General features: G+C 58.8%; 3 protein-coding genes across 16 annotated transcripts; 2 read left to right on the top strand and 1 right to left on the bottom strand.

Annotated features, from left to right (window-relative positions):
• Window positions 1–3,614: 3,614 nt before the first annotated feature.
• On the bottom strand, window positions 3,615–33,173 carry Acox3 (acyl-CoA oxidase 3, pristanoyl). Of its 3 annotated transcripts, none has more exons than XM_004847345.4 (18): window positions 32,354–33,173; window positions 30,518–30,662; window positions 29,983–30,216; window positions 28,759–28,833; window positions 28,399–28,488; window positions 27,075–27,218; window positions 23,507–23,595; window positions 21,159–21,255; window positions 20,800–20,982; window positions 19,736–19,858; window positions 18,551–18,671; window positions 16,560–16,682; window positions 16,238–16,351; window positions 12,250–12,365; window positions 8,479–8,653; window positions 7,441–7,508; window positions 6,361–6,447; window positions 3,615–4,942 (listed from the first exon to the last, which is right to left on the bottom strand). In XM_004847345.4, the coding sequence occupies exons 2-18, from the start codon at window positions 30,659–30,661 to the stop codon at window positions 4,823–4,825; spliced, it is 2,103 nt and encodes a 700-aa protein (XP_004847402.2). In that variant the 5' UTR covers window position 30,662; window positions 32,354–33,173; the 3' UTR covers window positions 3,615–4,822. The 3 variants fall into 3 exon arrangements, with proteins under 3 accessions (XP_004847402.2, XP_004847403.2, XP_087043379.1); XM_004847346.4 differs by having other exon boundaries at window positions 32,758–33,167; XM_087187253.1 differs by lacking the exons at window positions 3,615–4,942; window positions 6,361–6,447 and having other exon boundaries at window positions 7,450–7,594; window positions 32,758–33,167.
• An 8,517-nt stretch (window positions 33,174–41,690) lies between these two features.
• On the top strand, window positions 41,691–59,383 carry Trmt44 (tRNA methyltransferase 44 homolog). Of its 8 annotated transcripts, XM_021260353.2 has the most exons (13): window positions 41,691–42,482; window positions 43,654–43,768; window positions 46,126–46,345; window positions 47,630–47,698; window positions 48,547–48,654; window positions 49,147–49,218; window positions 51,329–51,435; window positions 51,944–52,127; window positions 52,830–52,878; window positions 53,151–53,232; window positions 54,423–54,521; window positions 55,089–55,205; window positions 58,779–59,383. In XM_021260353.2, the coding sequence occupies exons 1-13, from the start codon at window positions 41,741–41,743 to the stop codon at window positions 59,044–59,046; spliced, it is 2,232 nt and encodes a 743-aa protein (XP_021116012.1). In that variant the 5' UTR covers window positions 41,691–41,740; the 3' UTR covers window positions 59,047–59,383. The 8 variants fall into 8 exon arrangements, 7 of the variants coding, with proteins under 7 accessions (XP_021116012.1, XP_004847408.1, XP_021116009.1 ...); XM_004847351.3 differs by lacking the exon at window positions 54,423–54,521 and having other exon boundaries at window positions 41,692–42,482; XM_021260350.2 differs by having other exon boundaries at window positions 41,692–42,482; window positions 52,830–53,232.
• Window positions 59,384–76,280: 16,897 nt separating this feature from the next.
• Cpz (carboxypeptidase Z) lies at window positions 76,281–94,803 on the top strand. 5 transcript variants are annotated; one of them, XM_087187250.1, is made up of 12 exons: window positions 76,289–76,896; window positions 80,932–80,964; window positions 82,563–82,937; window positions 84,468–84,680; window positions 85,881–86,077; window positions 87,177–87,338; window positions 87,798–87,956; window positions 88,791–89,060; window positions 90,170–90,305; window positions 91,477–91,616; window positions 93,749–93,848; window positions 94,344–94,803. In XM_087187250.1, the coding sequence occupies exons 1-12, from the start codon at window positions 76,845–76,847 to the stop codon at window positions 94,709–94,711; spliced, it is 2,205 nt and encodes a 734-aa protein (XP_087043376.1). In that variant the 5' UTR covers window positions 76,289–76,844; the 3' UTR covers window positions 94,712–94,803. The 5 variants fall into 5 exon arrangements, with proteins under 5 accessions (XP_087043378.1, XP_087043376.1, XP_087043377.1 ...); XM_087187252.1 differs by lacking the exon at window positions 91,477–91,616 and having other exon boundaries at window positions 76,281–76,896; XM_087187251.1 differs by lacking the exon at window positions 80,932–80,964.
• Window positions 94,804–121,896: the final 27,093 nt, after the last annotated feature.

The raw sequence follows: 121,896 nt of genomic DNA, 5'->3' as shown, positions 1-121,896 counted from the left end.
GCTGGGTAGGTAGTGTGATGGCCACCATGGCTCTGATGCCACCAGACACCTGCATCTCCGAGCTGCTGGGCAAGGTGGTGGGGAAGAGTCATCAAGGCACAGAGGGGCTTGGGCAAGCAGGTGCAGGTGGCAGCAGCTCGTCTGTGGTTTGGAAAGTGGTGGCAGTGGCACCAAACCGGATGGCGGGTGTGTAAGGAAGCTCACAGGGAGACAAAGACGGCTCAGCCCGACCCCTGTGGCGCTACCCTGGGACCTCCCTGGGTCCTGGAAGGGGTTACTGCAGAGATGGCACAGTGGAGGTCAAAGGAAGAAGCTGGCCCTGGACGCATGTGGGCAACAGTACAGCCACACTGGGCAGTGGGGGAGGGGGGTGTCCTCTCTGAATCGGCATCTCCCCGGTGCCACAGGACAGTCCCGCCCCACTGCCTTCCTGCCCAGAGTTGGGCCGCACATGTACAGTGTCCTGAGAGCCACGCCAGAACTGCCCCAGGGTGCAGAAGGGGGAATTCCAGGGCCAGTGGTCCAGCTCAGTGGTCAGGGGAGGCCTGTGCCCGGGGGTGTTAGGGATTTCACACGTATTGTCTGGGAGTCCTCAGGACCCTGGGATGCTGGCAGCTGATAACTTCCATAAGGCGGGAAGCATAGAGGAAGCCCAGAAGGGTGCGAAGTGCCGCAGACAGCGGCCAGGCTGGGATTCGAGCCCGGGCCCAGGGCTGGCCCCTGCCCGCTCCATACACGCACGGCCACATGCCATAGGGCACAGTGGAAAAGACACTGGACCAGGGCTGTTTGGGGTGATGGCGCAGGGAAAACGTTCCCACAAGTTTACTTTGTTTTGTTTTCTAAGCCTAGCTCTGGAGCAAAGATAAAACATTGAGGAGATGTCCAGGATTTCATAAGCCACGTTAACATCCTGTAGAACAAACACCCAGGAGGATTTCGTGAGCCCTGATCTCGGGCTTCATTTTCCTGCCCCAAGCACTCAGCCCTTGTAAGATTATCCACATTTTCTCTTGCAAAATAGTTTCTGCCACGCTGCCTCTTTCGAATGGGGGTCGTGAACCAAAGGGAAGGCCGAGGGCTTCATGCGGACAGGGAAGGAGCAGGGTCTCAGCCATGGGTATAGGGGCACTCAGCTCCATCCCGCTGAGCTCCGCAGCATTCCCCTGAATCTGTGGCTGACCCAGGCAGGCGGAGGGGAAACTGGCTGGGGTCAGTCTGTGCCACCCCGTGGGAAAGGTGGGAGTGTCCCGAGCCGGGGGCCAGGCCAGGGCCAGCAGCGGCTGCCTGCCGAGTAGCTCAAGCCGACCAGAGGCTGCCCTGGGGTCACCGAGCAGCAGGAGTCCCCAAGTTGACTAACCCCACTCTGTGCACAGTGGGGAGCCCTCTACCTAGCCGAGCCCTCTACCTAGCCGGGCCCTCTGCAGGGGCCGCAGATGAGTGCAGTAGAACTAGGTTTTCCTCCTTCTTCCTCGGAAGCTCCGTGTTTTGCATCCACAGGTTCAGGTGCCATCCTCATGGATGCCTGGGTGAGAAGCTGCTCGTTCCGCGGGCTTCTCCCTCTTGGGGGCACAGAAATCTACAGCCACCGCACAGCCATGAGCACAGCCCTGCACCCCTGCTGGGGAGGGGTCCCCTCAGCAGATCCTCCACAACCACAGAGGAACAATCCGCAGGCCCAGCAGGTGCCACTGCACAGAAAACTGAGCGACAGACAAAATGTGTGCAAACGACACAACAGAACCATCACCATCTGCCAACGACACAGAAGGAAAACCAGAGTGAACCAACAGAAGACTACAGTGATTAAATAAGGTTTTAATAAAATAACCAACAGAGTAAGTATGCAAAACCAGAGAGCTTTTTATTAAAATAACTTGAATAGTCTTAAATGGAAAGACAACTTATTACAAAGATATAGACTCTGCTGGTCTTCATCTGTAAGTGAGAGAAGATGTCCAAACAGATTCCAAAGAATTTTTCATGATTTGGAAGTGGGAGAATGCCTTGCCTTAACAAAATAATGTCACAGTTTGCACAGCTAAGAAATTTTTGAAAGAGATGGGAGTCGAGGCCTTTATTTGCAGATATTAGAAGTATACAGACTGCAGTAATGAAACCACAGGACAGGATATGAGATGACACGACAGAAAAGAGCAGAAATACAGCCAGGACGCACCTGACTGTGGCATTCAGCACTGGTGGGACTTCAGGCTGGTGCATTACTCGAAGTTCTGACCAGTTGAGATCCCAACCTCACAGCATAAATCCTCTGGCCCACTGATGCCGAAATGTACTTAAGAAAAGCAGGTGAAAATGGAAATGATCTTAGTGTCAGAGAAGAATTTCCAAGCATGACCTCAAAGGCTGGAGCAGATATGATTCTTAGTCTTCACATACAGATTTCTGATTTAAAAGCTTTAAGTTTTGGGCCAGGGATTTAGCTCAGTGGTTCCGCTGCCTGCCTCGCAAGCACAAGATCTCAAGTTCGATCCCCAGTACCGGAAAAAAAAAAGCTTTAAGCTTTGCTATGTTAAATCAAAACGAAAAAATGAACACAATTAGAAGGCAAATGACAAATGCAGAAAAATAATTTACAAAGGATATGTCCAAGGTTTACTACTCCTTTTTGTGCAGTCCAGGCCGGCCTTGAGCTCACTATATAGCTCACTATGTAGCCCAGGCTGGTCTCAAACTTGCAGTGATCCTCCTGCCTTAACCTACCGAGAGCTGGGATTACAGGGATTCACCGCCTTTGGTGAAGGTTTACTATTCCTAATCTGTAAAAACATGTTATGACTTTTAAAGACTAAATGTGGCATTTTTGCAGAGTGCACACTTAAGGCAAGAGGGGCTCAGGCTTGGGAGGGAGCGGAGGAAAGCGTCTACACGTGAGGGTGGCAGCAGGTTGAAGCCGTGGAAAGGCTGCCATGGCCAGAGACCTGCGCCTGCCTTCCTGAGCAGCAGCTGTAATAAGGAGACTCTCCTAGACACCTGCACGGCAGACCCCGATTTACGAACTTTGGTGAATTAACCACGCTAATGCTCACAGCACAGGGAGGCAGAGTCTATACTCATCCTACTTCAGGGACAATGGCACGGCACGGTCTGCCCAGCACCTGTCCTGTCTCTCATGCCTGTGTGTCCCACTGTGGTGGCAGGTAGTACCGGAAGTCCCTCTTGCTCAGAGTATGTGTCGTGCGAGGGGAGTGTGGCTGAGCAGCCTTCAGGATGGGAAGAGATGCCCACAAAGCGTGCAACCCCGCTTCCTTCCGCTGGAGAAGCTGCACGTGGGAACAGAGTGAGCTTGCACGCTACCTGCTGGACAGTGGATGCCACGAGGGGCCGGTGATGGGCAAGGTGGCAGCACAGGTCACTGTCCCCGCTTGGGCCTCAGTGTTGGACGGAGGGAACCCGGCAGGAGCTAAGGGTCACAGTGACCCCAATTCTGTGGCCCCATGGCTCAGAATAAATGAATGAAATGTAACCAGGTGTTACTTCCAAGTGTGCGGCTGTCAGTGCCATTTGTTTTCTTCTATGACCTTTTCTGTGTTGTCAAAATAGTGTGTGAACACGAGCACTACAAGCAGAGAAAGAGTGGCAGAAAGCAGAGATTAAACTTTCAGCGCTTTATTTTTTAAATGACCTTTACTTAGAATGGAATTTCTCTAAGGTCACCTCAGCGTCTCAGCCTGCTCCAGCCCACCTGGAACGGGGATGGGGTGGGGCAGACAGGTGGCCTCTGGGCAGGGCTGGATGTAGGGTGTCTCAGCTTGGAAGTCACAGGTGGCTCCTACGGGCTGCCCTGGGTGCCCTCACCCAGCTCTGCCAGGACAGCGAGCCAGGCCCTCCTCTGGGATGAGGGATGGTAGCCCCGGGCAGGTGGCTGACCCCAGGGCCTGGGCCCTGATTCGAGGCTCGGCTGGAGGAGCAGCCCCTCGGGCATCTGCTGGCCCCTGCAGCTCACCCTGTGGTCTGCACCAACCCATCGCAAGGTGAGAGTCTGGAACTTTCATTCCCGTTCTCTCGGATAGCAGGAAGAGATGGACTTGGGCTGGGGATTTAGCTCAGTGGCACTGTGCCTGCCTTGCAAGCGCAAGGTCCTGAGTTTGATCCCCAGTACCGAAAAAGAAGAAAAGGAAGAGGATGAGCTAGTGAACCACAATCCCTTCAGAGGCACGAGGAGTCCATTTACACATGGTTGGCACCACAGGGCAGGCTGGGCATGTGGATTTGCTGAGGCACGCCCAGGACAAGGGGCCACATGTGCCACCTGCCCTAGGGACAAATGGACTAACACATCGCACACGGAGCGATTTGCACACAGGGACACTAGCAGCTGAACTGCCCAGACGCTCAGATCATTTCTGCTTTGGAATCATTTCTCAGTGGAAACTTCTCATTCCACAAAAAAAAGTAATAGAATCTTTTCCCTTACAAAGTCTTAAACTATGTCATTCAGATGACATACTAGCCAGGTCCTGACAGAGCTGATTATGTGTGACAAAGTCACTAGAGTCAACAGCGAATCAGAGCACCACACTTCATTTCTCAGCGAAGTGGAGCTGTGTAAAAAAATCCCAGATGAATTTAAAAGATCATCTGGCCAGAAAACCCGTGACCATGAGCAGTTTACTTCACACTTGGAATCTGTGCCTGAGAAGATCCCAGTCACCAAAGCCCCGCATTTACCAGGAAGGGGAGCTCACGCGAGCTCCCAGCCCCGACAGCAAACCATTGAGACCCAGCCTGACCCTGCACGTCTGGTGCCACCTGCCCAGCGTGGCCGTGGTGTGGCCAGGCGACTTGGTGTCCCGGGCACCTACAGCTTGGACTTCAGGCCGGCCCCCACGGGCCGGTGCACGCAGAACTCCTGCCACCAGGTCGGCCGCTCCAGCACGCCGCTCCCCTGCAGCACGGCGCTCCACAGGTTCTTGTAGAGCTGCGGAAAACAACACGCAGCGGGGTGAGGGGGAGTCTGGAGCAGCCCTCCCGGCGGATGTGCCTGTGCCACCTGTCAGCAGTTCAGTTAGACAGGAAATTCCCTGCTGTCACTTGTTAGGAAAACGTTCAGATGATTTAAGTTCAATTTATACAAACTCTCTCTCAGTAGGAAGCTGTCAGGGGACCCCGGTCCCTGCTCTGGGTGCCGCCTCTCCGTCAGATCAGACCCCACCCAGGCCTCCCCCGCTCAGTTGCACCAAACTGCTCAGCCCAGAGCACCGGCCACCGGACAGCCTGTGTGGGCTTGGAGGTGCCACTTCTGGTGTCCCCTGAGGGTGGGGACCGGCCTGTCACGTATGTGCAGCCTCCACTTTGGCAGCCTGCAATGGGGGCAGGGCCTCGGAAGAGACACATGGCGGGGGTAGAGCTGAATCCTGTCCATGGCGCACAGCTGCAAGCAAGACCTCAGTGTGTGACCTGGACACACGGACACGTCACGTCCAACAGTCAGAGGGACCCTGTGGGTGCCGGGTGGCACCTGGCAGCCTGTGAGGGTGCTGTGTGGGCATCATCACTGAAGGGGATCATGCAGGGAGACAGTCTGGCTCAGCAATGAGAGCTTCGAGGCTCATGGGACAGAACAGGGGGTGCGTCTGGGGCAGCCTCAGGGACTTCTGCATGGAGGCAGTACGGTGGGAAGCAGGGGAGCAGGTGCAAAGGCCCTGGGGTGAGAACAAGCCCAGGGGATGAAGAGAATGGGGGGTGTGGCTAGAGGCTGGGGGGATGGGAGACCTGTGTGAAATGGAGCTGGAGAACCCACAGGGCTCAGGTGGAGGGTGGGTGCACCCAGGAGAGCTGGCTCTATGTGGGGTGCAGGGTGCTGTTGGAGGGCTCCATTCGGAGCAGCCTGACCCCACCTGCTCCTTAAGAAACCATTCCAGGGCCGGGGATTTAGCTCAGTGCTTCCGTCACTTGCCTTGCAAGCGCAAGGACCAGAGTTTGATCCCTGGTACCAAACAAAACAAAACAAAACAAAAAAAACAAACAACCATTCTGGAACTTGAGGGCGAGAGATCAGGGAGCCGCATGGGGGCCATGGGGTGCACGGGTGGGCGGGGTCAAGGGGACAGGCAGCGGGGGATTCAAGGTCGGGGTGAGGCCCTGAGCAGCAGGGACCTGCTGGCCAGGATGAGGAGGGTGATGGGCTGTGGCACAGGGTGTCCATGGGAGCAGGTGCCAACCCACGCCTGCCCGCAAGGATCCGAGGGAACACTGGGGACAGGGGCCTGCGACCTCGGAGCTGGTCCAGGTGCAGGTGAGGTCCCCAGCATCTCCCTGCCTCCCCAGAAGTGCCCCAAGAGGGACAGCATCCTGACCATGTCACCGCCCTGGGAGCTCCGGTGGGGTGGCCCTTACCTCGCCATCGGCCCTGCCAATCGGGGAGTTCAGAACAAAGTCGGGAGGGGCGATGACGTCCACCAGGGCCACTGCGTCATCTTTCAGCTGTTGGAATACAAAGTCCACAGACTTGGCCATGGCTGCGGTTTCCATGGAGACCACTGAGTAACACAGTGGAAACCGAGCCAGCACAGGGAGCTGGGGACTCAGGCGACATCTCTGCCTGGCCTGGGTCAGTCCCTGGGCGTGCGTGCATCCCCACCATGCTGTCCCCCTCCAGACTTCTGAGCTGATTTTCCAGCAAGGTAGGGGTGCTGGCACGAGGGACATGTACAGCCAGTTAAGTCAGTGCTGCCCGACTGGCGCCTGTGTCCGGGGCACAGGACGGAGAAAGCGTTCGTGGCCCAGCAAGCACCAGCGCAGCATGAGGCCCCTCAGGGGCGGTGGTGCTCACTCCTGTGAGGACGCTGGCGTGGGACAGGGCATCTGTGATGCAGATGGACATCAAGGCCACTGCGATGATGGAGCACGTGACCCGGGCATGCGGCCGTCCTTGGATGACCAAATACAGTGTGGACAGAGGATGCCAGCGCACCGGGTGTGTCAGGGTCTGGTGTGACCCCAGAGCTGTGTCACGTATGGGCCCCAGGGCAGCAGAGCTTAGAAGTGGTCCTGGGAAGGGACTGTGAGGGGTCCGACCCCATGGATGGGCTCAGCCGCTAACAGGTTCGTCAGTCTAATGGCTGGTGACGGGTGGAAGCAGTAGTATGGGCCTAGTTAAAGGGAGCAGTGTGTCTTTGGGGCACCCTTGGGGACTCTGCCTTGTCCTCCCGTTCCTCCTTCTGTCTGGCCACCAAGCAGTGAGCAGCCTTGCTCCGCCACACCTTCCCACCATGTTGGGCCTCATTCCAGGCCCAGAAGCAATGGGGCCAGCTGACCATGGACTGAAACCTCTGAACCCGCGAGCCACAGGCACCTTGTGCTCCTGCAGGTTGATTTTCCCAGGGATTCTGTGACAGCAATGGAAAACTCCCTCCTGGGGGTGAGTTAGTATTGAGTGGCAGCCACGCGGGCGCAGGAGGGGTGGTGGGCACTCACCTGGGCACACAGATCCAGGATGGCGCCCTCCAGTGCTTCACCTGCCTGCTCGCCAGAGAGGTAGCCCCCTGCAAACACAGCTCTGTCATACCAGGTCTGGCCTGCGCCGTCTAAAGCGCCCCTCACGCCGCATCCTCGGTTAGCCTGAAGAAGTCTGGACGGGGTGGAGATGTCAAGGGCCACTGCCACCTGCCCCAGCCCTGCTGGGACCCTGGGGCAGAGCTTCCTGGCTCAGGCTGGTTCTGAGGTCCTTGTCCCACTGGGTTCTCCAGGTATGTATGTGTAAGGGCAGGTCATAGGCCAGGGGCTGGGGGCACAGAACCTGGCCCAGGTCTGACAGGAGAGGACCAAGTCCCGAGGGCTGGGGGAGGTGGGGTCTGCCAGGGCTGGTTCCTGCTGGAGGAGGGATGAAGGGCCGTGTACTGGTAGGAAGTTCAAGGGAGCACTGGGGACCTGGTCCCACTGCAGGGGTCAGCATGTGGCATGTAGGTATGTAGGCCTCCAAGGCCACCAGGGCCCAGGCTGGGAGATATCCTTTCTGTGACTCTGCCCCACGGTGTCCCATGGGTCCCACCAGGCTGGGGCAGTGGCCTGGGTGCTGGGAATGCATTCGTGGTGGAAATGACTTTGGTGATGACTTTTTGTGACGGGAACAGTGCCCGGTTGGCTGAACTTTGACAGTAAGCTGCCCCTGCCTTGCTGGGTCCCCTCTGTCCAGCACCCTTGGGGCTCCCCATGCAGCACTGCCGAGGAGGTGGCCCCAGTATTCCTGAACTCTGGCGCACGCCCTGGCAACCTGGTGCATGTCTGCCTGTGCCTGGCTCCCCGGGTCCCGCCCGCTGCCAGCAGAGGCCTCCGTCCCAGGGGGACTGACTTTGTGGGCACCCTGCATGCAGGGACACTGCGTCTCCCCGGTGCGTCCCCATACTGCCCCATCTGCTGTCCTGTCTACTGCTCCAGCCCTCCTCTCCACTGAGCTGCCAGGACGGGTGCCACATGGGCACACCTGCGGGCCGTGGGGCAGGGTGGCAGCCTTACCTTGGTAGAGCAGAGCCAGGTGCCGGCTCAGGGACCACAGGGCGTAGAGCGTGCTGAGCCGGCCGAGCACGGCCCGCAGTGCGGGAGGCGTATCAGGGCCGTGCGTGCGCGTGTGGAACCGCTGCGCCGCCGTCAGCTCCACGAAGGCCAGGGCCAGGGTCCGCATGTGGTAGACCTGCAGGGCAGAGCATGGCCAGAGGACAGCACCGTGAGGTGGGGCCGCGTGGGGACACAGCACAGCATGGGGACATCTGACAGACGGCAGAAGGTGCTGGCTGAGGCGGAGCCCGGGGCGGCCAGCACTGCACGCACCACACCATGCATCCTGCCTCGGTCCCTGTGGAAGCCACGTGGCACAGCAGCCACGATGCAGGGGCCCAAGTGAGCTCTGGATGGCCACTGGCACCAAGGAAAGGGCAGACATCAGTAGGCCCCAGGGCACAGGTGGTCACTGGGCACAGGGCCTGTTGCTTCCTGCAGCAGGGAGGACCCTGGAGGACAGGGACACACTGACAGTTCCGTGACCCGGGCAGGCAGCGGCTTCTGCTCCTTTTGGGCACGGCCACTGCCTCTTCCACAGCTCCTAGGGGCAGCTTCTCCCGAGACAGCAGCCGGATGGGGCCACAGCGTGACTGCAGCCCCGGCTAAGTGGAAGATGGAGATCTCTGTCCCAGCTCTTCCCACAGTTTGTTTTCCTTTCTGCATCTCCACCGCCTAAGTGCAGGGTCTTGAATTCAAGGCTGACATTCTCCTGGGGCCCCTCGGAGAGCACAAGTGGGGAGAAGATGCTTTCTGCCCCTGCCTTGCGCCAGCCTAGGGCCACACACAGCACAGAGTGGGCCACCCGGAGGTGTCAGAGGGCTCACGTGCTGGCCCCCATCTCCATGGCCCCATTTGTCAGGGGCGGGGCCGGGAGGTGGGGACTGCGTCGCAGACCCAGCTAGGACCTGTGCCTGGATCTCCAGGGCTGCGCTGAGGGCAGGGCGGGCCAGGGCCCAGGTGTCCAAGTGCCTGGCCGGCGATGCAGCTGCAGCAATCAGGCTGGGCGGGGCCTCCAGGGCCAGGCACATCTGTCTCCCTCTGCCTAGCGGATGAAGCAAGGGGGCAGAATACGAAGCCCAGGCAAGCTGGCTCCGGCCTCCACGAGTGCAGGGAACTCTGTGAGTCCCACCCACACCCAGGTGGCTCATGCGCTGTGAGCCCCAGTCCTCCAAGGGTCCCCTGTGGGGTCAGAGGTGAGGGCGAGCCCAGCACGGCCAGGCTCAGAAATGGACCGTGCTTGTTAGCACTGCCCCTCGCCCTTCAGCCACACGACTTCCCAGCATCCAAGTGCTACTGTTTTATCTCGTCTTCCCAGGAAGATGACACTTCTGGTGACCCACTGCCCTGAGACCTGCCCTAAGCCAGGGGTCCGGGCGTGGACACGGTGGCTGGGGGTGGCCGCTGGGGGTGGCAGAGCCAGGCTGCAGAGTTCACTCGGAGAGATGTGCGCCTGGGCCGGGCCCCGTGTCCCTGCACTGGAGCATCTGCAGCGGCAGCGTGGGACACGATGACCTGTCCTCCCGCAGGTGTGCCTCCCCCTGGCTGTCCTGCTCCGTGTCTCACTCCCGGGGTTCGGCATGCACAGGGCTCCCTGTCCTCGGGGGTGGGACAGACTCCGGAACAGACACCTGGGCAGACCGGATGGGCAGAGCAGGAAGTGTGGCGCACTGTGCCAACTGCTCCATGAGATCTTCCCGATCACTGCTGTACCCTCAGGCTGAGGGGCACTGGTCTGGGTGCCCCTGCTGGCCCCAAAGCTGCACCGGTCACGGACAGGACAGTGGGGCTGGGCCACTCCAGAGCCGTCCCCCAAGTCACTTCATGCCAGGATCCCCAGCCCCAGCTGTGACACAGCTAAGGGTCAGCTGTCACTCTGCAGCCATGAGCCTGGCACGAGAACACCCTGAGCCAAGTCGGGGGGCCCATCCTGGCCTTTCCCCTCCATGTTGGTCAATAAGCCCAGCCTCCCCGCCAGGAGCCCCAATACCAGCCTGGTGCCCTGGGGCTCAGCCTGCTCATCCCTGGCCCGTGGTTCCTGCCCTGGGCCAGGCTGGTCCTGATTTTGGCATGTGCTTTCCCAGAAGGATAGTCTATGCCAGGCCACGTGCTTCCCTGGCCGGGGGAAGCCTCACTTTGTGGACAGCATCACTGCTCTTCAGAAATGCTGAACTTCCGTACAGTGAAACCTGACGGCTTTCTCTCCTTTGGTAGCTCCTGACTTTCCTGCTTTAAGGCTCATCCCACACTGAGACTGCATAAACATGCTCTGAGGCTCGCTTCCCCTGCTGCACTGCTGTTCCCACCACCTTCTGGGCCTGATCCTGTCTCCTGTGACCCCAGAGTCCTGCCCAGTGCTCTGCAAGCTCTCGGCTGTCAGCAATGACCCAGCCTCAGTCTGCAGCGCAGTCCTTCCCTCCTCCCGGAGCTCCCGCTGCCGCTGGGCTGTGGCTCTGTCCCCGTGTGGTTGTTGCCCGCTGTCCCCAGGAACCCCATGGCAGCTGTACTCAGAGCCCAGCCAGCCCCCTTGTCCTCTGCAACTGGACTCACTGAAATACTGCTACAGAGTTCTTACTGCAGACCCACGGTGACAACTGCTCAACCACTGGCCACGCGCTGCTGTGTTGTGAGGTCACAGGGACACCAACTGGGGCCGGGGGCTGCCGAGGGATAGCACAGGGTGGGTCTACACGGGCCGTGCAGGCAGCTCTGAGGACCTGGGCAGTGCTGGGGACATGCACCTGTCTGCCCTCCATGCCCTCAGGATCTCGGTAACTCGGGCAGGTTGTCCGCTATCCCCATTTCAGCGTGATGGTGTGACTAGCAGAGGAAGCCAATAACCACACCTGCCAGGCTTCAGCTCCAGTGGTTGCAGAGAATGGCCCATCCCATAGGAGTCAGCTTAGGCCTCCTATTCTAGGCTACCGTGGCTCTGGACCAAAAGTTCACTGACCCTCGCCGATTGCTGAATCTATTTTTTTCAAGGTCATACATTTGATTTTGGTGTACGTGGCCCCGGCAGGAGGCCTTGAAACCACAGCCAGTCTGACCACCTTTGTCTCCTTACCCGGGCAGGGTCCTGGGCCCTCGCAGGACACAGGGGATATGGACCTGGGTCGCCAGGGACAGCTTCACTACGAAGTGTGGTGCGGGACCCGTTTCCTGACACCATGGGTGGGGACCACAGCTGCCCTGCAAGTCCCTGCTTCCTCATCCAGGCTGCCTCTCACCATGGACCCCAGGGCATGATGGGGTCCAGCGCACAGTGTGATGAGGCGGGCACAGCAGGTGGGTTCTTGGGACCCGAGACAGCTCTGTGCAGCATGCAGACCACAAACTTTCTATCAGTCACAGCCACCCCAGCCCACCTGCATCCCTGACAAGGAGGTGACTTTTTGGAGCTGAGCACTGAATGTGGGGTGAACTCGGTGAGCCCTTGACTGTCCAGAGGAGCCTGTGGCCCACATGGGTCACCATCCCACTGTGGACAGGACCTCAGGCTCTCACAGGCCTGCACCCCAGCTCCGGGCTGCAGGCCTTCCATGGTTCCTCCACACCCTGCCGGCCAGGCAGGGACCAGTGCTTGCTTCAGAGGACCAAACTGGGCCCTGATGTCCAACAATGAAGCTGAGCAGGAAGCTGGAAGCCAGCCACTGATGTCAGACTCCCGGGGATGTAACACTGGAGGAATGCAGAGCACAGCAAATAGCAATTGTAAAAACAGACACATACCTGGCTGTTGTTCTTTGCTTCAAAGCTGCTGCGTCCTGATCTTTTCTCCTGCATGACTTTCTGGTGACTCCTTTGGAGCAGGTAGCAAACCAGCCACTTGTACGCTGCCAGTGGGGCTGCATGGGACAGAGGGAGGACAGTTGTCAGCACAGGGCATCTGACACCCATCTGCACTTACCCGGGACAGAAGGCACAGCGGGAGGGTATGGGGAGGCTGAGAAACAGAGGCACATTGCCAGGCAGTGGCCGGGCAGGAGCGGGAACACGGAGGGCATTTCTGCCCATGCCTGGAGGCCACCTAGAGTCCCACGCTGCCCCAGCACCGAGAAGACATGGGTCACAGCACGCAGGGCCAGCCGCTCCCTAACTCTGGAGCTGGGGGTGTGGGCAGGCCACGTGGCCCGGTCCACACCAGCACCCACGCCCTCCTCAGGCATGGGGGCCTGGTGCCCAGACCTGGGTGCCTCCAGGCTGTGGCGGGCAGGGGGCCCCTCAGCCTGGCAGCTGCTCTTGGCTTGGGGCTCCTAGGAAGGCAGAAGCGGAGCAGTGTCACACAGCCCGGGGCCTGGGAGAGGGCTCCCAGCTGTTTCTCAGCTGTGAGGTCAGTAACCCCTCAGGTACGGCTGAGGCCCCCGTTACCAACCAAACAAGACTATTATTGCACAGGCTCAGAGATGTCAAGCAGCTTGGGCTCGGTCACAGCCACCAGGAGGGACAGCCGGGGTGGAGCACTGGTTTCTGTGACCTCCAGGCACAGCAGATCCTGGTAGCAAGCACGGGGGGCATGGGGCTGGGATGAGGGTCCCACTGGGTGCAGGGCACTCCCTGCAGAGCTGGGGCTTCTCGGATCTGACCCCAGAACCTGTGTCTGTGGCCTCGTTAAATACAGGGGCCTTGTAGGTGTGAGGAAGTCAAGGACGTGAATGAGGTCAGCATGGACTGGGGGGTGGACAAATCCAACAAGCACCTTACAAGGGACAGAAAGAGAAGACACGGAGGTGGCCATGTGACAACAGAGGCAGCCCGAGCCATACGGCCACCGGCCAGGCCCACCCGGAGCCCCAGCGTGGAGGCGGCAGGGCAGGTGCGTGGCCCTGACCACACCTGGACTTTGGACTCCTGCTTCCCTGGGGCGAGGGTCCAAGTCTGCAGGTTTTGGCACCCAGCCAGCCCAGACACGGGGCACCGGGCTGCACGCCCGCTCGGGTCTCTGCGACTGCTGCCTCCCCCGTCTTCCAGTCCGGGTGTCATCGGCTCGGGAAGCCCTGACTCCCTCCACAGCTTGTCCCTGAGACCCTCGTGGAGCTCTCCACAGGCTTCACCACAGAGCGAGCCCCACCACCCTGCACCCCTTGGCCCTGACCCCACTACCTGCGCTGTGTGACCTTGCTGCCTGCCCACGTGACCCCCGTGGCCTTGATGCCCATCCATACACACATTTGTCTGAGCAGTAAACACGGCAATTGCTTGGTATTCATGTGAATGAGCCAGCTGAGGGGAGGATCTTGACCTAGTGGGACACACGCCAGTGCAGAAGCCTGTTCATCACATGTATCTCACACACGCTTCTTGCACAAGTCAGAGGAACATACAGAAGTGGCGCCGGCCTCTCCTGCCCGCCTCCTGGCTCTGAGTCTCCACCCCGCACATGGCTGCAGAACCCAGGACAGGCCTGCGCCCCTCAGTCCTGCAGAGCTCACAGAATCTTCCCCTGGGGACCGGAGGCCCATGAGTCAGCCCTGGACCTTTGACTTGGTGACCACAGCCTGAGGAGATGGGGACCGAGGGCCTGGCCAGGCCACCAGTCCTCTGCAGCATCCTGTCACCCTGGGGTACTTTCCACCCAGTGCAGATTTTCCCCCGGAAACCTTTCCACTTTGCTGGATCTCACAAGAGCCGGGAGGTAGCAGGAGAGAGATGATATTCCCCAAGGCCAGTGGGAAAGCACTGCTCCTGCAGTCCAGGTGACAGGGGCAAGGCGGGCGGAGCCTGGGAGCTGTGGGCCTTCGCTCTGCTCTGCGGTAGCCATGAGCTCACTGATGGGCCTCGGCTCATTGATGAATTCCACCTCACTCTGGAGCCTTGTGCAGCAGCATCTGGGCAGCCCAGGATGTGACTTGGGATCACCCGGCAGGATTCTCTGTCCCTACTCGCCATCAGAATGTTAAACAGGTGGACGGGCCAGGAAGGCAGGTATGTCAGGAGTGAAGTGGCTTCTCCCCTGGGTGACACCCGCAGTACACTAAGTCACAGCACAGTTGCACGTCTGAATGGCCATCGGCAGATGCCCAGCAGGTACTGGTGGCAAGTGCTGTGCTAAGTCCCTGCCATGCTCCATAGCACTGACCTCCAGAGCCCTCGTGAGGCCGGTCCTACTAGGTCCCATGCTGCAGACCAGGAGAGCCAGGGTGGAGCCTGGAGTCCTGCAGCTGGTGGAGCGCGGGGCATCACAGGCAGCTGGGGGAGCAGTCACCACACTCTGCTGCAGAGGCTGCTTTTCTATCTCCTGGGGCCTCACCGGGATGTTAGCTTCTGCCACGCTACAGGGACCCTGCGTTGGATTCCAAGGCCAGCCCCGTAGAACAGGTCTCCATGAGCTTCGCAGACAGGTATTTTAAGAATGTCAATTAAGCTGGGGATTTAGCTGAGTGGTTTCACTGCCTGCTGCGCAAATGCAAGGACCCGAGTTTGCTCCCCAGTACCAAAAAAAAAAGAATGCCTATTAAATACTAGTTGGTTAAGTGATGGTGAGACAGCGGAGTTTGCACCGATGCTTAACAGTGGTCTTTCCAGCATGGGATTTGACGAGAAGGAGGACTCCTTGGGAGGAAGCACCCGGCTCCCAGCCTGGAAGCTCCGAGTCGTCACACAGATCCTAAGACTTGTAGCCTGGGGGCTCGCATCCAAACGTTGGGCCTGTGTAATCCCTGGGTCTCCCAGGGCCAGGGCAGCTGAAGCAGGGACATTTACAGAGCACCCTGGGGTGTGGAGCAGGAGGCCCAGCCCACTCAAACCTGGGTGCCCCACACCTGCCCCAGCTGCTTCCCTCACCTTGACCTGTGTCCACAGAGGACCCAGAGGTGCCTCCTCCACCCTCAGTAGCATTCCGCAAACAGGCACCGCCGAGCACAGAACACAGGCCCACCCACCAGCTGCCTCCTGCTAGGGCGGACCCAGCCCCTCCTCCTGAAACACATCCCATCCGGCCTCCCGCAGCTGCCCTGTCCTTCATGGAGATGCAAGACCACTTTCTGAGGGAGCCCTGCATGGCCGGCCGAGGTCTACACAGCAGCCCAGGCCACCACCCTGCAGAACCTGGGCTCGGTCATCTCTGCGTCTCTGCCTGTGGAACTGGAGATTTCACCCAAGAGCGACCTAAGAGCAACCACCCTCCCCAGAGTGCAACCTCGGCCTGAGAGCGGCAGCCTGGGCCTTCAGGCAGCTGCGCCACTCTGTGCTGACCGGGGCTCTCGTGGGCCCAAGCGGGCCCCATGTTCCGGTGGCACCAGAGGAAGGTAAGCGAGAAGACTAGGGTGAACCCACACCACCTGTGCAGGGGCCAGGGAGGAAGCAGGCCGGCGTGGGGGCGAAGGCTGCCGCTGGGAGTGTGGGGTGGGCGGGGGTGGAGATGGAGGCAGCCATGCAGGGTCTAAGCAGGGCAGGCAGGCAGCCAGAGCTGTCCACAGCACAGCCTAGAGGCTCCCGCCACTGGGGCACAGGGCTCAGAGAGCAGACGGCAGGGCCGCTCCACACGTCATCCTGCAGGTTGAGGGACGGGCACCCCTCATGTCATCCTGGGGTTGGAGTAAGCCAGCACCGGCATGGAGAGTGCCCCAAGCATCGGTCAAGGGAGATGCCCCGTGTCCAGCCACCGCCATGGAACCACCGGCCTCCCACCTGCCCGCCCCTGTGGCACAGTGCCTTCCTGGGTAGAGAAGAAGAGAAAGCTAGGAAAACCCTCGGCACCACCCTGGGGCAGGCCACGCACCTGTGGGGTCCAGCCAGTCGGCCACACTGGTACCCTTGAACCTCTGGCCAACCATGCCGGGGTAGGCCTCCAGGAAGTCCACAGTGCGCAGCGGGCTTTGGAAGCGAGCTCCATCTAGGACAGGCACACCGGTGACTCTAGGGAGAGGCAAGGAGCCCACCGGCCAGGGCCCGCCTTGCCCGGCACTGGGGACTGGCTCGGTCACTCTGGGACCGTCCGCCCCTCCCACAGACAGAGGGCACATCTTACAGATCTCCCACACCAACTCAGTCAGCAGTGCTGGAGAGCCCAGCGCCCCCACCCCAGCCTGCACCGGGTCTACCTTGCACCTGGCGCTCCAGGAAACTCAGCAAGTAGCTGCTGGTCTGCCCCAGCAGCACATTGTTGTCGCCCTCATATGTGCAGTTCGGATCATTGTCATTTCTGAGGTCGCCCAATCGGTTCACTGCAACAGAGCCAGGACACTGCATCAGGCAAGACGCTCGCCTGAGAGTCCACCAGTCCCTGCCTGCACCCCACTGGGCCAGAGAGTGAGCTCCTGCAGCCCGCATCTCCCACCCATCTCCCACGAGCTGTGGCCCGAAGCCTCCGCTGAGGTCTGCACCGCCAACCTAGCACACACAGGGCCTCCGGGAAGCTGGGGGACGCTGGGCGGGCAGAGCTGATGCAGTGTGGACTCAGTGGTCCTTCTCCCAGCCCGTGGGCCACGCGGCAGCACCTCCCTACCAGGGGACCCCGAGATAGGGCATTTCCAGGAAGCTGACATCCTTGGGCCGAGGGGGAGCTGAAAGGGCTGGGCGAGGCCTCAGAAGAAAAACCTGTATCTGAGATTCGGAAGCTAGATGAAGCCCTTCGCATGGCCCCTGGTGACTTCAGCATTATTGGTCTCAGCCCAGAGTTTGCGTAATGAATCTCCACTCAGCCCAAGATTCAATTTCCTTCTTCTCCTTAAATCCGGAATGCAGCTCAACTATTTATAGGGTTTCTATGAGTTACAGCAACAAACAAAGACTGCTGACACTGCACGGAGAACGGAGACAGGCACAGGAGTGAACTCTGTGCGGGTGTGGCAGGCACGGAGGCCACATGATGCCACTTCGCTGGAGCAGCACAGGTGAGATCAGAGGCCCCGGGCGCCCAGCCAGGCGCTCGCTGGCTCAGCCACCGCTCAGCATGAGCCAAGATGCTCTCCCAGGTCAACAAGGGCTCTGCAGCCCTGCTGTCTCTGGAGCAAGCATGCGGCCTTCTTAGAGTAACCAGTTTCTACCAAAAAGATCTGCACACAGGAAGCTGTACAGCTAAGCTGCAGACAGAGATAGCGACGGCAAAGACCCTAACGTTAGCGTAACCGGAGCAGGTAAGTCACGGGGCAGGCTGCCGCCAGCTCCTCTGCCCAAGCTCTGTGGGTATTAATCCACTTGACCTCCTCGAGAGCCCGTGTTCTGGGGGACACTTGACCCCATCACATACGAGGGAACAGGGACAGCCAGGCTGAGCGACCACCCGGCTACAGTGCCAGGAGGACAGAGCCAGGCTCTGCCCTCGTGTCTGCTGGCCACCCACCTTCTGAGTCACATGCCAGCGGCCTAAAGAACACATAATGCCATGGAAACTCTTCTAAGTTGAAGAATTTTCTAGGATGAAGCAGGAAAAGGAAAGGATAAAAGGAACTCAGATGTGTTGTGTACATGGACCAACTTGCCATGGGGAATGGAAACATTATGCGCTGCACATGTGTACTGATAAAGTAAAACTTTTTAAAAAATCTCCTATCAGGGGCCGGGGATTTAGCTTGGTGGTTTTGACACCTGCTGCACAAGCGCAAGGATCCAAGTTCGATCCCCCGTACCAACCCCCCCCAAAACAAAAACAAAAACAACAACAAAACAACAAAAAACAAAAAAAAACAACAAAAAATCTCCTATCAGAATAAAACTTAGTGCTAGTGACCTCAATCATTAACCAAAAAGTCACAGTTGAAAGCCCTGCCCTGGCTTTCTGTGGCTAGTCACACATTTCTCCATGCCGCATTGTATCCTGGGTTTTGAGCAATTAACATCAGGCAGGATCTGTCTAGGGGCGGGGGGCAAATAATCGGGTTTGAGGCGCTGTGGGGCCTCTGCCAATGTGGCACAGAAACAGCCACAGGCCACGAGTCTGAGCAGGAACAGGGGTGGCTGTGTTCCAGTGAGACTTCATGTACAGAAACAGGCAGGGACTGGGACGGCCGGCAGGCTGCTTGCTGCACCCTGGCCTAGTGTCAATGTGGAGGCTGAGACAGGAGGAAGCTGCCAAGCCCTTTCCCACTCCTACCTGCCAGATAGCCATGCCCGCCGCATGCCTCCCGACACTCCTGGATTCCTTGCTGCGCCGTCCATGAGACCAGGGGCTTGGCAGCCGCCCCCAGGGCGTGAATCTCTCGGCTCAGCTCTGCCTGTGGGTAGGAACCCAGGGAGGACAGGTGAAGGGAGGCTCCGGATGCTGGCACGGACGGACTATGCCCCTTCAGGTCTAACCTGAGACGCCCCCACCTGCAGGAGGAGGCCCAGTTTTAGTTAAAAGCAGGGAAGGAACTGATCCACCTGTGCACAAGGTGTGAGGCCTCAGTGCAGGTGTGAGAGGTGTCGGTCACTCCGACCATCCACTGGGCCCAGGCCTGCTGGGCCATACTCCCTCCTGCCCTATGTGTGCTTGGTAAACATCCTTTGGCTTCCGCTTGATAGCCAAAATTCAGAGAAAGCAACTCATGCCTGCTAAATAAAGAGGCCCGTTTAGTGTCTCCCAGTCAAGTCACGGGCTACTTTGGGATCCTCCGAAGCCTGGCTGGGTCAAACGCTGAATTTTAGAGTCAACAGAACTTTGTGCCTTTCAAAGGGTTAAACAGGCAGAGGTGCCGGGACTCGGGGCAAGCACGTGTAGCCCTCTTTCCTGGCCTTCAGCCTCGCTCACCCCACAGTGAATCTCGCCGGCTGACTGGCGGCCCTGCCTCCCAGCTGGAGTCTGTGAGCGGTTGAGGGCATCATCTGTAGCCCCGGGCTGCAGCCTGTCTAGTCTGCTTTCAGACCCTTTTGTTTGGATTCACATTTTACTCCCACTGGGGGCAAACCCAGGAGGCTGTGGAAAACCAACTGGTAAACCAGAGACAAAGAAATCCGCCCTGGGCTCCTCTGTCCCGAGAGGCTGATCTCAGGGCATCTGCACCCTCGCTCCACTCTAGTGCAGTCAGCAGGATGCTGACCTTTGTGTTTATGGAAAGATCAGGACCACGAAACCCACCGCGGGCTGGCGATGTGGATTCTGCAAAGCCATCAAATTCTCAGAGGAGGAGCTGAACTCACAGACGAAGGCGGTGTCTGGTCAGCACTCCCTCGAGAGACGGGCACGCGGATTCAGCCCACGTCACACAGGCCAAGTTGCCCACCCCTACCCCACTGATGCCTTTGGAAATCACAGCTGGATCTGGGCTGGGACCTCAGCACCACCTCGAGGATGTCTCACCTGCCAGACCCCGTGGTCCCCACTGAGCAGGCCTTGATACAGTCCCTCCAGGTCCAGCAACAGCGACTTGGAGAAGTGGTCCAGGGCGTAGGCCGCTGCCAGATACGGAAGCAGGCGCCATTGCTGGAAGAGACATGGAAGATGCTGTTCCAGAAGGCCAGCCCCCCCCAGGACACAGGGACCCGGGGTCAGGCTGCCTGCACACCACAAGCCAGCCACTGGGCAGCCGCGAGCCTCGCACCCAGACTGCTAGGTCACAGCCCGGGCCCCCACCCCGGCCCGTGCCGTCCTTCGTCTCCCCTCCCTCCATGCCGTGAAGGTGCAGCAATCACTCCCTACGTCCGGCAGGGAGGCTGAGGCAGCTACAGACCTAGGAGGCCCGCGAAGTGCAGGGAGTGCCCAACACCTATGCACACCCAACCCCTGACACGGGGCAGGGCACAAGCACTGCTGGAGGAGCCCATCACCGTGCCAGCCACGTCCCTGTCCCACCAGCCCATCCAGGCTCTGCCAGCCCTCGGGCAGAGGCTTCAGCTGGGCCCAATGCCCAGGGAGAAGGCCAGAGGACAGGGCGGCTGGCACCTCACCCAAGGCACACAGCCAGTCAGGGCGGCCTGGTTGCAGTCGCCATAACACTGTGCTGCCTGGGGCCTGGGGCCACAGAGGCCCGGGTTAGCTGGGCTGAGAGGCCATGCAGGCTGCGTGGTTGTGAGCAGGATGCTTCCCGCCCTCTTTCCTCCGATTAGCACGGGTTCCCCGCACAGTAAAATAAAGTCCCAGGGACACCTGCAGCTCTGCACCATGCCTTAGCAGTCATCAGCTTCACCGTGCTGCTCAGCGCTGCCCAGGACAGGGCTGATTTACCTACAGGATCCCGACCTGGGTCCCCGTCTGGTGGTCCTCGGTGCCCCGAAAAGGGAGGACACATGTGCAGGGGTACAGCCCCACCCTGTTCCATGGCCCTACTTCTGCCTGACCCACTTCTGGGAGCCAGATCTCATCTCCCCAAAGGGGGAACATGTGCACGCAGAATGGAAAGAAGCAGAGACCCGGAGCACCCCAACCTGCATCTGGTACTCCAGCACGGGGATCTCCTCCTCCTCCGTGGGGCCGAACTGACGCCGTGTGGCTGAGAAGCGGATCGTGATGCACAGGGCCTGCTGCAGGTTCACCACGCACATGCCCGTGATGAAGATGCGGCCCGAGGTCAGGCTGCCCAGGGACACCCCAGTGCGCTGCTTGGCATCCTGGGGGAAAGGAGCCGTGACACTGGTGGCCAGATGGAGGGGCTGCTCAGAGAGCAGCTCGATGCGAAGGCGAGGGTGCTCCCCGGCCTCCCAGGATGGGGGCACCACAAGCTACACGGACACACATGTGCCCGGGGCGGCCGGGGGTGCGCAGACTCCCCGCAGAATCACCCTACCTTAACGGTGGTGACGTAGGTGCCCTGGGGGGTGACGTCCCCAGCCCGGTTCAGGAGGTCCTGGCGGGGAATCCTCACCTTGTGGAACATGGCGAAACTGTGGGACAGAGGGAAGAGCTTCTATCACTGGAGCCTTCCCTGGCTTTTCACCTGTCCCCAGACGGCCTGAAGGTGACAGAGCCCCAGAGACAAGAACACGCGTGGTGGGCAGAGGTCACCGCCAGGGCCCTCACCCCTGCGGGACACGGGTACTCCTGAGGGACACACAGGGAGGCGCTGTGGCAGCTCACCCGAACACAGGGCAGGCCTGCCCCTGACACCAGTGTGTCTCCCACAGCACCCTCAAGCCAGACCCCAGGCCCAGCCAGGTGCATCAGCAAACTGAAGTTTTAGGCACTTAAGTCAAACAACAGACTCTGCACGTGGCTTCCCCACTCCAAATATCACGCGTTAATATTTGGAGATATTTGTACTGTCACCAGGTCAGGAAAACCTCCTTATTTCACAATAGCTTAGAAACAAGGTTATGCAAAATTATGGTTATTACGTAACTGCAAAAAACCACCAAAAACAAACTTAAAAATATCAATGATTCCCGTAGCAACTCGGGATGACTGAGGTCACAAATGGTGTCAAGAACATCTTTCACGAAACCTCAGAAGCCCTCATGGGTTAGGACGCAGCGTCCACGCTGCAGATGGGTGGCCTGCTGGACAGAGGACGCACTACCACTTTTTTCACATTAAAAGCTCTTGAAATTCGTTTTTAAAAATTCCGCTGAATTGTAATCCTGCCACGTGAGCCAACAGAGCAGCAGGGGAACCCCAGCAGTTTCGTGCCGGAGCCCTGGCGCCCTCTGCTGGCCGAGACCACAACCTGCAGGCCACCAGCAGGCTCAGCCTTGCCCAGGGCCAGACCTCTGGCTGCTGGGTGTGCAGAGCGACCAGGTCAGCTCCTGGGGCACTGGAGCTGCGGCTCAGCTTGTCACTGCTGCTGAGGCTCCAGGAGGCTGGGGTCTCTAGCCTCACAGTGCCTTCTCCACAAGGACGCAATGGCTTATGGCAGGGCCCGACTCAGTGTCCCATGGAGGCCAGCCCCGGAGCACACATGTTCCCCTCTGGACTAGGAGCTGTGTGGGGGACAGAGCACAGGGCTCTCCGAGATCTCCCAAAATAAAGTGGGAGATTCTCAAGCCAAATGAGCAACGATCCTGATGCTAATGGACCTGTGGGCAGGGCGGGTACCACGCCAGCCACGGGCATCACCCAGCCCTCAGTACTCATGAAGCAACAGGGCGGTGCCCCGGCCCCAGCCTCTCCTCTGGGCTGACTTCACCCTCCACGCCCTCTGCAGCTCCCCTGCCGGGAAGTCTGGGCAGAAGCCAGACCTCCCTGAGCCCCACACCTGCCTTCCAGCAAGGGACAGACAGAAGGACATTTCTCTGTGGGGGCCGACCACAGACACTGTCCTCTGCCTGCCAGTCAGCATGGACCTCTGCCCAGGGCACTGTGGGGACCAGTGGAGAAGGAGCCGTGGAGCCAGAGCGATGTGGGCTTGGACAGAATCCCGAGGCTCAAGAAGCAGGGGCCAGTGTCATCAGGCCACTCCACAGAGCAGGAGCCCAGTGAGAAGCAGCCCAGGTGGGGTCTCCATCCCGAAGCTCAAGCAGTTCCAGTGCTGGCTCTGCAACCCCACCCCTCAGAAAGGCCCAATGCATCTCACAAGCTGCCTCTGCCCTGGCAGGGCCTGCCTTACCCTGTGTTGTCCCCACGCCTGCCAGACACTGTTCCTAGCCTGTGGCCTCAGCCTGGCCGCCAGCACTCTCGAGGTTCCCCGGGGCCTGGGCCAGACACTGCTCTGTCCCTGCTGTACCACACCCACACCCCCTACACCCACCCAACTCCCACCCCGGTGCTGCTAGAACAGGGAAACCAGCGGGACTCTGGCTTCCAGGCTCTGACACTGAGCTGGCGGGAGGAGCAAGCCCAGGCCAGAACCGTGATGGTGCCCACGCTGAGCCCCGGGGACCCAGCACACCCAGCCCAGTGCCCACCAGGGCTGAGGCCCCACACAGGAAGAGACAGGCGCGGGCCCGCTGGGCCTGAGAGGGGGGCACCACCTAGCAGGGAGCCGGTCCATAGAGGACCTTGCAGAGGTGGGCATCCTGGGGACGGGGGCATGCAGGATAGGGGGCCCGGGCACCCACCTCGACACAGCCACCCAGGGCAAGGTCAGGACACACGGCCCGGGGAGGCCCCAGCCTGGGACCTGCAGGAATCTCAGTGCCGACCTCAAAGGAGGGCGCAGGGAGCATGTACTGCAGCCGCCAGGCCCACGGAGACACTCACCCGTTGTCCAGGCCATTCTGCCCGAGCTTCCGCCCCATGTCGCCAACCATCACCCCTGGCATGGGGAGCAGGGTCTCCGGGTCCCGGATCTGCACAAGACCAAGCAAGCAGGAAATAACAGCTCCGCGAGGATCACCAGAAGGCAAAACTGAAGTGTCCAAAAGCCCCAACGCTGGGATGCCTCGGGGTGGCCGTGGGTCTCACTGTCCCTCAGAAATGACACAGCCAAGGCCCAGCCCCAGCAGCTAGGAATGGGGCCTGAGGTGGAAATAGGGTCTCTGGATGTGAGGAAGCGGGAACTGGGAGACAAGATTGTCCTGGGTTAGCCAGCCGGGCCCTAAACCAGTGACAAAGGACCTTACAGCAGACAGAGGAGGAGACAGTACACAGAAAAGGACACATGGAGAGGGAGGCAGAGGCTCCAGGGACACCTGCATGTTGGGAACAATGCTACATAATTCTAGGGAAAAATCACTTGGTTAGCCTAGTTCTCTTGTCTACAGCCCAGCTGCAGAATAACTCCAGTGTGGCCTCCGGTCACCACTGAGACTTCAGTGATCCAGTGATGCTGGGATTCTCCAGGACAAGAAACATCCTGGGAGAACAAACATCTGCTCAGTTCCTCCTTGTTCTTGGACTGTTAACATCTTGTTTGCCCGAGATGTACGAACTCTCTGTAAGCCTTCCATTACACCTTGTTTATCCCAATGTGAACTACTGAACTCTCTGCAAGTCATTTGTTACGAGGTACTGAATAAAAGGTGTGGTAAGCTGGGGGCTTTTGTCTTTGCCGCCCAGAGCAGCCCTGATCAGACCCAAAGCTCAGCTTCTTCTCAGTCTCATTTGTCTACCTTTCCTGTAATTCGCCGTGTGCTGCCGTGGCTCACAGGAGACCAGGACTCACTGCAGAGGTTCTGGTAACGTCCCCTTCCCCTGTCCCCTACACCTGCACCCCGAAGCCGAAGAGGCAGGAAGGAGCCTCCAGGAGCTGAGGAGAAGCACGGCCCGGCCCACACCCAGCCCCAGGCTTCTGGCCTCCCTGCTAGTGAGACAGCCCTGCCCACAGCCTCCGGGACTTTGTGGAGCTGACTTTCTGTGGTCTTAAGCCCCCTGTGCTGCCCTGCTGGGTCAGCCGCAGGGCAGGATGGTGGCAAGAGGTGACGCTGCTGCAGGGCCCCAGGATGCCCTGCTCGGGTCTCAGACGCAGGGCTCCCGAGGGATGCTAACAAAATGCCAACACGGCCACGCACACACGTGCTGTGGGTCAGACCGAGATGTCTGTGCAGAGACCACTCCCCGCGTGAGGTCCACGAAACGCACCTGAGTAACTAAAGGCACACACCTGGCTGGTGGCCTGTCCCACGGCGTGAGCTGCAGAGAAAGACCCAGGGTTCGTTCTACGGGACCCCTGTCATGGAGGCACTGCCACCTCCTCCCCAGCAGATGTTCCTGTCGTTCTAGAGGCACCGCTGCCGCTAGTGGGGGAGCCGGGGCTGTGGCTAAGCATCTCAGACAGCACGAGCACGAGACGTGCACCACAGGGCCTGACCCAGGGGGGAACCCGCTCCACAGAAATACCCAGGGCAGGGCACAGCTCGCAGCTCAGCCTGTGCTGAGCATGTCGAGGCCTTGGGCTCCAGCCCCGGAATGAAAGAAAGGGAGAGACAGAGAGAAGAGGGGAGAGGGGATAGAGAGAAGAGAGAGAAAGAAATCTTATTTGAAATTTACCTACTCATAAAAATTGTTAGCTTTTGTTTATTTTGTGAAATAATCATCCAACTTAATTGAACGTTACAGATACTTAAAAATTGAAAAAGGGTTAAAATCCAAACCTAAGCCATCTTTTCCCTTTCCTAAAGTCTTTCGATGAGGCTCAGTAAAGACTCACGAATTTTTAAAACCTTTTGAAATCAATTCCATTAAAAACAACAACCACAAATGAAAGATGGAGAGACAGTGTCGGCGCTTGAATCTTCAATGCCCCCAAGGGCCATGTGTCCAGGGCTGGGCCACCAGCCTGTGCTACTCCTGGGAGGTGCAGCCTTCGTGGGCAGTAGGGGATCCTCCCAGGGCCCGGTTCTCTCTCTTGCTTCCCAGCCCCCATGAGGGGAGCAGCTTTGCTTCCAAGTGCCCCCTGCAACCTCAGGGCCAAAATGATGGGACCAAGTGACCACAGACTGACACCCCTGAACCCGTGAGCCAAAACAAACCTTTCCTCTTTGTGAGTGATTATCTCGGATGTTTTGTCACAGCAACGGAACACATTACACAGAAGGGAACACATCACAGAGACAGTTGACATTTGTCATCAAACAGAAAATAACACAAGCTTTCAGTTCACCTAGAAACACATGATAAGATGGCAGTTATAAATATCCAGATAATTCCTGCATCAAGGAGTGAATTCTAAAGCCAGAAATAGAACTAGCGAGTTAGTGTGACCCATATCTAAAAGGCATTTCCATCTCATTTCCTATGATCCTTAGGAGATTGTGGTCCTAAATGCATTTGGCAACCTGCGAGGACCCCGGGCCCTCCACCTCCTCGGCCAGGACAGGGGTACGTCGCAGTTCCTGTTAAGTCATCCTGGGATCTCTGGTTTCCCTCCCTCGCTCCCAGGATCTGCAGCACCTGGGCACACAGCAGGCTTTGTGGGGTGACAAGGTCTTGGGGAGCAGTTTTAGCATCACTCATGAGACAGCCTCAAATGCTGCAGCTCTGTGGCCTAAAACAACGGCCCCTACCTTTGGGGCTCCAGGGACCAGTTTTGTGGAAGATAATTTTTCCATGGAGGGGCAGGGGTGGTGGTGGTGGTTTTGGGATGATCCAAAGGAGCTGGAACCTGAAACCCTGCTATGCGTGGTTCACAGTCAGCTCGGTAGGCTCTCACTGGTCCACACCCCATGAGACTCTAATGCCCTGACGATCTGACAGACACTGGGCTCGGGGTGAAGGGAGCAGCTGGAAATACAAGCGAAGCCTCTGCTCACCCACAGTGCACCTCCTCCTGAGGCTGGGCCTTGGTGACCCCTGGAAAACGGTTTTATCTAGATGTCCCCCCAGAGCCTCTTGCGCTCAGAGGTGGGGATTTTAGGAGATGCCTAGATCATAGGGCGTGATAGTCATCACTGGGCTCATCCACTGACAAGTTTATATCTAAGTGTGATGTTGGGAGATGAGGCTGCTTGGAGGAGATGGGTCACTGGGGGCGTGGCCTGGAAGGGTTCATCCCCCGCCCTCCCTCTTGACTGCCCACTCTCTGCTTCCAGCTCCCATGCCACGAGCTGATTCTCCTCCTCAACCAGGCAGGCCCCTCTGCAGTGCCACCCCGCCTTGGAGCCAGCCAACTACAGACTGGAACCTCTACAGACTGTGAGCCAAATAAACCTCTCCTGCTTCAATTTGTGGGTGTCAGGTACTGTATCTTAGCAACAAGAAAGTGATTAAGACACGTGGTCTAAAAGAAAGAACCGAGTTCTGCAGCAGGACATTTCCACCGAGTCCGCTCTGGGTACAAGTCCGCGCTCGTGGAAACCACACGTGGCCTCGGGTGACCGTCCCCACATACCTGTACCACGAAGGAGTGCAGCCCGTGGCACTGGCCGTCCGGAGTGTACAGCTGTGCAAACACCACCCCGTGGGTCGCTGTCTTGCCCATGTTGCCCACCCAAAACTTGGCAGCTTCGAAATCAGGGGAATGTATGACGAACTCCTGCAGGGGAAGTCAGGGGCAATCACCAAGGGCAACAGGGGTAGAAGCCCATTCGTTTCCCTTCCAGAAAGATCCAGTGTTCCAGGCTTGAAATCTCAGAGGCCAGAGGGACCATGCTTACTCTTCCCCATGCCACATGGGGCCTTGTTTGTGAATACACAGCGTATTCCGGGTCCAAGACTTACAGCGGCGCCTTATCCAGGAAATGATGACAAATTTCCAAGCAATAAGACCTGTGCAAAACACGCTGCCTGCTGGAAAACGGGCCCAGATGGCACTTGCTGTCACGCGTCATCGCAGACAGGCTGTCCCTGTGGAGCGCTTTTTCTTCTACCTTTTCCACTGCACTCTTTAAGCAGAAGACTGGCCCTGCTTTATTTCTACCACAGCAGCAGAGGTGCATCCAGATCCTGGGCTCCCGCGCGCCACCCAGGCTCAAGGCCACACCCACACAGCAGGGATCCAGCGCCCCTGAGCCCACCCCCCTGATATCCCTCTGATCTTCACTCAGGGACCAGGTGTCAGGAGGAGGCTGGTGAAATGGCAGCACCTGAGACCAGGATGACCCTGGCCTGTGGCCGGGCACAGGGCACCGTCCTCTGCCCGCCAGTCAGTCTGGGCCTGTGGGGGCCACGGGCACCACGGGGAGGGGAAGGAGCCCTGGAGCCAGAGAGACCTGGATTCAGACAGAATCCTGAGGCTCGGGAACTGGGCAAGAGCCATGAGGGCCTGTGTGGTAGCAGCTTCCCTCAGCCTGCTCTGACTGGGCCTGGGCCCCACAGCAGCTGGGGTCCCTGCTCTGGCGAGGCCGCACATGGCATGCCCCTCCCCACATTCCTGTCACACACTAAATTCACAGAGGGCATGGGCTCCCGCCCCCTAGTGTGACACATGGTCTCAGAGCGCCTCTTTTTTTTGTTTGTTTTTTGACATAGGGTCTCTCTGTGTAGCCCAGGCTGGCCTTGAGCTCACTGTGTAGACCAATCTGAACTCAGACTCATGGCGATCCCCCTGCCTCAGCCTCCCTGCTGGGGTCACACGCTTGTGTCAGCATGTCCAGCTCCAGAGCCTCTCTCACAAGCAACACGTGTGTGCTCAGGGTTCTCAGCTCTTAACCGGGTTGCTCACGGCATTTCATCGGCTCCCACCCTGGGCCCGTCTGGTGGAAGGTGGCACCTACCTCCGTGGCAGGGTCATAGTGAGCGGTTGTTCGAATGGCCTGGGTGTTGCTCCCGTGACTCAGTTCAGTCAGAGCAAAACAGCCAAAGATCTAGACACGGAACCGAGAAGCCATGAGCAGTGAAGGGTCCCTGGGAGGCTCCCACCACCGTTCACGCTGGAGGCCAGCTGCGACGGGCGCCCCAGCCTCCCCCGTGCCTAGGCAGACTTCCTGTGTCACCCATCACGCTGGTCGCCACCCCCACCCAGGGGACAGCGAGCTCTCCAGGTCCTGGGAACCCTCTCCCACCATCGCCTTCCCACACACTCTGGGGGCACGGGGGGAGAACCGAGCCCTCCGCTTCCCAGGCCCCGCACCTACCTCCATGTTCAGGACCTTTTCAACATACTTGAGGTGCCGTTCAGAGCCCAGGCTGTAAAGAGTTGATCCAAAAACCTGGAGACACAGCACTGTCACACACACGGTGGGCACAAAGGACACGGCTGCTCGCCCGCACGGCTGATGTGCACTTCGCACCCTCGTGTGCCCCTGCCTGCCACGCTGCCCCAGGAGGAGGACAGGCGCCCCGCCAGGCTCCCCATGCTCATCTGCCCGTGCCAAGCGGCCCACACCAGCTAAGCAGCGTCCCCTCAACCGCAGATGCCTGAGACATCCGGAGGGTCTGAGAGAGGTTGGTGACAGGATGGAGAGAGCCACCAAGCCACACGAGACACGCAGGGATGAGGCCACAGCACGGCCCGGGCTCGTCTCTAAGGGGACAAAGGGAAGGAACGCAACTGCTTTCTTGCTTGGATATACTCTCCTTCTCCTATTGGTCTTCACACAGCCACACGTATAACATACAATATGATATACGTAAATATATACTCTATACAGGCTGGTCCAAGAATATGGCGTGTTCACATCTTAAAAAATTATTACAGCGAAAGACACTTTGCCATGAACCCCCCTCAAAATCACCCTCTTTGCTTCACAGACTCATCTCATTCTTGTCCCCTTCTGAAGCAGCTCTGGAGTCCTCTTTCACGACTGTCTTTACCTATCCTACAGAAAGGCTCATAAAAACATGACACTGTGTCCTCCTTGTTCACCTTAGTCACCAGACCTGGTGCCATGTGACTTCCTGCTCTTCCCCAAAGTGCAAATGACTGTGTGAAAGGGAAGCAATTTGAATACATTCAGGACATTGAGGCAGCCACGAAAGCTAAAGACTCTCAGGAAAGAGGACTCCGGAGCTGCTGCAGAAAGTGTCGAGGACGACGGGATGAGTGTGTTTGAAGCAAGGGGGAATTAATGGGAATGTGTCTCTTACTGCAATCAATTTTTAAAATTTAAACACTCACCCTGTGTTTGGATCAGATCTTGTATATATATGCAAAAGAAAAAGGCCCAAGGCACCTCCTCCTTCAGGACCTTACATTTCACAGCACTGCACTATATTCAAGAACTTAGGTGTGCAAATGCACACATGTGGCCAGCAAGGCCAAGGTCTTACTAAATCTGAAATGCTGACCTGACTGCAGGAGATAGCAGTCACAGTGTACAGGTGTGAGTCCCAAGGGCCCCGCGTGAACACAGACTCACCATCAGGTGGAGGGCGAACTTGGTGCTCACTGACCAGTCGTATGCGCCCAGGCAGTTGATCAAGGCCAGGAGCTGCAGCGGGTTCTGCAGCAGGCTGTCCAAGCTGAAGAACCCATACTCCAAGACCCGCTTGCACCGGAGGAAGCTCAGCTCTCGGTACTTCTCCAGAGGCAGCTCAGGGCCACGGGAACTGGAAAAGAGCGGGTCCTTCTCCAAAGCCGAGAAGACGGTCTTCTGAAAATGCAGGAGACCGGACACTAGCTGGGGGCCGAGAACGAAACGTCCCCTTCTTACATAGGCTTTTCTCAAGGCCACACGCGGCTGGGACACAGTCTGACCCGTTCCAGTCTTCCTGGCAATTTGGGGTTCGAAGAGAGGGGCCCGTGCTGTTCTGGGACAGCCCCCACCTCACCGAGCAGAGAAGGCCAGGGAGGCCGCAGGGCTTCAGGGCTGTAACCCCGTTTCTGCCTGTGAACAGAGGTCCCCTGTGGACCCCCTGGGGCCTATGACAGATGCCGCAGCCCCTGGTCCTCACCTTGAAGCGGAGCATGTCCTCACCCTCCCAGAAGAGCTGCAGCTCCCTACGGCTGAAGGATGCTCTCGCTCGGTAGGCATCAAGGGGTCCCCGAGGGGGATCTGGCCACAAGACATCGTCACAGCCTTCCAGTGTGGGCGCCATCCTGCATGGAGCACACCCTGAGCCATGCGTTGCACAGCAGCCCCCCTCTTCCCTCCCCTACCGCACACCTGGCTGCCAGCTGTGCCTAGAGAAAACCAAGCCCAAGGGTGGCAAGACAGCCAGCACTGGGCACTGGGTTCCAGAGGAGTAAGGGAGGTGACCTGGCCTCATTTCTCCACTGGCTGGCATGGGACAGCAAGAGCAGCCCTGGGGCCTGAGCCTGCCCCCAGGGAGGACAAGGTCCACAGCGCATTTCTCCTGTTGCCATGGCCTTGCCTAAGGACACCTCGACCCTGGGGATACCTCCCCAGGGCCCGGGAGCTTCCCTGCTAAAGTCCAGCCATGTACAGCAGTACATGATGTCCCCGCCCACCGGGCACAGCCATCTGCCACGGAACCTTTGACCACAGGCATCTGTCCTGGTCTCTACTCAATATGCAGGCGTCTGGCTTACCCCTCTGGCCCAGAAAATCATTCTGCAATTTTCTGAGTGGCCTGGATCCTTCTCCAACAGCCTTGGCTAATCACAGCCCTGGAGGACACTGGCTTACAGATGCAGGCCTACAGGAAGCCAGGAAAGCTGAGTCCAGGCCCAGAGGCCCAGAGTAACTTTCAGTTCCTTCCCTGGGACCGCTGAAATAGTGGAGGGTTATGACGGTCACAGTGAAGCTTCCCAGAAAGGGAGAAGACAGAGTGCAGTGGCCCGAGAGCCAGGGACCCAGCCCTGGGTGGCCCTCCCAGTCACCTCGAGCCATGTACTGAGGCCTCTACTGACACTGGAGCAACAGAGGCTCCCAGGGACCATGCTTTCTGGCCGTGAAGCAGCAGAGAAGGAGGCTCCAGCCCAAGTCAGGTCCTGGAGCAACACCCAGGACACAGGAAGGGTGGCACAAGCTGAACAGAGAGCAAGTGGAAGGAAGAACACGGGAGACGGTGAGACCCGGACACAGTGGGGTGGAAAGGAGGAGAGCGACAGAGAAAAGCAATGGAAATAGAGGTGAGTTCTCTGAAAAGACGGCCAAGATGGGCGAACTTTCAGCCATGCTGACCCCATGAGAAAGAGAAAAACCCAGATTCCCAATCAGAAATCAGAGGGGATGTGAGGACTGAACTTAAAGAAATAAAGAAGCATTACGAGAGAATCCTATGAGGCACAGAGCCGAGTTCTCCTTCTCCCGGACCCAGTCTGTCCTCCTGCAGGCCTCACGCCAGTCAGGGGCCCAGGAGTCACTCAGGCTATGCACCTGCGAGTCACCCTGGAACCCCCCGCCCTTAGGCCCACGACCAAATTAACCATCAGCCCCTCACCTCGCCTCCTTAATGCCTATAGAATCCTTGGATCTCTCTCTTCCTCTTTAAGCCTACCATGGTGCCCCCAACTGCTGCGTGAGTACTGCATGCATGTGACTGGGTAACCTCGGTGGCTCCTAACCAGCCCAAGAACCACCAGTGTTCTCCTTTTCCAGGTGAGACACTAAAGCTTCTTAGAGCGGAGTCAACCACACAAGATCCTGCCACTGCTATCAGGCACAGCTGCCTCCAGTGCCATGATCCTAACCAGCTCCCTACGTCCCATGCTCTAAGGCCACCAATGGTCCTGCATCACAGCACTGTTGTTGCAAACAAGATGCAAAAACCAGACTGCCTTGGCCCAAATCCCAACGTTCCAGCACCTGAGTTGGGTGACCTTACCAGGCCCGTGCGTCAGGGTAACAGGGCAAGGCCGTCCCATACACACTATGTCTGGGCTGCTCAGGCCACAGTACACCACAGCAGGCCCTTGACAGTTCCAGGCAGGCAGTGACGGTTTATTATTTATCTTTGCTCTGTAGACGGCTGCAGCTCCTCTCTTCCCCTGGTAAAACCATGAGGGGTTATGGTTGGGGTCTGAGCTTCTGCACTGGGGGCCCCGGACCAGACCAGGATGGAGTCACGAAGTGCTTCACGATCAAACTGAACCCTGCAGAAGCCAAAGGTGCCAGACAGCCCACTTTCCCTACAGCAGATCCAGTCCATCTAGGTCTCCTTGCTCTTCCTTGGAAAAAGGAACCTGAGGTCACCTGACACTGGCTTCTCTGTTCCCTCCTCCTTCCCACCTGAAGTCCCGCTGTTCCCCTCGGCCAGAGGAAGGTTCTCCCTTTCGTGAATCGAACCCGAGCCAGGAGACCCGTAGCTGCGCTCGCAAGTCTGTCTTTCTCGTGGCCTCCCTGCAGCGAGAGACGTTTGGCCCCTTCTAGTCGCGGCGGGCGGCAGCTGCCCCGTGAGCTCGAGGACGGAGTCCAGGATGCGCCACGTCACGCAGGGCCTCCTTCCCGCGTCTCCCCGCGGATCCCTGCACGAGGGCCTCCTCGCGTGGGAGCTCACTCGGGCTCGATGCCCGGGCTCAGCGCGCTGGGACACGCACGGAAGGAAGGCTGGTCCGAAGACGCCGCGACCCCAGTCAGGACCAACTTGTCCGTGTGACCCCGCCCACGGGCCGCCCGGGGTGGCCGTGCGCCTGACGTCACCGCGTCGCCCCCCCCGGCTCCGCCCCAGGGCCTGGCCTCCGGACTTCACTCCTCCCCTCCGCCGTCTCCCAGGAAACGCAGGCGCGGCAGGTCTCGGATGCAGAGGTTCCTCGGGGACTTCCCTGCACTGGAGGCTCTAGGATGACTATTTGATCTGCAGATTCCTGGGCCCACTCCAGAGCTGGCCAGCAAGCACGCCCGAGAGCGCCCTGAGGAGTTCGAGAAGCACCGCCCTTGCGGGTCCTCAGAGGGCGCCCCGGGACGGACGGGAGCTTCCCTAGCCTGGCCCACAGCAGCCAGCGACAAACCCGACTTCCGGCGCTACTGGAGTCTGTTTCCGTCTCGGGCCTCAGTCCTGCGTCTTGGGGTCCGCTCCGCATTTGACTGCCTGCAGGGGACCTCAAGGCCTGTGCCGGGGTGGCGGCCCGAGCTGAGTTGCACACAGCGCATGGATTTAAAGGGAACCGACTGGGCTCGGCGATTTCCCACATGCAGAATCTCCACCCGAAAGAAATCACCCCCAAATTCCATTTAACGGGAACTGAAATAGGGTAGCACCGCTACAGGGAGGATAAGATTCTAAGTTCGGTTTCAGAGACGTGTCGACGGTGGTGCCAGCTGCTGTTTGGAAATGCCGCCTCCTGCCCTACTCCGCAGTGCCTTCATCCTTCCGTGACAGCATTGTTCTGCCCAGCGATCTCGAGGTATCAGCGGCACTTTCCCATTGAGAAGCCGAAGAGAGGGACCTCAGGGCAACCCAGTGCGTGCTCAGTGCGGGCCAGCGTTCCCGCCAGGGGCTGAGGTATTGCTGCAAGGGGTCCGGGCCGCTCGCAGACCAAAATGTGTGCTAGTTTCTCACATTTGGAGACACTGTCGACAGTGACAGATATGCATTCATTACAGAACTCGCACCTCCGGTAGGTCACAGTCTGCCCAAGCCACAAATGCTATGAAGTTGGGTTCACATGTTTTCTTGACGTTAGAAGAACATCATTCCACTTGGCAATCTTCGCCCCAACATGAGTGGCAGAGAGAGCAGCTCTCCAAAGCAAAGATTTGATTTGGAGATGACTTAGAGATTGTGATCCCTGATGCGCATGCTGTGGTGGACCATGGTGACAAGGGTACTAAAGGTAAAATGAGAAGGGGCACATCAGTTGTTTGGAAATGCGTGCCCTTGATTGCAAGGATAAACAAGGGAAATTTCTGTCTGAGCCCGAGGGCAGTTATTGAATGGTTGCCCGCAGGTATTTTTGTTCAAGGTTGCAATTTTTGCTGAGTCTCCTGTGATAGTTCCTGTTAGAAGGCAAATATACATGAGAACCACTCCCTGTGGCCTCCCGACTCCACTTTGTTAAGCTTTAACATATTTAGCTCACAGCTTTCACAAAATCATTCCAGTCCGCTGGGAGACAGGAGACTTTCTAATCAGACACTGGAGGGGAGGCTAAAGAGGAAGACCTCTGTGCTAGTTACTGTTCTCTCCTTGCTGAGACAAAATTCCTGACACCCAAAGTTACAGGGGAAGGGGTTTATTTAGCTCACAGTTCATAGAGGTTTCGGTCCTTAGTCGGCTGGCTCCAAGGCAGAGATGGCAAACAGGCATCACAGAGGAGAAACAACATGGTGAGCACAAGGTAGCAAAGGTAACGAGAGAGCTTCACCGAGTCTTTCTGCCTCTTTTATCCCATCCAGGCTCAGGAGTAGGGCAGTGCCAAACCACTCACTCAGGTGTACTGGTTTAGCGATCACATGCCCTTAATCCTAGCATCACACACTCCAGATTCAGCCACCTCTGACTGAATGAGGCTTTGGGGGGACATCCAGACCCAAACCATAACCACCTCAGAGCTGCTGCAGTGAAGCCAGGAGGACTGAGATGCCGCTGTGGCACTGAAATTGGAGGACGCCGAGTGAACATTGTTGCTGGTTCTATTTGGGACAGGCTGCCATCACAAAACATGCTTAGAGCAGATGTACAAAGGACATGTCCCCAGGCTTGGGAAAGGTCCTGTGCCCTGTCTGTGTCTCTTCCTCGACCCTTCCTCCACTCCTCAGGTCAGGCTGTGGTACATTTCAGCCCTGTTACTTCATTCTATTTATTTTCCTCATGGCTGGGTTTACGACAGCTGTTCCCCGATCTGAACTTGGCTTGACTTCTTTCTTTTTGAGACAGGGTTTTACTGTGTACTCATGGCAATCCTCCTGCCTCAGCCTCCAAAGCACTAGTATCACAGGTGTGCACCACCATGCCTGGCTTGACTTCCTGACCACTTTCTGGCATTTACCTGTCTGCCCTGCAGCACTACTCCCAAACCTATTGTCCCCTGGGCCCTAGGACAGTGCTTAGCCCTGTCTGATAGGCAACAGCATGGGATCAGGTAGACACAGAGGCTCACAGGACAGCAGTGAGGTGGAAACACAGACAGCTGTCACCCTCTGCTCTGGCCGTGTTGCTGGGACCGGCGTGGTGATGACACTCAGGTCAGCGTAGAGGGTCTTGCTTTCTGGGATGAGAGAGTTTGATTTTGTCGGGTTTTGTTGGCTACTTCCTGGTAGAACTGCAGGGGAGGGGGGGCAGCGCTTCGGGTGGCTCTGCTCACAGTGACCCGGGGCCTCCAGGGGACCTTTGCCAGCAGACCTTCAACCTTTGGCACCTGTCCCCAGCCATCCCACCACCCTGTGGTGCACCAGTTCCCAGCTCGTGTTCAGCCCTCAGCTCCGTTGGCCCTCACTGGTAACTGCAATATTTGAGCATGTTGTTAAACCAAGGTTTCCTCCCGACTCTGGCCGTCTGTCTCCCTTTATCCCTTCCTCCTTTCTCTCCCATCACCTCTGCTCTGTCTCTGGTTCGGGATTCATAGGTGAAAGGTGAGGACGGAGTCACCAGTCAGTGTGCCGGAAACGGAGCATGACCCTGTGAGAGTTCTGCCAGGGCCACCACCACACACGGCACCTCCTTCCCTAATGTGACGTATTCGTGGTGGGCAGCTGGGAATGGGAACGAGCTGTGGAATAACAAATGTGGTTTTGTACAAGATGCACATCCAAAAGGCTGAACCTTTGGTCTTCATGGCAGATGGCACTGCTGTAACCAGTGGGAAAAGACTTCTTCACTGCAAAATCCATACATTCAACCCAAAGGGTTTGGCAACCTGAAAAGAAACTTGCAGAGGCAGGCACCCTGGAGCAAATGAGCTTCTCTGGGACTAGCAGGAGACCAGTTGGGACACCTGTCCTGTGATGGCCCAAGGATATTTGTAAGCAGAAAGAGAATCCATGTAAGCTGAGGTCACAGAAGTCCTCAGCCCCTGAGGCTTGCCACAGGGTTTGGCCTTCGCTCCCCAGTGAAGACAGAGCTTTTGCCCAAAGCGCTGAGCTAGAATGTGCTTGAGGAAGCGCCTTGCGGTAGCCCTGTGAGTCCGAACAGGCGGTGGCTGTGCAGATAGCTTGCACGGGTCTCTTCCAGGTGCTCCTACCCGAGTAACCTTCGTGGCCCCGAGTCCGCCCTGTGAGGTTACACAGGAGTGACCGTGCTGCCGCACATGCTGAAGGGGTCTCGGTGGCGGGTGAGAGTTCTGGCTGCAGCTGGCTTCTGATCAGCACGATGGGCTGGTACTCAGGACCCAAAGAGCACTGGGGCTCCTGGTGGAGACTCCGCCCTGCCCTCAGCCTCCAGCACTTAGACACTGAGAAGCCAGTGTGGAGGGACTCGGGGGACCCTGACTGAGTTTCTCCCCAGCCAAGTCTAACACCCCTGCCACCACCAGTGTCATGTGGCTGCTTAAATTCAAATGTGCCTTTGTTAAATAAATGAAAATCCCTGTGCATTTAATTTGATCAGCTCCCAGCGGCACTAGCTTCACTGCCAAGAGTAACCATGTGCGGCTAGCTTCTTAGACTATGCAGACAGAGAACATTTCCAGCCTCCCAGCAAGTCCTACTGGATGGTGCTACCTAGAGACCCCAAAATCTTCCTGCAGGAGACCAGAATGTGCTGCTCCAAGGTGTACAAAGGCAGCATACCTTGGGCCAGTTAGTCTCAGAGTAGATGCAGAAGCAGCTCTGCAGAGCTGTGCTTGTAAAAGAAACTGACATCTGCAAAAGAAACTTGATGTGAGTGAAGGGGCCGTGTCAGGAAGGGGCTCCAGACCACCCTGGCCGCTGCAGCATGGGAGGGCAGCCTCTGGTCACCGCACCATGCTCCCTTCACCCTCCCATCACTTGCTGTGCCCCACCCCTGGCCCCGAGCCCCGGTCTTTCCGTAGCTCAGGACACTATATAACCTTCCATCTTCTGAACCGTCTCCAACTGCAGGAACATCAGTAATTAAATGTGGATTTTCTCCCATTAATCAGCTGACTGTCCATTCATTTCAGACTCAGTGATGGAAACCCAGGGGGGAGAGGGCAAGTTTTTCTCACCCTACAAGACTGCTCCCTGGGACTACATCAGAGCCTTGGCCTAAGCCTGGATCTTGCTGGTTTCCTGTCCAGCCCAGCAGCCTCTGGCTGGAGGCTACTTCACTCCAAGAGAGATTCCAGGCCCCTCTGCCCTCTACACAGCCCTCCTGCAGCACTAAAAAATATGGTCGGGCAGTGAGGATGTGCTAGTCTGGGTCCCCAACCTAATGGAATCCTTTCTCCAGGGAGTCTGAAGACTCCTGGAGTAAGTCTCTAGTCCCCACCTGCCCAGTGTGTGACACAGGCCTGAGAAAAAAACACAGTAAGAGACAGAACTAAGAGAAAAAGTGGGGGCCAGGAGACCAATGCGGGTGCAACTGACAAAGGCGCTGGCCAGTCCCAGGTGCTGACTTTTATTGGGAATCAATTGGGGTAAAGGTGAGTTATGTGCAGTTTCTATGGAAGTTAATGTAAACAAGACTCAGAAAGGACAAGACAAAGCCTTCTCAAATTAGGAACAGAATAGACAAAATATATGATTGTAATTAGAACATTGTCCTTCTAGTCTGAAGGTTTTAATTGTGGGAACGGAATTTGGGTGCAAGTTACTCTGACCTCAGCACGTAGGCTTCGGCCGGACTCACTTCTATAAACAAGTCAATTGTGGGTTTAGCTCTTCACAGCTTGCTTTGGGCATGATCAGTATTATGATCCTCTGCATCGAGGGGACCAGAGACAAGCAACACATTGTAATTATGAGAAAACCAAATGGCAGCCACACACAAAGTGGCTGAGGGCTGTTTGGTTGGTGGCAGGGAAGCCCCATATGAAGAGGGGACATTTCCCATGCTTCCTGAATGGAGAGAAGACCCCAGAGTGTGCATTCCAAGGAAAGGAACACAGAAGGCAGCCTCGGGGTAGCAGTGAGCTTGGCTGTCTGAAGAACAGGAAGACCATTCACAGATGGGGTACAGGGTTGGGAAATGAGTTGGAAAGGCAGCCAGGAACCAAACCCTGTGGGTGCTGGAGGTGGAAATCAGTGAACAGGTCAAGTGGACTCATTAGTTGGGGTGGTTTCCAGAAGGGGACCAACATGTCCGTATGCAACTGTATAAGCCCACACCAGGGTATGGTGTCACACGCCTGTAATCTCAGCACTTGGGAGGCTGAGGCAGGAGGATTGCTGTGAGTTTGGGGCCAGTCTGGGCTACACAGCAAGACCTTGTCTCAAAAAATAGAAAAAAAGCCTACACCAAACTGGACATTTCTGTTTTCCCCCAAACACAGGCTCCTGGATTTATGACTCTGCACTCCAAAGCCCTGAACCTGCATGATTCTTTGGGGTTGGTCTCTCCCTCTCTCTTGCTATGCCAATGTGACAAGCAGCAGAGAAGCTGGGTGTAAATTAGCCGGTTCCAGGACACAATAAAGCCTTAGGGCCAAGAAGGATCCATGACCATGAGATCACAGAGCTCAGCAAACAGGAGGGTTTTGAGGGCTTGAGCCCACATTTAACTGAAGCAGGATTTTGTTGAGTGTGGAGAAGTCGTGGTGCACACTTGCCTCCCTGCTGTTTGATAAAGGCTGTTCCACACCCAGCTGAATGCAGAAGCAAAAGTGCTTTGCATCCTGAGATCCAGTGAAATGAGCATGAAAGTCCAACCCAACCCCACATTCAAATTAATGAAGGCTTGCTGGTGGCTCCTAAGTTCTCAATGAAAACCTTGCCTTTGACTCTCATTAGGACCAACAAATATGTGTAGATGGGTGACAACCTTTGCGGACAGGAGAGTGATTTATGCTTGTCCCAAGCACTGCTATAACTCTGGGAAGTAGTTTTGTACTTTTCTTATTTGTACAGTCAGGTCTCCTGGAGTCAGGACTCCCTTAAAAATCTTTTTTTAAAAGTTATTTCTCGGCCAGGGATTTAGCTCAGTGGTTCCACCGCCTGCCTTGCAAGCAGAAGGATCTGAGTTCGATCCCCGGTACCAAAAAAAAAAAGTTATTTCTCTTTAACTCAGTTATCTCCAAGTGACACAGGTGGAGACCACCATAGGGACAGAGGACGAACTCCTGAGCTCTTGACCTGTTACTCATTAAAAACATTTTTGTTCCCTTCTGAGGCAGTAGGAACCTGGGAGCTACTTTTGGTAAAAGAAAAAAAACCAACAAAACACCTCCACTTGTGCCTACAAATGCCCAATAGCTAACTAAAAGCAGAACAAAGCTAGACCTACATTTTGTATCCATCTCCATTATTAAAACTGTAGAGCCAGGAATGGTGATGCATGCCAATAATCCCAGCACTCAGGAAGCTGAGGCAGGAGGATCTCTGGAAGTTCACAGGCAGCTTGGGCTACATAGAAGACCCTGTCTCAAAAATTCAAAACAGAAACAAAACAAAAGATTTTGGGTCAAATCCTTGCTCAGTTCTCCACATAGGAATGTTAACTATTAGAGAGTGTTAATTGACTGCCCCAAACAGTGATTGCCCTTTGAAAGGTGTTGAAATTGAATTGTGTTCCCTGAAAGATAAATGAAGTCCTAATCTTATCTGGCATGTGTGATCTTATTTCCAAATAGGGCCTTTGAGATGCTATTCACAAAAGGAAGAGGTGGGGGATATTGGGGTTAGTCTCCTTGACCTGTGCCCCACAGTGGGTGCCAAATGTTAGAACAAAAGGAAAAGACGCAGGATATGAGGTCATCGGTACAGGTTTATTTCAGAACAAACCTGAGAAGGACCACTCTGGCACTAGACACCAGATCAGTAACTCTTACACAGGCTCTAAGGTCTTTATAGGGTCATGAGCATATAGGGGGGCTGTAGAAAGAAAGTCACAATGGGACTTTTGAGGGGGAGAGTTCAGTAAAAAGGAGTTGTGGCTATCTTCCCAGAATGTGGCTTGGGGATGTACAAGGAGTTGTGTGCTGTTTGTCAAGAGCAAGGCTGAACCATGAATCTGAATTATAGGGTGTAGCTGTGCTTACTGAGCCTTGCTGACCCACGAGACACCTGCTGCAGCTGTACAAGCATAGCAGGGGGAAGGAATTAGTGGCGTCTGCTTAGACTAGGATGGTGGTGGTCCAATTCCTTCAGACATAATCAAGTTAAAATGAGTTTATCCTGGATGTGGGTGGCCCTAATAGCCAATGAGTGGTATCCTTATTAGAAGAGTAAAGGAGACTCGGGAAGTACAGGGAGATCATGATGTGACCGTGGAGATGGAGATCAGAAGGAAGTCAAAACATGGCAGGGGCACCAAGGATCACTGGTAACTGTAAAGCTGGGTTTGGAATAGGGACAGACTCTTCCTCAGAGCCCTCAGAACTGTGAGAGAATAAATGTGTCTCCCTTTGCAGTAATCTGTCACAGAAGCCCTAGTAATCTAACACAGACTGTATTTAAAAAACAACCCAGAGGATTAAAGATGCAACAGACTCTAGCAAGCAGGTGTTTGGGAGGCTGTGCCACTCAGTCGTCTTTTGCTGTATTTACTGCCACAGTATGGTCTGTGCTCTCCACTCTGATAAATCACATGACTTGAGTTAGTTTTCACTTCGCTTTGATTTTCAGAGATCCTTCAGGGAAGGACAAAATTCCAACTCGGTTGTGCTCACACTAAGGAATTACTGGCCCAACTCTCCTAGAAGGAAAGCAACTCGAAACGCAGGTACAGAAAGAAAGGGGAAGGGGGCCAGGGATTTAGTTCAGTGGTTTCGCCGCCTGCCCTGCAAGCGCAAGGACCCGAGTTCGATCCCCGGTACCAAAAAAGAAAAAAAATTTAAAAAGAAAGAAAGAAAGGGGCATTTTTCTAAGAGGCCCAGTCTTGGCCCCGAATCCCATCAATAATCCACACTGGGGCCGAAGGGTTTCAGGCACCCTGCGTGACGTGAATGAGCCCATAACTATGCCGCCTCCAGAGTCGCTTGCAAAACTCAGCTGTAACCACAGAACTTTCGGGCAGCCACGACTTTGGCTGGATTCCCAAAGGGAAAAACAGTATAAACAGCCAAAAGCCCTAACAGCTAAAACGGATACCAGCAGGTAACGCCACACAAGGCCGCCACTTCCGCTTCCGGCCAATCCCACCGCCCCTACCGGCACCGTGCCGCCGGAAGTGCGTCATCAACCGCGACGAAGCCTGGGTTCTTGCTGCCGGTGGATCATGGCGGAAGTGGGCCGGAGATCGGTGTGCGATTCCTACGCGCTGCTCCCTGGGGGTTTCTGGGCGGCGGTGGCAGTGTGGCTGGAGAGGCCGCAGGTGGCCAACAAGCGGCTGTGCGGCGCCCGCCTGGAGGCCCGCCAGAGTGCCACTTTGCCCCGGGCCGAGGCCCTCCGCCCCAGGCTGAGCGCGGGCCCGGATCAGGAGTGGGGCGCGGCCTTATGCAGACCTCAAGAGGGCCCGGGGACCCGCTGGGGTTCCCCCGAGGAAGACCACGGCACCTGGCCGAGCGCAGGCCCCGAGCAGGAACGAGGCGCGGCCTTATGCGGACCCCAGGAGAGACCGGGACCTGGCCGGAGTTCTGTCGAGGGGCATCCCGGTCCCAGGCCGGGAGTAGGTCCCGAGGAGGACACATCTTGTCTCAGACTTGAAGAGACTCAGGGCCCACCCCAGCAAGGGAAGGAGCAGAGAGAAGCAGCCGCAGCACCTCTGCTTGCGGAGCAGCCCCATAGGACTGGAAGCGGGGAGGAAGACGACCCCGCCGCTGATCTGGGTTCGCTCTGGGACCGTTTTTCTCAGAGTCTCGTCTGTGGTCATCCGGAGATGCTGTCATTCCTCACGCGCTCCGGAGCAGAATCACAGACAGAGGCGCCGCACGAACTCGACCTGGTCCTCAGAACTGTCATCCCGAAAACGAGCCCGCATTTCTTGGTTACAGCTCCGAGGAGAGAAATAGTCGTGCAGGGTAAGAACGTATTTGATAGTGAGAGAATACAATTAGATTGAAAAGCATTCATTAAACCTCAGGTCAGTGAAAAAGCCCTAAAGGTGCCGAGTAGGACACTTCCTTTTGTCGTGTTCTAGAGAGGTTGTAGGTTTGGATTGGTTTTTTGGGAGGGCCATATAGAAATATACTGTATGCCCTCAGGACAGAAAATGGGATAACTGATTGGAGTGGTTGGTGTCTGGAAGGCCTCAGGGAGAAGGTGAAGGATGTGCTGGTTGCTGAATGATAAATAGGAGTTTAGCAGGTAAAGAGACAAATGAAAGGGAAGCAGTGTACGCTGAGACCGATGCGAAAGAGCTTGGTGGTTGGATGGCTGGAAATGTCCTAGTTTTCAGTGTTTGTCAAATTTCAGACACTTATTTTGAGCATCTCTGGCCTTGAGTCTTCAGCCACTCCATGCCTCAAACTTCATTCAGCAGTGAATGAGTTTCCTATTGCTGCTGTAACAAGCTGCTGTTCTTTTTGCCTTCTGTGGAAGGTGGATTTTGATTGCTTATACTTGTTGGTGAATTGAGGCATATGTTCATCTCTAACTTTGATATTGCTAGTTTTTTATATCAAAAGAAAACATAATTGATTGTGGAGGTAGAACTTCATAAATCTAAGTTTCCATACAAACTGATGTAATGCCATAAATTCATGTTAGGGATAAGTTGCTCTGCAGGCATTTTGATGAGAAGGTGAGTGGAGGGTCCGGAGACCCTGAGACAAGAGGACTCTGTGTGAGGCGGGGCCCTGGGTTAGGAGTGCCTGGAACCTTGTGCAGTGTCCGAAACCAGCCTCTCGTGACTGAGTGATGTTCTACGTTGCCCGTGTCAGAAGATCAAGGTCATCGGCGACACTCAGCTAGGGCAGAGGCCCTTGTTCTCTCCAGCCGATGCGGCTCAGTCTTCCCTTAGCTCCTGGTGTGTGGGGGCTGTTGCAGTAAATAAGCACAAAGCTCCCACTGTGCTCCCCCCCCCACACACACACACACACACACGCACGCACGCACGCACGCACGCACACGAAGTCTCTAAGGGAGGGAAGCCTCCTGATATACTCCTTACTGTTGTCTCTGCTCTGATGAGACACCCAGCTAAGCAGTTGTAATCTGTCATCATTGTCTGTCTTTCTTTTTTTTTTCCAGATGTCCCCAATGGAACTGTAACTTTCTTACCTCTGGAAGAAGATGATGAGGGGAATTTAGAGGTGAAGATGAGCAATGTGTATCAGATTCAGCTCAGTCGCAGCCCAGCAGAATGGTAAGACCTGGACAGCCGATTGCTGCCTCCCTGCTATGTGATTTTGGTCCACCGATAGCAGAGTGGGTCCTCATTGATTGATGTCTCTGCTGGTTCTTGCTGGCGCTGGTCCTGTGTGTGAGTTGCAGCCTGGCTGACTGGAGTGGGTGGTGCTGCCTTTCCTGTTGTGTATTTGGCTCATTGTGTTGAAGGATTGGGTGCCAGTGGGCTTTTGGAAAATCACTGGATCTACCTTCATTGAGTGAATCATGTGTGGATGAATTCGTAGCTGAATGGGTTGGGAGGAAGTGGGGCGGTGGGCTTGTGTCTTTGAAGGGTATATTTTGTCCCAGCCCCTTCCTCCCGGCTCTACCCCGCACCCCTTCCTGGCAGCCATCCTGTGAGCAGCTCTGCTCCACCATGCCCTACTGCTGTGATGTTTCTGCCTCGCCACAGGCCAGAAGCAATGGAGCTGGCTGTGGACTGAAACCCCTGAAGCTGTGAGCCAGAACAAATTTTTCCTCCTTGAAGGTGACTCTGTCCCAGTGACAGCAGGGCTGACAAAGACAGAAATGTTTATGGAAGGGTGCTCTAACCAGTACCTCGAGCCTGTGTGATGTTTGGGCTTCTGCAAAGAATGTGGCATTTGGTTGATTTCTGCTTCATTCTTTTAAAATGAGTGAGTCAGTGGAAGGGTGAGTCTGCTCCTTGCTCCCCCACTGATGCTGAGAGCCATGCCTGGCCAGCCCATTCTAGGCTATTCCTTGGTGTCGCCATGCCTGGCCAGTCCCATCGAGGGCATTCTTGGGTGTCATGCCCTCTGCACTTGGCTGCTGAGAGAGCAGAGGGCTGAAAAGGCAGAGCATAGGTTTGGCGTTGGACACCCTGGGCGCTCCCACTGGTGGTACGCCCTTGGTCTGTCACTCTGCCTCCTTGGCCATCTGCCTTCTCACCTGTGAAGCGGGTCTGGTAATCGTAGCCTCTGAGGGGGGGCTGGGCTGGGCTTCCAAGAGGTCTGTTGCAGGCTTATAGCCTGGGGAAGTACATAGTCCCTAGGAGCTGTGGCCCTGAGAACCATCGAGAGTCACCCTGAATTGTCGAGGACCTGCCCTGGTGCCTGAGATCCTCGGTGCGCTCGCCTGTGCTCACGCCTGGCTTGAGCTCATGCCTGAGCTGTCAGTGAGCTCCAAGGAGACACCCGAGGGAGTGTGCTTAGGCAGCTGGCAAGCGCCGGGTGCACTGGGTGCTCTGGGCAAATTTGTCTCAGGACTCAGGTTGACTGTTCTTTGATGAACCCCAGGGGACTGGCTGCCACCCCATCCTTTCAGGATGGCATTTCCGGTGTGACCCCCGCCAGGCGGCTGTCACTGCATCCACTTGGGCACCAGCCACACCGGGGGGCCAGATGCCCTGCATTCCAGTGGAGCACGGGTGTGAGGCAGGTCGGATGGTTCCTTTTTAGCAGGGCTGTGTGCCCAGCCCGTGCCAGGTGCTGGCGAGGAAACCCAGATAAATGGCTTTGAGCCAGGGACCCTCGGGAGGAATGGCAGCGCTGTGCCTGACGCCTGTCAGGCGGGTGGGGAAGGTGACAGGCAATGGGAAGCCTGACTGAATGGGGAGCAGGCCTGCAGGCCTCTGGGGATGAGGGGAAAGGGCCCCAAGGCCAGGGGAGGAGAGGGAAGCCCTGTCCACAGAGCCCTGCAGGCAAAGGAAGCAGCGGGGCCTTCCCAGCCCCTTCTGGTTCTGACACCCGAGGCTCTTGGGTCTGGATTGTGTCCCTCCGATGCGCCCTGGCTGCAGAAAGCCTGCAAGTCCCAGCTCTCCTCAGATTGACTGACCACTCACACTTGTCCCGGGCCAGTCCCAGCCTCTCTCCTCCAGCAGCCTTGTCCTGGGTGTTCTTTGGGACCCACCTTGAGTGTCGCCTCTTTGCTTGTAGCCATTTTTCTTGGGCTCAACAAACTTGATGCTTTCTCCTCAGCATGCTGCCCAAGCTGTAGGCCTAGCATCGGGCACTGTTACCTGGGTGGGTCCCACCTGCCCTCCGTGGGCTGCAGGCTTTCATTCCTTACTGAGCACGTGGGTGGACAGGGCCCCTGGGTATCTGGGTCTGCCAGGGCAGAGAGGAAGCCGAGCAGACCAAAGCCATGGGCACGAAACACGTGCTTCCAGGCTGGAGAGGCCTCACTCTGTGGTACAGCGTGCTTTTCTCTAGTGGAGGACACATCTGTAACTGCCCCCAAATCGTTTTATGGTTTTTGGTAAAATATTTTGTAATAAATCGATGGTTTCTGCTCTTCTTTTGGTAAATAAACAGGTAGCTTAAAACTGAAAATCGTAACCAGCCCTGCTTACTCATATTTCTCTTGCTTTTAAAGGTTCATATCTGTTTTGATTTTCTGTCCAGAGAAGTGGCAGTCGGATGGGGCTATCTACCCCAGATGCACCTGGCTGGGAGGGGAGCTGCTGGGCAGGCTGGCCCGGTGGTGCGTGGCCAGCAGCAAGCGCGAGCTCAGAAGCACCCTCTCCCTCGTGTCCATCGGGAGGTACAGCGTGCTGTACCAGGAGCTCAAGGAGAAGTACAGGGACATGGTTAGGGTGAGTGCCGGCCAGGAGCCCTGCTGAGCGAGGTGACATGACCGTGAGTCCCGGGCCCTGCCGTGTGTTCAGATGGCAGAGGCTGAGGAGTCCAGACTCGTCTGCTTAGTGGTGGTGCTGCAGGCCGCACTCGAGCAGCCTCAGATGTAGTGCGGAGGGGGGCTGTTTCTTTTTTCTTGGACGTTATTTTTTTCAATAGCTCAAAGGGGAAGTTTTAATTTAATTGAATATTGAATTTTAGTTACTAATTACCTGTAATTCTTTATTATAAATTTAGAGATTTATAAGAAAACATACAGTAAGCTAAAGTACAGGCAGGCACTGTGCCGATGGGCTAAATCCCTGGCCCTGGAAAGCTAAAGTACAAAAGAGTGTACCGTACTTCCAAAGGAGATAGATTTCATGATAGCGTCTCCTTTGATTAGTCACCTGTGCTGTGATGAGCACCCCAAAAGCCGTAGGCTTGAAGCAGTGAACGTTAACACTGCTGGTGCACCTCGAGCGTTGTGCATGGGGTGAGCTGTCACCGCTGGGCTCTGCTGTTCCGCAGCCCCCGGCCCAGTGGCCTTCCACCATCCCACTGTTGACTCAGTACCTTCGAGAAGGTGCACACACTTTTATGGGTTTTTAAATGGTTCAGAGCAATGGTTCGTCTGAGTTGTCACGTGCTCCTCCCGAGATCAGCCTCAATGCTTCACCTTGGTCTTTGGCTTTTCCTCTCTGCCAAGCCTGTTCTGCACATTGGTGATTTTAGCAGTAAGGCTGAGGCACCTTTGCTCAGCCAGTGCAGCCTGTGAGGTGCCTCGATGGCCATCCTGTTAGTCAGGCCTAGGCTTTGTGCTCATGTCGCAGGGGCCCGGCTGGTCCCCAAGAGACTGAGGGTGGGTGTGGGAGGGTGGGGGCTGGAGCCTTGCTCTCTGGTCCCTGGCCTGTTTCTTTCCTCACTCCTTCGTTTCTTTGTTCATTGTCTTTATCCAAACGAGTGTGGGGAAACTGTAGGCGAGCATTTCCTCTGATGTCCAGGTGCCTGTATTGCAAAATCTTGTTTTGGGTTACAGTGTATTGACGTGTCCTGTTACACACATGTAGCACGGTAATTTTGTGTGTCTTTATGTAAATCTCATAAAAAATCAATTGTAAATTTGCACTTTGGGGAGGAGCTTATAATTTTTATTTGATTGTGGGATCAGTTCAGTTGGAGTTATGCTTTTTAGGGTGCTTTAAGTCTGTAAAGTAGTAGGGAAACTGAATGACAGTTTACATATGATCTCGAAAAACTTGCAGGTGTGGCCAGAGGTGACTGATCCTGAAAAGTTTGTCTACGAAGATGTGGCTATTGCGTCCTACCTGCTGGTAAGAACTTCCGCGGAGTGCGTGAGGGCCGCTGCAGGCAGAGGCCACTAGTGAAGGACATTTACCAGCTCCATAGCTTGCCTGGTCATTGGGTGTTCGCCCAGGTCAGTTAGGGTGTGATGGTTTCACTTTGCTAGGTACTATGTGTAAATCAAGCTTGGACTGTGCCCTGAACTCCAAGTGCAGGCTGGACTGTAATTAACAGCGACTGAGGAGGAGTGGAGGAGTGGAGGAGCGTGAGCCTTCGCTCTGGGCCTCGGCATCTCTGCCCCCAGACCTTTCCTTAGCTGCTCACCAGCCCATCAAATTCATCCGTGACCTCTAATTTAGTACTGTAGGTTTGATTTTTTTATTCATCAAATGTTTGGGCTAAATAATTTCCAGTTTCCCTTCAATTTTGAATTTCTCTTAGATGGTTTAGAAATAGCATGTTTTTGGATTATCAAAGTATACAAAACTTGAAGGATATAGGGAAAGCATGAAGAGGCTATCATATCTAGAAAGCCATGCCCACAGATAACCAAGCAAATGTGGGCTCTTTTTTTGGTGGGGGTGGGTGGGAGAGGCGTTCGAGGTGGGGCCCCGCGCCTGCTGGGCCTGTGTTCTAGTGTTCAGCTGCACCGCAGCCCCGAGTCTGGACTCCTGTTGAACAAAGCTCCCTTCATTGCCTCAGACCAGCGGGGATGGGTGGGCCCAGCACCCTCCAGGCAGAGGCCCAGGCCCTGAGACAAGGCTCCTCCCTCCACCCTCCCAGGCAGGCATTTGCCAGCCCTGGTGGGACCTGTGTCTCCTCACCCTTGAGCAGAGTGAACTACCTGCTGCTCTGCTCCGCCTTTCTCTTTCCTCAGATCCTGTGGGAAGAGGAGCGAGCCGAGAGGGGTGTGAGCACCCCACAGTCGTTTGTGGACTTGGGCTGTGGGAATGGCCTCCTGGTCCACATCCTATGCAATGAAGGGGTGAGTGCGCCCTGTGGCCTCGCCTCCTGTGGCCCTTGTAGCTGCCGGCAGCAGGAGCAGCGTGCACAGCTGTGGGAGTTCGAGCGGTGTGAGATGCGCCTCTGCGGGTTCATACGGAGGAGTGTGGTGTGGGGCCTGGGAGGTGCCTGCGCCCCTCCTTCCTTCATGGAGAGAAGTGGGGCCCCTTGGGAGAGCCCGCAGGGGAAGCCCCGTTACCCGGAAACTGACCCAGGTGGGGAGTGAAGTGCTGCCTCTGGTTCTCATGAGACTCCCTGGGCACTGGCTGGACCAAAGGCCACTGTGGTCCCTTGAAGACTCCAGTGACTGCTGGCAGGGTTCAGTTCAGGTTCCTTCCCGGAGCACTGAGTGTTGCCACAGAGCTGAGACTGCGCTGTACCGGCGGCAAATGCCAGGGTCTCCTGCCCGCTGCTGGTGGCAGAGCTTTCCCTCGGTACTGCTGCTTTTCAGTGATGCATTGAATTGTTATTTCAGCATCCAGGCAGAGGGATTGATGTCCGAAGAAGGAAAATCTGGGACATGTATGGACCCCACACTCAGCTAGAGGTACTGGCATTGCCGTGTGCGGACCTGTTGGAGTGGCTGTCTGTGTAGTCAGTGCAACATGCTCACCATGCACATCCCGCTGGTCTGAGGACTTGGAAATTAGACAGGGCAGGGCCAGGGATTTAGCTCAGTGGTTCCGCCACCTGCCTCGCAAGCACAAGGACCCAAGTTCGATCCCCGGTACCAGGAAAAAAAAAAAAAAATTAGGGCAACTTGAGGCTGCCCACAGCTGTCGGTGAGCCTGTGGCGCACATTTGTGCTCCGTGCGGGCTGCCGGGTGCTGCTGGGCCAGAGCCTGTGCCGAGTATCTGTTGCATGCTGTCCCTGGCAGGCGGCCTGTGCAGACATTCCAGCATTGGTTTCGGCTGCCCTCCCTCTGGGTGGCGCTGTGGGCACAGCTGCCAGGCTTGCCTCTAAAGGTTTGTGCACAGCTGAAGTGTGCGGGGTGATGCGGTCAGGTCCCTGGCTGCAGGGGACAGCGTGTTGGCTTGCTGATCCTGGTGAGCCGATGGGCTGGGTCCTCAGCGGCCAGTTGCAGCCGTGACTCCTCCTCCACCCCTGCCCCACGCTGACTCACACTCGAATTTGAAAAAAAGATCCAGTGTTTTCATTTCATCTGTAAATAGAAAATAAAATTTTGAGACTATTTAGAGACTAATATTGCGAAAAAGGAAAAGGATTCAAGGAAGGGAAGCTTGCTGTAGCTGCCTTGCATCTCTTTATGTATTTATTTTTCATTACGCTTTGCTGCATTCTGATTTGTAACTGCTTGTACATTCGCGCGTCACAGTGAGTGATTAAATCCCATGTGAAGGGCATGGGTGACCCAGCAGGTGTGCCAGGGAGGCTACCGGTGTGTGCAGGGTGGGTTCTCATGCACCTGGTGAGGCTGCTTAGCTCATGAGGCGAGGACAGAGCTGGCCCAGGGTGGTGCCTTGGGAGCGGCCCGAGGTTCTGGTGTGGGCTTGGCTGCCCGTGCCATGGCTCTTCTCTGGCCTGCAGAAGCCCTGCCCGAGCCCCAGGTAGCATAGCTCCCCATCTCAGCACCAGCGTGGCTTACTCCAGTGTCCAGGACGGGGGCTTTGGTGGTGCTTTCTGCCCCAAGGACATTGTCACACCAGGGTGGTCTTGTCAGCAAGTTCACGGTATCTGTGGGTTTCCCGCTAAAGGGTCCCCCAGTGCAGGTCAGTTGTGGCATGGAACTTCTTTTCTTTCACAAATCTCTCTTCTTTGAAAAGCCTCATTTGATTGTAAGCTAGAAGGTGTTAAGAAAAAATGGCTGTTTACAACAGCAGCATTGTGATGACTGCAAATTATCTTAGTCTTGCGAAGCTGTATGCAGAGTAGGAATGTTGTGTTTGTCATCCCGGGTAAAGCTTTCTGAGAGGGGCATGGCTGTGTCCCCAGGGCCTATGTGTGCCCAGATGGCTGCAGTGTGACTGTGGCAGTTACTTGAGTGTAAGTTATGTCTGGATTAATTGAAGCAACAGAAAGACACATGGGCGCATTTCAATCAAGAATGAATGGGAATCGGTTTATTTTTCCAGCCGTAGATTGTTATGTACTTAACTGGTCAAACAGTACTGTGTTCTGTTTTTAACGTCTACATAGAGGACCATGCCATGTCGTTTACTTAAGAACCAGAACAGGTGTAGAATCTCCGCCTGCGGCGTGTCTGCAGGAGGCCGTGGTAGTGAGAAAATGGGCCTCACTCCCACTCCACTCCTTCTGCACCCCGGGGCCTCTTTCCCTTTCAGCGCTCTGCAGCATCAGAAAGCATGGGGCGCAGAGGTGACAGCGCCAGGCAGACGACTTGAGAGGGACTTGTGTGCACAGTCACCTTCAGGCCCGGCCAGGTGTTCCTTCTGTGTCCTGCCACAGGGTGACAGGTCACGCTTCCATCTCTCCTAAAGGTCCTTTCCGAGTTCACATAAACAGCGCATTTCCAATCTTGGACGGCGGTCAGCCTGGCTGGAGTTCTCGGGGCGGCCCTGGGCCGTGGCCGTGGTGTGCTCCCTCAAGGGCCGACGCTGCTGCCTCCTTGCTCTCAGTGCCCCGGCGGCCCTGCCCGAGGCTCATGCTCTTGTCTCGGCTTGTGCTTCTCTCTCAGGAAAATGCCATCACCCCGAGCGCCCAGACCCTCTTCCCTGCTGCAGACTGGCTGATCGGGAACCACTCCGACGAGCTCACACCCTGGATCCCTGTCATTGCGGCCCGGTGAGAGGAGAGGGGCGTGTCTTGTCCTTCACACACGCTCTGGGGCGGGCGGGCGCCCCGACTGGGTCATTGAGCCCTGGGAGCAGGGTGAGCTCAGGCTGCTGAGACGGCGTTTCATTGGGGGGTATGTGTATATACATGGGCTAAGTTTAGGGTAAATCCCACCTGTTGCACTTTGGAACGTGGCTGGCCCTTGCCGCACCCACCTCTGAGTTGCTGTTTCCTAACTGAAATCTCAGACTACTTCAGAAAATTTATACCACAGTTCACCAGGATAACTGTGGTGGGAATTCATCTTTTGTCAATAATTGGACTCGTGGGATTGAAGGACACGCCGTGCTGCGTTGCTCTCGCAGACTCAGCTGGGGAGGCTGAGGTTCGCTCTCCATGTAATAAACCATACCGAGCAGGACCGGGAGTCCTCGCATTGCCTTGCGCCTTTGCCGTGCAGCTTCCTGCTGGTCCCGACGAGCCTGCTCGAGCCCATGTCTCTGCTTGGACTCTCCAGGTCTTCCTACCACTGCCGGTTCTTCGTGCTGCCCTGTTGCTTCTTTGACTTTGCTGGCAGGTTCTGCCGCAGGCAGAGCAGGAAGACCCAGTACCGCGAGTACCTGGACTTCATCCGGGAGGTGGGAGAGGCCTGCGGCTTCCACATGGAGGAAGACTGCCTTCGGATCCCTTCCACCAAGCGGGTGCGGGTGCGGGTGCGGGTGCGGGTGGCGTTGGCAATAGAGCCAAGGTGCTGCTCTGCTCCTGAGATCAGGCAGAGTGGCTGGCAGATTGAGTCCCAGGGGCTCTGATGCCAGTCAGCTTTGTTTGATCACCTGCTCCCTGGCTCTGTGGCTGATGCCCACATGAGGTGCAGAAGGAGGCCCCCCGGCACCGCCACTGGGGACACAGGAGGGTGGTTCACACGCATGGACACACCTGGCGCCTGGGTCCTCACTTTGGCAGGGCCTTGCAGAGCCTGTTCTCTCTCAGCCCTGCGGGCCCCTCTAGGCCTCCTTGTGTCTGCTGCCCCGGGGCGGTGTGCGGCCCAGGGAGGTGGGCGCCAGGGCCATGTTCAGGGCAGTGAGCAGCACTGAGCTCAGCCATGTGAACTCCTAGCTTGGACGCCTCCCGGGGGAGCTGTGAGGCTCTGTGTGATGAGCCCGGCCGTGTACCTCTGCCGCTCGCTACCTCAGGGCTACAGGTGTAGCTCAGCAGCAGAGAGTGCTTGCTTCATACACCAGGCCCTGGGTTCCAGCCCAGCACTGGGGGGGAAAAGGCTTATTGTTTTTGGTATCAGATGTCTGTAGTTTTCATGTAATCTGTACTCCAGAGCAGAAGTCCAGGAGCACGTTGGCATAGCACCTGAGCCGGCTGAGACACTGACTTGCTCTTTGCAAATGCAGGTCTGCCTCATCGGGAAATCCAGAACGTACCCGCCTGCCGAGGAAGCAGGTGTGGATGAGCGGAGGACTTGGTACCTTCACAGCAGGCGGGGCCTGTCTGGCGGGGGCCCCCTCTGTCCTGCACCCCAGGCCGCTGCCTGCAGTTCCGATCACCCAGATGGCGACAGAACCGGGGGCACTGGGGCTCAGTGTGACCTGGAGGTCTCGGAGGCCCAGGCTGAGGGACTCTGGCTGCCCGGATTCCAGCCTCGGGAAAAGGTGGAGCGCGTGAGGAACTGTGCCTCCCTCCCTCGAGACTTTATCGACCAGGTGGTTTTGCAGGTGGCAGATTTGCTGTTGAACAGAAGGAAGTCACACGCAGGAAGTCCTCGGGAGGGGACTTGCAAGGCCTGGAACGGAGGAGGTAGGCTGCCCAGCGGCCTGGCTGTGGCACCAGCAGGCACATTGTGTGTCCTTTGTGGTCCCCTGAGCTGGCGAAGCCCCTGGTGTGACCGGGAGGTTGGCATGGGGCACTTGATGCCCAGGGAGGAGGCCAGGGCGGGCTCTTACTCCACCTTTCAGACACAGGGGCAGGGGCCATGGCCAGGGCTGCTTGCTTTCAGTCTAGAAATTATGCAGCGAGAAATCACGTTTCTCAATGCCAGGAAAATGCCCTTTCCCCTTGAATCCAAGGCCGGAATTAGAAATATTATAATTTGGTAATGTAATTCTCCATGAAATCCCTCAAATACTAGAATCCGTTTGGAGAAGAGGGAACAGTTGTATCATTCTCGTGGATGACTAGTGGCTTTCAAGAGTGACAGGCCTGAAGGACAAGCTGCTGTTACACTTACTAAAAGGTTGATTTCAGTTCTTTAAAACCTTAGAACCTTCCGGCCTCCCAAAGGAGCTGGGGGGCGGACATGCTTCTGGGCGCAACACTGGAGTTGTGGGTTTGGCCACCAGAGGGCGGTGTGGGGATGTCTGCGGAGTGGCACCTCACAGACCTGCTCCTGCAGTTTGGGGACAGGAAGGACAGCAAGGAGCCCGTCCGTCTCTCTGCCCCTTCTCAGCACAGCATAGGCAACTCGGGGTAGGGCAGTAGTCCCTTCTCCCCCGGCTCATTGTCCTCGTCTGTGACTGCAGGGTCCAGTTTCCTCCCTCCTCCCCCTGCTCACCTCAGGCACACATGAGGACAGAGCTGCTGTGCATTCTCCCTCCAGAGTGGCCCTAGCTCAGTGTGAAGGTAGCCGGTGTGACTGCAGACTGGCCACCTGGTTCCCCGGAATCTGGGCTGGGCACTGGGCCATTGTAGGTCTGTAATTTGGTTGCAGGAGAGGAGCTCTGTGCACTTTGACTTCCTGTCCACGGCAGTGATGTGGGTGGGGAGATGCTGGCCTGTGCTGGGGACAGGAAGTCCTTCCATGAGCAGATTCCAGGAGAGGTGGCTCTGAGAGATGGCCCCATCCGGTCCTGCCTGTCCCTGGGCAGGCCTGCAGGTCTCCAGCTGCCTCTGGCTGGGAGAGCCTGCTCCTCAGGGATGCAGTAGCCTTAGGGCCTGTGGTCATTGGACATCCTGTCCTCACCACCCCACCTGCCTGCCCTCGGGCACAGGACCTGTGCATCTCGGAGCCCTTGGCATCTTGGGCCTGGGCGTCTCCCTGTGCAGGACACTGCTGAGAGACAGCAAGAAGGGTCCCTGCCTCAGGACAGGTGAGCACAAGTGAGGCTGCTGGGTTCTGGTCCACACTTACCTGCGTCCAGGTGGGAGGGCGCAGGTGAGGTGTGAGATCCTCTGCCTGCCAGCAGGAGGCTCTTACCAAGTATACCCAGGGAGACCACCCTGGTCTCGTGTTCAGTTGGAGATTGGGTAATAAACTGACCTCACTGCCGCCAGGCTTTCCGATTAGGGAGCTTGCAGGAACGCAGGTTCCCAAAGCCGAAGTCTCTGGAGGTGGAGCCCATCCCTGGGCAGGTGCTCTCCTGTCACACCTCATGCCCTGGCCCCGAGCCTGCTGCTCTGGCTGCTGGAGCAGTCGCCATCCCCTTGTGGGAGATGTCCAGTCTGCACCGCAGGGAGAACCGCACTGTGCCTAGCTCGGGCGATGCCGTAGTCACCCCTGTGTGAGCTGTGTGGGCAGCCAAGCTGTCCCTTCGTTAGAGACACTGAGGCCGCCTGCTAAGCACGCGAGGGATTGGCGCTGCAGGACTTGAAGGCGGGCTGGGCTTTGTGGGGCTTGGCAGAGCTGCCTGGTCACAGGTGTGTAACGCTTCCAACAGAGAGCCTGTCCTTGGCAGAAGTGGCCTGGCAGCTGGACAGGGCGACCCTGCGGAGGCTGAAGCACGAGTGCGGAGGCCTGCAGACGCTGCTGCGCAACAGCCGCCAGGTGTTCGAAGGTGAGGGAGGCCGCGGCGGGGCCCCTGCGAGCGCTCTGGCCCCACTCTCCTCCCTTCCCCTCTACTCACTGGAGTGGCTTATTTCCGGGGAGCTGAGGCCTTCCGAAGCTGGAAGTGGACGCAGTCCCCTGTGCCCACCCTGGCCGTCCCAGCCTTGTCCCTCGGGGCGGGGCCGTGGCCACTCTGCCGTCTTGGACTCTCAGCCCCTGGCCCAGCCCACACCCGGCCCATGCCTGCTCCCGTCCAGGATGCCGGAGTCCATCCACTTCGCCTTCTCCTCACACGAGCAGGTCGGAAGGCCTGGTGGCAGTGTCCCCTGTCACCTGAGAACTTGGCTGGGGTGGGGCGCACAGCTTTGCCTTTGGTCAGCTGCAGGTGATGCTGCCAGAGCCGCGTCGGTGTGGAGCTGGGGTGCCAACCCAACCCTCAGTCTAAGGCTGGTGAATCTGTGCCGTGAGGCGGGGCTGGGCTCGCCTGCACCAGTGCCCCGGGTTCCAGATCTGCATGTGGGCGGAAGGACCGTGGCCTGGGTAGTCACAGTGTATATACCCAGGTCCGAAAAGTGACAGAGGTCCACAGTGCTTGCGATCTTGTGAGCTTTCGGGTGGCACCGAGATGGAAGGAATTTTAGGTCTGCATCTCCTCCCCTGTGCCCTCCAGTGTGCTGCGCTCACCTCCTGGAGCTGCTCTCCCTTTTGCTTGTAGGAGTATTAACACAAACCCACTGACCGCACCAGTGTCCTTCCAGGGCATCTGCAGAGACAGTGATGTCTTCTCGTGCCTCCACTTTGCCCTGGGCCCCAGTCCCCACATGCAGGGAGGTGCGGCCTCAGGAAGCCTTTACTTGAGCAGTGACCCTTGGGCTGGGGCTGCAGAACAGGAGCTAGGGCTCCTGCAAGGCCTTCCCTGCCTAGGGGCTGGTGGTGCTGCTGCCATCCAGGAGGATGAGGCCTTGGCCGGTGCGAGGGGCGGAGCCCCGGTGAGGGAGGGGGTGGCCGCCCTGGGACCTGCTGTCTGTGCTTGCTGTGTGGCACTGCTCCTTAGCAGGCTGCAGGGTCCCTGCTGCCTCTGCATTGCACTAGGCGGGTGGTCAGGCTGCCCCGGGGGAGTCAGCTGGGGACACATGGGTGACAGAAGTGCAGCTCTGCACCTCAGCCCACAGACCCTAGGCCTGGGGATTAGAGTGCTTGCCGCGCCTCTTCCCTGCCCTCCCCGCATGTGCACACGCGCCCTGTGTGTGAGAGCGAGTGTGTGCACAGGAGCAAGGGTGTACGCCCGTGTCCCAGCTTCTCAGGAGTGCTGCAGGGGCAGGGCGTCTGTGTGGGCATGGGCGGGCAAGGCCGGCCGGAGTTGCTGAGCTGGGCATCTGTGCCTGGAATCCACTCTTCCTCCACGGGGCTTTAATCCATTAAAGCACTTGCTGCAGCCCGAGGGAGTCCACTTCTTTCTGTTTTCCCAGCACATTTTTGTCTTTGAATTCGCAAGAGCGCCTTCCCCCACGGTCAATATGCATGTGTGCAATGCCTCTCTGCAGTGCGCTGGGGCAGGGGTGGTTTGGGAGCCACTTCTGAGTAGGCGGGTGGGGGCCGAGTCCAAGTAAACATTCTCCTTCCAGTCATGCAGAAAGTATGCTGGAAGCTGGGTCTTATCTCTGGCTGAGGTTCTTCAGTTTTGTTTTCTAAACTAACAACTAATGTGGCTGTTCTCAGGGAACGAGCGAGGGTGGGGTGAGGAAGGAAGAGGGCTTCCAGCGACTGGGGTCAGCCGGTGCTGCACGCCTCTGTGCCTGCCGAGTCCGCAGAGTCCGCAATCGTGAGAAGTCCCGGGTGCGAGGCTGAGAGGCCAGGGCCTGCTCGGGCCCTGCTCAGTGGCGGGCCTCATCCACGCTCGGCTGGAGTGGCCAAGTGTGGGCCGGGCCCGGGCCTCGGTGGAGAGGCAGTGACAGCCCAGCCATGTCTGCCCTGGGCCTGAGCTGGGTGTTGGGGGGCGCCGGCGTCTAAGGCCGGGGAGATGGGCCGCTCGATGTGCACCGAGTTTCAGTGTGAGGAGCTAAGTGAGCTGGAGTGGCTCGGACTGTTCCTGCGACCCCATTGTCAAATTAGGAGCACGTTGGCACAGGAGCAGGGCCCGTTGGTGGTCCGGCTAGGGGCTAGGAGCTGGCCGCTGTGTTTCCGAGGCCCGCTCCTCTGGCACCTTCTGCCCAGGGTGTTGGGTGTTAGGAGGGGCTGCAGAGCTGCCCTGTATCCTGGGGCCTAGGCAGCAGCATTGCCAATGCTGCCCCGGCACCTGCTGCTGCCCTCTCCGGGGCCCCCATCCTGTTTTTCGGGTCCCCCGGGCTGTGTTCCCCAGTTTCCCAGGGCAGGGGCTCGGCTTGGGGGTCTGGCTCCCAAGTCTGCATGGAGGCCCCAGGCTGGCCCTGCCTGAGGGCCCTGGTGGGTGTGCTTGCCCCCGAGGCTCCCCTGGAATGCACAGTGGGTTCTGGGCCCAGATAACCACTCCAGCCCTGGTCCCGCAGCAAGCGCGTCCGGCCAAGTGAGCCGAGGCTGCCTGCCTGGGTCAGGGTGGGGAAGACGGGCTCTGGTTTGCAGCAAGGTGCCACAGAGGGCTCAGGTCCCTGCAGACGGATCCTCCCCGCTGTCCCTCAGGTCGGGATGGGAGGCGCCTCTCTCTGGCTCCTTTTTCTGTTTTGAGGGGAAAGATGGTGCCGACCTGCAGCTCTGCTGGCTGCTCTCAGGGGCACGGTGGCCGCCAGGAACTGACACAGTGAGGCCCTCATCCCACGCCTGCCTCTGGGGTCGGGAGACAGCCTCGGGGAAGCCCGGTGGGCTCGCTTGCCTTGGATTCCTTTCCCGTGGCAATGTTGGCTCCACGGCATGAGAAAGGCCAGGGCCGCCCGGGGGCCTCAGCCTGACACGGCCCCTGCTCCTCAGCCCAGCATCGGGCCCGCCCTGCCCGCATGGTCCCTGTGCCACCGCCCCACCAGCCTCCAGGCTGGTGTCTGTGCAGTGAGGCCCTTCCGTCCTCCGGCTCCCAGGGCTGTGTCCCCACGCCGTGGGCGTCTGGAGGGCTGGAGTGGCGGAGACGCGTGGGCCCGGCTTACTTCATGCCACCGGGGGCCCGGCCTCCACCTCCCTGTTCGCCTTTGATGCTGACACGTGGAGGCCGGTGCCCAGCACAGGTGTCCTGTGTGGGTCTCACGCTGGGTTCCCTGGCCAGGGACAGAGCCTGCGACACACTGGTCCCAGTCTGCCGGCCACCTGGAGGCGTTAGGGCCACGTGTGACCACCCTAGTCCCCAGCCCTCCGTCCTGCTGGCCAGCTCCACAGGGGTCCCCTGGGCTTTCACGGGGCTCTGTCCTCATCTGCTCCGGGTCCCTGATCATCCGGCCTTGCTGGCCCCTTCTACGGATCCCCAGGCCCCTCAGCGCCCAGCGGGGAGTGGGCACACGTTCTCTGCTGTGGCCTGGCCCTGGCTGGTGTCAGTCTTCCACGCGGTGGGCGTGTGACGAAGCCCCGAGAGTTAACGGGTATCTGGGGTAACGTCCTGGCCCTGTCTGCTTTGTCCACACCTCAGTTCTGGACGGCCGAGTCCACATTCGCGACTGGCGGCGGGAGCTGCAGAGGGAGAAGCACCCAGAGGCCAAGCGGGGACCGAGTTCGGAGGCCTTCAAGACCCGCATCTGCTGGTTCTTCACGCACCACCCCGACGGCTGCGTGCTGCCTTCCACCAGCTGCCCGTTTGCCCATGGGCCCCAGGAGCTGCGCCCGCCCCGGCCCCCCAAGAAGAAGAGGCAGGTGCCGTGAGCCATCGTCCTTGGAACCAGGCCTCCCGAGGTCGCTGACCTCCCCGTGCAGGAAGCAGATGCCTCAGAAAGGCCACTTCGCTCCGTGGTGGCCTATTGGTGTTGGGCAACGTGGGCTTAGCCCGCTTCCCGAGGGGACCTGGAGCAGAGCCCACTCCAGGCCTGTCCAACGCTAGCCTCCTGGGCCCCGCCTCACAGGTGAGGCTTTCGGCTGGAGCAGTCCCGAGCCCGACAGCAGGCCAGCACGCCGCAGCTCCACACCTGGCTACTCGGGCCCAGACTGAGCTCCCGGCCACCTCCTCCCTGTGCGCCTCGGTCTGAGCTATGACAGTTCTGTTGACTTCCTGAAAGAAGCCCTATGCATTTCCGTTTAAAATCGTCTCCACAGTTTTACACAGGAGCTCACACACATTACACTCTGTCTGTAGGCTTGTCCTGGTGGGGCCCTCTTCTGTCCCTGGTGAGGGCAGGCTCCGAGTCACTCAGTGAGGAGAATCAGCTCACTGCAGGCACCGTGGGCTCCTGGCTCTGAGCAGGTCCCGGGGTCCCCAGAGACGGCCCTGTGGGGGTGTGCAGCCCTGCAACCCCGAGAAGTGCTGCTCCCCTGCTGGGATGGCTCAGGCCCTCTTGGACAGGCATGAGTGCAAGGGGACACGGCCCCGGGAGCCCCGTCTCCTGCCTGGCCCCTGCTGTCCTCAGGGGACGCATGGTGCAGGGTGCCCCTGTGGGAGCAGCCAGGAGGCCTGTGATGAGGGATCCCCAGCAGAAAGAGCAGACCCCATGACCCACCATGCTTGGGCCCAAGAGCCCCGCAGGCCACCCCTTAGCTGGCCCCTTCACGGGGAGGACCTGTCCTCCTGTGTCCTGCTGCCCGACACGTCTGGGCGATGCCTTCAGGAGCAGCCCGTGCCCCCTGGTACTTAGACCCTGGGAGGAAGGCTGAGTCCGGAGAGAGGCTTTGGGGTGCCAGGGGATTGGGCCGCCTTCACACAGGGATGCGTGGGAGCTGAGTCCAGGGACTCCGCCCAGATGCACAGGCCCACCAGGCCACCGTAGCTCCCAGGCTGCCGGCCTCCCCAAGTGCTGGTGTCCAGTGTTCGGGAGATGCAGGGCCCAAGCCACGGGGGCCTGGTTGTGCATTGGGTGCTCCTGGGCCCCAGAGCTGAGGCTCCCAGCACTGCACAGGGGGTGCAGGGCTGTCCCCACACCCATCTGCTGGCCTTGAGCGCCGTGCACCAATTCCTGGAGAGAGACCCTGGGGTGAGTTCCAGCGTCAGGATTTGCAGGGTCGCTTTGTCCCTGCTACTGGGTGACCTTGGCCAGGCCAAAGGGCCACTGGCCTCGCTATTGCTGAGGATGGCATGGCAGCAAAGGGTGTGGAAGGGAGCGGCCGCTGGCCCCGGCTCCTGCTCCCACAGGTCAGGATTCCCACCTGCTGTGTGCAGGGCAGCGAGTGCCCCCCAGGGAGGCTGAGGACGCTGCACAGAGCCTGGCATGGCCGATCTGTCACATGAGAAGCCAGCCACAGCGAGTCCCTTGCACAAGCCACACTGACCTGCAGCCCCCCGAGCTAGAGCCTGGCCAGAGGACAGGCTGGTGCTCGCAGCTCCCTCCCTGTGTGAGGAGGGCTGGGGCAGGGGGCTCCTCGTGTGGACACATTCAGCAACACAGGCTGAAGCGGAGGGATATCTCTCGCTCCCTGCTTCCTGGGAGGTCCTGGTGCTCCCCACCCTTCAGGAGCCTGGCAGAGCCTTGGGAGACTGTGCGAAGACACTGCCATGCTGGGCAGAGGCGAGGCCTTGCTCAGAGCCAGCCGGTCTTGCAGCCAGGGAGCGGCGCCACCTCCACACCCGCTTGACCTGGTTTAGCCTTGGGTTCCGGCTCCGCATGCTGGGGTCCCCGTGTGACCGGCAGACCCCTTCCCTCCTGCCTGGGCCAGGGACACCAGCCACGTGCTGTGTGCGCTTTCCTGGCAGGGTGGGAAGCAAGCGCCGGCCGGCCAGGCCGCTCCGCAGAGGCCCATGTACCAGGGTATGGAGCCGTTTGGAGCAGGAGTACAACAGCCACATGCCCTGGGCTCCAAGGGGAAGCGGCTGCTGCCTGGCTGGCTCACTGTCCCGCCTGTGCCTCTGCCCTGGCCCGCTGGGACCCTCTGCAGTGAGCGGGGGCTGTGGGGGCTGCCTTGCTGGGCTCCCCAGGACAGCTGGGTACACGCTGCTCAGCGGCTGGGGATGGAGCCTCTTTCCCCACCAGAAGCCATCTGCGGGACAGCGCAGCTGGTTGGTGGCAGCCACCACCTGACAGCCTGTGACCATGCCAGCTTCCCACATGCCTGGCCTGCAGCCACCCATGAGCCCCACGGAGCTGGGCTGGAGCCACCGTCCCCAGGAGCAGGACCAACTCCAGGCAGCCAGCCTAGCCAGGCTGACTCAGGGTGGACAGTACCACAGGAGGCTGAAGGAAGAGGAGACCCCCGCAGGGGCTGGCCAGTGCCTGAGCCCGCTGAGGTGCTCGTCCAGGGGGCGTGAAAATCCCCCGAGGGGGCGCCTGCCTGGAGCAGCCCAGCCTGGGGCTCTGGGACAGTCCTCCCTCCCCCCTTCCTTCCCTCCCCCCCCCTCTGTTTCTTTCCCTTCCCCCTGCTCCACGCTAATGGATGCAGGGAGTTAAAACAGGCTGCTGGGATCTGGGTCGGGCCCCTGGGCCCCCATCTACAACCCCGAGGAGAGAGGGAGAAGGCGGGTGTGGAGTCCACCCGAGACCCTGGTTGTTGGGCTGATCATGGAGCCAGGTGCCGGGGGAGGATGGCCAGTCCCTCGTGGTCAGTCACATGGGGCCACAGACGCTCACCGGCAACCCCAGGTACAAGGCCAGTATGGTGCTACCTTGCTTCACAAACAGTTTTTCCCCCATTCTGGTCTCAGAACTAAGTGCGTGAACCGAGGCACCACTGTACTTGAAGATCAAGAATAAGAGTCAGCGTCAGCACTGTCAATAAACAGGCAGCATTCAAAGATCAGAAGCAATACAGTGCACGCCTGTGATCCCGGCTCCATGGGAGGCCGAGGCAGGAGGACTGCAAGTTCAAGGCCAGCCTGTGCCATTTAGGAAGAAGCTGCCTCAGAGAAAGTGCCAGTGGTTGGTTTGCAGACTCCTGTGCACAGCAATCAGAGAAGCGGAGCCATGGAGGGCTCGGGGCTCTCACAACCTGTTCTGAGAACTGGGGGGGGGGGGGGGGGCTGGGTTCGAGACACCACATGGACTTAGTGATACCAGGCTAGCGGGCCCTGCAGTCCTTGGAGTGTCCCGTTAGCCCTTGGTCCTGGGAGCAAGAGGTCCTGCAGCAGTCACGATTCGGCCCAGGTTGGCTTCTTTGTGGGGCTCCAGGGAGTCAGTTGTGCCTTTAGTTCTCCACCAGTAACACAGCAGGTGACTCGGAAATTTATTCCTCCCGCAAAGTGCACACAGCTTCATGTCCTCATCCTGCCCTTGTCTGTGTATCCTTCCTGACGTGTGCTTAGCTGCTGGTGTATTGCTCAGTTGTCCATTTAACCATCCATCCACCAAGTCTTCCTCCTGCTCACCCTTCCACTTGTCGGGAGGGAGCCTTCGATCCACACACCCCCTATCCTTCCACTGGTACATTCGCCCACAGATCCATCCATTTGTCCACCCACCCACCCGTCCTTCCACCATCCCAGCACACCTACTTGATGTTTCAGGTGTTGCACCGGGTGTAAGTTCATTTATTAGTACATGGGATTGTGTGTGGCATCGCACATGCATGTGCTTAGTTGTAAAGGGATTTGTCATGGGCTCACCCCTCTGCTGTCAGTGCTGTGAGCAGACACCGCCCGAGAGGTGGTTGTAGTGACCGTAGCAGGAGCGGGCTGGAGCCCACGGGACGCTGAGCCCAACCAGCTCCATTCTTGTGCCTGACCTTGGCGATGGCACCCTGCAGACACTGCCCCTCATCAGCCACTCGGGTGGGGAGCAGGGGACCGGAAGGAGGCCCTCAAAGCCCCACCAGCCCCAGCCACGCCTTGGGGGAGCCGCGTGGCTGCTGCTCCCCTCTACTGCTGACCCAACCCAGAGCAAGCACAGCTGAGCGACCCGGCTCCCTGGAGCCTGGGACGGGAACAGCCCCGCCCTGCATTTCTCTGTCCTCCCGAGAGGGCCCAGCACAAGGGGTCTTGCTCCCTGTTGGGACGGGGCAGGCCAGCCCAGGATGACGTCACCCACAGTTGCCCAGCTCATACCTGTCCCCTCTCCTGCGGGGTCCCACCCAGGCCCCAGGGCCACAGTCAGCTCCCTGGACAGGCCCTGGGCAATGCAGGCCTCTTGTAGACGCCCTGCCCTCCTGCTCTACCCGGCCTTGCCCTCCTGCGGCACCTGTGGCGATGGCCCTGGCCGCTCGCTGGCATCATCACATTCCCTGCCCTGACGGGCAGCCGGACACTGGCCCTGTCGCACGCAGCCTCACGCCGGGCTGGATGTCTCCGCTGAGTGTCTTCCCTCCCACAGAGCTCGGCCCGGGGCTGCTGGCCCGTAGGGCTCCGGCGACAGGACTCAGTGCCTGTTCTCCCCATGGTGGCCAGCAGACGCTCGCACTCAGCCCTTCCCGCTATTCTGGGACCTGTGGGGACTTCAGAAGCCGCTCCTGAGGGGCCTCTTTCCTTCCCCTGGAAGACTCCGGGCCTGAGGTGGAGGCCAAGCCGCGCGGTTTCCATCTCCAGTGCCGGCGCGAGGGGTCCGGCCCCGGTGTGCCGTGCTTGGCTGTACAGCTTCCCCTGGCAGGCGCCCGGCTCCCCCGTGGAGCCTCCCAGAACAGCAGGCTGCCGCCCTCGGGGTGCCCCTCACTGCGGGTCCCGGTGCAGCGCTCCCCACAGGGGCGACAGCCTCATACTGGCTGGGGGCACCCAGGGCGGCGCTGGTGGCCTCCAGGTCACCTCTGAAGGCTGACGTCAGCCTGCAGGGAAGCAAGAACCTGGCCTGTGGGACCCGCTCCTGGGGGTCATTCGGGGCCCTTCCTTGAAGGGCACCCCCCCCCCGAGCAGCTGCCTCCCAGCGCTGCAGTGCCAGAGGAGAGACCTGGTCCTCACGGGAGTGGTGGGAGCCAGAGGGAGGTACAGAAAGGAAAGGCCACCCGTGGGGACCCCTGAAGGCCAGGCCAAGGAGAGGTTATAGGGCAGCGTGGCTGGACAGTGCAGTGCGGTGCTGGCTGAGCCAGGGACAGGTCAGCCTTCATCCTGGTCCTGCCGATGAGGGCGGAACCCGCCCGGGGGGAGAGTGGGCTGGCCAGAGTCACCAGGGCAGCTGGGCGTCCTTAGAGGCAAGCGACCCGGATCCGTAGTTTACCTGCACCTGAGTCACTTCCAGGTTCATGGAGACCCAAACATAGACAGTAAAGCGCTAACTTTCAGCAGGAAAACAGCCGTATCTTCACGGCTTGGGTAGGCAGTGTTCTCACCAGGACACTGAGTCTCCTCAGAAGGTCAAGACCAGTCAGTTGGACTCGAAGAGAATTTCCATCAGCCATCCGTGGCGCCGGGACAGGAAGGGCAGGCGAGGTGGACGGGGCTCTGTGTGGGCGGCGACATGGTGTTCCTAGGCCACGTGAAGAACAGCCACAGAGCCACGGGAGACAGCTAGACTAAAGGGGGCAGTTTAAGAAGATGCTTCAGGAGCGAGAATGTTCAGATGACTGGTGAACATGGGAAGGTGACAGGGAATGGCGGGCAGATGGAGGCCCCGGTGTGATGTCACTGCACCCCACCAGCGCTGGATCAGGCATGACCACGCGCTCCCCTGAGTGGCTGCCACTCCCGCACCTTGGCTCAAGTGGATGGAAACCTTAGTTTGAACCAAACCCGGGCACCAGCACCAGCCACTCTGTGACTGCATCGTCCAGCAGAAACGCTCTGCCCTTGGCACTGTGGCCTCCTGGGCAGGAGCTGTCCCCCCGTGAGGATGGCAGTGATGCACACGTGGGACAGCACAGCCTCTTGGAGGTGCAGTCTGTCACACAGTGTCACTGAGCAGTGTCCAGAGGAGCCTGGTTGCTCCTCGGCATTTCCAGGCCTGGCAGGAAGTGGGCAGAGGGCAGATGGGGCTCTGCATGGATGCGGTGACATCCTGGACGGTCACAACCGTCCAAGGCAGCAGGCTCGAAAGAGGACTGTGGGAGTGAGCGAGCAGACCTCTGCCTCCATCCTAATCCCATCTGCGGTGGGACAGCAGCCCAGCCAGCCTGGTGTGGCAGCGTTCACACCTGGTCCTGGCAGCCACCGGTCCTCACCAGGTAGAGGCGGAGCCTGCAGGCCACCGCGTGATGGGGCAAGGACAGGTGGTTGCCCAAGTCCTTGGTGCGGTGACTTTTGGACACTTAGAATCCACTTGTCTCCCATGATGACCCTGGCTCGGTGGCACAGGACCCTCGTGTGGGTGTGAAGAGGGAGGACATGGCCTGTGCTGGGCAGGGCTGCTCCCGTGGGCTTGGGGTGGTGGCTGGTGTGGCCCGGCTGTCCCCAACGCCGAGTGAGGCGCGAGCCCCTGCCCCTCGCGTCCAGAAGCACCTGCCGGCTCTCGGGCCCTTCCAGCCCTGGGGCTTTTCTGGCCCTGACGTTGAGGACCAGCCCGGGTCGTGCCCGCCAGGCTGTGGCCATGGGTGGGGGACACGGGGCACCTGTGCCTGGCCTTGCCCGCACTCCAGGGAAGCCTGTCTGGACACTTCCAGCCTCGGCCTGTCTGGGGTGGGTGCCAGCTCTCAGGGGGAGGGCTGAGCAGGGCCAGCTGCAGGGAGCCCTGGACGGGGCAGCGGGGCACAGTGACAGCATGAGGAGCCCCCCCCAGGCCCCACTCCCCCTCCAGCCCGGCTGGGGCCCCGTGGTGAGCCTGTGCGTCCCGGGGCGGCAGCCACGTCAGCACCAGGCCCATGGCCAGGACTCGGGGCACGTGGAGTGGGAGGCGGTGCCGGGGGAGTGGCTTTCCCTCCACAGCCAGGAGAAAGTGACTTCCAAGAACTGCAAGTCCTCTGCTGGGAAGGGAGGGAGGCCACTCCAGCGGCTCCTAGAGGTGGCCGGTTACTGTGCCTGCCCAGCGCGGCCTGTGCCCACCCTGTCCCCGACCGGGAGGGTGCAGGGTCTGGGTCTGAGGCCACATGTGTAACAGGGGCTGTGGATGGTGTCCACTGATGGGAGCTGCTTGTGCAGGGCAGCAGGGAGAGGCCAGAGGGTGCCCTGAGCCCCCTGTGGTACAGTGGGGGCCCGTCCCTGGTGCCACAGTGGGCAGTGCCCTGCAGCTGGCCCTTCCTGTGCCCACAGCATGGTCCAGCGGCTCCCCACCTCTGGGCCATGCAGACAGGCAGCCACAGGCACGCGGGGCACTGCCAACCTGGTGGCCTTTTCCCAGGTCTTCCCCGCAGCGACAGCTGGGTGCAGGGTGGGTGGTGCTGAGCATGTGGTATCATGGGCCCAAACCCGAACCCCTGTCCCGCACTTCCCCAGCAGTCACAGGCCTGGCCATCCACAGCCTCCCGGCTCCCCTGTGCACGTGCTGTCAGACCCCTGCGCACTGCATCCTGTGCCGCCCGGCACTGTGGCTGCTTCCCACGGGTGTGTCCGGCTGTCTGTGCAGCGCATCTGTGTGTGTGTGTCTGTGTGTGTGTCTGTGTGCCCTGCCCAGGGTGAGTGTGAGATGCCAGCCATGAGGAACACATGCGTGCCTCTCACCTTAAGGTGACCTAGTGGCCTGTGATCACCTGTCACCCTCCCTCTCCATGAGTCTGTGGAGAGTGCGTGGCTGCCCAGCGTGGCTTCTGACTTTGTGAATGACTCTGTGAGGTCCTTTCGTGGGGACTCAGTTTCCCCATCTGTAGAATGGGATTGCTCGGCCCCAGTTAGAGAAGGTGCCCAGGCTCCTGCTAGGCACAACAGGGAGGTGCTGGGGACAGAGTGGGCTGGGTGAGGCCCCAGGAGACAAGCTGGGGGGAAGACAGGGGACACTGCCTGGAGTGGACTCCAGGAAAGTTCCTTAAAGGGGAACAGACAGCGGGTGCTCACCCTTTTCACCCCCTCCTTTCTCTTCTTACGTGGAATGCACATGTGGTGGTTGGAGTTCTGGCAGCCAGATTGTGACTTGAAGATGGACACCTCCTGCACACACACACAGACATTAAAACAGAAAGACAGATGTACCTGAGGTTTTTGCTGACCAGTAGTGTTCACACCAGCCCTGGACTACACCTCTAGACACCCACGTGGGAGAGGAGTGCACTGGTGTGTGTCAGGTGCTCTGTCTGGTTTCTGTGTGCACTGGTGACCCTGACTGGGAACCCAGGCAGGGCGATGGAGCCGTGGAGGGGAAGAGAGGAGGTGCTCGGGTCATGGAAGAAGTGAGGCAGCTTCTGGTGAGCTTGTCACCTGGTGCCCCAGCTGTCTCTGCTACTAGGAGACCGGGCCAGTGACACCCGGCAACATTCCAGCCCCAGGAACCGGAGGTGGCCCAGGAGAGGCGAGGAAGACAGCAAAGTTCAAGCCGGGAAACGTGCAGCTCAGCTTTGAGGGCCCAGGCCCTAGAGTGGGGACTGAGCTCAGCAGGGAAGGGAGGCCCTGCCTCTGTGAGCTCGGAGACTGCGCAGCCAGAGGCCTCCCATCAGGACGAAGGAGCCCCATGGATTGGTTAGCAAATTCTACCAAAAACCGGAGAAAGGGCAGCATGGTCGCTTCGGGCTCCCAGACACCGCGGAAGGGGTGCATCTTGCTCTCTGCAGCCAGCAGCCGGCACTCGCGCTGGTCAGAGGTGCCCCAGAGAGCTGCGAGGGCGTCGTGCGTCAGCACAGCCGCAAATGTTTCAAGCAAAGGTTTATTAGATTGCGTCCAATAAAGAGTTTTTGTTTTTGTTTTTGGTACTGGGGATCGAACTCAGGTCCTTCCGCTTGCAAGGCAGGCAGCGAAACCACTGAGCTAAATCCCCGGCCCTCATCCAATAAAGAGTAAATCTGATAATTTTCTTTTCTTTTTTTTTTTTTAGTCCCGGGAATTCAGGAACTTGCGCTTGCAAGGCAGGCACAGTGCCACTGAGCTAAATCCTGGCGTAAATCTGATAATATATTATGATCAAGGCAGATTCATCAGGAGTGGGAGACTGGATGAACATTTAAAAATTGAGGCGAGTTAACCACATTTGTAGGCTAAAAATGAGAAAACCACACAATCATCTCAATAGATGTGAAAAGGCTTTGATGAAATCCAACGTCTTTTTTTTTCTTTTGGGGGGAGTTTCTTGAGACAGGGTCTCGCTCTGTAGCACAGGCTGGCTTTGAACTCTCTGCGATCCTCCTGCCTCAGCCTCCCAAGTGCTGGGACTGCAGGTGTGTGCCACCACACCAGACTGAATCCCTTTTCTTGATAGACACTCTCAGCTCATTAGGGCAGAGGCCCTTTCTCTGTGTGATAAAAGACATCTGCCCACACTTGCCTGCTTCCGTCCTACCTAGACGGACGCCGTCAGCAAGGGCGAGGCAGGCCACAGGACCCAGCGATAGAAACCAGGCAGACTCATGGCCTGGAGGGAGACAGCTTTCCTCACTCCACACAACACAGAGGAGCCCGCTCAGGAAATCAGGAAAACCCAGAAAAAAAGCTACTAGAACCTGGAAGTGGGGTTGGCGAGGCTGCACAACACAAGAGCCATAGAGAAAGCAGGTTGCTCATCCTAGGGAGGAGCAAGCAGAAACTCACTTTCAGGGACACGCAAATGGTACGCAGCACCCAGGAGCACAGCTGAGGGGGGGGCGAGACTCGCGGAGAGTCCAGGAACACCGCTGTGGGGAGGACGCATCCCGTCCCATGTGGACCTGAAGGGTGACAAACCGACCCTAAGCTGCTTCCCCCGTATTGGAGGTCAAACTCGAGCTCGACCACTGAGCTATATCCCGTCTTTTTTTTTTAATTAAACATTTTCCTTTCTGTGCTGGGGATTGAACCCAGGGCCTTTGTCTAGTGACGAATCCCCAGCCTGTTTTTCATTTCTTACTGTGAGACAGGGTCTCACTAAATTGCTAAATCACCTGGGCTGGAGCTGAACTTGCAGTCCTCCTGCCTCAGCCTTCCAGGGTGCTGGGCTGACAGGTGTGCACCACCACGTCTGCTTAAAAGCTGCTCTTTGGCAGAGAAGGCACAAGGCCAGGTAGTGCCTGGCCTGCCACACGGGAGTGGCAACAGTGGCAGTGGCAGCTAGTGACCCATGCAGCCTGGCCCACTCAGCGCTGAGCTGTCCGCAGTGCTGAGCTGTCCACAGCGCTGGGCTGGGCTGGGGTCTTGTGCCCTCCTGAGCTGTGGCTGGGTCCTCGGGGAGGGATCTGCCCGTCCCATCCCTCGCCTCTGTCGGGAAGGGTCCCTGCCTGCTGTGCCCATGGCCTCTTCCTCCGCTTCTCCCTTGGGGCCCACGGCCACTCCTGTGCAGTGCAGGGCGCCAGGTCTCCAGCGGCCCAGGAGCCTGTGGTGGCCGGAGCTGCCTGTGGTCACCCTGGTGGGCAGCATTGGGAAGCCAGTGTTGCCCCACATCTGACCTCTGCTTCTGAATCTAGCCCTTATTTTAAGTCTAGCCTTTATTTAAAAGTTTTTTAAATGTAGCCTTTAAAAACATTAAAAAATAAGCCAGGCATGATGGCACACATCTGTAATTCCAGTACTCAGGAGGCTGAGGCAGCAGGATCTCCGAGTTTGAGACCAGCCTTGGCTACATAGCTGATTGTCAAGACTTTATCTCAAAAAATAAATAATAAAGAATAAAGCTGATGTAGTCATCTCCCCTCATCCCTGGGGCATACATTCCAAGAGCACTCTCTTGGTGTGTCCATTTTTCAGGTGGGGAAATCGAGGCATGGAGAGGTGAGTGGGTGGATAAATGAATGAATGCACAACTTGGCACCCAGTTGCCTGCTGCTGGTGTGAAGACAGGGCTCCGGGGGCTTGGGCTGTGCCGAGGCACTGTGAACCCAGGCCCTCGGCCATCTGTCTCCCGCAATGCTGGGTGAGGCCAGGACGTGGTTGTACGGGGAGCAGGGGCAGGCAGAGCTGGCAGCCTTGCTGCAGATGCACTGGGCTTTCCCGGGGCGAGGCCTGGTGGGCCCAAAGTCGCTCAGCCATGACCCGGGTGACGGGGGGACTGGGTGTCCTCACCAGCCAGTGCCCCGCCCTGGGGTCCTTTCCAGAGCCACTGTGGGACAGGCAGGCCGGTGCTCCCATCGTCCCGGCGCGCATGGCCTCGGATCTGACCCCAGCTCCCGTCTCCAGGGTTCAGCCGGTGTCTGCACAAACTCGCAGGCGGGCGTCCCTGCCCTTGTGCTGACTAAAGTTGAGGGAGGTAAACAGGAAGACTAGGTACTTACACAGGGCCACAGCTCTGTGAGAAGCAGGATTTCAACCTTGCCAGCTGATCCCAGTTTGTTAGCTGCATTTCGTGTGTTTTCTGCTCTGGAAACATAGAAGCAGCATTGGAGTCCCAGCGAGGCACCAAGCCCAGGCCCCCCTAGGAGCTATGAGCCCACTGCAGGGTACTGAGGGACGAATAGGAGTTGGCCCGGGGTGGGAGGGAGGGCATCAAGGTTCCTGGCCAGGTAGCTGCCTTGGCTTCCCCTCCAGTGCAGCAAGCAGGTACAAGGAGCCAGGGCCAGCACCCTGGTGCTGTTTTCCTCCTTGGCTGCACATAGCAAAGGGGGTCTTTGGAAGTGAGCTGGCCCGTGAAAGAGAGTGCTCATGCTTGGTGTCACAGATACAAACCACTTGTCTTTAAAATCGAGATCACCACGGAGGGGGCTCGAGGGGGGATGGGACATAAAATAAATTTCATTAAGGGAACAGAAAACAAAACAACAAAAACCAAGACTTATTTCCCACTGGACAGAAGGGAGGCCGCCCCGGTCAGATCGTGCTTTGTCCCCTCTTCTCTCGGGCCCTCAGGTGTGGGACCCGGACTCGCTTCCCTGCAGCCCTCTGTGTGCAGTGTTGTGCATGTGCGCAGGTGTGTGTGCCGGGGAGGCCTGGAGGAGCGAGGGAACCTGCTCCCCGGAGCTGCTGTAAGTGGCCGCTGGCCCTGTCACCGACCCCAGAGCTGCAGTCCCGTCACTCCAGCCTGGGATGGGCCGGGTCCCTTGGGCCCCTTCTGCCACAGCCACCTTCTGTGTCCGAGAGTCCTGGGCACTCCTCGCCTGCCACAGGGCTGCAGTGCTGTCCCCTCTTCCCAGGAGGCCATGGGCTTTGCTGCCCTGGTTCCAGGCAAGGTGGTCATGGTGAGAATCTCACTGAGAGCAGGCTGGGAGGGAGGTGGCTGCTGTCTGATGGACAGAGGCCACGTGGAGCTGTCCAGGTTGCACCCTGCAGGACAGAGACATTGGGTTTGCAGCCAGAAGGCCTGAGTCTGACCCCCAGTGGCCCTGGGCATGGGGCGAGGGCTACCCCAGGGTGGAGATGACACGAGGCTTCCTGCTGCAGGGTCTCCTGACCCTCGCCCTGCCCACTGGCTGCTGAAGGGCTTGGCAGTGACTAAGTCCCATGGTGACTAATTCTGAGCCACGGAAGCAGGCGTGGGGGCCAGCACCCCTGCCCCGGGCAGAGGAGGGCAGCACGGGGCCCAGAGACACCTGCACAGCGGCCCCAACCCCTCCCCTCTCATCCCCTCCTGCCCAGCCCCTCCTCCCCACTCCCAACCTTATTTCCCTCTCGCTGCCCTTCCAGGAGCCACAAACTGTAGTCCAGGTCCCGGCTGTGCACTGGAGTCGGGCTGGGGAGACACCCTGGGTCCCTGTGGCCCGGCCTCTGCCCTGTCCCTCTCCAGCACCCCCAGGAGCCACCAGATCACCATAGTTGGTGCCAGCGGGGCGGTGTGCCCAGGGGTGGGGACTTGCTGGCTTGCTCCAAACTGTGCGTGCATCACCACCAGGAGGTGGTGCGACCATCACAGGGACTGACGGTCAGAAGAGGGGTGTGGAGCTCCCTCCTGCCATGCCACCAGGAGGGGCAGAAAGACAAAATGGCAGTGAAGAGCTGTCGCCCCTGCACCCCATGTCCTCCAGCCTGGATTCAGCCACAGAAGGGAGACTTGGGGCCAGGTGATCTGTGGCATGGGAGGCACGTGTGGTCAGCACCCGTACCCTGGACTTGGCCGGCTCTCAGCCTCCAGGGAGCCATGTGCCCATGCCCCGCTGTGTCGCCTGTCTGGAGCTGAACCAGGACAGGCGAAGGCCAGGTGAGGAGCCAGTGCCCAGCTGAGCAACGGTTGCCATCCCAGCCTACAGTGCTGCTGTGTGGGCTACTGCTGTGTGGACCACCTCGGGGACCCCATCCCCAGGCCACCTGCTACTGGCTGCAGCTCATGCTGCTTCTCAGTGCTGCCTCAGCTTCCTGGACGTTTTTCTTGCCTCCCTCCAGCTCAGCCCTAGTGCCTCTCTTCCTGCCCTCCCTGCCAGGCTCCACTCAGCAAGCACACAAGCAACCACCTCTGCCATGCACACACATACACATGTGTGTGCCTGGAGTCTAGAGGGCCCCACTTACTCAGCCACAAAGCTATGTTGGTTTGTGGCTCTCAGTACTATTTTCATGTAGTGTGTAGGGCTTGCATGTTTATGTGTGAACATGCATGTCTATAAGTGTGTGCAGAGGAAGAGTCCCAAACACAGCCCAAGGCCTGCCTGCTGCATGGCTCCCGAGGAACCAGCTGACTGAGGTCCCCACGTGCCTGCTTGGTGGCTCTGCTGCCAGGGCCCTGCATAGGAAGCATGGGTCCCAGGTGACCTCTCAGTGTCATGCATGGCACTCAGGTGATTTATGCCTCATGCTCACATTAAGCATTTGCAGAGCACTTCCACGTGGCGAGCTATTGGACTGGTCCCATTAGGGTGTGTATAAACTTTGGAATCTGCCTGGGGACTGGTGAAACACACTCCCAGGTGTGTCTGAGTGGGCCAGGGAGGCGTGACCTTGGAGGGACCTTCCTCTCTGGTTCTCTTCCCCTTGCTGTGCTTCCTGCACTGTGAACCAAGCAGCACTGCTCCACTGTGCCCTTCTGCCATGACGTTTCTGCCTGGGAGCCAGCCAACCATGGACTGAACCCTCTGAAGCCATGAGCCAAAATAAATCTCACCTCTTTTAAACTGTGGGTGTTGGTTATTGTGTTTCTGTTTTGATGGGCTCTGGGGTCTGATGGCAAACAGTGCAGGTGGGGCAGGTGGTGTCGCAGTGTGGGTGGGTGAGGAGGGGGCAGCATTCTGGGTGGGGCACAGGAATCAGCTGGGTGAGGTGGATGCAGCTTAAATGTGGCTGACAGCTTCACCCCAGGAAGCCATGTATCCAGGAGAAGGTTCTTTCTATTACCTTTAGTCCAGTTATTCGCGCTTGCTAAACTGTCTCAGTGTCTTCTCTGGGAACTGTTGTCAGGAGTGGGCTCCTCATGACAGTCTTTTGTAGACACCATGAAGGTGCATTTCACCTGGTTGGGCACCACTTGAGGTCCCCAGGCCCGCCAATTTGCATGGATGAAGCAAGAAGGTAGGAATCTGGGATACAATGGTTCTTCCCTTCTTGCCTGGCTTCCTGCCTTGGGTTACTTGTTCAGACAGTGGCAAGGAGCGAGTCCCTGGGGTGTGTGCCTTGGAGTCTGCAGTGCTTGGCGGGGGGAGGACAACAAGACACAAAGGTGCTGAATGTGCAGGGGACACACATGCTGGACTCTTTCTTGGCAGGTCCCCACTGGCCTGAGTCCCAGAGGTAGATGCTTGGCTTCCAGCCCCAAGGGGCTTAACCAAGGGGCTTCCCTCGCTCCCCAGGGTAAGAGGTGCTCCTTCCTCCCTCCTCGGACTCTTCCAGCTGAGTCTGCATCTCCATCGGCCCATGATGGTATGAGACCTGCCTCTCTCCTGCTTGATGGTGGGCTCCCTGGAGGCAGGAGTGGTGGTGGGGAAGTCTCTCAGTCAGTTTTCCATCACTGTGACAAATGCTGATAATGCAGCTAACTTAAAGGGTGAGAAGGTTATCCTGGCTCATGGGTTTGGAGGTTCAGTCCATGGTCAGCTAGCTCCTTGCTTTAGGCTGGTGATTAGGTAGAAACAGCATGGCAGCCAGATGTGGAGCAGGACAGCTGCTCATAGCATGGGCGGCCAGGAAGGAGAGAGAGACAGAGAAAGAGACAGAGAAAGAGACAGACAGACAGAGAGAGACAGAGACACCAGGACAAGATGTACCCTTCCAGGTCCCACCACAGTGCCCACCTTCCTCTGCCTGGCCACCTCTTGGCAGCCCGGGAGCTATGACTTCCTCTGGGGCTAAACCATTGCTCAGGCAGCGCCTGTGATCCAGTTGCCTGCAGAAGCTCCGCCTCTGCTACAGGAGATATTGGGGGACACTTATGACTTGAACCCTAACTGGGGGACTCACAGGCTGGTGGGGAAGCCCTGGCCTTAGTGGCCCTGATCCTGAGCTGCCAGCGCTGGCAGAGGGTGGCTGTCCCTGGTCAGGGCACGCCTGTGACTGCTCTGAGTGTTGGCGCTGCGGGGAGGCGGGGAGGTGGGAAGGCCCGTGCTCCAGCCTGCAGGGGTGTGGAGCCAGAGGGCCCCGTCCAGGACCCCATGAGGATGGGCGTGGCTGTGGGCAGAGGTGACGGCAGGGGGAAGAGGGGAGGAGGAGGTGTGCGTGGGTGGCCGTGTGTGGGAAGCGGGTGGGGAAGGTGCAGGCTGAGGTGCTCTGGCCCTGGCTGGGCTGTGTGGCTCAGGGGCCGTGGCTTTGCCCTGCTGGGCAAGGAGGTGGCTGTGCTTGCCAGGGATGGTCAGGGCGGCCCCAGCTGACGTCTCTGTCCACGGGCTGGCTACTAGCAGCGTCCCTTCTGCTCTCCATGCTGTCCCTGTGAGCGTGGTCGGGGGCTTGGGACCTCATGGGGTGCCTGTCACTGGGCAGCCTGGCCCTCAACCCACTCCTGACCCACTCACCGGGCTGGGGATGGGGGCAGCTGTGCTCCGTCTGGGATGCGGCATCCAGACTGGGTGGGTGAGGGGTCTGCTTGAGCCACGTGGCCAAGGGGCCGGTGACACGGGGACCTGTCCTCTCCACCGAGGCCACGTGGCTGCTGGTTCAGGATGAGCAGGAACTCCACAACAGTGGCCTAGGTCAGGGGCCAGAGGGGCGGGCAGGCCCTGGTCCCCAACCACAGCCCCCGCTGGGTCCTGGGGTGGGCGGGGGGCACGGGTTGGAGCAGTGGGAGCAGCGTCCTCCGCCTGGGCACTACCACAGTCGGCCATGTTCCCAGGTCTCTGACCATCCCCAGGGTGCTGTCTGGGAACTTGGGGACACAGCAGGGTCTGGCCCCGAGGAGGCTCAGTGGAGGCTTCCATGTCCCGCTGTCCACCAGAAGTCAGGTGGCCGTGTGACCGCAGGCCCAGCAGCAGGACGGATCTGCAGGCACAGAGCACGTCGCGTGCGCCACCCCTACCTGGAGCCTGCACCGAGGCCAGGAGGTCCTGGGAGCGGCTCTCGGGGCTCTGTGCAGGCAGCAGCGCCTGTGGGCGAGGTCCTCAGGCAGAGGCAGGTGCTGGCGCCTGCAGATTTCTTCCCAAACAGCCAGGCCTCGTGTGGCTGGTCCTTGCACCTCCCTCTGGAAAGACGCTTCTGAGAAATGTCTGCAGCCTCTGTGCTGGTGCGTGCCTGGAGGCTGACGCAGGAGGATGACAAATTCAATCCCAACTGAGTGACTGAGTGACTTAATGAGACCCCATCTCAAAATAAAGAGTAAAAACGGGCTGGAAATGCAGCTCAGCGCAAAGGCTCTGGGTCCACTCCCCAGTACTGTCAAAAAAAAGAAAAAAGAAAAAGAAAGAGAAGTGATTTGTGAATCATAATGTGCAATTCAAATAAAATATTCTCAGGAATAATAATACCTAAAGGTACATGTCCAGGAAGCTGTTAAAAATACCAAACAGGAGCTGGGGTGTAGCTTAGGGCTCCCGTGCTCTCCTGGCATATGCGAGTCCCTGAGTTCTATGCCACCGATCAAGCAATCATGGATCAGCCAATCAGAGTAAACCAAACTCTCCGGGCGGTGCCCAGTGCCCACCCCGCGGGCCGCTTTCCTGGATCCGCGCGTGTTGCGGCCGCAGCTCCCTCCCTGGGGCCGGCCGGGCACAGGAGGCGAGGGCGGAGTCCAGACGACAGAGGGCAGCACTGAGCTGCGGACGCCCGGCCGCGCGAAGCATCCGGTGGGGGGGTGGTCCCGGGTCAGCTGGGGCCGGCCCGGGCTTGGGGCGCAGCACGGGCGGACGTGCAGTCGCGGTGCAGACGGCCGGCCTGCGGCAGGAGCCGGTCCTGCCCGGGAGGAGCCGGGCTCAGGGCCCCCCACCGGCCCGGCCGGGCCTCCTCCCAGGGGGCTCCCGGAGGCGGGGGCCTCTCGGTCCCCAGGTGCAGTTTAGACCTCGCCTTTGACCCCTGCTCTAGGGAAGGGGAGGCGGAGGGGCTGCAGGGCCACCTGCTTCCCCACTCTGCTCTCTGGGTGGGTCCACAGTGCGGGGAGGCGGGGCCGAGGCCCAGCACGGGCGACCCAGCCTGGCTCCCCGGCCGCCCCCACCCGCCGTCCTGTCCCGGGAGCAGGGTTTTTCCCACGGCACGGAGGGCGGGGGGCGGCGGCCCGGTTCCCGTGGGGGCGGGACCCCTCGGGCTGGGGGCTGCCCGTTTATCTGCTGCTCCTCCCCGCCGCATCCCCTCTGCGCGTCTGACGCTGCCCTGTAACCCGACTCCCGCGCGGCCTCGAGCCCCCCCTGAGCGCCGGGAGCCCAGTGCCACATCACCGCGCCCACCATGCTGCCGCTGCCGCTGCCGCTCGCCCTGCTGGTCGCGCTGGCTGCCACCGGTAAGGTCCGCCGTCCCCTTACTGGGCAGAGCGCACCCCCGGCCAGGAACTCTAGCCCCTTGGCCATGCGACAGACCCCGCCAGGCTGACGGTCCCCAGAGTGCACCCCAGGACCCCGGGAGGGAACTCTGCCCAGGAGGGACCCGGGTCTCTTAGTGCATGGAGGTGGGGACCCCCGGGGGCGCCAGACAGCTGAGGCTGGGGGCGGCAGAGCGCAGCGCAGGACCCCAGCTGTGTGGGCACAGAGAGGGTGCAGTGCCTGCAGACGGCCTCCCAACAGGTGCCAGGACTGTGCGCGGCAGGAGACCGAGCTGGCCCTGGGGTCCTTCCAGGACGGGGGAGGGCCTGGTACCACAGGCTGTGGCTGGGATGTGACCACAGCATCAGGGCAGGCACTGAGGACAGAGGGCAGAGGGCGAGTGCTCGGCCTGGGGTGGGGAGACCGGAGTGACCAGGACCAGCGCGCTCCGAGTGGCCTCGGCTGACCAGGTCCCCATAGCTGGGGCCTGAGTGCTGGCCACATCCCCCCGCCGGAAGCTGGCTCCAGTGGCCCTGCCTGTGGTGCCCCATCCAGGGCACCGGGCTCTGATCAGCCGCAGGTGCCTGTGCTCCTGGAGGGCTGGGTCCCGGGGCTGAGGGTCCCCGTGTCAGGTTTGTGACACCTGTGAATGGCCGCGGCTGGTGCATGCTGGGAACGAGGTGCCCTGTGGGGCCAGCGCCCTCCCGCCTTCGCTCAGCCCAGCCGCCCCCCATGAGTGTGTGGGGTGGACAGCACAGGGTCCCGGGGCCGTCCTCGCCGTCCTCCCTGTGCCCCAAGCTCCCAGAAAGTGTCCAGACACACAGGCTTCCGGGGACCCAGCCCTCCTCCAGGAAGCCCGCCCAGGCCCGGCGGTGTGGGCTCCCTCCTCCTGCAGCACCTCCGTGGCCCCAGCCAGGGTTTCCACCAGGGATCTGCCAGGTGGCTCGTCTCCCTCCTTGCAGATGAGCCTGGAGGTCAAGTCCAGTCTTCGGACCAGGACTCCGGTCTGCCCAGCACCCTGGTCTCCTCTCCCGGGTCTGGCTCTGGGTTCAAATTTGCGGCTCTACTCTGCGGTGGGACCTGGAGAAGATGACCGCCCTCCCTGGCCTCACTCAGTGTTCTACTCTGATAGAGGACCTGTCCGGGAGGAGCAGCCTACAGTGCCTTAAGGGGGAGGAGGGACGTGCGCCCTCCTTCCCAGGTTAAGGGGTGCTGCCACCTGGTGGTCAAGGGGCATCGTAGTCACCGCGGACTCTCCAGCCCCTCCAGCCGGGCGCCTTCCCGGGAAATGGGCTGCTAGCCACATTTGCCGTTTTCCGTGTCCTGGTTGTCACACAGGAGACATACTAGGAAACAGGTGAAATTCATTTTAACAGCAAAGTTTTAGCCCAATACACCCAAAGTATCATTCCGATATTTTGTGGTTAATGTGCAGTTCTTGGGAGACATTTTTCTCCTGTTTGTAGTGTATTCTCACACGTGCAGTGCCTGCTGGCTTCACCTTGCTGAGTTTCAAGCCCTCAGCAGCACGTGTGGCTTGTGGCTGACAGAGTGGCCAGGTGGCTTTGGGCTGTGGGGACCCAGCTCCCCTCCTGTTCTGTTCCCCAGGCTGCGGGGCCAGGGGCCAGGGTGGCGCCTGAGGCGGCTCCATGGAGGTGACAGCAGCGGTGGAACCAGCCATCCATAGTGTCCCCGGCCTCGGCATCCTGTGGCTGCCAGGCGGGCGGGTGGGTCCCTCCCGGGTGGGTCCCTCCCTCACTTGTGGACAGAAAAGCGGCCCAGAGAGACCAAGCCCACGGGGCCCTGTGCTGCTGGTGATGGCTGGGTTGTGTCCCCCACAAGGGACGCTTGTGTGCTAACCTGGGACCTGTGCATGTGACCTCACTTAGACTAAAGTCACAGCCAAGATGAGAGCGGAGTGGACCCCGCTGAGCCCTAAACCCAGCGGCCAGTGTCCTTGGAAGGACAGGTGCAGGCACAGAAGGCCCCACCCTCTCCCTGAGTGACCCGGAGGGAGACGAGGGCCCTCCTCAGAGCAGGGACCGTGCCGTCGTCACCTGCCCATCTGCCTTTTGCGTGGAGGACACCAGGAGTGGGTGGCAGTCACTTCAGAACTCGGATGGAGCATGTCAGGCACTCACGTGGCACCAGGTGCTGCCTACCTCTGGCCTGATTGGGTCCGCAGCAGCTTCACAGGAGCGCTCTTGCTGTCTCAGTGTGAGATGGGGAAACTGAGGCACACAGCAGGACTTAGTCCCCGGAGCTCAGCTTCCTCATCTGTAAACCTCAGAGAAGCCGTGTGAAACCAGGGGCTGCGGTCTCTGCGTGGCCCTCCAGGGGGCGCTTGGTGCCTTGGAAGCAGGTGTGGGACAGACTCCTTGGCTCCTGGTGGCCTCACCTTGGGTTTCCCTGAGGCAGCAGAAGCCCTGGGCCAGTTCGAGGTGGCTCTTCCACTCGCTGAGCTGTCTAGTGTGTGCTGCGTCTCCCAGTGCACACAGCCACCTGGGCCAGGTGTGCAGCCAGTGACAGTCACAGCCGAGGGACGGGACGCAGCAGCTCCCCACACGTCTGCCCTCGTCCAAGCTCAGCACGGGACCAGCAGCCCATGGCTGGTCGTGGGCCCTGGTGCGAGCAAGCTTCAGACTGCAGCCTCAGGCACAAGCTCTCGGTGCCCAGGCACTGCACAAGGACATCGTGCTGGCCCTGTGGGCAGGGGCTCTGTGGGCTCCACCTGGATGCTGACCCCTCCTTCCAGGGTCTGCAGCTGCCCGAGAGGCAGAGCCAATGCGAAGTTGGGCGGGCCCTGGCGGCTTCTCCTGCTTCCTCTGTTCCCTCAAGTGTCAGTTTCCCCACTGTGCCGCCCTCGGCCCTCGGTGGGCAGTGCGGGGGGGACACTCAGGGCCGCAAAGCCTGGGAGTGCCCGGGGTGCAGCCTGCTGCCCGGAGATGCACAGACGCGAGGCCGTCACGTGGACGCTGTGGCGCCCACAGGCTGGGCCTGCTCTGCTGTCTTCAGGTGCTGTGGAGAGGCCGCCTGCCCTGGGCTAGGGTTGGCCTGCAGCATCCCAGCCAAGCACAGGGTTCTGTGGCACCACTGAATGTGGGCACCCCTCGGCCTTCCTTCCACAGTACCCCAAGGTGACGAATGCAAACCCCGTGTGCACTAAAGATGCAGCATGAGCTGGTCTTGGCCGGGGCCCCCATGTGAGGGAGTCGGGCCGGAGCCAGCAGGGGCCAGGGCCAGGCACCTTCTCTACCCCCATGGTGGGTCAAGGGGGAGACAATCCCAGGGCAGCAGGCATCTCCCACGAGCGGGGCGCGCTCCAGTGCACACCCCCAGGGTCTGCGTGGCTCTCGTGTCACACGCGGGGATGAGCCATCCCCTGGGCACCTGGCAGAGGCTCAGAGCCCAGTGTCGCCATCCTGTGAGAGCTCAGTGAGCTGTCTGGTGGAGGCTCAGGATGGGGTGGCCCTGTCCCAGGTGGGGACAGCACCTCACCGCTTCGGGGTGTTGTGGCTGGCTTTGGGGCCCCTGAAACCCCACTGCTGCAAAGATAGCTTTGTGAGGGATCCTCTGCTTGGGGAAGGGGTCCCCAGCTCCATATGGGCGAGACCCCACCCCCTGCAGAGTGTCCCAGACAGGCAGCCCACGCCCCGCTGGGCCTCGGAGGGGCTTTGAGTAACGTGAAGTCAGAGCCTGCAGAACTCGGTGCTCTGCGGCCGGCACTGGGGCTGCCCATGGGAGGCTGACGGGCCTGGGCCACTCACACCCTGCCGGCCGTCCAGGCTACGGGGCCAGACCCACACTTAGACCCACACTGCCATGGGTGGCCGTCCTTAGCCCAGTCAGACGGTCCTCACCCAGAAGTGGGGGTGCTGCCCCCTCCAGCCAAGGGCGAGGCGAGGACGGCATGCGCTGCGGCCGGGGGAGGGCGCGGTGACTCCGGGCTGTGGACAGAGCAGCCACGCTGCCGCCATCCAGGGGCGTGCCTGATGCAGGGGCCTCTCTCTCTGCAGGTGACTGCCATGGGCCAGCGGCTGCTGACAGCGGTGCGTACCTGGACTCCCTGGCTTGGGTTTTAGGTGTGCCGCAGCCTCCAGTTTAGAGCCGAGCCATGGTTCCCAGAGTGGGAGACAGAGCAGGGCCTGCTCCTCAGCTCTGAGCCCCTGATCCGGAAGCTCGAGAGACAGTCGGCCAGACGCAGGACAGACGGCCCCATGGGCAAGGGCTGGCCACCGAGTGCCTGCAGGGGCCCCGTCCTCCCTCTGCCTGCCATGCAGCTCCTGTCCCCTGCCCTGGTCCGCTCTGGGGCTGAGCAACACCCCGTTACCTCTCATCCTAACATGTTCTATTTTGGGGGTGGGATGCTGGTGTGAACCAGGCTGCGCACACACTAACACACATCTGGCCCAGCCCAGTGCTCCATTTCCCGGGGCTGCAGCTCTGCCCGGCCCCTGCTGAGCCCATGGACTTGGGCAGGTGCTGCCCCTTCATCCCGCTTTCCTCTGTAAAATGAGGAAAGTGTCGAGGAATCTCACAGGTGATTTTGAAGCTTAGGTGTCCGAAATACTCAGGAGAGGGCCGAGGTCAAGGGCGACTTTCTGAGACAGGCAGAGGTTTTCCCCACCAGTCTGGGCCTTTGGTATTTTCTACCTGGAGGGACACGATCTTCAACAAACCAGGAAAGATTCCTCAATGCAAAGTCAGTGCCATAGACCAGCATTCTGAGCAGAGAAAAGCTGAGCAGAAGGAGCCCTGGCCTTTCTAAGGTTTAGCATGCAGAAGTGGCAGAATCTCAGGCCACGTGCCACACACCACACCTGGGTGCCTGGTGGGGAGGAGAGGAGCGGGCGTGGGTGGGAGCTGGGGTGGGGGGAAGCTGCTGCAGTGATTAGCACAGCAGTCCCTGCCCACCTCGGCCTGTGATTGCAGTGTCCTTGTGACGTCCAGCTGTCCTTACTCAGCCCCTCGCGGAGAACCTGAGCCCAGACTGGCCACTGAGGGCCAGCCCTTTCCTGGGGGACACAGGCTAGGCCATGCAGGGTGTGTCTGTGGGGACTGCCCTGCTTCGGGATTTGCACAGCCAGGCCTAGGAACTGTGCCATCAGCTTTCTGTTGCTGTGACAAAGCACCTGAGAAAATCACCTTGCAGGAGAAGAGTTTATTCTGGCTCATGGTTCCAGAGGTTCAGTCCATGGCCAGCTGGCCCCATTGCTGTAGGCCTGAGACGAGGCAGAAGGGTGTGGAGCAGGACAGCTGCTCACAGCACGGTGGGCAGGTAGCAGAGAGGGACCGAAGAGCCAGAGAGGAAGGGTTGGGGCAAGCTAAGCCTCATGCCCATGACCCACTGCCTTCAGTTAGGCCCACTTCCTATTCCCATCACCTGCCAATGACGCCAACAGATATGGTCCACAGATGAATTCGTGGGTGAAGTTAGAGCCCCATGATCCCATCACCTTCTGAGAACCTGAACACTGGAAGTTTGGGGGACGTTTGAGCTCCAATGCAAGAGCGTTCTCAGGCTCCCACAGGCCCCAGTCCCCTCCCCTGGGATTGTGGGTACCCCGATCTGTGTAGGGTCTGGCCCCAGAGGGGGTGCACTTGAGCATGGGCCATCGGGTGACCTGTGGACCCTGCCTCCTTCCAGCCACCTGCGTGAACCTGCAGCTCACGACCTGCTCGGGTGCTACCTATAACCAGACCACCTTCCCCACTGCGCTGGAGCACCGCTCGCGAGAGGCTGTGGAGGCCAGCTCCGAGTACATCCTGCTGAGTGTGCTGCACCACCTCCTGGAGGGCCAGTGCAACCCCGACTTGCGGCTGCTGGGCTGTGCGGTGCTGGCTCCCCGGTGCGAGGGTTCCCGGGTTCGGAGACCCTGCCGGCACGTGTGCCAGGGCCTGCAGGAGGCCTGCCAGCCAGCCTTCGATGCCATCGACATGGCCTGGCCCTACTTCCTGGACTGCGCCCGCTACTTCGCGCCCAAGGAAGAGGGCTGCTTTGACCCCCTGGAGCAGCTTCGGGGTGAGGCGAGGCCCAGGGTGCAGGGCAGCTCCTGGAAGCCAGGGAGGGACAGGCAGGCGCCAGAGTCTTGGCTCTGAGGGACCAGGGGAGGGGTTGGCAGGCCGGGGGTCAGTGAGCTGCTCACCGATGACGAGGGGTACAGGTCCTACCTGGGGCTTGGCTGTGGCATCGCCATGACTCTGTGGTGGGCAGAGGGTTCCAGCAGGGCCAACCCCTGCCATGTGTGGGCCTCCACTCCTGGAGGCTGGCTGGTAAGGTCAGGGCCGGGTGCATTCCTTTGATTGCACGCTGATGATGAGTGGTGGTTCAGCAGCCGTGAGCCCGGCATGCCGTGCGGGGCAGCGAGGGGCAGCAGCCTCTCCGGGCCAGGCGGCGGGGCCCTGTGGCGTTACAGCTTGAGTTCTTACCTCCTGTCCCAGATGAGGAGTGGGGGCTCAGGGAGGAGAGACAGCACAGGGTACCTCTCTGGGGTGACCCGGCTGGCCATCGGTGGACGGGCCAGTCACCCATTCCTGGTCAGCTACTGAGCACCTACTGCGTCCTCATCTCTGCACTGGGAGGCGGGAGGTGGCAGGGGAGGGGACACCGGCCCCAGACAGGGTCTCTGGGCTGGCGCGGGGGCTGATCCTGGCGCTTGGAGCCTCGTGCTCCTGGAGAGAGGCCAGCATGGCCTCACGTGGACCGGGGACAGCTGTGTGAGGACGGGCTCTTGAGCAAGTGAGGAGGCGGCCAGCGGGGCCCAGGACAGAAGCCAGGCGTCTCCCAGGCAGGCCGAGCCCGCTGTCCAGGGAAGCCCGAGCAGCCAGCTTGAGAGATTATTTTGGGCAGCTCTGGTTCCCTCTGCTTCCTCCCTCAATGACCACGTTGAGCAGAAGCAAAACCGCAGCTCTGTGAGTGGCTCAGGGAAACGGCTAACTGTGGGCCCTGGCGGCTGTGGGTGGAGTCGCTGGGGCCGAGGACAGTCCCCAGGGAAGGCTGCTGGGGCCCGGCTGGGGCCTGCCGCCCTGCCCTCTGCTCCTGGAAGTGGCAGGGAACTCAGTGCCAGCTTGGTGGTGGCTGTGAGGAGCCCCCGGAACCACTCTTGCCACATCTGCCCTCGGTCTGGGATGCAAAGCCACACAGGTGCCATGGTCAGAGTGGGCAGTGGCAGAAAACAGTCCAGCAAGAGGCAGGGCGGCAGGTTTCCAGGGTGGAGGCTTCATGCACAGAGTGCCTTCCGGGAGTCCTCCCTCGCCTCCGTCCTGCAGCACTGGGGACTGTGCTAGTGCCAGTGTGCGTCAGGCTCTCAGGCACAGTCACTGGCTGCTGTCAAGGTTAGGAGCTTCCACTGGGAGTCGCAGTGAAAGATGTCGCAGACTGGAAGCCGTGCAGGGGGATGCGTGGCTCCCCTCCCTGCCCGCTGCAGGGTAGTGGGTGCCTGGTGCTGGAGAGGCTGGTGTCTGTCCCCAGGCAGCAGCTGGGGAGGCCGAGGGCGGGCTGGGAGCCGTTGGCAACAGGACAGTGCCCAGCCTGGCGTCCCCCTGTCCCCAGGTGACCTGGAGCCTGAGGAGGCCCTGCCCTCGGGCCTGCCGCCCACCTTCATCCGCTTTGCCCACCACTCCTACACCCAGATGGTGAGGGTGCTGAAGCGGACGGTGGCCCGCTGTGCCCAGGTGGCCAACACGTACAGCATCGGGCGCAGCTTCGACGGCAAGGACCTGCTGGTCATTGAGTTCTCGGGCCACCCCAGCCAGCACGAGCTCAGTAGGTGCCGCGTGGGAGGCTGGGCTTCCAGGAAGGCCCACGGGCTGGGGGAGGGAGGTCTGGGGTACCAGGTGGGGTGAGGCTTTGGGGCTCTGCTTGGTGCATGGCCACGTCCCTCAGGGACTGCTGAATAGACAAGGAGGACCTCCCCACATGCCAACTCCACCCGGGAATCTGGGGAGTGAGAGGGGCTCTTGCATCACAGTGGAGACGCTGGCTGCAAAGGATGGAGCAGGTGTGGGACCAATGACAGGTTTAAGACAGATGCCAGGCGGGGTGTGGTGGTGCATGCCTACAATCCCAGCCACTTGGGAGGCTGAGGCAGGAGGATCATAGTTTCAAGGCCAGTTTGGGCAGCTTAGCAAGACTGGTTTTGGTCTTGCCCTTGAGGACCAGGCCGAGCAGGTCAGTGAGACCTGGGTCCTGGTCACTTTCCCTACACTCTGCCAAACTGCTTGGGGACTGCGCTGCCTGCTGGTCGCGTAGACACAGTGGCTTTTCCATCTGGAAAACTCAAAACTTTGGCATACTCCAGCCTGGAGGGCTCATTCCACTCTGAGCCAGCAGGGGGCAGTATAGGGAGTGGCAGTCCCGTGGTTCCTGCCTTCTAGCCAGGCAGTTAGGAAACCAAGCTTCGTGGTCTACAATGCTGCTGCTGGGGGCTGGGGGAGCGGGCTGCTTGGACTGGCTGCTCCAGAGAATCCAGGACATTCCAGTAGAGACCTGGTTCCCTTCCTGGGGAGCCGAGGGACACCGTCTCTGAGGGTCAGCGCGTCACACGTGGCGGGGGAGGGAGGTGCCACTTTCCAGGTGAGCACCGTGAGCCATGTCACACAGCAAATGAGGCTGCCAGGCCCGGCCCACTCATCTTCCCACAACCTGTCATCCATCCGTCCTCCCGCCCACCCTGCGCCAGCTCCCTTCCCAGCTGAGTGCCACATGCTTGTGTTGCTCAGATGCAGAGAGTGGCTTTCCACGGAAATCTCACAAGTCTGTGACACCATAAATTATCAGTAGCGGCTTGGCTCACCATGCTGGGAACCACACTGAACATAAGAAATGAGCTCGATAAACGGACCACCTCGGGAAGACCTCATCGTGTGCAGAGATCCTGAGTCACACCGGGTCCCCTTGCTGAGTGTGCTCAAGGCTGGGGCCCTCGGGCCATGAGGTGATGCCCAGGTCACTGTGTCTCCGCAGTGGAGCCCGAGGTGAAGCTCATTGGCAACATCCACGGCAACGAGGTGGCAGGGCGCGAGATGCTCATCTACCTGGCGCAGTACCTGTGCTCCGAGTACCTGCTGGGAAACCCTCGAATCCAGCGCCTGCTCAACACCACCCGCATCCACCTGCTGCCCTCCATGAACCCTGACGGCTACGAGGTGGCAGCAGCCGAGGTGAGCACCTGCTGCCCTCCCTCAGCCGTGATCCTCTGGTTGCTGAAGAGGGCATGTGTGTGTCCAGGGTTCCAGGTGACAGGGATTAAGCAGGCATCTCACTGGCGCAGGGGGAGGCAGGGACCGATAGTTCTATGGCGTGTTAAAAAAAAATCTTAGAAGCAGGGCCAGGGATTTAGCTCAGTGGTTTCGCCGCCTGCTGCACAAGCTCAAGGACCCGAGTTCTATCCCCAGTACCAAAAAAAAAAAAATATTGTAAGCAGCCTGTATGTCCATCGGCAGATGAGTGGATGAAGAAAGTGTGGTATTTACACACCAGGGAATACTAGGCTGCCATAAAGAGGGATGACCTTGAGTCATCTGTAGGAAAATGGATGCACCTTGAGACCATGATGCTAATGACATAAATCAGACACATAAGCTTAAAAATCACATGGTTTAAAAAGAAACCACATAGTTTCTCTTACGTGGGAAACCCAAAATATAAACAGCAAGCTAAAAGGTAGACAACAGGAAACAGGGACATAGATATTCACAGATGGGAAGGGCCCGAGAGATAGAGGGAGGGGAGATGGAAAAGAATTAAGATGAGTCAGGTCCGCGTTCCAGCGGCCCACAAAGAGTGATCTCTAGGTATTGCAAAGATGCGCTAAGAAAAAATGTAAAAGATGACCAGGGCCTGGAAAGAGCATGAGCCTATCGCCCCAGAGTTTAGGAGGCTGAGGCAAGATGGAAAGCTTGAGCCCAGGCTGGGCAACTTGGTGACTTAGTAAGACCCTGTCTCAAAGCAAAAAACTTTAAAAAGATCTAGGGATGTAGCTCAGTGCAAAGGCCCCGGCTTCACTCCCCAGTCGAAAAAACCAGAAGGTGACACAGGCACTGGCAACTCGCAGTGGAGAAGGTGGGCGTGGGCGTGCACATGTGCCGTGGGGTTGGGCTCTGGAGGTGACCTTCGTGTGGGGCGAGGGGCGGCCGAGCTCGGCACCTAGAGCCACAGGAAGCCACAGCCCAGCTCCGACCTTAGGCTCAGCTGTTCCCCTTTTGGAAGGAGCTGGGTGGCCATGTGTGAGCCCGACCTGGGCCTGGCCCGCGTTTTCAGGGAGCGGGCTACAATGGGTGGACCAGCGGGAGGAAGAACGCGCAGAACCTGGACCTGAACCGGAACTTCCCGGACCTCACGTCCGAGTACTACCGGCTGGCTGGGGCCCGGGCCGCGCGCGCTGACCACATCCCCATCCCCGAGCACTACTGGTGGGGTAAGGTAGGAGCTGCACTGCCCGCGCCGGCCCCCGGCCTTCCCTGGGCACCGTGCCCACCTGGGGGGGGTGGGACTCAGGAAGCCCTCGTCCTGGGCGAGGCCAGGTGACAGGTCTGCGTCCTGTGGCGCCGCGCTTGACGCTTGTTGGTGGAACTTTTGCCGGGTGGAGCCCATGGCTCGGCGTCCGCCTGGGCTGAGCACTGGCCGCATGCTAGGTGACCGAGGCGCTGTGCCCTGACAGGCTGGCTGCGCTGAGGGCAGAACACCCACAGCTGTCCCCTGCCCAGTTTGGGGACAAGGCAGGGAGGAGCTGTGAAAGCCCTGAGTGGATGTGGCCCTCGCTCGCCGGGGGAAAGCATCCTGGTGACATCCCCGTGACACAGGGGAGAAGGTTCAGGCCCCCGTGGCGTGGCGGCCGGCGGGCCGGTGCCAGCGCTGCAGGCCGCGCCTCTGTCCTGGCAGGTGGCCCCGGAGACCAAGGCTGTCATGAAGTGGATGCGGACAGTGCCCTTCGTGCTGTCCGCCAGCCTCCACGGGGGCGACCTGGTGGTGTCCTATCCCTTCGACCTCTCCAAGCACCCCCTGGAGGAGAAGATGTTCTCCCCCACGCCGGACGAGAAGGTGAGTCCCCGCGCGCGGGAGCTCCTGGGGGCGACCCGGCAAGCGCTCCCTGGGCCGTCGGGAGGGTGCGGGTCCGGGCGGCCCCGGCAGGGGGTGCTGCTGCGGCGCGCGCGCGTGGGGCCTGACCCTCGGCCGCCCGTCTGGGGGCGCCGTTCATCCGCCAGACCTCCGCTCTCGGGTCCTAGACTGCAGGTGACAGGGCCGGGCAGCCACAGGGCTCCCCGAGGTCCCCAGCCTGCAGAGCCCCACGCTGGGTCTGGCGCTCGCGCGGGGCTCTGGAGGGCGGCGGGCGGCTCTCACGGCGAGGGTGAGCGAGGCTGAGGTCGGTGCGACCCAGACGCCCGCAGTCAGGTGCTCAGAGCCAGATGGTGCCGAAGGCCCGAACCGTCCCGGGGGAGCGGCCCAGGACCCCGGGCAGCCAGGACGGAGGGCAGTGGGTCCCCGCCGCGCTCGGGGCTGGGGGCGGCACGGGGGGGCGGGGCGAGGGGAGAGTGGGCGGGGGTAGATCGGGAGTGGGCGTGGCAGAGGGGGTGGGCGGGGCCGCTCTGGGCCCGGGCCGCTTCCTGACAGGGCTGTGCCCGGGCGGGGCTCGGAGAGGCTTCAGGCCTGCGCCCACAGTCAGTTCCCTGCTCATCCCCGCTCTCGCCCACTCCTCCCTCCCTGTCTCTCTCTCCTGCTCCCGCTCTGCAAGCCCAGGGGCGCCCCCCCCCCGGGCTCGGAGCTCCAGGTCCTGGTTGCAGGGTGGTCGCCCTCGCTGCAACCCCGGGCAGGGTGGGCATCTCTGGGCTGCCTCGTGGGCTCGGCCTCAGAGCATGACGACGTCCCCCGGGGCAGACTCACCTCAACAGTCCCACCGGCGTGGCAGAAGGAGGCTGTGCCCAGCATCGATCACCCATCCATCACGCCGTCGCCTCTGGACGCCAGCGTCCCCGGGAGGCCGCCTGTGGGGGGAAGTGTGGGGCCCGCGGGGTGAGAACTGGTAGCTGCAGCAGGCCTGAGGCCCCAGCCGGCCCTGACCCACGACATCTCCACCCTTGCTGCTGTGGAGCCTGCTCTGTCTGGTTCCTGGCCCCTCCCAGGAACCAGCACTGCGGCTACCAGCAGGTGGGCTCCCCCTGGCCCCAGGCCTGTGCTCCAGCCCTGTGTCAGGCCACGCTGTCCCCTCATGCCCTGACCCCAGTCTGGCTGGTGACGGGATGGTGACCCCAGGACAGGGATGGTGAAGAGGGGCAGGGGCAGGAGGGTGTCCAGGTGTTCGTGGATACTGAGGGTCAGGGCTGGGCAGGAAGCTTTTCGGCCCATGGCTGATGCATCCTCATGGATCCCCACAAGCTGGGTGTGGGCTGGGGACTCTCTGGGGTGGCAACTCTGCCTTGGGGTGGCAGGGGCTGCGGTCCCTAATCTACCAACCCCGGGGACCAGAGGGCATGAGTGGCCTTGGATTTGGGGCTTGGTTTGCATCTGAGGAGCTTGACCCACCCCTGCCTCCCCCAAGCCGGGATCCTGGCCTCCAGGTCAGGTGAGCACTAGGGCAGGCTGCTTGCTCTGGCTTGGGCAGCTCCGTGTCGATGAGCCCTGCCTGTCCACCCTCCTGGTGTCCCCTCCCCAGGTCAGATGTGTCCCAGGCCCTGGAGCCCTGCAAGCTCCAAGCAGGAGCAAGTCCACGGTGGGGATATGACTCCGCCTACGGGCAGGCGTGTGGGTGAGGGTGGCCAGCCCCCAGCTGCGTTTGATGCCCCCCACCAGCTGTGGAGGAAAATGCTTTGTGGTTTGGGGGGAGGTAGGGGTGCCGGGGAGAGGCCTCCTGCAGGCAGAGCCCACAGCCAGGTGCTGGTTGGCCGGGAAGATGAGCAATGATGTTTCACTGGTGAAGTTGGCGTGGCGGATGAGGTGGTAGAAGCAGCCCACCCTGCTGTGTCTCTCCACCCAGCCTCCCCTTTCTGGGCTTCGGGCACTTGCTAAGCTGCAGACCAGCCAACACTGCCACTGTGTCCTCTCCTGGGGACCCCATCCTCAGCCCTCCCCAGCAATCACCCCTCCCCATCCCCAGCACAGCGGCCCTGATGCTTCTGCTGCTCCTGCCAGGCCTGTGCCCCTGCCATGCCCTCTGCCTGGACTCTGCCCCCACCTGTGCCAGAGCCTGTGTGGCCTTGCAGAGCCACCTTCTCCAGGCCTGGCCCGACGTGACCTCTTTCTCCCCTCCTTCCTTTCAGATGTTCAAGCTGCTGGCCAGAGCCTACGCTGATGTCCACCCTATGATGATGGACAGGTCGGAGCACAGGTGTGGGGGCAACTTCCTGAAGCAGGGCAGCATCATCAATGGCGCCGACTGGTACAGCTTCACGGGAGGTGTGTGCTGCAGGACGGGGCGCCCTCAGCACCTGGGGTGACAACGTGATGGGGGTCCAGAGGCTGGGGCCCGACTGCTCTGTAGGGGCAGGGAGCGCTGGGCAGAGCCTGGCTTGTGTTAGTGACTATTTCTGCTAAGGGGTGGGATGTGTCACCATGCCCAAGGCAGGGTGTGGACAAGCTGGCCCTGTGAGCTGCGGCTGCCCTCTGTCCTCTGCCTAATGATGGCGCTCGTGACCAGCCCTTCCCTGCCTCTCAGTGGCTAAGCAGGCTCGCCAGGTGAAGCACTGGCACGCCAGTTACTGGCGTCTTGGAGACACTGCGCAGCTTCGCACTGTGTATAAGTGTGACCTGTGCACAGGCGACACTGTCCCTCTAAGGTAGCTCGAGAGGTACACACACTAATTCCCTCTTGTGCCTCTGAACCTCAGCTCTAACCCGGCATTTGTAATCTTGCGGGCTGCAGCTGTCCCAGGCACAGGCACCTGGGGGCCGTGTGGATGACCACGCCAGGCCGCATGCGCATGCCACACCCGTGCATCCCTTCTCTGAGCTCTGCGCCTGCACCGCTCTTGTGGTTGTGCTGTTCTGCAGATGAGGACAAGGGAAAGACTCATCTGGGCCGTGGCCCTGGGTGGCCGGGCGGGACTCCTGCTGCAGCCTGTCCAGCTCTCTACTTGCCCCGAAGCCACGGTCAGCCCCATAGTGAGGCTCCCCTGCTGTCCCAGATGACACACTTGTGGCAGGACAGCTATTCCTCCTCCCAGGACCCAGCTCAGGTTGTGTTCCCCACTCCTGACAGAGACCCCAGAGCTCAGTCATGGCTCTGTTGTCCCTGGGGTCTGCCAAGGACCCCCAGGCAGGGCTGAGCTGGGAGAGGCCGACAGCAGTCAGAGCAGCAGCTCCAAGCAGCCCCGAGTTCGGAAGAGCGGGCTCCTTGCTGCCTGCCGGTGCCCATGCTGCTGACTCGGGGGCTGTGTGGGCCCAGGCCACCAGGTCCTCTGCAGTGCCAACCCCCACTCGGGTTCTGAGTCCAGCTCCATGGACATCGGCAGACGCTCCCGAACCCCATGCCCCGCCGTCTGGGACAGACAATGGCCACCTGTGCAGATGTCGAGGGGCACTGGCATACGTGGTGGCCTCTGCCCAACACTGCCCTGCCCACCTGCAGGCATGTCTGACTTTAACTACCTGCACACCAACTGCTTCGAGATCACAGTGGAGCTGGGCTGCATGAAGTTCCCGCCCGAGGAGGCGCTGTACGGGCTCTGGCAGCACAATAAGGAGCCGCTGCTCAGCTTCCTAGAGATGGTGAGCCAGGGCGGGACAGCCTTGCCCGGGCGGCCCTGTGTCTCCATCCCGGCTCCATGTGGCCACCTTGAGCCCTGGGGGTGCTAGGACCCAGGGGGACGGTCAGACCTGGTGAGCAGAGGTCCCATGCCTAAAGGGGTGCAACTGACCTCGGAGAGCTTCCTGGAGGAGGTGGCTGGCCAGCTTCATCTTGAAGGAGGGGAAACTGAGAAATGAGACAGGGAGCGCTCTGGGTGGAGGGGTGACACCTGCCTAAGCTCCGAGGGACAGCAGAGACACTGGGGCTCATAGGGCTGCACTGAGGGGTCTGGCAGAAGGACTGAAGCACTGCGTGAGCCAGGGAGGCAGAGTGGAGCAGGGCCAGGTGTCAGAGGCCGGGGCGGCGGTGCCTGCAGGAGGACTGTCCTGGGGCTGCAGCCACAGAACAGGTGGTGGGTGGGAGGACACGACACAGAAGCCCTGCTAGACCGGAGAGCCAAGGTCTCCCCAAAACTTAGTGTCACAAGAGGCAGTCACTGGGTGCCCACTGCACCTTGCCCAGCACCGGGAAGAGGGAGGGACTGCGGATCCCGAGGGGCTTGGGAGGTGACACTGTCCCCAAGAAGTGCCCTCTCCCATGCGTCCAGTCACACACAAGGCCAGTTGGCACAGGCATCCGTGAGAAGCAGGAATGCCCTGAACAGAAGGTGGCACAGGGTGACCCTGGGCAGCCGGGGGGAGCAGGTGCTCTGTTTATAGGGGGTCAGTGGAGGATGAGCAGGTCTGGGTCACAGGCTGCAGGGCTGAGAGCCAGAGGAGGGGTAGGGTGGGGGGGAGCGGCGTGCCCTGTCCCTGTGGCCCGGCATCTGCTGCCCCCAGCCCAGTCCTGTCCTGACGTCCTCCTTTCTAGACAGATCAGCAGCCTTCCTTGGGTCAGCAGTAACAACAGGGAAAAAGCAAAGCCCCAGATAGTGGCTGAATGTGTCTCCAGGCTCAGGCCCCTTGTTTATGGCCAGCCGGAGACTCCACCTCATCCTTAGATAACTGAGCGATGTGCATTCTGTTTTATGGCCGTCTGGCCAAAATGAGCCCGAAAGAGCCTTTGCGGTGCTGGGGCTGCTCCAAGGAGACGGCTGCAAGGTCTCAGGAGACGGAGATCTGTGGCGGTGCCCAGCAGTGGGCGGCCAGAGCACTGGCCTGGCCTCCGAGACGGTCGACCCCGGGCAGGCCGGACAGCAGTGATAAGATCAACGAGGCTGTCGAGGCCAATTGAGGCTATTTTCATGGTGATGCTGAGCAGGCCTGGGGGGCGGGCACCATGCTCCGTGGGAGGCGGGGCAGCACCATCTCTGCCCCTGCGTGGGGCGCCCGTGCCCTGGCACGGCACAGGGAGGCCTCTGTCGGGGGCACAGAATGCCGCCAATCTGTGTAAGCCGCCGGGTGGCTGGCGAGGGCCCGTGTGTGCCTCCAGGTCCTGGTGGGCTCAAAGGCAGAGGACGCCTGACGGGAGACAGGAAACGAGGGCTGTGGGCCGCTGTGGAGGCCGGGCATCAGGGGGCTTCCTGGGGCAGGGAGAGCGAGCTGGGCTGCGAGGGACCGAAGGGGCTGGCGAGTGCGTGGTGAGCCAGAAGGGAGGGCGGAGAGCGGGCCAGGCCCACCTCGGAGTTGTGCAGGGCACAGTGAGCTCTCACACCGTCCACGCTGTCCCCCTCACTCACTGAGCTCGGCCGCCTCCCGTGTGAGGCCTGCGGGGCATGGAACACAGCCGGGACGAGATCCTGCAGGTGGCCCAGCCCTGCCCAGGGGACGGCGGGGGTGGAGGTCTCGAGACGCGCTCGGCACAGATGCCGGGCACTTGTGCCTCCCGATTTCCCCCGCTGCCGGGTTTGGCCACGACGCAGGAGAGAAGGATAACGGATTTGTGACGCCTTCGGTCGGGGCGCTGGTCAGTTCCTACAGCCCCTGCTGGTCAAGCAGGCCGGGAGAGTCAGGCTGACCAGGGTACACGGGTCACTGGCTGATCCAGAAGGTGCTGAGGCTCCACCCAGGGCGCAGCCAGGAGGCGGGGCCCGGAGAGGGCGTGGCTTACTCAGCTGCTTGCACAGGGCCGGAGGCGCAGCACGTGCCATCCCGCCCTCCCACCGTCCCTACAGGCGCACCGGGGCATCAAAGGCATGGTGCTGGACAGGTTCGGGAAGCCGGTCAAGAACGCCCGCATCATCGTCAAAGGCATCCGCCACGACATCACCACAGGTGAGCACCGCAGGCCGCGTCCTGGGCCGTCTGCTGGCGCGGGGGTGCAGGGTCGGCGCCAGCTGCTGCTTCCGTCCTGGGCCAGGGAAGGCGGTGGGGCCTGGCTCCAAGGAGAGGTTGTGCGACCTGGCTCCGGAACGACAATCGGTGTGTGCTCCGTGGTGCCAGGAAAAGCCACCACCCCAGAGACGGCAGGAGGGAGCCACCTCCACGCAAGCCCAGGCGTGGGTCCCAAAGTGCACATCCAGCGCGGAGCTGCCCTCGCGGCTGATTGGTACACACAGTACCCGAGATGTGTTACCAGGCAGGGCCTTGAGGGATGAACAGGAGTTTGACAGAGAGAAGGTGGAAGGAAAGCAGGTTGGACGCGAAGGCAGGGGCAAACGTGGGGTTTTTTGTGCCCTCGTGATGGCCTTCCCCACCAACACCCATCACTGGTGCTCAGACCGCGGCCGCGGCCGGGCTTGCTGAGAGTCCTTTGCGTTCTCTCTGAAGCTCCGGATGGAGACTACTGGAGACTCCTCCCGCCGGGCTCGCACGTGGTCATCGCGCAGGCACCCGGCTACGCCAAGCTCGCGAAGAGGGTCACCATCCCCCTTGGCATGAAGAGGGCTGGACGCGTGGACTTCATCCTGCAGCCCCTGGACACAGGCCCCAAGAAGTTCCTGCCTGCGCTCCGCAGAGCTGCGCCCCACTTCCGGGTTGTGCGGGGGGGCCTGGGCCCCCGGAGGGACCCCGCGGAGCAGGATCCCGAGCCGCTCGGGGCGCGCAGGCTGCCCTCGGCCGGCGGGAGCAAGCCCTGGTGGTGGGCCTACCTCACGTCGCTGAGCCCCCACAGGCCGCGCTGGCTGCTCAAGTACTAGGAGCCCACACCCCCTGCCCAGGGCCTGGCTCTGGGTTTTCCCTCTCAGACATCGCACCCGCCATAGCCGTTTATTAAAGGGTTTTATTCCCATCTGCTATGACGAGGGCCTCCGTGGGGAGGGAAGGACCCTGGCCCCACAGTGGGACCCCGGATCTACACTGGCCTCCCCTGGATCATGAGGCCTTGAGTTGGCTTCACAGAAGGGAAACTGAGGCAGGGTGGGGCAGAGGGGAGCTGAGTTCAGGTCTATGCCGAAGGCTGGTATCCAGGGGAGCGAGGACCAAAGTGGGCGTGGATGGGAGGAGCAGGGTGGCAGGGTCGCTCCAAGGCAGGTCCAGGCTGGGCGGGTGACAAGGATGGATCCCCAGGGCCACACAGACAGGCTCTCAGCCTTCCTCGGCCCTGACTCCAGGAGGACGGTCGGCCTCAGTTTCTCTCTCATCCCTAGGACACCACCAACTCCCATCCAGGGACCTGCGCAGTCCCATGGTGCCCTCCTGGTCCACCAATGTCACCACTGAGGGCAATGTGTCCCAGGGTGTGCCAGGCAGGGGCCCAGCCTGGGCAGAGAAGGTGTACTGGTCACCGAAGGCTTCATAGCAAAGTGCCATGACAGGGCGAGACCGCACAGCTGGATCATCTCGCAGTCTGGGGCCAGAGGACAGACCAGGCGTGGCAGAGACGGCTGGTGGACAGCTCCTCCTGCTGGTGCCCCTCTCCACGTGTGTGTCTGTCCCCTCTCCTCAGGGTGGATGGCCTCATTGTGGAGACTCTGTCTCAAATAAGGTCCCGCTCCAAGGTTCTGGGGCACGGACTCCAAGGAGCCCCGCCCAGCTCCTGACACCTTGGGGCAGCTGTGGGTTCTTGCTTGTCCTGCCAAGGGCATCGGCCCTGCATTTTGGCTCCTGGGCCTGGCAAGGTCACCCTGTGGGGACAGCATGCCCTGAGCATGATGACATGACCCACCCCTCCTCCTACCCCTTGTGCCCAACACGGAGGCCCCGGGCCCTGTGGAGCAGATGCACAAGAGCCTGGGGGTGGCGTCCTGGGGACGCCATGGGCTCCAGGTCTGCGGCTTGCCGAGTGCTGCTTGCCCCTCTAGGGTGCCCGGGAACATGGGCTGGACGTCTTTGGGCTATGGGGTCCTGCGCCCTGTGTTTACACAGGTGGCCGAGGGTTCCTAGGTTGGTGCTCCTGTGGCCCCACGCTGTCTGGGGTGCCATGCTGGGGTCCTCTGGGCCCCCAAGAGGCTGTGACAAAGGACCTGGCTGCCTGCTGTGCGAATGTGCAGAGCAGAGTGCTCACTCGCTCGGCTCATCTGGGCCTGTGTTGGTGGCAGGTGTATGTGCTGGTCCTCTGCAGCCCCTGGCCTCTGCTTGCTCTGCCAGCCCAAGGCCATCAGTGGGGACAGCTGGGGAGGGTGGGGCTGGGGCGCCATCTGCTCCTCCTTCCCGGGACCCACCTCACCCTGCACACTGCCAGTGGGATGCCCTTCATGGTCCCTGCGCCCCTGTGATGGAACCCAGGTGTCCTTGGTGACATCCTTGGTATCTTCCCGGCTCCTGGAATCTGGTGAGGACCCGGTATTGGGAACACCCTGCGTGTCCCCTGGGTGCCCACTGTTTTTAGGTACTTCCTGCTTCGAGGGCCCGTCCATGGACGGAACTGGAAATGGGTTTCTTTTTAAGGAAAAATACAGACAGAGGCAGGAGGATCACAAGTTTGAGTCCTGCCTGAGGTCTCAAAATAAAAAGGGTGGGGATGTAATTCAGTGGGAAAGCCTTGGGTTCAATCCTCAGTACCGCCAGAAAGGGGATGGAAGCACAGAGAGGGACCCTTGCCTCGCTCCTGGTCTGAGGACCTGGTTTTGGTGCTGGTGGGTCTCCTCATCCTGGGCAGAACCTCCAGGAGCCACCTCACGGCCATAGCTGTTTCTGATCTCAGCAGCTGAGAGGACCCCACTGCGACGGCAGCAGAGAACATAGTGCCCTGCAGACCCAACTCTGCAATGGGAGAAGGGAGTGAGGGCAGAGCAGACCCTGGGCACAGGCCCCGGGTGGCACGGCCACACTTTGGACACACACGAGCATTGAGCAAGTACGTGAAAGTGCTCTGGAACCCGAAACTCGGGTTTGCCAAGCACCGGGCTCGAGGCTGAACCCCAGGAGGGATTAGTGTCTCTGGATCCTGAGTCTGGGTGCAGACACTGAGGGGGACTAGTGGAAAATGCAGAGGGAAGGAAGGAGCTCGAGGACAGAGCCAGCATCCGGGTGCAGGTGACAGGGAAATAGAACAGAGAGCAGATAAAAGGTCTTTGCCCTGATGAGGAGGCCCTGGGTTCCAGATGAAGGAAGGAGGGAGGGAAGGAAAAGGAAATCAATCAATCAATCGGTCAGTCAGTCACAAAGTTGCAGCCAAGACTGGTGCAGGACTGGTGAGAAATGTTCTCATCAAATTCCTGACCTTGAAGGAAAAAGCAAAAACCTTGTGTAGTTTTTTATTATTCAGCTTCTCATTACTAAAGCAAGGTACCTGAGGCAGCTAACTTTGTGAGGGGAAGACTCATTTTGCTGCCAGTCCTGGGGGCTCAGGGCCCAGGCAGGGTGGCGGGGGCAGAGTCCCTGGTGGGAGCATGCCCTGGTCACATCTGATTGGCCACCATGGGCCGTTTGTCACCGGGAGCTGGAAGTGTCAGGCAGTGTCCACACAGAGCCCAGAGGCACGAGCACCGCCCTGAGCCCCAGGCCCAGGATGGGCAGCGAGGGTATGAACCACGTGTTGCCATGGTGCTGTGAGACTGAACTCCCCGCTGCGAAACGGACCCCAGGCTGCACTTCCCTCCCCGCTCCCTCCCTCCCTCCCTCCCTCCCTCCCTTCGGGTGGAAAATAGGTGTCTGACGCCAGGTCCACGGGGAAGCTGGGCACAGGAGGTGGGCTTGAAGATTGAAGGCATTAGATGGGAAAGAGGAACATTTTGAACAACTGAAAGAATGATTTGTGAATGAGATAAAATAACCAGGCTGTGTCACACACTAATCCACTCAGCGGCTGACGACACAGAGCCACGTTGCCTAAGTGGACAAGGAGATCTTAATAAAGCAGGCGTCCAGTAGGAAAGCCGGCACCATCTTCAGAACCAGACCAACTTAGTAGATTCTAAGCAAATAAATCAGATTTTAGAGAAACTGAACTCCATAATGAATTTAATGCATTTATAAAACATTCCATATTTCAAGTGGATCACACATTTTTTTCAAAGAAACTAGGCCCATGTACTTACTTAGTTACAAAGAAAACTTAAAAAAAAAATCTAGAAATTTTTACTAGTCATGCTCTACAAAAATTAGAATAAGATTTTGCTGCTTTCCTCCTCTCCTCCACAACACCCCCTTTCCCGCCTGGAACGCGCCTATGGCGCCCTCTCTGTCTTGGAGAAGAGGCCCTGTGGCAGCAGAAGAGCGGGTGGCTGCAGTGGACGCCCACTCCCGACATGAAAGTCTGGGCTGTGTGGGGTCAGGCTCCAGGTCTCACTGCTCCATCACCCCAGGACGGGCGCCCTCCTAGACGCTCCCCGGGGTTCCCCCCACCTGGTCCCAAAGAAAGGGGCAAGGGCCGATTCCCAGGCTGCTCCATGTCCTGCCTGCTTCCCATTGGTCAGAACCCAGTCACATGATCACATCCAAGGAATGCTGGGAGATGCAGTTTTTGTCCTGGGTGGGCGTGCGCTCAATGAAGATGAAGACTTTTACTGAGGGAACGGACTCAGGAAGACAGATCTGCGCTCCATTCATGGCCTTTAAAGAAATGAAAACTGAAATCAGAGACTAATCTTAGAGCACTGCAAAGGAGCGCTCCTCCCTGGGAAGCCAGGAAAGCCTTCCACACACTCATGTAGAATAAGAGACTGAAGGTAAAGGAGTCAATTGCTCGCCCTAGAAGAGTATTTTACAGAAGAGATGAAAGCACAGGCTAAAAGGTAAAAGAAAATAAACAGGAAGCAAACAGCCAGAACCAGTCGAAAGTATTCAGAATCCTAGGGCTGGTTCTTTACGAAAACCCAGGAACTAGTGACACCCCTCACAGACTTGGTGATGAAATAAACAGCAGAAGAGACAGAGTGGAAAACAAAGAGCAACATGAAACTAGAACGTTGGGAGAGATTCTGAGTAGTTGTAAAGAAAACTTCATACAACTCTATTTCACTTCATGTAAACTTTCAATAAAATTGAAGACTTTGAGATGTCGTCTAGGAAAAATATAAACTAAGTAGGTAAAGTACATAGAACTAGGAAAATAATGGGCAGAATTGACCCAAGAGAAGGAGGGGAGGTGCTGTACCTTGAGAGAGACAGGGAGCGGTCACCGGGGGAGTGGGAGGGATGGTTTAATGGTGGCGACTTCCTGGGGACAGTGAGAATGTGCTGGAATTAGATAGTGGCTGTAGCTGTACAAGTCTGGCAATCAGTAAAACCCAAGGAATCGCACATGTCATAGTGGTGAATTCTGTGTTCTGAGAATTGCATCTCAGTCATGCAGCATGGGAGTGAATGAATGGGTGAATGAAAGACTGATGGGAACAGGAAATGAGCCTGCTCTTGATGGCATGGCTGGGCGTGGTGCGCCGGGCAGCTGGCTCTCCCCACCTGCCCTCTGGCATCTGGCGCAGGATCGGGGGGCTAGTGTGTAAGCCTGAGTCAGGTGCACACCGTCTGGGATGGGGAACCGTGAAGTGGGGGTGCCTTGGAACCCCAACACTGGAGGGCAGAGCGGCCTGCTTTCCTGTGAAGGGGGAGGAGCTGCCTTCTGCGTGGAAGGGCAGGGGGTGGCGAGGGCAGTGCCCCCTGGAAATGGGCAGGACATGGTCAGGATAATGGCACGGCCCCTCCCACTCCCTGCACCCCTCAGCACTGGTTTGGCGGCTCCGGAGAGTCCAGGACTTCAGACCCCAGTGGGACATTGAGGGTCACCTAGATTCACCTCCGCCCTCCAGAGTCTCCCTTCTGACCCCTGGCCTCGCTGCTGCTCTCAGGGATGGGGTGATTGTCCTCTTGTGGGGACACCAGTGCTCCCCACCGGGAGATGAACCCCTTCTTCAGCGCCTCCTCCTGGCAGGCCTGTGGCCTGGCTGCTGCCCCAGTCCCTTTTCCGGGGGCGACAGTGCGGGGTGAGGAGAGAAGCCATGTGGGGCCTGTCCCGTCCAGCCGGGTATTAAACTGTAAAGCACTCTAGGATGATTTTATGACAGTCATTTTTCCCTGACCATTTTCTCATACAAATCTAATCTTTTGAGAGCCCACTGTCTTCTAAGTCACATATTACGGGCTTTCATCAATAATAATATACGATCAATTACTCAAATGTAATTGATTAGTCTCCTGAACCACATTTCCCCTCTTGGCTTGTGCCAGAGAGACGGTGGCCTTGCCCGGGGCTCTGGACTCTGTGCCTTTTAGCTGAGATTAAATTTATCCACAATTTACTAATGTTCGGCCAAGAGAACCCGAAGGGCAGGTCCCAGCCCAGCCCTGCGATGACACCATCCAGGGGTGCGATAAGCCTCCCACGGGACGCAGGGCCCTGATGGTCTCCCAAGCTGGCTCGGGGCTTCGTTTGTCTTTATTTGACCACACAGATAATTATTTTGTCATCAAAAAGTTCAGCCTCACAAATCCAATAGCCCTCAATTCAATAAGGAGACTCAGAACTGGCTCGGGCCAGCATGTGTCTCTCTGGGTGTGGTGCAGGGGGTCTGGGGCGCCCTGGGTGCTGGCAGTGTGTCCCAGGGTCCCCACTGCTCCTCACCTCTTCGTGCACAGATGAGGCGCCGTGACGCGCCCTCGCAGGAGCAAAAGGGACGTCGTCTGTGGGTCCCGAGAGCGCACCCATGCTCACCAGACCTCCACACAGGGCCACACGGTCCACGCTGGAGCTCGCTGTGCTGTCCCAGCGTTCCGCAAAGACCTGCTGATGTCCCAGCCCCAGGAACTTGGGAGTGGGCCTTATTGGGGAGCAGGGCCTTTGCGGGTGTCACGAAGAGGAGGCCGTGGTTAACCCAGTGTGGCAGCCTTCCGAGGAGGCGGGACTCCTGGGAGGTGATTCCGGACTTGATGGGGACTAGGGACAGGAACTTGCAGCGGGGAGAGGTTCGGGGACTGAGCCCTGAGGGACGACATCCTGTCCCCTGCCCCTTCCTCTCTGCTCTTCCTGCCCTCTCTGCTTCCTGCCGCCAGGAGGGAGCTGCTCTCCTCTGCCACAGCCTCCACCATGACGGTCCCCCCCGCCAGCACTGGAACCAGCAGCCCTCGGACTGACGAGACCCCTGACCCTGTGAGCCAGGACAGACTTTTCTTCCTTGAAGTCGTTCCCCTCGGGTGTTTCTTACCAGAGACCAAAGCTGCCTGACACAGTCATCCCAAGACTTAGAGAGGCAGCCCTAATCCAAGCTCTCCTCATGAGAGGAAAAGAGACGCACAGAGGCTTCCATGCACGGGGAGACTGCAGTGACAGAGGCCGAGGTCACAGTGATGCAGCTACACAAGGAACCCAGCGGCCGCTTGAGGCCAGGGAAGCCTGGCGGGAGGTGAGGGGCGGCGCGGGCCTGCGACACCTTCCTCAGACCCCGCGCCTCGGCTGTGACACGGGGCGTCCTGCCTGCCGATGCCATGTCTGGGGCGCCGGGCACTGGGGTCCCCCTGACCCCTCCACACTGGCCTCTGCTGACTGGCATGGGAGGCGGCGGGCCCGGAGCTTTTCCTCAGGAGCCAGAGTCTGCCCTCCCAGGGGGTGGTCATTTAATGAGAGAGGTGGAGGGAAAAATGCCTCCCATGCCCCAGCCGCCCAGTGCCTGCGGCTCAATGGGCCGGGCGTAATTTGTTTGCTTTACGATTCTCTCCCCTCAGTGGAGACAAATTGATTTATCCGTGGAAATGGGCTGTTGTCAGGAGGCGGCCGGCTCTGCAGAGGCTGGGTCTGCTGGTTTCGGGGATGGGCCTGGTGGGGTGGCCACAGCGCACCCCGGTGGGCAGGGGTGTGAGGGGTTGCTTGGGGAGCCTCTGTCTCCATCCGGAGAGGGCCCCCGAGCGCTTTCCTGGGGCTTCTCCCCCAGACAACAGCGGGACCAGGCAGCCTTGTGAGGTGTTCAAATGAAGCCAGAGTCAGCACAGTGCCGCTCGGCCGACAGCTGCACACGTCACCAAAAAGCCGGAGCTGGACACAGCGTGAGGGGCCACGTGCGGCGCTGAGAGCAGCAGTGCGACACCTGTGAGCCCCGTACGAGGTGGGGCCCCTGCATACAGAGGCCTGCAGTCAGGGCCCAGGGAGCAAGCCCAGAGCAGCGGCCCCAGCACCTGACGTGGCTGACACCTCTGCACTTGTGGCGGGCAGCCTTCCTTAGCTTCTCGGGGTTCCAGTATTTTCAAATTTCCTACCATGCCACTGCTCATAGTTCTGATCAGGGAAGTGCCAGCAACTGGTGGGGCTTGTGGAGAAGGCACTGCTTGGTTCTGAGACAGGTGCAGCTGCGCGTCCTGAGGGACCTGCTCCCATGTGCCCACCCTGCCCTGTGCAGCGACACCCGAGGTGCCAGGCCCTCCCGCGGGCGCTGGGCATCAGGGCACCTGACATGGGCAGGGTTCTGTCCGGCAGAGCTGGGGTTCAGGCCCAGTTCCCGGTGCTCCAGAGAGCCGGCCTGGCCCGGGCGAGAGTGAGGCTGGGGGAACCTGAGGTGGGCAGCGGAAGGGGCGTGCTGTCCTGGGCCTTGTGCTCTTCACCCACGAGGCTGGCCTCCAATGGGCGGGTACACAGCAGGGGCTCCACAACTGGCCCTGCTGCTGGCTGCTAGTCCTGGGCCCCGGCACAGCAGCAGTAGCCACCCAGGCCACACTCCCCAGTCGCTGGGCTTTTAGAACTGTCTGACCCTGTGTCCCACAAGGTCTGAGACAGCAAAGAGGGAAGCCCCAGTAGGGCAGCTGAGTGAATAAAGGAGGGGACAGGAGTGGAGACGACAGGGGCAGTGGTCAGGAGCACACCTGGGATGCAGGTGCACGAAGGGCCGGGCTCCCACCCAGGGGAAACAGGTGGGCTGTGGCCTCGGTGTGCCTGGGGCCTGCTGCTCGGTCATGCAGGGACAGCCGTGTCCTCACTGGGGCTGGGAGGAAGGGGAGAGCAGATGACTAATGACCCTGGGCCACCATGCACTGATGTGCCACCGTGGACCCTCAGGCTGTGGACAGCTGCAGGATGTGCGGCCTGCGACTGACCACCCTAACCCCACGGGGGCCCCTAGAGCGTCGGCCTGACTCAGGAGCGCACAGTGTGGGGGACGGTCGTAGCCCAGGGCCCCAGGACTGCGGCCCAGCGCGGGTGGAGGGTGCGTGGCGTTGCCAGTCACCAAGGCCCAGGGCAGCACCGACAGCAAGTGCGGCTTCCCCGAGCTCCAGAGTCAGGGGTCAGCGTCCCATTGAGCCCCTGGTGCCAGAATTAATGTGCAAGGCAAACAGCCCGGAGGCTTCCCGCGCATCCCGGCTGGGTCAGGGGTCGGCTGGTGGGTGTGCGGAAAGGCCTGGGGAACAGGTCAGATGCTACCGCCCAGACTGGCTGGTGGGGGCCAGTTCTGGCCAGTGGGGTGCTGGGCTTCCGGGGGGCGTGGCGTGCAGGCCAGGGGGACTTGGGGAGGCCCAGAGTGGGCAGCAGCGGCTCAGGTGCTGGCTGTATCTGCATCCACATCTCCCTGTTCTGTCCCCTGCCTGGGTAGGGGGACAGTGAGGTGTGGGGAACAGACAATGAGGCAGCAGAGTTGAGCCCCACGGGCCACGTGCTGAACAAATGACCCACACACTTCGCGTTCCGGCCACTTGTGCCGTGCTGGGGTCCCCTGCTTCGCCTTTGGCGCCAGGACTTGGCTGTGACAGGCCCAGGCCGAAGAGGAGCTGCTGACCACATTGTGTTCTGGTCAGGAGCTTGGCTGGGCTGCAGCCCTGAGCCGGGTTCCCTGCCCACCAGCAAGGCTGGAGGTGGTCAGGCCCTGTTCGGTGCGCCGAGGCCCCTCCTCTGCCCCTCCTCTGCCCCTCGGTGTGTGAGGCTGCGGCACAGCAGACCCTGTCCTCTTGTCTGTCTGTGCTTCGGGTCATCTGGGGACACAGCGGATCTTGTCACGGAATGGGAGGAGGTGGCACCCAGCCAGCGCAGAGCTGCGAGGAGCAGAACAGGAAGTGCCTGCCTCATACTCGCATCCAACTCGGGCTCACCACAGGCTGGGAGCTGAAGGCCGTGGGGACCCCGTAGTCCCTGCCACCTCGAAGCGGGCCTTCCCCGCCGGGCAGCTTCCGCCTCGTCCCAGCGTCCCTCCCTCTGTCCCTTCTGAGCTCTCTCGTCAGACTCACTGCGCCTCTGAGATGCACTGGGCTGCGCACGATGGCAGCTGAGTGGAGGGGTACAGTGCCACCTCGGGGCACTGGCTGTGGAGGAAGGACGGAGCCGGGAGCCAGGACCCAGCGAGGGTCACCCCGCCTGCCCACCGACACATCAAAATGTCTGCCCACTGCCAAGGGGGAGTGACTTCCACGTGCTGGGTCTGCAGGTTGGAGCTGACGCCTGTACCCCCACCAGAAGATGTGCAAGGGGCCTCCCGGGGCCTGCAGCAGGGGTCTGTGCTGGGTAGGCCCTGGGGAGGAGGCCGGCGGCCTCCCAGGGTGGATGAGGCAGGGCTCAGGCCTTCCCAGAGCAGCTCGTCCGACCTCATGACTTTAGCCCCCTAAAGATAAGGTCATTTCAGACCTCTGATCTCCAGAGTTATAAGTGGACACATTTGTAGTGTTTAAGGCAATGTGTGACAACAGACATAGGAAATTAGTAAAAGGAGCAGTGCATTTTCTTACCCTCCTCAATCATGGTGTTTTGTTCCTAAATCAGTCTAATGAACTCCTACACATCCTTCAAAGCCCCATCCAAACACCACCACTTCTAGCCAGGTTCCATCAGCTCTCTGGGAGGAACTGATGATTAGATTACTTTCTCCTTGTGGCATGATGCATGATGCTGTGGCCAGCTGTGTCAGCATACAGTACCCTCTTTCCATTCACACTTGCATATAGGAAAGCTGCATGTGTGTGTGTGTGTGTGTGTGTGTGTGTGTGTGTGTGTGTGTACTTGTACGCAGTACTGGGGACTGAGCCCAGGGCCTTCACACTGAGCTGTATCCCTAGCCCTTTTTATTTTTTATTTTGAGACCAGGTTTCACTAAGCCATAAATTTCCCAGGCTGAGCTTGAACGTGTGATCCTCCTGCCTCAGCCTCCCAGAGTGCTGGGATGACAGGTGTGGGCCACTGTGCCTGCTGGGAAAGCCGTGCTCTCACTGCACTCTGACCTCGTGGGACAGGGCTGCGCACAGTCGGTGCTCGGACAGCCCTGACGAGGGACGGGTGGTCACAGGACGCTGCCCTCTGGAAGGAGGCCCCGGCTGGGCCTGCACTCCTCGCGAGCCTTTGGGGGGAGGAATTTCTGGGGCCTGTTTGCTGAATTCTGCATCCAAAGGGCCCTTGCCAGAAAGCCCTCACAGCACGTGCTGCAGGGCACTCGGTGCCCCCTGCGATCTGCCTGCCTCCCTGCCAGTGCTGGAGCAGTCGCCCCTAGAAGAGGTGCTGGGGCTGAGGTCGGCGCCCAGGACTCACTGCCACCGCCAGGGGGCCACGGAGGTCTCTGGCGGCCGCCTTCCTGGGGATGGGTGCGATTCTCCTGGCACGGGGTTAGCTCACACCCTTCTGCCGGATACCAGCTGGCGGGGCCTGGCCAGGGCCTAGGATGTGGTGCTGTCACGGTTTACACGTAGAGTCCCCAAGGCCCTCCTGCGCTCACCCGCGGGGCTTTGGGAGGGGATGGACCACGGGCTCACAGCAACTGCTGTAGGGGTGGGGCCTGGTGGGAGGAGGTGTGGTCACTGGGCGTGGCCTGAAGGCTCCTCCCCTTGCCCCTCCCCGTCTCTGCTTCCTGTGCCCATGCCCTGAGCAGCTCTCCTCCCCAGGCCCTGTGCCGAGCCGCCCTGCCTCGGAGCCGCGGACTGTGGACTGTGGACTGAAACAGGACCCAAAATCAACCCTCCTTTAAGTTGAGGATGTTAGGTGTTGTGTCCCAACCACAAGGAGAGTGGCCAGGACAGGCGCCTCGGGCCCCGGACCTGTGAGCTGAGTAAACCCCTCCTCTGTGAAGTTAGCCTGGTCCGGAACTTCATCACAGTGACGGGAATGGACCCCGCGCGAAGCCCGCAGCATCGGCACCTGCTTGCCCTTCCTCCTGTCCCCGCCCCGCAGCCCCGACTGACTTCGTCCTCCTTGGCTTGGCCATGGGGACGCCGTGCTTGGGGTCATGTGGGACCTGGGCCCGGCTCCACATGAGCAGTAGTCTCACTGTTCTCCCGACTGAGGCAGGTGTCCCCACTTACTCCTCTGCATCCTGGCCTGTGCACACACCTCAGGCACACAGCGACAGGACTGGTTTATCCACCCACACTTGGCAGACATCTGGGCTGGACCCTCGGGTTGAACTCTGGACGCAGATTCACAGTTCTCCTGTGCAGGCAGCCAGTGGAAATGGGGCTCAGGGTGGGGGTGCCTGCTGCTGAACTCTATAAACTCTGGTGCATGCAGGGCAGGTCCCCGGGCTTGGGGTTGCTCGGGGTGTCTTGGCTTTTCAGTGACATCTTAGAATCGGTTTATCACACAGATGGGTGTGGCTCCAGTTGCCTGGAGCTGCAGATCAATTTGGGGGAAGAGACATTTTAAATTCATAAATCTTCCTCTGCACGGGTCTGGTGTGTTTCTCTGTCCACTCAGATCTTCCCCAGTGTCTTCCAATAATGTCTAATACCTTTTCCCGAAGAGACCTTTCATGTCCTTTTCGAAGATTTATGGCTCTGTGCTTTGCATTTGGGGCTGCTAGTGTAAGAATTAGATTTTCTGTTTGTGGCTGGTTGAAAGTAATCTATTTTTAAAAAAATATATTGATCCAGGGTTTAGAAACACTGCTAGTTTCTTGTGGGCCCTAATAATTTATCTGCGGAGGACGCAGGCCTTCTGCCGAGAACAGTCACATCCTGTGACGTCGGGGTGAGCTTCCCAGCCCGGACCCCTCAGTTCTCGTCCTGGCTGCACTGAGCTGGCGGGGAGCCCTGGGCTCGTTCTTCACGGTTGTGGGTTTCTTCTCCTTGAGAAAATTTAAAATTTTTGGTACTGGGGCTGGAACCCAGGGCTTGTCAGTGAGCTACATCCCAGGCCCTTTCACTTTTCATGTGGACTCAGGGTTGTCCGGGCTGACCGTGTGACCTGGGGTGGACACCCTTGTCACATCCCTGACTTTAAGCGAGGGATACGGGGCTTTCACCTGCAGGCGCAGGGCAGTGCTGGGTGTTCTCAGTGTTGGAAGAGTGCCCACAACTCTGATGTGTGTGGGTGTCACCTCACCCCACAGCACCCTGGGGCAGTGGGTGTCGTTTGTGACCTTGTGTGGAAGTGGCCAGAGAGGCCGGCTGCTCGCTGGAGACCACACAGTGACCGAAGAAGTGGCTGAGCCCAGGCTGTCCCTCGCCTTCCAGTGGGCTCAGGTCCTGAAAACTCACGGCACGTACCGGGCAGGCCACCCCTACGGAGTGTGCGTCCCCTGTCCGGTGTGGGGCTGGCCTGGAGCTGTGGCTGAGGCCGCTGCCGGCATCGAGAGAGGGCCATACCACAATTGCCCACAGAGAGGAACAAGTCCAGACCTAAAGTGAGGCTTCTCGCCGCCGCAGGATGGAGTTGTCCCTGGGACCCTCGGGGGTGGAGAGCCAGCTGGGTCATGACAAGGCAGAGCAACTGAAGACGAGAGCAGTAGAAACACAAGACCCCAAGCCTGATTCTTTGAAAACCCTGGATACGCATCTCTGGCTCATGTCAGTGACACTGGAGGGCCACCCTGTGAGCAGCTGCTGTGGACAGCTTCATACAACTGTGTGGGGAGGTTAGAAGGAATTGGCTTCTTCACAGGAAAAACACCTTGTCAAGATTTTGTTTAAACTCAGGCACAGCTCTGGGGGACTGATGCAAGAGGATCCCAAGTTTGAGCCCAGTCTGGGCAAGTGAGCAACTTAGCGAGACCTCATCGCAAAATAAAAAATAAGAAGGGCCAGGGATTTAGCTCAGTGGTGCCGCCGCCTGCCTCGCAAGCAAGCGCAAGGTCCTGAGTTTGATCCCGGTTACCAAAAACAAAAACAAAAACAAAAAAGAGACCAAAATAAGAAGGGCTGGGGTGGTGGTCAGTCAAAGGCCCTGGGGGTCAATCCCTGTACCAAACAGCCACAAAGAGGGCAGTGTGGAGTCCAAGTGGCCTTTGCCTCTGATAAGGCCAAACTCCCCAGCATTGAACTTGTTTACGAGGGTGGACAAACCAGAGCCAGATACACATGTGAACATACCAAGTCTTAAACAAGGAATTGGCAACTGAGTGTGGCAGTGCACACCGGTAATCCCAGCCCTGGAGACTCAGAGGCTGAGGCAGGAGGGTCTGAGGCTGGAGGCCTCCCTGGGCTGCACAGAGAGACTGTCTCAAAAAACGATCAACAAAAACAAAAAAGCAAAACAGAAATGCAAGGTTTAACCTGGGAACGCGATGCTGTTTCAGCACAAAGGAGACCACGTCTTATGCCAGACTTCTAGATGCATCAAAAATCTTGATATGAAAGTAAAACTATTAGAAGAAAATGTATGAGGCCATTTCAGAGCCTCCAGGTCAAGGTACAAACAGAACAGCTCATACAAGGCAGAGGGGTGTTTGATTACATCGGAATTCAGTCGTCTGGAGGCAGAGGACCCTGGGTGGGGTTAACAGCTGAGGCCCAGACCAGGGCGGGCCCAAATAACTGACTGGAGGTTTTGGAGGCCTGGCTCAGCCAGCAAGCAGGCGGCGGCCGGCCCAGGGCAGAGGGGAGGGTCTGAGCCAGGACCCGCCCCGCACAGGGCTCTGCCAGACCCTAGGACACCATGTACCCGGGACGGGGGCTGGGGGGCAGTAAAGGCAAAGGCTTCTTGGCAGCGACTCTGGATGTGATCTCGATCGAGGCAGGACACTGGCTCCGGCCGCTCCAGGCAGCGGGGACCTCAGGGCAGCTGCCGCCTCGGGGTGGGAGGTGCCTTCGTCTCCCCTGTTCCAAAACATCTGAGTGGAGGTGGAGACAAGAGGATGCAGTGGGTCACGGGAGTGGGACCTGGGCAGTGTTTTGTGTGTTTCACAGACGAGCAGAAGCAGAAGCAAAAGGGCAGGGGGAAGAGCATGGGTGGAGGAGGCGGGGCCAGGCTTCCCCCACCCTTTGTCCCCCACATCCTGGCAAGGAGGACTGACTGAGTCTCAGGGGGCCCTGGGTGCTTCATCTCCTCATCATTGGAAAGCTAAGGAAGGCCTCCTATGAAGGGAGCACCCATGTCGGGTCTTGAGGGATAAGTAGGAGTTTTCAAGGAGGAATGACATGCCCTCCAGGATGAGGGAGTAACACAGACAAAACAGGGTCAAGAAGGGGCCTGGCTGGCTCAGGGGGCTGCAGACATCTCATAGGCTCCCCCCGGCTGCCTTGAACTCAGCTCAGGGCCACCGGAAGCCTTGGGACTCTGCACCTGTGGCCCTGTTCTCACCCTCATCCTGTCCGTGGGGTTCACCGGGGCTGCCATGTGGGCATCAGGGCCCGGCCACCCCCTGCTCCTGCATTATCCTCAGCCAGATCGATCTGGAACGGCGGAGTCTAGACGCAGGAATGCCAGACTATTAACAAGAGCAGTTGTGCAGAGCAAACACTTAACTGGCAATCGAGGGCCTGATGAGCGTTAAAGTAGCGGGGAGGATTTATGGGCACTCGAGACAGTTTAACTAAGCCTGGCGCTGGCCCCTGGCGGCCGCTGAGCAGAGACCAGGACTTTATCCCCCTGCCGGCCGGGCCGAGGCCCTGTTTGGAGCTTGTTTCCCAGGGTCCCTGGCGAGGCCCTGCCCTGCCACCTGTCACGGCCAGGTGACAGTTGCTCTGTTGGGCCGGGGCCTTGAGGCCACCTTCCAGGTCTCCCCGCCACTGTGGGGGACGGGTGGGGACATCACCTTGGGTGGAAGGGTGGCAGCACAGACTCCAGGTTGAGTCCAAGCTGCCATGCCCCCGCGCAGCCCCAGTGCTCACCACAGGTCCTCCGCTGCCCGCCAATCCCCCAGAGCGCTGTGCGCTCTCCGACCCAGCAGAGCCCTCCAGGGGCTGACAGTCCCCAGAAGGGGGGGGTGGCTGACCACTTGGCATTGGGCGGGATCGATGGTAAATCACCTCTCGGAGAGAAGCGGAACTCCAAGGACCCCCGGGCTGTGGCCCCATCCTCCCCTCCCCTACACCCCTCCGGGGTGGAGAGATCAGTGCCCTCCTTAGAGGGAGGCCAGGCCCAAGGTCTGTTCATTCATGACCCGCCTCTCACTGCTTCCCTGGCCTCCTTGGCTCGCAGGGAAAGGGCGGCCCCGAAGTATGAGGCTCGCAGCAGCCCCAGGGTGCAGTGACTCCCAGAGTCACGTAGAGGGGAATCCTGTCTGTCCAGACTACAGGGCTAAGCCAGACCATCACCTCTTCCCACGGAGCAGCCTACAATTCACATGAAATCACACTTTAAAAATGCCCCCCTCCCAGGGGTGCTGTCACCTGTCTGTATGCACAGCCTTCTGGGAGGCTGAGGCGGGAGGGTTGAAAATTCCAGCTCAGACTGGACAATGTAGCCATTTGGCCAGACCCTGTTTCAAAATAAATCAAAAATCAAATCAGGGCTAGGGCCGGGGATTTAGCTCAGAGGTGCCGCCACCTGCTTTGCAAGCACAAGGTGCTGAGTTCAATCCCTGTTACAAAAAAAAAAAATCATAGGGCTGGGGATGTAGGTCCGTGCAAGGGCCAGGGTTCGGTCCCCAGTGCTGAATAAAACAAAACAAAACAACACAGGGGGAAAGCCACAAAATATAAAGTCTAGAACTGGGCCCACAAAGACTGCGGTGGTGGAATCAGCGGAGGAAGAGTAAGTGTGTAGTAAAAAGACAGGCGCCACGGAGCAGGAGTCAGCAGAATGGCCCCACCCGACCCAAAAGGGCCAGTGTGACAGGCTGGATGGGAAAAGCGTAAACACGGCTTACAGACGTGGGGGGCAGGGTTGCGGAGCCTGTGCTGTGAGACACAGAACTCCTGAGGCCCGGGGCACCGGAGGAGGAGCCTGCGGGAGGACGGCAGGCCAGATGCCTCAGGCTCTGTGTGCTGCTCTTGACAGACACATTCACAGCAGGAGACAGAGAGACTGAGTGGGAAAGAGGGCAGCAGCCAGGAAGCCATCAGACAGCTGATGATGGTCAGGGCCCAAGGCATCGCGTGCCAGTGCAGCGCATTCTCACAACACAGTGAGCGCTTAGTCTGATTGGCGAGGCAGGAAGCTACCCAAAGCGGGAGGGTCTCACAGCTCTCGGGATCTGTGGAGCCGGTATTGAAAAGTAATAGCAGGCCATAAATAAAGCAAGCCTAGACAAATTTCAAGGGGTGGTTATCGAGGAGGAGACCACATTCTCTGGCCACAATGTAAGTAAATTAACGTCAATAAATCCTCATAATGGGGGACTGTAAAAGGCCCGTGTAATTAGCCCATAAGTCAAAAAAGATGTTATGAAAATGAGAGCGTGCTAGGAGAGAAGCTGCCACAGCACCCAGAAACCATTTATAAGTTTAAGTTAGGAAAGAGAAAGCTGGAGGTGAATTATCCGGACAACCCTTCCCATGAATGAGGATAAGGATAAAAATAACATAAATGTATTGTGAGCAACTTATGGCACAAAATAAAACAATGTGGGGCCAGGGATTTGGCCCAGTGGCTTCGCCACCTGCTGCGCAAGCGCAAGGACCCTAGTTCGATCCCCAGTACGAAAAAACAAAAACAACAACAACAACAAAAATAAAACAATGTGGATGAGCTGGCCAGATTTCTAGAAAGGTACATAAAATTCCAACCCTTCTGAAGAAGGAATGGAAAATTGCAGTGGTCTTCTAGGCTCTGGAGAAGTGGAATCAATAATTTACAATCTCCCCAGCAAGAAGAGGCCAGTGTTTACAGGTGAATACAGTCAGATGCTCAAACACCAAACAACTCTGATATTTCCTGAATGCCTTGAGAAAATAGAAAAATAGGACACATATTTCAGCTCATTTTAATGAGGCCAATTAGAGCAATTTTATTTGTGACCAATGCAATAGTCCCACCCAAAATACAAAGAAACCAAGCTCTTGCAAAGCTAGGAAGTCGGGAGTGGATGGGGTTCGCTCCCAGAACGGGAAGGCGTTGTCAGCATTACACACCAAGCAGATAGACAAAAGGAGGAAAGGGCGTGATGTTTTCATCGCTATGGTTAGGATTTCAAAAAAATGAATGATGAAAATTCATTTGTATTTCTAAAACTCATTTAGCAACGAGGATAAAAAATGGAAACTTTGCAGCCCAATGAGAAGGATTTCGCAAGCAAACTAGATCAGAGGATTCTCCAGAAAGCGAGCTGCGTGGTGGCAAACAGATGAAAGGAAGCCCCTTTCATGTCCACTGTAAAGCAAGCCGCCTGTCCCTGTCCCGCCCGGAGATGTCAGCCGTGTTGGGGAGGGAGAAGACATGGCCATGTCGTGATGGCTGAGGAGACCACGGGGCTGTCCCTGTTTTCCTGCCCTGTGGCTTTCTACGTAGCAAACCAAAAACAATCCAAGAGAACCCGTCAGGTCTGAAGACAGACTCCAGCAGTTTCTGGTTATAATAGTAATAGTCAGTGGTGCTTGTATTCCACTGATGGAAAGTGTGATGAAAATATGTTGCAACGTGGACAAAAACGAAGCACCGAGGGATTCATCTAACATCAAAATAATGCGCATCACTGGGTGCAGAACTGTGAGTGAACCCCAGGACTCGGCAGCTGAGACCTGCTGGGGGAGCCTGGCTCTCACGGGTCCGCTGTGCTCTCACTCATCTGCAGATTCAGCTCCACTCCAGTGAAGCCCAGCGGATTCCTCTTTAGTGGCCTGGGCCAGCAGATGCTGAGACAGTGCCGGAGCAGCATGGTCACGCGTGGCAGACATGGTGGGGATGCGTCCAGTGGGGTCTCAGGGGGTTGTGACGGGGCGCAGCGCCGCGTGGCCCTGAGGGTAAAGCACTGGGCAGCTTCTCCGCCCCCAGGCCTGCTGCTCTTCCTCCCCTCGAAGTCTCCAGGGGCCGGAGTGGGGAGCCCCGCCGCCCACAGACAGCAAAGCTCACAGTTAGCAGGGAGAGAGACAGCACCAACGCACAGCTTGGAGTCCTCATTCGAAGGCTCTAAGAGCCCCGGCAGAGGGTTACAGTGGGCGGGGGGCCTACTTAGGGGGCAGGTGTGGCTGAGGCTGGGCAGCTGCGACTGGATGGGCCTCGCCTCACACGGAAGGATTTTCCATGCAGACTGGAGGGGCGGTGCCTGGGGAGTGTGAGGGCCATGCAGAGGCCCTGGGGTGAGCGGCACCTGGTGTGCCCTCGGGACTCTGAGGCCGTCAGATGGCCAGGGCTGAAGGAGAGGCAGGGCCAGCTGGGGAAAACTCGGAGGACACGGGAGGACACTGCTTCCCCTCTGTTGGGATGAAGGACCACTGGGCGCTGGGGTGGGAGGAGAACGGGGGTGGGAAGGGGACCATGGTGCTGGGGACCAGAGGGTGGCTGTGGGCGCAGCAGGCATGGAGCGGTGAGGCTGGCGCTCTGGAGGCGGGGCTTCGTGTTGGTGAGGACAGGCTGGCTTCCTGGTGTCCAGAGGGCAGGGTTGGCCTCCAGGGCCGCTAGGAGGGGGAGAGGGGCCAAGGACCTGCCCGCCCTGGACACGGCTGGGAGACGTTTCTGGGAAGCCAGAGGGCGTCGCTGTCCCCATCCAGTAAACCTTGCGAGACAGCCACAGGAACCTCGGGGTCTCTTCCAGGGAGGTTCCAGGGTGGCCAGGTGGAGTCACAGGGAGGAGGGGCTGAGGGCAGTGACCCTGCGCCTGTGAAGAGAGGAGGAGAAACAGCCGAGGGGCCAAGGCTAGGTGGGACTGGGGCAGGGGGTCAGGAGAGCCACCCAGGATGTCCCCAGGGGCACCAGGAACACTGCAGGTGGGGGGCCAGGCTTCTGCCCGCCACGTGGAAGGAGGCCCGGGGCCCGCACCAGGCCAGGCAGAGACACAGTGCAGATGTTCAGCCCAATGGCCTCGCTGCGGGTGCTGCGGCTGGTCTGTTGTGCCCAGAGGACCCCGTGCATGTGTCCCGACTGTACTATCTCACACCCACCTCAGGCTCCCCTCAGAGCCACCCCACTGCCCGCCTGGGACCACACTTCCTGGACGAACCAGGTGGACCCCAAATCCAAGGGCTACTATCCCTATGGGAAGAAGGAATCCCTCCTCCTCCCCAGCTGCAGAACAGTTCTCCAGCCTCGTGGCCATGACAACCCCGCCAGTTGCCTCTCCTCCAGCCCAGCCCAGCCTCCATCCCCCAGGACTCCCCCAGAGCTCGAGGGACTCTGCACCCTGGCCACAGCCTTCTGGGACTCTGCCCACTCCCTCTGGCCTCCCGGGCTCCCCTTATGCTGTGCTCACCCTGTCCCCAGCTCTGTCAGCTCCTCACCAGGACCTGCTCTGGTCAGCTGCAGTGCTTGGTAAGGTTTCGTCCTCTCTGCTCTTACCTTCCTCCTGGCTGGTGGCCAGAGCCCTCGGCAGTGCAGGCGGAGAGCCTGAGGAGGGGCATGGGGTATGTGCAGCTGGGCCTAGAGCAGAGCCTGAGACAGGGGATGGGTGCCTGTGGCTAATGCAGGGTGTGCTCCTGGGGAAACCAGCTGACAGCCCCACCATGCTCCCAGGCACTGCGCTGGACAGGCCTCCGTGGACCATGGAGAGGGAAGGTGAGCCTGGCCTTGGTGTCCCCAGGCTGAGGGCACTGATCCACACAAGGGTGGCTTCACAGCTGGGGTGGGGCAGGGCCGAGAGGGATGGGCACCTCCAGGTAGGAGTCGGGTGGTCAGCTCAGGGGCCTCAGGGGCTCAGGACACAGGAAGTTCTTGGAATGCGGTTCTCTGCCGCACCGCACCTGTGGTGAGCTGCAGACTCCAGGGCCGGATGGGAGTTGGAGGAGTTCCTAGTTCTCGGGTGCCCAGGGCCTGCAGGTGAGAATCTTCAACCCCAGCATTGCTCAGGAGCCCCACTGTGGTCGCACGGCTCTGTCATACTGCAGACCACACCTGGCACAAAAAAATGCAGGAGCAGCACAGAACCAGGGCCCACTGTGCCCGCCCCACCAAGCCCAGGGCAGAAACTGGACCTTCAGAGCCTCGGGGTCTCTCCTCAGAGACAGCGGATGCAGCGTTCACACAGGGGTCTGTCCTGAGTGTGAAATAACGCCAGTCATGGGCTGCATGCACACCCACAGATGCCAACGACCCTTCACCTCACTCCGGTCTTGATGAGTCTTTGGGAGTGGGATTCCTGCCTTCTGGGAGGCCGGAGCTGGATCAGACCTCAGGCGCGACACAGTTCCTCTGATGGCCAGGGGCTGCTCTGGGGCCTCGACACCCTCTGTGCCCTCCACCTGTGCCCATGAGGAAGGGGCAGCTTCCCGTGGGGCGCAGCTGACAGCGAGCCTGTGCACAGCACACTCTGCCCTCCTGTTCCAGAAACAGGGGTCTGGGATCGGCCGCAGGGCTGGGCTCCCGCCTGGGCCCCAACAGGTCTGCTTACGGGCAGCCCCTGGTCATCAGAGAGAAATGCACTCCTAAATTTAGCAGCTCTTCTGGGAAGAGAGTGCAGCATGACAGTCAGGGACGAAGAAGGGGACTTGCCCTGAGCACCACTTCCGCCACACACCACAGGCCCTCAGGGAGCTCCTGCGGCCAGCCTGAGGCGGGGGCGGTGCCAGGGTGTTTCCTGGACTGCTCTTCCGGGAGGGAGGAGGGCGCAGGTGAGGAGCCAGGTGGGGAGGCGGCCGCGGCCCCTCGCAGTGGCAACGTCACGTGGGTGACAGGCCGGCTCGGAGAGGTGGATGTGCGGGCATCCCTCTGGATGGGGGGAGGAGCTGCACTGCCCTGTCCCTGCCCCTCTGCTGCTGCCCGCCACAAGTCCAGGGCCAGGCCCCCACCCAAGCCTGCTGTGGGGCCTCCTCGTCTCCAGAGGTGGCTGGCCAGAGCCAGAGGGGGAAGGAAACCAGCAGATCACAGCTGCAGAGAGCCAGGGACCCCAAGTCACCCGCAGACAGACATGGTGGGACTTCCCAAGGTCAGGTCTGAGAAGAAGCCCCTGAGCCCTGGATGGTGCTGTCCTCTCACAGAGCAGCCCCTGCCTGGGGTTGGCCTAGTCCTGCCATCCCTGTCCTGTTAGCCCAACATCGGGACCATAAGCTGGACACCTTCCCTGTACCGCAGATTCATTAAACGCCTTTCACCCCACTTCCTTTCTGGCCATCAGCTGAACCCCATATCTTCCTGGGAAAGGGGGTGCTGTTCCCTGAGACACCGGGGGCCCAGGAAACTAACCCAGAAGGAACCAAGAAGGCTAGCTGGCTAGCTGGCCTCCTCCTGTGGGGCCCGGGGCCTGCCGCAGTCCCTGGCGCTGTCCCTGGTGCTGACCCCAGCGGCCAGGCTCCTCCGTCCCCAGGGGCTGCCCTGCTGTCCTCCGTGGTCCACTAGGCCTTCCCAGTCTCTGCTTACCCAGCCCGAGTCTGTACAGCTTCTTCCTCCTGTCTCATATGCATCCACAGCAGCGGCCATCCTGGAGGCAGTGTGAGAATCAAGGAGACTTGGCCTTGCCCTCGGGGGCTCATAGTCACAGGGTTGGGGGCCCAGGTGACAGACAGGAGGGTCCTGAGCTGCCACAAGAGGAGGCAGAGGGGCTTGGGGTTCTGTGTCAGGCCCCCTGACTCTGCCGATCTTTCCCTCAGCTCCCAGCTCCCACTGTGACCCAGCTGGCCCCGACCACAGAGGACATGGAGCAGCTCTGGACTGGCATTGCAGGTTGTCACCTGGATACTTTTTAAACTTCGAATTCGGTGTCCACTTTTGAGCCAAGGCTGTTTCCATTGCCTCCTCTGCAGCCAGCCTGGAGCAGCATGTCTGGGCCTCAGTGCCCCAATCTGTAGAGAACCAGTAAGTCTCCGCCTGAGGACCTAGGAAGAACAAAGAGAGGTCATGTGCAGTGACCCCAGGAGGTGTCTGGGCACACTGAGTCCCAGTAAGGGGGCTACTGGTTTTGAGCCGGAAGTGAGATCTCCCACAGAGGACACAGCAGATGTGTGCTGTGGCAGAGTACTTCTTCACTCCTGCACCCCAGCCCCTAGACCCAGTCCCTACCGTGACCTGGAGGGCAGCAGCTGCCTGCCAGGGGTGCTGTGGGGATCCACCCTGGCTTTGATGCATCTCCTTAGTGCGTCCTCCCTGCAGGGTGACTCACCTCCTGCCTCACTCCCCACAGACGGCGCACACGGAGTGGTGGAGGAACTCTGCTCTTTAGGGTTCTCTAGAGGAGCAGAGCTGAGAGAGAATATGTGAGTATTATGTGAGGGGATTAATTAGATCAGCTTCCAGGGTGAGAGGCAGCATCCACAGTGGCCATCTGCACCTTGGAGGGCCAAGGATCCAGCAGCTGCTCAGCCCAAGAAGGGGAAACCGAAGAGCAAGAGGGACCAAGGATGCAGCTGCAGTCCAAGGCTGAGGGCCTGGGCGCTCCCTGGAGAGTTGCCCGGTTGAGTCTGCATTGCAGGCTGAAGAAGCCAGAGACCTGGAGACTGAGGTCCAAGGGTGATGGCAGTAAAAGTTGGACCTGCTCAGGAAGACTGGAGCTCTTCAAAACGGGCACACTCCCTTCTTTCCCTTTTTATGCCTTCCAGACTGTGGGTATATTGATTGGTGCTGCCCATATCCAGGATGGATCTTCTGCCCTCAGTTTGCTGGCCTCCTTGCCGGTCATCAGCAGACCGGCCCAGAACTGTGTTCCACCAATCTGCTAGGTGGTTCTTAATCCACATACTTTGATTAACAGTCACCACAAGCAAGATTGTGTCCCCATCACTAAACACCCAGTGACTCCCGACAGACCCAGGGCATGAGGCAACGTCCTTCCCTACTCACCTACAAGACACCTGGGCTCTAGAGCACCTCCCGCCAGTTTCCTGTCACTCTCCTCTTTGCTCATGGCACTGCACGCATGGGGTCTTTGGTCTCCAATTCCCTATTTTTAGGAACTTGCACTTCTTGTAGCCTTGGTTTGGAACTTTCCTCTCTAGTTCAGGCCATTGTCCCTCAGTTCTTCAGCCAATGCTGTCTCCTGGCTGGCACCTTCCCCATGGAGTGGTGCCCCCATCCCTCTGGAGCCTGCCCCTTCCAGGAGCTGCTCCATGTGACATGGCTTGCTCATCAGCGTTCTCCCCTCTGTCCACTGAGAAGACTGACACACCATCCAAGCAGGAGTAATGAGCTGAGCAATGTTCCAAAATTTCATTTCCCACCAAAAGAAACCAGAGTCCTTCAAGATAAAGCTACCTGCAGGGCAGGACACCTACATCTCCAGCCTGGACCACTTCACCAGACCTGCAGGCAAGCCAAGACCACAAAGTCACATCACAAAGACTCAGGCACCACCAGGAAGGCTGGCATCAAAACCAGGAAGCCATGGGTGTTGGTGATGCTGCGGGGAACTAGAAGGAACACTGAGCACCACTGGTGGGAGTGTCCGATGTGCGCTGTGGGAATCAGCCCAGCTGTCTATCCCTCAAAACATCAAACCTATCTGGCATGTTATCCAGCAATCTCACTCCTGGATATCTACCCAGAATAACTGAAAGCAGAGACTTGGATAGCAATCTGTACACCCATGTTCTTAGCAGCATTCTTCCCAGTGGCTATGAAGTACTGAATGAGTCACCTTCCTGTTGCTGGGACAAAATACCTGACACCTGCAATGTAAAGGAGGAGGGGTTTACTTTAGCTCATGGTTTCAGAGGATTCAGTCAATGTGATCATTGGGAAAGGGCATGGTGGAAAGGACATGACAGAGAGAAGCTGCCAACCCATGGCAGCCTGGAAGCAGAGAGAGGAGTCAGGGCCAAGAGCACATCCTTCCAGGTATGTCATGCAGCTAGTGACCTACCTCCAACCAGGCCCCAGCTCCTCACAGCACAGTCAGCTTTGAACACACCTTAATGGATAAATCCACTGAGGAGTACAGTGCCCCATGAGCCTATCACCTGCCAAAGGCCCAACCTCTCAACCCAGGAGGCTTTTGGGTAAGATTTTAGAACTAAACCATAGTATTTCACCCCCAAAGACTGATGTTCATCTCATTATGCAGAATGCATTTAGTCCATCTCTAAGAGTTGCCAAAGTCTTAACAGTTCCGGTATTGCAGAAAAGTCCAAGTCCAAGGTTTCCTCTGAGTCTCAATGCAAACTCTTAACTGTGAGGCCTGTAAACATAAAAAAGAAAGTTAAACACTTCCAATGGGCAATGGCACAGGGTTAACATTCCCATTTCAGGAACGAAGAACGGGGAGATAGAAAGGAATAGGACTAAAGCAAGGCCAAAACCCAGCAGGGCAAACATTAACTCCTGTAGCTCCATGACCAGCATCCAGTGTAGGTGGTGATAGTTGTGAGTTCTAGAGGGTGTCACTGCAAGCCCCACCCCTATGGCCTTGCTACTTGCAGCCCACCTGGCCTCTCTCTTCACTGGTTTTGCTCACTGCCTACAGCTTTCCTCAGTAGATGCTCCATGTTCCCAGCATCTTCAACTTCTTCAGGTCTTCACCAGACTCTCAGCTTCATTCTCACAGCTTCATGCTGTGCCCTTTCAGAGACACATATTTGGCCTTCCAGGCCTTCCTTTGAAATCTGAGTGGAAGCCTTCATGACTCCACAAATCATGTTCTGGATGCTTCCAGAACTGCACCAAGTGGATGATACCAAGGTCTGCCACCAGCTTGAGTAGTAGCTGGGCTTTCTTGATCCATGGCCAGTCACCTCTGAGTGCCTCAATGGCTGAACTAGGGGAATATTCCCCTATGTGGCTCTGAGTGAGCAGAGCACCCTGGGGCCCTCTCCTTAAAGCAAAGTCTTTCGAAGAAGTTTACCCTTTTACACCCTTGGGTCTGTGATGGGTGGGGTCTAGTCAATTCCTGAGATGCCCAAAAGGCATGTTTCCTATTGTTCCAGTGCAAAATACTTTTCTTCTTTTTAATGGTACCAATCTTTTCAGCAACCACCCACTCCTTGGCTCCAATTTTATAGGCTTCTCCTTTCTGGCCAAGTTGCACAATTTTCACATCTTTTGGCTCTACATGTTTCCCCTGACTCTCACCATAAATCTGGCTAAAAGCAGCCAGCAGTTCCCAAGCACAGCCTGAACATTGTGTTGCCTTGACATTTCCTCTGCCAAATTAATTAGTCCATAAACTTTAAATTCAGCCTTACTCAAAGTCTTAGGACATTGGCAAAAAGTAGACAAGTTCTTTGCCAGAGTGTAACACAAATGGCCCCTAGTCCAATTTTAAAGAGTATTCAGTCCCATCTGAAACCTCATAAGCCTGGCCTTTACTGTCCACATTTTTATCAGCACTCCAGTCTTCTGAGCTCTGACCAGAATCACCCATCAAGCTCTGATCACAACATTCTAGGGCTTCCTTAGCTGCCTCTCTAAACTTTTCCCACAAACCATTTCCAAAGGCTTCTGAACCACACAGTCAGGTACAGTTATAGCAATGTCTCTACTTCTGGTAGCAATTTTCTGTATTAGTCACTTTCTCATCACTGGGACAAAATACCCAACAGTTGTAATTTAAAGGAGGAGAGATTTATTCTGGCTTATGGTTTAAGAAGATCAGTCCATGGCTGATTAGTTCCAAAGCAGAAATGGCATGGCAGAAGGATCTGGTGGAGGGAAGCTGCCCTTCCCATGGTGACCAAGAAACAGAGAGAGAATGGAGAAGCTGAGGACAAGACTATACCCTTCCAGGTCACATACCTGTGAACACTTCCAACCAGGCCCTGCTGCCTATCTGCACATTCAGCTGCAAACCCATCCATGGATTAATCCACTGATGTGTATAGCACCCCCACAATCCAGTTACCTTCCAAAAGCCCCACCTCTGAACACATGAGAGTTTGGGGGGACATTTTAGATCTAAACCATAACAAGCGGAAAGAACCCAAGTATCCATTGACAAGAGAATGGACAGACAAAATTCATACAATGGGATAGTATTCAGCTATAAAAAGAAAGGAAATTCTGAGAGGCGGTACAATGTGAATGAACCTTGAGGACATTAAGCACAGTGAAAAGAGATGATCATGAGAGACCACATGTTGTCTCATTCTATGTGTGTGAAATGCCCAGAATAAAACCCATAGAGACAGAGAGTACAGTGGCTGTTGTCAGAAGTTAGGGAAGGGGCAGGCAAGGGGAGTTAGCTCTGAATGGGAATAGAGTTTCAATTCTGCAGGATACAGTAGCTGGACCTTCAGTGTCCCCTAAGAGACTCTGTGTTAGAGTCTCAGTCTCCAGAGTGGTGCTGTTGCTGGAACCTTGGGGAGGCGGAGCCTTGTGGGAGAGCCTTGCTCACTGGAGCATGCACGTGAAGAACAGAGTGGGACCTGCCAGGCCCGGTCCTGGTTTCCTCTTACTTTCTGTCCATGAGGAGAGTGGCTTGTCCATCGTGTGTCCTCATCATGACATGCTGCCTCACCATAGGGCCCATGCAATGGGGCCAACATATTAGGTCCTGAAGCCTCCACGGCCATGAGCTAGCATCAACCTTTCTGCTTTATGAGTTGATTGTCTCAGACTAGCTACAGTGTGGGAGAGCTGACCAGCATGAAGTGAGAGGTTTCTCATGGGGTAGTGATGGCTGCACAACAATGAGAATGGTACTGAAATGCATCCTTGAAAACAGTTCAAATGGTCAGTTTAATGTTGTGGATATTTTATCACACACAAAAGATATTGAAGACAAAAAGGACTGATGTTGTTATGGTTTACATCTAAAAAAAGAGCCCCCAAATCTCCTGTGTGTGGAAGATGACTAGATCAAGGAGTAACTCATGGCTTACTGTGCTGTAGGAGGTGGGGCCTGGTTGGAAGTGGTCACTGGGGTGTGGCCTGGCAGGGTAC

This window comes from Heterocephalus glaber, unplaced genomic scaffold, assembly GCF_053883595.1.
Source record: "Heterocephalus glaber isolate CG9 unplaced genomic scaffold, H.glaber_assembly_v1.0 deba00001509, whole genome shotgun sequence".
Lineage (NCBI taxonomy): Eukaryota > Metazoa > Chordata > Mammalia > Rodentia > Bathyergidae > Heterocephalus > Heterocephalus glaber.
This window is presented reverse-complemented; position numbering and strand designations above follow the sequence as displayed.

Bases quoted from the DNA above. Each gene is read 5' to 3' on its own strand.
- Acox3 (XM_004847345.4), bottom strand. From the start codon at position 30,661: ATGGCGCCCACACTGGAAGGCTGTGACGATGTCTTGTGGCCAGATCCC. The intron at 28,834-29,982 runs GTGAGTCTGTGT...CTGTGTCTCCAG, and splicing joins AGTTCGCCCTCCACCTGATG to GTTTTTGGATCAACTCTTTA. The intron at 8,654-12,249 runs GTATGTGTCTGT...TCTGCCCTGCAG, and splicing joins AAGCAAAGAACAACAGCCAG to GTCTACCACATGCGGACCCT.
- Trmt44 (XM_021260350.2), top strand. From the start codon at position 41,741: ATGGCGGAAGTGGGCCGGAGATCGGTGTGCGATTCCTACGCGCTGCTC. The intron at 42,483-43,653 runs GTAAGAACGTAT...TTTTTTTTCCAG, and splicing joins GAGAGAAATAGTCGTGCAGG to ATGTCCCCAATGGAACTGTA. The intron at 48,655-49,146 runs GTGAGTGCGCCC...TTGTTATTTCAG, and splicing joins ACATCCTATGCAATGAAGGG to CATCCAGGCAGAGGGATTGA.
- Cpz (XM_087187250.1), top strand. From the start codon at position 76,845: ATGCTGCCGCTGCCGCTGCCGCTCGCCCTGCTGGTCGCGCTGGCTGCC. The intron at 82,938-84,467 runs GTGAGGCGAGGC...CCCTGTCCCCAG, and splicing joins CCCCCTGGAGCAGCTTCGGG to GTGACCTGGAGCCTGAGGAG. The intron at 84,681-85,880 runs GTAGGTGCCGCG...GTGTCTCCGCAG, and splicing joins CCCCAGCCAGCACGAGCTCA to TGGAGCCCGAGGTGAAGCTC.